Genomic DNA, 121,896 nt, shown 5'->3' on the forward strand with positions numbered 1-121,896 from the left:
GGGATTTCTGAAACTAGAGTGAGAAGTCTTTTGGGGAATTATGTGATGGAGAGGACAAGCCTGAGTCATTTGTCATTGGAGGACTTTCTAAGGCTCTAGGACTTGATGTACCTACTAATAAGAAACTGAGAACCACCTAATAATAAGAAAGTAGTAAGAAATATGGATGAGTCTAACTTTTACTTTTGTTCTCATAGCCAGTTCATGTAATTTTCTTTTTTATTGATTTATGGTGACTTCATCAGACTACTCTGGGTTCCCATGAAGTATAACAAGCATGAAATGAACATCAATGGACTGAGTTACTTTGCACCCAAGCTCTCTGAACTGCCTTTTGTTTCTTGAATTTTCTAAGTGATATAATTCAGAACAGAACTACTATGAAATTGCTTTTATATTGATAAGTAAGATTAATTGAGGCATGTCTACTATAATCCCTGCATTTGCATTTATTGGTCCTGTAGATGTGAACTAGAAAAATCTTATTTACAACAAAATTGGCATAAAAGAGATGACTTTAAGCATACTGACCACACACAATCAGTTAAAGCAGATGGGGTTCATCTCTTCCAGAGCCTTAAACATAACTCTTTGCACAGGATTCTTCTCCTAGGAATTCTTACATGATACAAGTTCCCTAATGATTTACTTAACTACTATCAAATCGTGGCCTAGATTACACTTACAAGTAAAAATATAGAACGAGACCTTCAGTTCCCATATTTCCAGCTCCTGCTTTGATCAGTGTGAGTTTGAGGATATTCAGGGCTTTCCTGCATCAGATATGTTATATGACATTCATTTTTCTTTCACGCAGGACTCTTGAATAAATACTAATTAAAATTAAGCTAAAATGTTCAGCTTTTTAAATATGTATCTCCCCACCCCCCCTTTTTTTTTAATGTACTTTTCTTCTGGATAACAAATGTGAATACAGACTTATTTCCTGCCTAACTTACTTTCCCATGCCTGTGTGTTTTCTTCTTTTTTTGTCCTTTTTTGTATGAAGGAAAGGAATAGTTTTATAGAAAGTTGAACCCACAAAATCCACTGGGTATTGTTCTATGCTAGAGATTGCTAAGCATAGTATGCTAACAATGGGCCAAACACTGTACTAATTTCTCTGGGATAACTTTTGGTATCTGGGAATTCTGCTTATTGAAGGAGTATAGCCTTACCGTACAGCAGAACACCCAGAACACTTTCCGGAGCTCATTTGTCTATCCTGCTGCATAAGGTTTCTCTGTGCCACTGGTCTTTCACCTGGCAATGTAATGTAGTAAGACCTGAAGTTTTAATGTCTTAGAACTATACAAAAATGCTAATTCACTAAGCCTTTCTGTTAGTACCCAAATAGCTAGCCAAAATCTGATATTGTTATCTGGAATAAGAGAAAAGAATTTTTCTGATTATGTTCCATTTTGGCTCACCCTTAAATCTTTAAACTGATTGCTAACATATCTCAAATACACGCTTCAGACTTTCTGCTCTATGTTGTGTGACATTTATTAATTGGAAATAAACATTCCAATGCAGTAAACTGAGAGTCAAACATGGAAATGTAAGGGCAAGATAAACTCAGGGGCTAGTAAGAGTATTTATATGACTAGTGCCTAAAGAGCTGGTTAGCTCAGGGACTTGGGTCCTTAGTGAAGAGAGAAGTTTGAACTTGATGACAGAGAAGAGAAGAATGATGTGATATTATGGTGTATGGTAGGGGTTAGTTCTGTTTTTAAGAATGGGCTCAAACTTCTGACTGACGCTGTAAACATACCTTTGTGTAAGGCTACAGAGTGCCCTCTACATGGCTGTGGAGATGGCGTAATGGGGAGTATGGAAAACACTTAACAAATTTCTCACAGAACACTTTTGTCTATCTCAGCATAACTTTTCTTTGAAGTCCAGGCCAGAGTTTTCACTTTGCAATTTCTTGGAAAGTACTGCATGGAGTCAGATAGGGGTTATGGCATTTATAACCCTAAATGTCATTATTAGTAACAATTTCCAGTTGCTGACAAAGGCAAAGCACTGCACAGTTGCTCCATAAACAAATATTTATGTATAATACATGGAAAGTGTAAACAGCTTTTACAGTGTTTCTTAAATAATTTCTCAATGTGATCAAGAAGTTAACCTACAAGTGTTTCTTTCTTAACAGACTAGTACAATCTGTTGTTATTACCATATACATTCACAGAATTAAATTTGTATTGTAACATTGACTTATAATGTAAAGAATCAGTACTGCATTTGGATTTCAGTGCTTTAACAAATGTATATAAGGACATTCTTTCCCATGTATTCTCAATTTCAGAAATTATTTCAGTCTGGGTGGCCTGGAATACAGAGGTACAACTTGGATTTTTTTTAAAGCTGGCAAAAAGATTTTCAGTGCTTCTCAGGCCTTTCCAAAATGCTTCTCTTGTCAGCAAACAAAGGTTTGGCAGAGCCTTATAACTAGACATATTCGGCCCTTTTGTCATTACTTGCTTGCATCAGCTTGTGTGTGGGCAAAGAAAAAATCAAGTTTTGCCAAACCTGAGCACTCAAACATTATGAATTGGGCTCCAGAAATTCAGCAAACTGCTTTAAAATTCATAAACTTAAAAAAAAAAAATATTGATGAGAAGTGTCTTTCCATCTGCTTTGTGATGGTAGAACATTTTGACTCATAATTTAAAACTTTCCTCTGCAGCCAATACAAACCTAAATCTATTTTAAAGGGGAAAATTGCACTTAAGTTTATGTGTCTTTGCAAGATTCTAGAAGTTGGGCTTTTAGGAACACCAGCAAACAGCAGACTTGCAGTAAAATTATAGTAACTGCTGATGCTGGAAGTGTGTAATCTGCAGCAACAGCATTGCAGGTTTTGAGATGAGACCTGACAGCAACATCATTCTTTCTCTGTCATCCAGTTTATCCTCTAGCCAAGACCCTTGAGCTTCCAGTAACACCTGTGTGTATGACTAGAACCAGGCAGAAAGCAGCACTCCCATTTCACAGAGTATTTGGATATTTCTAAATATAGTTTAATTCACACAAAACTAAATTTAGACATTCTCTTTGAAATAGTGTGCTCATCTTCACAGTTTTACTTGAACTCCGTACTCAGGGGATCACTTTGGAAAATGGCATTGGCCTCAATGTGTCCTTCAAACACTCCAAAGAGCTTTGAGTGGAGTAATCAAAAACACTTCAATGCACCAGAGTTTCCAAAGAATATGGTGTTTTGTCAAAATGGAAGCTTTTAGAAATGTATCAACTTTATTTGGTTGCTTTTGGGAGACAGCAGGGAAGAGAAAAAATATTTGTGGTCCAGGTTAGAAAAAAGATACAGGTCTCATTCTGGTTTTGTTGTTCTATGGATGAAGAACTCTTTGAGTCAGAGCAAGAATTTGAATGTCTGATGTCCCAGGCTTTTGTAACAACCACCATGTAAAAGCCAGTTGAATTTCTCCAGTGTAAATCTGCCGTGCACATACAAATTTGAGAAGATTTTTTTTCATTCCAGTATGAAAAAGACTTTTGCGTTTGGTTAAAAGAAAAAAGATAAAGAAAATGAAGTTGTTCTGGAGTCAGTAGTACTCTGAAAGCCTTAGGAAGCTCCAGCTCATAGGGAAGTCTGCCTGCCCTGGGCCCTATGGGATAGGGAGTGTGAAGTGAGGATCCTCCAGCTATTCCTTGTGGCTCCTGATTCACCTGGGGGTGCTTCTGCTGGGTTGGATGCAAACACAGTTGAACAGGAGACCAGGGCCTGCTCCAGAATCTAGCTGGTATCTGGCACAATATTGACAGATGGGAATTAGATCTCTAGAACTATATACTGATATAGATGTCTCTCAAGCTCTCTTTCTCTGCATATGTACTTAAAGGTACTTACGCATATAAACTTTAAGAATTTAATTTTGACAAACCCCAACTGAATAAAAAATTGTCTTCTGAAGTTTTGTGACTCACTTTTGCTGACCAGGCTCCTCGCTAACTTAGCTCTGATCCTTTGAGAGTGTAAGAAGTGCTAAACAGTTAGCTTGCACCGGTAACTTATTCAGGAAAGACCCCAAAATGTGTGTTTAATTACCTTACACTCTTCTAGGTGAAGTCTTTACTTCTGTTGTCTGCATGTAGGAGTCACATGGTTCAAGCAAAACATGTTTCTTCCCTTCTTTTTTAGAAATAACAAAATGCTGACATTTGACACACAAGTTGTACAAGTAACAAGGAAGCTGGATGTGTGTGTTTTTGAAAAGCACCAGTTTTGCTTTTCCCTCTCTTTGGGAACCTCCCTGAAAATTTGACTTAGTTCCAATTTCTTCAACAATTGGCCAAGACATAATTCCCAAATTTCCCTTTCCATCTCTCCCCACAGAACAATATTCTACTTCCCCTGACATGTCTGCTAACTTTTCTGGGAATCTTTATACAGACCACAATAAGCTCAATATTTTCAAGATTAAAATCCAGAGCACCTTTTCTTCTGCCATCCTCTGACCATCAGCTTTTCAACGCCAATGTTAATGTCAACCGTTCTCTTCTTCCATTTGCAGCTGAGTTGCTATTTACCTGCAGCCCACACATCCAGACCGTTGTGTACTTTTTCCCTCAGTCTTCAGTCTGCACCCCTTTCCTTCATCCTCCATTGCCAAGGTTCTTGTTCATGCTGTCCTTATCTTATGTCCTAACTGCACTTCTTTCCTAGTTTACCCCTCCACACTACACCATAAAACCATTACATATAGCTCCTGAGAAATCCTTCCTGTATTTTTTCCTGACCACTCAGGAGGAGTAGAAATCAGGTGAAGATGTGAAATTCAAGCTCTTCTTTTCCATATTCCTCATTTCTCTCATTCAGTTGTCTTCTCCTTTGCCAGATCCTAAAGCCTCTTCTAAGCGATTTTACAGAGGTTTCCCTTTTAGTTATTTCATTCCCATTTTATTCTACTTCACAAAATCTCCAATTATACTGCTGTAAAGGATTAGTGACTTTTCTGCTTATCTTACACAGTTGGCCCTGTTTAAACACTGCTACTAACTTATAACAGAGAGAAGTTTTTTATTATATTTTGGTGCAGCCAATGATGTGCATAGAGAAGTCTATTTATACAGAATTCAAGCGGTTAGCTCTTATTACCAGACTACATCCATCAATCATCCATCTCTACATTCAGAAACTCTCTGTAGCAAACACTTTTACCAATAGGAAACATTTATTCTCCCTTCTTTCTTTATGAATGCTCCAAAAGGAATAAGTGAATTGGCTATACCAAATACACTTTTTAAAACTGGAATTACATTGTTCTTTAGCTATTACACCATCTGGCAAAATGACATATGAGACTATGTCATTTCATCTCCCTATATGCAATAATGGTTTATGCCTGCTCAACTGTTATGCTTTGTGGCCTTAATTCCTAGGCAGAACTTCTAGAATCTGCTTTCTGAGATTAGCAGTACCCTCTCGCCTGATTTTAAACAAAAAATAATTGGAAAGGCACATGTACCAACTTCCAGTTTATAAGAGTTCATTATTTGAAATCCCCTGAGCTCCTCCAATTAGAAAACAACTTTTTGACTTAATATCCTTCAATTGTTAAAAACTTGCGTCACTGAGAGATCACAGTGAAACGTAAAGGTCCCAGCACATTGGCACTTGATTGTGAGGGGATGTGATTGTTCCACATTTAGACTGGAAAGGGTTAGGAACTCCGCTTCCCAATGTGCTTAATGAATGAAAGGAAAATTGGACCCTTGAGCCAGAGGCAATGACCTAACTGAGTGAAAAATGTTTGCAGGTTAACAAGGGCAACTGTTCCTTGCTATAATTCCCACTGGAGGTGAATGACAAAAAAGGCCAATAAACCTCAGACTTCGGATTATTTATTAACCTGTTTTCTTCCTAGAAGAAAAGACCTTACTGTAGATCTTGGAAGACAGAACTGAAATAGTGTCCTTTTACAAAGGGTAAATTAATGACCATGTGCACTGCTTAAAAAGGGTAAGGTGTATTAGTATTGTTGTACTGTCTGTGATCAGTCAGATTTTTAAAAAAGTAGCTTCATTGGGACTGAAATGCAAAGAGAGTAAAAATAAAGTTGTGATTAAATGACAATAATTTAAGTCATATTACAACAAAATGTAACTGGAAATGACATATAAGCATTGTTCACACTGAATCAGAGAAACGTATTTTATGTCTTTTTACAAGCATTGCTGCCTAACATGCTGACACAGCAAGTCTGTAGCTTTCCTACCAGTACTCAGAAACTAGGGTGTGGTAAGATAGCCAAGTGTCCTGATGCAGACTGGATCCTCTCTAGTTGGAAGTCATGCATTTCACTTCTCACCCCGGAGGGCAGGCTTCGTTTCAAATCTAAACCGTTTGTCATGAAGTAATGGAAAGATTCCTGTTGTCTTCACTGTGATCAGGTCTGGAGCTTAACACAGAGGCAATGGAAAAAAATTGCAGGGTAAACACAGAACAATGTAGGAAAAGTTTTAAGATTAGTAATAACCAGTAAAGCAGCTGTCAAACTACCTTTACAAAAAATCTAAGTGATGCCTTTTCAGGAAACAATGTAGACTAGTCAGGAGAGAATTGAAGGGTATGATCCAAAGTTGAGCTGTTTCAGTGGGCTTTGTATTGTATTAGTCCCTAACAGAATATACAAGTAACGTATTGCTTCCTGTATTTGAAGTGCCAAAAATGAGACAGTTGCAAGCATTCTGCAAACCATATGTCTGAAACAGTCTGGGGCTGAAGCAAAAGGAAGGACTATGCATTTACATAATGCAACTCTTTCTGCAACATAGATATGATACCCATAATGCACAGATGTATTTTCAGTAACGGGAGCTGCATTTAACTTCCGTGTTAAAACAGCCCTCCATTTTTCAAAATGCCCTTTCCTTACCTTGTTGTGTACCTGCAAATGAAAAGATGAACACCATATTTACTTATTGCTTTCCTCTCTGAAGAGCCTTCCTGCTCAGATCTCTTTCTGCAACTGTATGATTAAATTTGTATAGTCTTCAGCTGTGTGTTTGCAAATCTAATTGACTTGAAAATGGCTATACATTTCATGTTTTATTATTAATTCTTAGCTAAAGAAAATGTCTGAGAGACTCATAGAATCATAGTATGGTTTGGGTTGGAAGGGATCTTAAAGATCATCTAGTTCCAATGCCCCTGCTGTGGGCAGAGACATTTTCACATTCTGTCTCAATGGCCTTGAAATGATGCAGGTCATGGTACCTTTGTAGTAAGACATAACTTCAGTTGGAGTTCTTATCTACTATCTTGCATGAATACAGAGAAAAATAATAATTTAAGGATGGATTTTATTTCTATAAATTAAGATTCATTTAAAGTCAAGGTGTTCTAGCACTAACAGTTCTTTATTTATTTCTTTTAAATATTATTTAGCTTACACTATTACCCTGTCTTGATTCTTAAGTTGAACTTGCATTTTGTGCAGCACCTGTGTCAGTCCAAAACTAAATGTCCAGTGACATCTGCTACCAATGAGCACACGGAATTTTGCTTCTTTGGGACTCTGCATGTGCTTTTCTGCCCCCTTACCTAAACTAGTAAGCACTTGAATTCTTAATAGCCTTTTAAGACTTAAAAAAGGCTGCTCAGGATTTGTAATAGACTAGGATTTGAAACAGGACAATCCACATCATTGAAAACAGTTTTGTAAATAACTGAGCATGTAACAGAAGAGGCAAACATTTGTGGTAGTAATAAGGAAAAATAGATGAGTTAGATCTGGACAAAAAATCATGTATGAGAGCTAAAATTTAAATGTGCTTGTAAGGCTAGAGACGCAGACACACAAAGTAGACCTTGCAAAACATCAGATATGTTGAGAGGGTACCTGTGGCTGAGTTGGGCCCAGAATGGGTGATGAGTCGATGACTCGCGTTGCCATCTTCTTGTAGACATTGCTTCTGTTCTGCAGGGTTTCACCTATAGGAAATGAGTTGCTTGCAGGAAGGTGTCATCTGTTTTGCTGTGTTTTCCTTGCCATGGAGAAGGGAAGGCAATAGTCATTAAAAGTCTTGGAAGGTGATTGCAGGTCCCAAGTATTCTATAACTTTAGTATAAAAGTTGTTGTTATCTCTATTGCAGTCAGTAGAACTGCCCCTGTATAGTGCAGGTGGGTAAGAATTGTGCTTTCATAACTGAGTGCAACACCTGAGCTAAACCGAGAATCTTCAATAGTGTAATAAGATCAGCTGACTTCAGGATGCAGAGACCAGCTTGAGATATAAAGAATCGTAGATTATTTAGGTTAGAAGAGACCTTTAGATCACTGAATCCAACCATTAACCTAACACTGCCATGTCCACCACTAAACCATGTCCTTAAGTGCCACATCTACACATCTTTTAAATACTTCCAGGGATGGTGACTCCACCACTTCCCTGGCCAGCCTGTCCCAATGCTTGACAAACATTTCAGGGAAGAAAATTTTCCAAATATCTAATCTAAACCTCCACTGGAACAATTTGAGGCTGTTTCCTCTTGTTCTATTGCTTATTACTTGGGAGAAAAGACTGACACCCACCTTGCTACAATCTCCTTTAAGGTAGTTGTAGAGAGCAATAAGGTCTGCCCGAGCCTCCTTTTCTCCAGGTTAAACAACCCCAGTTCCCTAAGACACTTCTCATACGTCTTCTGTTCCAAACCCTTCACCAGCTTTGCCGCCGTTCTTTGGACATACTCCAGCACCTCAATGTCTTTCTTGAAGTGAGGGGCCCAAAACTTAACACAGTATTTGAGGTATGGCCTTGCCAGTGCCGAGTACAGGGAACAATCACTTCCCCAGTCCTGCTGACAGTGCTGTTTCTAATACAAGCCAGGATGCTGTTGGCTGCCTTGGCCACCTGGGCACACTGCTGGCTCATGTTCAGTTGGCTATCAACCAGCACCCCCAGGCCCTTTTCTGCCAGGCAGCTTTCCAGCCACTCCTGCCCAATCCTGTAGTATTTCATGGGCTTGTTATGACCAAAGTGAAGGACCTGGCACTCAGCCTTCTTGAATCTCACACAATTGGCCTTGACCTATTGATCCAGCCTGTCCAGATCCCTCTGCAGAGCCTTCCTACCCTCAAGCAGATCAACACTCCCACCCAACTTGGTGTCTTCTGCAAACTTACTGAGGGTGCACTCCACCCCCCTATCCAGCTGGTTGATAAAGTTACTGAACAGGACTGGCCCCAGTACTGAGCCCGGGGGAACATCGCTTGTGAACTGCCGCCAGCTGGATGTAACATCATTTTACCACTCTTTGGGCTCAGCCATCCAGCAAGTGGTTTGCCCAGCAAAGAGTACACCTGTCCAAGCCATGAGCAGCCAGTTTCTCCAGGAGAATGCTGCAGGAAAAGCTGTCAAAGGCTTTACTAAAGTCCTGGTAAAAAAAATCCACAGCCTTTCCCTCATCCGCTAAGCAGGTCATCATCTAGCACCACTGAATTAGTGGGTATTACAGCTGTTTCTCACAGTCTGAGGCCTGGTTCAACTGTAGGGAAGTCTTCTCACCTTGAAGTTGTAAATACTACAGAACCTCTCTCCTATCCTTTCTTTATGCAGAGCTCATGCTCCTAGGTTGGGTGCCTAAACTCTTGATCCTATGTCTTTGTCTAGACAAGCCAGAGTTGTGATGTTAAGAGGAAATTAAGTGAAAACTTGCCCATTGTTGCTGGACATTGGCTGCAGTTTCATCTCTTGTCTCTTTATTGCATATTCTATAGAACTGCGAAATTCTGCATAGTGAGTAAAAAAAAAAAAGGGAAAAAATAGCAAAATAATTAAAATGAGTAAATAACAAAGAAGAAAAAACCCCAAGTGGTGAGTAATATTTAGGTTAGTAGTAAAATGCTTCTTTGGGAAAGTAGCCAAATTAGTAACTATAAAAGGGTAGGAAGAAAAACTTTTGGTGCCATGAAAAATTCACGAGTGAGTAGGAGGTCAGAACTACAGTGACTTGTAATTCAGCTCAGTTTGTATTAAACCTGGATGTGAACTTCTGAACTTGATTTTCTACTACTTTTCTATGTTGGTATATTGGTAAGAAATCATTACATATATGAGTTTATTTCTGAGTTATATGAGATATTGGTGACTCAGCTGTACTGGTCAGAGATTTGAAAAGCTTGGTGCTCTCAGTTATAATTTACAGTTCTTTATACCTATATACTCCTGTTTGTAATTTAGGTTCTTCTATATGTATTGTTTCAGGGTTTAAAAATTATGATTTTCTTCTTTAGAGTCCTTTAAACATGGATAGACATTTTTCTCTGTAAAATTCTAAACAAGGTAAAATTAAATTGCAGTAAAAAGTTGTTATTTAATAAAATAAAGATTTTTAATATCAAATTTTTGTTTAATTTATGCATAAACTCTGTTTTGTTCAGTAACTCAATTTTTGCAATAACTCAATTTTTTTCTCCCACTTGACAACCACTTTTGGATGTTCTGCAGCAGAAAAAATACTGGACACATACTGGAGTTTCAAAACATAATCCATGTGTAGTAAATAAAGTTTTTGTATTTTTTCCAATAAAAATGAAATCTTATTTTCTTTACTTGGTACTTTTCCCAGGCAAATAGTGTGTAAACTGAACAGCCCATGAAAGTTCACTGACACAGAATCCCATAAAGGTGTTATAATGACCCTAAAAGCATACTTATACACCAGTTGTTTCATACAATATTTGTAAACCTCACAAATGTTACTATACATGCTTGCATTCATATCATCATTGGCTATGATCTTGTCTCATAAATTAAGTAAGGTTATGTCTTGCCTGTTCTTGGATAGGAGGCCTCCAAGGAAAACCCAGATGGTGCAGGCATTGATAGTGATTCAGTGGGAAGACCACCTACTGTGTTAGTACTCATTTTTCTTCTGGACTGAGAGCATTGGGTTTGGAAAGATGTTGGTTTTATCTGTGATTAAAAATTAAGAACCTCACAAAAACAAAGTATTTCAAAGCATCATAATAATCCTACCACATCTTGCATAAAAATATAGTAGTTCAAATATTGCCAGCTGAAATCAGAAAACTGTTAGTTAATTGAAAATGTCTTTTCCCCCTTATTTTTAATTCTCTCTTCATTCTATGTCTATCCACCCCCTCTGTGAAATATTGACTGATAACTAAGAACTAAAAGCAATTTTTATCTTCATCAGCATTTCCTGTAAGCTTTTGTAAACCAGTCAAAACTCAAAAAGCTGACTGTTACAGAAACTGGGAGTTCCCTCAGCTTGGAACTTGTAATTTGGTTCTTATCTTATTATTTTCTTCTGTGGCATAGAACAGCTAAAATATTAAAATGTAATACGTTTTGCATGACTCCATTGACAAATTTCATCATGTCTTTTATCTCCATTCACTCCTGTGGGCTAGAATACCTGGTTACACTGTACCTCTTTGGCGGAGTGGGGATGAGTGCAAGCATTAAAAGATGGTGCCTTAAAACACTGGGCCAGGTGCACTGTAGCAAGTGGAGCACTATTTACCGTGCGCTGTCTCAGTAGCGGGTACATTCTACTTACCATGTCCCAAAGTGTTAAATTACTATTACGATGTGTCATGGCAATTCTTGTTTAGGGGACAGTTTGGGGTTTTTTCCCATTTCCTCTAATATTCTTTCTAAAAAATGATTTTTTTTTCACTGAACACAGACATTTGTCATGAAAGAGAGTTTAAAACCTGGAAATTGGATGAAAAGCAGTTAAAGTAGAAACAAGGTGTAATCAGTCCTGATACTATTCTGCCCACATGCAACTTATGATTATACAAGCCCAGGGCAGCACATAAAGATGCTTTTGAACAGGGTGTTTGTTGACTATTGTTTTTTGCCCTAGATAGGACTGTGGTTTAAGGAACACCAGATATCCTTGTGGGCAAATATAGACTTCCTCACAGCTAAAATCTGAATGATGTAATTGTGAATTTTGTATTCAGATTGACAAGATTATAACTGTTTTCTAAGGTTTAGCATTAGCATAGAGAGAGATTTGCAAAACCTAGAAGTTTCACAGCTTTAGGAAAAATATCTTTGACATTGACAATTGGGCAATGTATTCATATCTATAAATAATGGGTTTTTTTCACAGGGATTGTGACGGACAGATTTGTCTTTTACTCTTGGAGCCTAGTTGTCAGTGTGCTGTGTCAGAGAGTGTAGAGTGGAGAAAAATTCCCATAGAGTTGCAAATATTCAGTCTATAGTAGATTCGTTGAACTTGATCTTAATTCTTCATAAACACAAAATAGTTCTCAAGTCAAATAGTATTTTAAGGGAAAGTCACAAGGAAATTACTTGTTCTAAAGATGCCAGCAAGAAACCACGACCAAGGAATAAGAGTAGATGCTAGTAATGTAAAAGTGTCTGCTCATTCTAGGATTTTTCATTGATGGGGGGAGATGAAAGAGGAGGAAAAGGAGAATAATTGTTTTATTTTGCTCATAGTTTCTGAACGTTAGAGGTTATGGAAATATACTTAGATCTTTATGCAGGTGTTATGAATAATTTGCTGTTTGGAACTTGACCTGTGGGATGGTATCATCTTCAGGTTCCAAGAATTCATGTTGTTCAAAACTAACCTGGGTTCCTGTAAAGTGAAATGCAAAATCTCATTTATTTTGGTAATGTTTCAGTTTTAGTAGCTGTTGTGACAGGTATGTTAAGAATATTCTCACTTTAAATACTATTAACAACACTAAACTTGAATAAATTAAATTCTGTATATTCACTATATGTCCTCTGAAGATGTATCAGTGTAACACTGAGCTAGACTTGACACAAGGCCTGCTTTTGGTGGAGACATCAGAATAGGGTGTCTAAGAATAATACTGGATCTCTGCTCACCATCAAGAACGCTAGTCACAGATGTTGTGCTCAGGCATAAGACTACTGTCTTCCAATACAACTTTGTAGGATGCCAGAGGTACTTCAGAGTCAGGGAGAGGGCTCAGATGAAGGAATGAAGCAGCATTACAAAGCAGCAAAATGAAGGAAAGAAGCCTTAAGGGAAAAGAAGTTGTGGGGTTTTTTGTGAGAGAACGCATTCTTCCAGAGTCTTGAATGAGTGTTGAGTTCCTAGGTATCACCATTTCTTCTCTGACAGCAAATGAAACCCTAGCACAAATCCTCCTGTGGCTGCTGGCTCCTCTGTTGGCTCCTAGTGGCTGAAGTCTGCAGAGGATGTCAGTGTTCCAACCCTGCTGTTAATCATGAGGTTGATAATATGATACTGATAGATTTTTCTTCTGATTATCTGGTTTGCACTTTTAAGAGAAAATAGCATGTACAAGCAACATAAAATAATATTATTGTGGTTCTGAACTTCTCAAAATTTTTGTTGTACCAGAGCTGAGGCTGCAGATAGGTTACAAAGGTTTCCTTTGGTGGCAGGGGAGGAAAATGTACTTTTATGCTGCTGCATGTCTTTGCTTCCCCATTTTCAAAATGAAATGCTTTGATATTTCTTGTCATCTTGTTTCTTATTTTGAGTTAAATACAATATTAAAACCTAAAAACAGTTTTTAAAGTTGAAATCAAAACAAGCAGATAGCTTCAGAGAGCTTTCTTTTTTTACCTATTTGTGGGGCATGTTCAACATTTCCTAAATGCACAGTTTCCTGTGGAACACAAAGAGATAATTTAACATCTCTAATTATAAAAGTCTTTGCTTACCTGTTTATCTACTATTTTAGCAGAAGGAAATATTAGTTTACAAGGTAAACTCATTAGGGGTTGAATCAGGATTTTGTAGCAGTGGGAGTTGTTCTTGCTTGTTGCAGAGGCTGGGAGATGTGCTGAATAAGTCAGGAACTGCAGAAGGTAGAAAGAGCATCTTTCATGTACAGCAGCTCCATGATGTCCTAATGATCTTAGTTCTCTTCCTACCTCTGCTTCCTGGGAGGTGGTGCCAGGTGACTCTTAAATTAGCTTTTCAAAGGCAGTCAGAAACTGTGTGCTATTTTCTTTCTGAGTGTCTGACAGCAGAGGCTATGGAGGATCAAGCTGCAGAACCACTCAACGCTCACAATTGTAGCTAAACTGAGCAGGGAACTGTGATTTTAAAAGCTATAGAATAGTTGCAGTGACAGATTTTTTGCAAAAATCATTCCTACATGTGTGAAATTGTCTGTCAATTCTAGCTATGTCTGTGTTTCTGTTACTTCTGAATAAGAATGTGGATGGTGATTTCCCCTGAATTTATAGAGGTATTATCATAATTTGTAGCTGATCAAAACACTATACAAATTAATGCCATTGTGAAATCTGAGAGAATCAACATGAATTCTTCCTTGAGAGTAAGACTGAGCTGTGTACCAAAACGTGATGTGAAGTCACACCTTGAATTACATAGATAGAATTAAATATTCACTAGATGCTTACTAAGAATATCCCAAATAAAACAGTCACTCTAAGAAAATCCAGTACGAGAACACCTAGGGCAAGACGGTAATTGTCATGTGTATATATTTAAGGGGACTGAATTAACATTGGTCAGGCAGCAATATTAGAAGTTGTGTATTTTGACTGCTTTGCTATAAAACCTCAGTGTGCTTTCACTGTAAGGATGTATTTAGGTGTGTGTAAGTAATACGTTGACTAGGATGTTTCAGTAAAAAATAATTGTGGTTGGTACAAAGCTTTATTTATATTTCTTAGAAGCTGAATCCAACTGGAGTAAACTTTGTTTCTTCTGTGCTGTAAGTTTTCCCTTTCTCACTGCTAGTGAGTTTCTGTTTATACTTCAGCCTTATCATCAAACTATGAGGGCATTTAAGGACTGCTGAAGACAGCGTCCAAATGAAGAGTCCTTCTTCCACAATCTTAGCAAAGTGGGACTAATCCACTTACACTTGCAGTCTGCTAAACTGGAATACCCAGCTCAAAACCAAGCTTTTCTAGAACTTTGGGGTTTGATTCCAGATTTGTTAAGGCTTACTACCTCTGGGAGATTTTTAAAAACGAGACTCGTTGCAGAGTCAGCAGAAGGGCTGACTTATTCAAAAAGCACGCTGACGTAATGGGAATTAGGATGGATTAAAAACTCTGATGGGAGGGTATAAGTAGACACACTGCATATGGTGCTCCCCAGATTGCCTCTTTGTCTGGGTTTCTTGGTGAGATGCCCTCTCTTCTCTTACCAAAACCAGATTCCTATGACAGAGAGAATTTTCAAAGTTAATTACAGACTGAATATTTTCAGGTCCTGAGTGTTCAACATGAAACATTGTTAAAGTTGCCTAATATTCAGAAAGTGCTCAACACCTCTTTTATGAAAATCTGTTTCCTTTAAGGCAGGTCCATAAAATTATTGGTCACCTCAGAACATATAGATCACTCTCTTTCCCTCCTAGCAAAAAAATCCCATCTGAGCAATGCTGCTGTTACTTCTATAACTTACCATGAATATCACATCTTGGCAGGATTTCACTACCTTCAGTTTCTTCCACCAGTGATGAACAACAGTGATTAAATAAGTTCTGTTCTTCTTTGGAATATGGCCATGATTTAAACTGCTCAGAGGCAACTGAGTCAAATCAGGCTGAGTACTACCTCCAAGCTCAGACCCTTTTCTCAAGCCAGTTTTCCCACCTGGCCTCTGTGGTTTCCTCTTTGCAAAAAACGGCTCTCCATATTGCATTGGTTTGCATTGGTTTGCTGCTTCTGAATTTGTGTGCAACATGATGCAAAGTAGCAGATTCTCTGGCCCATAGGTTATGTCATTCTACAACCTTAGAAGGAAAATTATTGATAGATTTCTGGTGCTCCAAAATAAGTGGAATATTTACAGAGTAAGATCTGGACACAATTTTTGCTTGAGTTTATTATTCTGCCTGTTGCTCCCCCACACTTCCCATACCTCTAGACAGACTCAGTTTAATATCCATCCCAGATACATTGCCATCTCCAAGCTTCTTGCAATCATTGTTATCTGTCAGACTGATGTGCTACACAGGAAAATTTGTCTGCGTTTTTTTTGTGGAGAAATAAAAAGTTATTGGCATAGGTAGTTTGGAAGACAGAACAGCTTTCTTACCCAGTGAGATATTACTGTGTTTCAGAAGCATCTGAAGGGAGTCAAACCTAGTCCACACATATGTTCAATTTCACATGGTGTGTTGAGGCCAATATTTGGGGCCAGCTGCTCCTACATCTTTGGCATGTGCTTTTCTTTAACCACATTGAGCAGTGCCTGTGTGTATGTGCTTGCACAGTTGTGGCCTTCAGAGCTTAGCCTAATGGTATCTTTTTCAAAAAAGTCATTTGGACTAAAGACTACAAAAGCAATTTGCTGTCTTTTGGCTTATTAAAATGCAGTAGTACCAGAAAATATAATGTGACAACTACCACCTGACTTTTGCATCTATATGGGATAGATTTTAATATTGTTTTAAAACTTAGATGATATAGGAAATGAAGCCTCAAAACTCACGTATTCTCGTTGCATGTAAACTGGTACTTTTTTGTCACACATGAGGACAGACATTAAAAACCACTTTATAAAGTATTTATGAGGTTTTGATTTACCACAATTATTTTCTCTGGCTTTTAGAGTCTCTGAATAGTATCTTAATGCTAGATTATATTTTCTGACAACAGAACACCAGATACACTGTAATGATTTGGCATTCAGCCTTTTGGAATGAAGGCCAAAACTGGCTAAATAAATCTTTTCCAATAGCAAGGAGAAATGATTGCATTGTAAACTCTGGATAAATCTGTGATATTACAGAAAGCAACTGTTTTGCAATAAATTGACTTGAAAAAAAGAAATCTATGGAGAAAATTTCCCATACTGGAAAGATGCCAAAATGGCACTATGCTACCAGAGTCTTCTATACTGTTGCAACTGAACATTTAATAATGTGACAGAAAGTTTTTTTTCTTTATTATTACACTCAAGGTTGGGTGAGAATCTCAGAAGGGAGTAGTATTTAATAGAAATGTTAACTTTATTAATAACATATAAAACACATTGGGATTCCTAGTAGTCAATTGTACACATGGTTAAAAAAAGGCAGGTGGTCTGTGAAATAGCTTGGGCTCATGCTATGCAAGATTTCCATCGCAACAGGCAAAGCTCTGAGTTGCTTTGTGTTCAGCTGAAAACAGTGGAGTAAAATATTCACCGATCTGCAATTACTGCTAGTAGTGTATATATGACTGTAGGTCTTAGAAGCGATGCAAGAGATCAGGGCTGTTGTGCTAAACGCTGCAGGTGTGTAGATAGGCATCATCCTTACCAGAAGATTTATAATTTAAAATACAGATGCCTCAGACCTGGTGGAAAGGGAAGCAGCTGTTTAAGCGAAGCAACTTATGGAAGCCAAAAAGCTGCCACTGGCAGCAGTGGAAGGAGGAGCGGTCCTGGAGGCTGAGCCCCATGGTGTGAGCTGTGACTTTCAGTCCACGGGAGGCTGGGTTTGTTTGTTTTCCTTCAAAGTTTCGCGTGTGAGAAGACCGCATGGAAACACACAGCCGCACATGGACACAGCCGTACAGGTCCCTCCAGCAGCTCCGTGTGTCTGTTGGACAGGAGAAACAAGGGGGCCCCATGGTGCTCCTCAGGTCAGGGCCTGGGAGCGGAGGGGCTGGTGCCCTCTGTGACCCCCTGCTGTCTCTCTTCTTGAGAAACTACCCCCGTTTTGCTTTAAAAAGGGCCAGAACCAGCTGAACAAATGTATGGCTATTTGGTGTAGCGTTTCCAGGCAGTTCAGGTTAATAGTTCAGTTACAGTGCAAAGCCTAAATCCATGTTCTTCAGATAGCCTTTACCTCAAAAGAAATAATAATAACAACAACAAAACCCAATAATAATATCACATTAAAAGCTAAAAAAAAGAAATATATCCAGGCAAAGACTGTCAGCAAAAATGGAAAGGGAAGGACAGTGCAGGACACAGAAGGCCACGCTGAAGTGCAGTGAAAGCTTTCAATGGCTCGTAAAGCTCTGTGACAGCAGATTTTAACTCCTAGGGCTTTATTACGACCCTTTGCTGTACCATTTGGAGCCATTGCAGCAGCCACAGTTAAAACTCAATCGAAATGAGCCCTTACCCGCCCCCCCCCACCCCGCCCCTTGCCGCCGCGGTGTGGCCACCACAGCTGGCCAAGGGGCAAGGCACTGTCCCGGGGGGCAGGCGGCAGCAGGGGGGTCATGCAGGCAGCGGCTAGGGAGGACTGCAGTATATGCAGGCACGCAGGAGAGGAGCCTTGGCATCTATCCAGAGTGAAAATCTGAGAGTCTTAGCAGCTGAAAGATGTCGAACGCTCTCTTTAGGCTGCGAAGCGTCTGGCACGCTACCGGGGAGTGTGTCGGGATAAGACTGGCACCATGCACTCCAGGGACTGCACAGAAAACCTTACGATTACAGCTGTAACGTGGCCACCTCCTGAGTTATCGCCTTCGGTTTCAAACCTCACAACCCATCTGAAACGTAGCGATGTCCCAGCATGATGCACTTAGCACATCTGATTGTTTAATTATTATCCTCCCTTCCACACATGTAGAATCACAGTTTCACCTGCTCATGTGGCACCCACATGTGCTGTCCTGAACGTCAGCGTGTGAGCGGCTTGGGATCACTGCCAGTCTGGTATCTTCTCCTGCCTTCAACGCTCTTCATTCGAATCGTGGCTTCTGCACGTTCCTCTAGGTACCTAAATATAAATGCAGTAACAAAATCATTGTGCAACTTGTGTAATATTTAGCAGAATCTCTGTTAACCGCTTTGAAAGTGAAAAGTGCCTTCTAAATAAAAATAGCTAAACAGAATCCCTGTGCAATAGCAAAACACTTGCCAGGGAAAGTAAATACAGTTTTTGAATTTTACTTTTTCAAAGGCTTCCCATCATTTAAAGCCACATGGACTTTAAGTGCTGCCATGATGGCTGTTCAATGAACGTACATCAAGTATCACTCAAGAAACATAAGAGCATAGGTGTTCTCTCAGAGCTATGTCAGAAAAAAAAATTCTGAAAAATATACACTCCAAATGTTTTCACTGTCATTATGTAAATTATACATCCCACTTCCTCATACTATAATGTCAATCTGAAAAAGGCTTCAAGAAAGAGGCAGAGGCAGGAAGATGTAGGTAGGAAAAAGGTTTGAGAAAAGCTGCCAGTAAATGTATGTCTAGCAAATGAATGCAGGTAAGAAGGAAAGGAAAATCCCTAGTGGGAAACACAGACAGACTTCCAGGAATCAGGTACTTGCTGTGTGTTTTAATTAGATTAATTTTCTCATGGTCCAAACCAAAGTACACTAAACAATACAGAGAGAGGAATCAGTGATATGTGTTTTGTTCCTGTTACAGTCCAGTTGCATTGTTTGGGGACTTTGTGAGCTGTTTTTGTCACAGAGGCTGGTTTCCTCCACCAGTCTTGTCCTCTGGCAGGCTGGCAGCATGGTGAAGCATGGATAGCAGCATTGCTTATGTTCTTGTACCAAAGCTAGGGTTTGGCCTCTGTGTTTGATGCTGTGGCTCTGGGTTCATGTTATAATTCAGATATTCAAGGTAAGGGAGCCAGAGAGCAGGTAAGCTTTTTTCCCAGAAGCTGTTTGAGTTTGCAATGCATGCTTAAGGTACCACCTGATCAGAGGCAGAGTGATTTAATAAACTAAAAGCTGTCCTGGGACTTTGCATCCTTTCCTGTCTCTGCCATTGCTTTTCCACTGAATAAGTGACCTTTTCAGCCTAATGCCTCAGTTTCTTCAGACATAAAATGGATGCAGTAAGCATTGCAGAAGCAATCAGTAAAGCATTTTTCTTTCTAGAGAGAAAATGCGATATATAATAACTGGGCATTATTTATTTTTATGTGGGGTGTTTTGAAACAGAGTGCAGGTTTCATGTGGTCCCATTGTTTCCTCACGCATCCTTGCAGTACTGTAAGAACGGTATTACTGTGTTTTTTATTATTTCTGTTTGGTTGTTTCAATCAGTTCAGAATAAATGAGTATCCATTTGCCTTTGGGCCAGTTTTGAATGCTTCTTCCTTAACATTGTCTCAAAGTTGAACATATATGTGAAGTGAAGTCCTTGTCAGGGCAGAGGGAGCTGGCAGTCAGGCAGCAATTGGTCACAGAGAACCAAAATTAGAGATAGGGAGAGGTGAGAAATCTTAAGAGTCACTGTTTGGGAGATTTATACATCTGCAGAAGGAGTTGTTTAAAAAGCATTCCAAAACTTCAGTGTGCAACATTACATAGATACTTATTTTAGAAAAATAGATCTTAAACATAGTAGATTGCTCTGTATTTTTGTATCAATAGCGTATTCAATATTTTCAAGTAATAGCATGTCAAGATCACAAACATGGAGCCCCTGTCTAATAGTGCTGACTAGTTATTTCTAATGCGATAATAAGCAGTGAATTGGTTAACACTGTTGGTACTTAAGTGTGCATGTTTATGCTTCAAGGCTGACACTCCGGTAAGATGAATGGGGGAAGTTAACTTTGCTTGATGCTATTGTTTTAGCTGGTAAGGATAAAGACTCAACAAGATGAAAGTATGTTGGTTTACATTGTCAAGGCTATCTTCACAACCAGAAGCTAGAAACTTCCTTTATTATGACAAAACAAACACATAAATTCTGGGAAATAGAATAAAACCCTCCATTAATCTGCATGAAAGCCTTAAATCATTCAGATTCATAGATTTGCTACCTATGGTAATCTTTTTCTTCTGCATCTGGAGTAAGAGTTTGTCATGATCAGACAGCGTCGTTGCTTGCATCCACTGATGGGCTAAGAAATGACAGTAGTAAAAACAGATGCAGAAGGCCAAAGTTTTTTTTGAAATGTAGTTTTTTGGAAATGGTGAAGAGGAGAAAGAATTGCTAACAGAATGGTACCCTGTTCTATTGAAATCTGCTCAGAAAAATAAATGAGGTTCTGTTTTGGCTCCCTTTGTCTTGTTGAACAATATAGATTAATTCATTTGATCTAACTTTACACCAGCTTCCCAACCATGAAACAAGGATGAAGGAGTTAGTTACACATGCTTTCTAAAAATGTTGAGAAATGCAGATGAAAAATTATTATGTAATCCCTAAACACCAAATTGGGTGACCTGCGTTCATATTGAAATAATGAGGACTATTTATACAGTAACCTACCGTTCACCGTAAGGATGACAGAATCCAAGCTGGTTTCATCTTGGCCCAAAGAATACTTCTGAAATGCGGTTTTCATTTTTACAGGTTGTACAGTTCCATTTTCATAAGATTAAAGGGACCTGAAAATGAATAAAATTGCAGGTTAGTGAATGATGCTGTGTGTTTGAAGATATTCACACTCTAACTTAATCATTGAATATATCTCTGAATACCAGTATCTCATCTGTAATATTACTGTTGGGATTTTCAGAAAAATAGCATGTAATGTCAACTCTGTACTTAAACTGTAACCAATAAACTCTGGGGAGCTATCAAGTTATCAGTCTTCAGTACTGAAAACATAACACCGGTTTAAGTATAGCTACTCAAAATGGGTTGAGTTACAGCTGTGTTATGTTTCAGTGAAATAAAATTAATAAGGTATTTTAAGCCAAACAGGCAAATTTATAAGAGTAGGTATTTGTAACCAAGATCCTGATTCTGTAAACTCATTTTCATTTAACCCTGTGAAAATTGGTTAGGTGTACACACACACACACGCAAAACCACTTGTGAACACTGAAGTTCTCAGTTCTTTGTTGCACAGAACCTCAAGCTGGAAATGGAAACACTAGCACTTCACCATTCAAATGTGGATCAGATGCTAAGATGATTTGGTTTAGAGTTTGAACTTTGGGTACTTTAGAGGCAGATGTTGCATATTCTGATCCGAGTTTAAATATGTGATAATTGGTAGGAAATATCTTTCCTTTCAAAACTGAAACACTTGTCTGTCAGGTGTCTCCATAAATGTTCTCTCTTTCTAAAAAAAATAAAAATAAAAATAGGGATTAGGAAATAAGAGCTAAATGTGAGCAAGTCACTTTTGAAGCAGCAGTAGAGGAGGTGTCTTCGGTGGCTTGGGTAAAACAATTCATCTTTATCCCATGTACACTTAAATGTGTAAAGACAAATTTGCTTGTCGGATCAGCAAAACTGAGAATCTGAAGGCTCAAAAGCAGCTGAAATACTGCCACAGCAGCCAGTATTTCAGAGTTACCTTCACTGTTTTTCTGTGATTCTGTAAAGATCGTGTCTCTGTTTTCTCTTGAATTCTACTGGTGAATCTCCAAGAGACAGTATGAGTTTGATCCCAAGTAATTGGGTCTTTTTTTTCAAAGCACATAAATTATTTCTGGACCATTAATTCTGGGAGAATATAATCCCAGTCAATGTTTATTTTGGAAGGAATGTTATGCTCTTTGGCCTATTTAGCAAGGTAGTCACATGTCTATCTATATAGACTCTTTAATACATGCTTCAGTCAAATTAAAGATCCAGCCAACAAACTCTAAGCTAGCTTAGGTATTTATATACTTCTCTCAGCATACTTTCCTGGTCATCGCATAATTTTGTGCTTATGCACATAACATCTATCTATGTTAGAAAACTGTTATTTCAATTTTCCTGATGGGAAATTGAGGCACAGAGAGACTAAGGACTTTTTTCAGATCACAGAGGACATGAGTCAGAGCAAGCTAAATAATATTGCATTTAGGGTTAACTTCTAAATTACTATATATCTTTTCTTAGCACAAATCAGTACAAGCAATGAATTAAACTGGTAAATGTTTGTTTGAAAACCAAATGAAACATTATTAATTTAGTTTAGTGAGGAAAAAAAAACCCAAAATCCAGAATATTCCTACCATTAGCCTTATTTTGATGTCTGTTTTGGGGAAGAGAGGAGAGAGATTGTAATTTTTTTTCCCATTAGAGACACCTATATAGCTTGCCAATATCTGCCTTGGCAATACTTTACCAGTAACGTATATATTTTGCCTTTTAGAAAACTGGTTTTCCAAGGCTGAGAAAAACAGTGAGCAAAATTATGTGGCAGGAAACATTTAAAAATGAAAATATTAAATATAATTCAGATGTTATAAACTCAGTGTCAAAAGAGTCACTACTTTGCAATACTTAAAAGACATCTTCAGCCTAAAAATATACTATTGATTGAAAAGAAAATGAAGGCAGCAATAAAAATTCACAAAACCAAAACCAAGAGTAATAGCAGTGACTTTAAAACTGACTCTAGGGAAACATGGACAATTGATACAGGAAGCTGAAAGTATTTTTTAAAAACTCTGTAGAGGACAGAAAAAAATAAAAACCAATACTTTTAAGTATATAAAGAAAAAGATCTTAATAATGATTTAAATCCAGTACTCAGCAAAGATAGTAAAGACATGGATCATGATGTGCAAAAGGCAGATGTGCTCATACACATCTGTTTTTTTAGAAAAAGACAGGAAGATCTATTTCTGCCTTGAAGCTAATGAAAAGTATTTTCTATCCCATCAGTAGCTAAAACCAATGATGAACAGATACTAGTACATTTTTTTTCCAAATTAGCTGGATCAGATACTAGTCTTGATGTGAGGCTAAGGTAGTTTATTTCAGTGTAAATATGTTTTTAATTACGGAATGCTGGGGAACTTGCAGAAGACTTAATTGACACTGAGATTTTCAATTTAAAATCTGTTAGAAGTCATACAAAAGACTGGGTAAAGTGGAGGTAGTGAAGAAACAAGTACAGATGTAGAATGGTCATGTAGGGAAAAATATTTCTAGTGTGGTCTCCTGGAGATCTGTTCTTTCTCCAATGCCATTCGATATCTTTTGCGAAATCTGGAAAGTGTGAGATTATCCATAGCAAAGCTTACAGGTGACAAAATCATCTGATGAGCAATTAACGATGATGGAATGGGAGTGAGCTAATCTGGAGTGCTCATTACAATAGATTCATAAAATCAAGACTTTTTTGCATAGCCAAACCTGAGGCCAAAGGACAAAGAATTTACATAAAACTTATTATTGGGGAACTGAATCCTCTGGAGTGTGTACTCTAGAAAAGACTTAAATAATAATTTGGAAGTAAGCTACCAGAATGATTCTATTATTAAAATGTCAGATACAATCCTTTCATGTCTAAGCAAGGGAATATGGATAGAGAGGGTGATACTCCCTCTGTGTATGTCATTAGTGAGAGCATTCCTGGAATACTGTGTCCAGATCCAGTGTTTACACTTTGATGAGAAGGACATTGACAAACTAGAATGGGCTCAGAAGGAAACTACAAGAAAGGTATGAGGTCTGGGAAATATGCCTTATAATGAGATACTGAAGAAGCTCGATTTACTCAAGGCTAGAAGGAGACTTCATCACAGTCTGTAAGGCCTTTCATGGAAAAGATGTTCTTGACTAGTTCTGTTTAGTTAACTAATAAATTCTTTTAAATTAATTATTAATTATTTTTGTTACTTGATCGTTTTCTGATTAAAAATAAAGATGGAACTACTGGAAATTTAATTTTGACAATTCTGAGCTGGAAACAGAGCACAAATATCAAGTGATAGTAATTAATGTTTGGAACAAATTCTAACATAGCAATGTGCTGGATTTTCCATCTGTTGCAGTTCTTAAATTGAGCTGTAACATATCTCTCAGAAAGACACCCAGTCTAAAACAGATATTATGGCTGATGCAGAAATTGCTGGGGCTGTTCTCTAATTTATATAGCAGGTCAAGTTAGAAGGCCAAAAGGTATCTCCTGGCTGTAAGTCAGGAAAAAGTAACTAAGGTACACTGTGGTAAAAAAGACAGCATATATATACTCCAAATACTACTATCACAATAAAAAATACAGTGGAAAGGGAAAATTATGTTAAATGACAGAAGAAATGAATAGCTGACAATTAAAAGACCATATTTCTGATACTGAGCCTGCTCCTAACTTCCTTACTTTGTCCAATTAAAGTAATTTTTGCTAGGTACAGTCTTATTTAATTTGCCTTGTAATTTCTACTGATGAGTCTGAATTAAGTTTAAATCATGCAAATCAAACACAGTGACCATCACAAAAAATACTTGTTTTGATATAACAAGAAGGTATAGAGAGCTTTTCTTTAGCTATTCTAAAAATAGCTGGAGTGCAGATGGATCTGACTGAAAAAAATGTACAAATAGATCACATGTGTGTTTATGGTCTTCTGTCCTTCTTAAATCAGGTTGTCCACTGGCACTTCATTCTACTCCATTATTAAATGGGTGTATTAATAGCTACAATATTTTGCAAAGAAAAACTAAAGGTATTAAGATTTGGGGGTTCTTTTGTTTGTTTTTTTTTTTCCATAAGAGAAAGTGTTAAGGTTTGTGATGAGAAAGTGCTTTACAGCAGAAATGGTGCGTGTATTCATTTAAGAAACTTAAGTCCTCTAGTGTCAAGTAGTAATCTTTGAGAAGGCTCATAGGTTCAGATGTGCATTATATTTTGTGTTCTATACATATGGGCCAAAATGCAGTTCTGTGGGCTCGTCCATATATAATATTATCTTATGCACTGTCTTCATTTCCGCTCTAACAGGCACACTTCTCTATATTGACCAAAACCATATATGTTTTTATGCTCTGCTTCATTTTGAGAATATGCCCTTGTTTCTATTTCAAGCCTTGTTATCAAAACACGTATGTCCTTCTTGAGCTGGTTACCAAAACAACTTCTTGACAGTCTTACTTACAGACACTTTACAACTTCAACAAGCAGATAGTGTTAAAATTGAAACCTTCTTCAAATAGGCAGCCACTTCACAGTTCTTTACCTGAGAGCTTTTGTCATTGACATCACTTGGTCTTTTCTCTGCTTCCCCTTACCATTCTTCTGGCAGTGTTTGGTCTTTGCTAAAGTTTCACCTCTATTTAGAATATTTCTTGAGCTTGGAAACCTTCCAGGGTAAAAAAAAGCTTTCTGTGAACTTTGGTAAATTATTTTGTTAACAGTGAAAATTTGGTAATTTCAGTTCTAAATACAGGATACAGAGACTATGTGATTTTGTTTGTTTGTTTGCTTGTTCTGCTTTTATGTCCCAGTAAATTATTCTGCACAGGTTTTGCTCATTTCTGAACAGATTTGACCTCATACAGAAAGTCTTTAAGGATTTCATCTATACCATTAGAAAATACTCCAAGGGTGGGAACATCTGGAAATAAACTGTATGACCCACTTTAGCATACTTTGCACCATGAAAGCTTGTATATTATTTCAGTGGCTCCTGGAGCTGCTGTTCTGGACAGTTTGGCTCAGCCTGAACCTTGAAATGACCCCTATCTTCTATCCCTTGCTCCCCCCAAATAAATTTATAACAATGAAGACATGATGGAGGATTGGGGGCATATTCATGTATAGATCACTTTTGGCTAAAGAATACTTTGCCCAGTATAGCCTGTATTCTTCCATTTCAGGGCCTCTGTCTTCCAGCACAGCCATGAAGAAATCACTTCCTTGTCTTACCAGGAGAGTCATGATGGCAAGTACCTTGCTTATTACTGCTGTGTGGTGTATTAAAGGCATCTGTATTGAATCATTCATTTGTGCATGGCTTAGTGAATGAAGCAGTGAATGAAGCTAATGAATGAACATTCCTACTTAAAACAGACGTATATATCTTTCAAGTTGTATTCCTTCATCTCGATGGCATACCTCAGCCCATTGGCTCAGTCCAAAGTAAATCCATAACATGTCATAGCTGGACAGACCTCTGATGAGATTCTTTTCAACAAGTTAGCATACTGTTAAGTCATTATTTTCAAGGTCTCTAACACAGAAGTCCCTTGTTGAACAAGTTTGCTTTATTTGGCCCACTGTGTGAAGGCACGTTTGAGTGAGATTTTTAATTCCCATTTCGAATATTATTCCAACACAAATGTAAATCTTTGTAAGCATTGGAATACTACTGTGCATTCTAATAACATATGGAAGATAATACTGTGCCCATTCTTAATGACTTAGTTAAAATAATTACGGGAACAACTTTATATAGCAATGTGTAGGTCTTTTTTTCTGATAAATTTGTGTGCTTAGAATGAAGCATAGGGAGGGATTTTTACTGACTTGTCAATGGTGGTGAGTCTTAAAGCAATAACTTTAGTAACAAGACACTATATTCATTCCCAGTTGGAGAGAGTCTGAAAGAGGACAGAGTGGAGCAGCGGTGCAAGCTGCTGGCAGGGCTTGCCGAGGGAACTCCTGGCTCCATGCTGGAGAGGAAACCAGGGAGAGAGTGTTGGTTGGCTCCCTGAGCTTCCTCGTTGAATCTAACCTGTCATATTTTTAAAACACCCAAGCAACTGTGGGTGTCTTTTGGAGGAAGTAATTGCTTTTAGCATTCTTTTCCTATTGCTTTCTGACCATCTCAGTACTTTTGTAAGGTGTTGCCCTTTGTAACAGGAATGTGAACTGTTCATAGACCTAAAGAAAATTAACAGTGACTCAGAAAATGAAAATTATCTGGAAAACCACATTCCTCAGGAATACAGTATCATGGAGACTTGATTATTTCTTCTTGTGGAAGGGGCCAAGGTGTTTTATGATACCATACAGTTGTAGCTGAGATTGGCCTGTAGCCCAATCAACTAGTCATTTCTTTCTGGTGTGTTTCTGTATTGGACTTAGGCTGAAATGCCCACAGGAGATTTGGGTAACTCTCTACAAATGCTTTTGCAGGTAGTGAGTGTTAATATAATTTAAAAAATCTGTTGTTTTCCCACCCCTCTCCTACTCTTCACCTCTCTTTGTGAAAAAGGTAAATCATTCAGAGCTTGCTTTCAGCATATGCCAGTTTGTTGAATTTACAGGAGAGGCTGCAGTTCCTTTATTCACATGATGCTTTCTGATACATCACAGGCATCTTATATAAAAACCACATAAAAAAACAAACAAACCCCCCCCCCAAAAAAACCAAAAAACCCACACCAACCCACATGAAAACAAACAAATGCCTTTCCTCCCAAAATAGTCACACAGGAAAATGCTATGTAGCTAAGTATGTTAAAATACAACGCTACCAGTAGCTTGTGTACCGAATCATGCTTACTGACTTGTGGACATCCTTTCTGAAAATGAGGGCGTAAGACTCCTTCTTTCTTCTACCAGCAGAAGCCGAAAAACCCAGACGTATTTAGCCGTCAGCTGCCTAAGGAAATATCACTTACCAATGTTTAGGATGATAGATTGCATCCTTTAGATCTACCATTCTCTCTCCTTCCTCTCCAAGGAGATCCATTCTCAAATTTTTACCCTTAAAACCTAGAAGAATCATAACAAAAGCTTCTCACTTAATTCATCATTTCCACTTCCTCCATTTTGTGAGCATTTACATAGCATGAAATGTGGTGCTTGTGGCACTCTACTCTTTGCCCACATGTGAGCTTAGGGTCAGCTATGCTGGTCAAACAAGTGGAACCGCTTTTTAAAAAATTTTTTTTAAAAAAACCCTGTCTCAACTGCTCTTAGACATACCTACGTGAAAAGGAGTTTGTCCCCTTCTCCCACACGTAAAATTACTTCTGTAGTGTTGTAGCAAGTTTTGGATTAACAGCATTCAAATAAGACCAGGAAAAATGAGAAGTCTAAATCCACAACTTCCTATAATCTGTGATTAAAAAGGCTGCAATATTCAAATTTATTCACAAACCTGCATAAACTGGTATGGGGAATCCTCTCATGGCCAAGATCAAATGGATAGCTATGAAGACAGCCTGAGCCCAGCTGGACCAGCTCCAAGTCATGATAGTGACAGATATTCCTCCCACAGAGCTGGTGCTCTCCAGTGTGCTGCACCACCACTGGGCTCGTTATGCTGGGGTGCAGCACCAGCCCTAGGGTATTATTTGCTGTGTGCAATGTCAGGGTATTGGGAAGATGAACCTTTTGAGGCCTTCAGTTTCACAGCACTGTTATCTCCACTTCAGTGCCAGCTAAACTCAGTGTGGACTAGACTCACTACATATACGCTTTTTGGTTATAGTTTATGAGTACTCTCCATACCAGAAATACGTCTCTGATCGATCCTGAGTTCAGTCTGAGTAGCCGTGGGGCTGTGGCATCACAGAAATGAGCTAACACTGCTTCTGCATTTGAAGTATCCATACAAGTAATAATACATTAGTGCTCACCTGTGATAGGCCTGAGCTAATTACTCCTCTGGATCCAGACATGCCAGCCCTTGCCTGTCTGTGCCTGTGGCAGAATCAATAACTGCCTGCTGATCATGGTGTACTGTAATGGACACTTTGGACATATATGAAGAGTCAATTCAGTCAGGAACCTTCCATTCATCATCTTGTACAAATAAGAGGAAAATCAAACCCATCTTAACTCTTTATTGCACTTTTTTTTTTTTTTAACCCTGATGTTCTATCTTCAGCTAAGTTTCTAGCACATTTTGTGTTCTGTACAGAATGCATCAGTGTCAACCAGACAGAGTAGAAAGCTACTGAGATTAGGCACTGGCCTGAGAAAAATGCTACTGGATCATATCAGAGATTCTGCAGGTCAGTAACACACTGCTGAAAATGGATGGCAAGAGAGAGAAGGTAAAGGAGAAGTGAAGGAAAAAACCAAACAGACAAGCACATATTTGATATTTCCGTAGACTACTCAGTCTCCAACAGTTTGTGGCTCAGGAAAATTTTCATCCACAGTGTTGTCTCATGTTTAATAGTCACTGGTTATTGCCATGAGTTTAGCCAGTGACTGCGGCAAACTTTTGGCATCCACAGCTTCTGTTATTCCATTTGCATGAGGAGCTACCTCTCTCTGACAATTTTGGAACTGGTACCTACTACCTTCATTTAATTCCCACTAGTTCCTAAACTGGAGGAGAAAAAGTAATTCCTTATTTACCCTTTTAACATCACTCATCATTTCATAGGCATGCATCATACCACTTCTTTGTTCTGGGACCTCATTCTAATTTGAAAATTAACCATTTAATTCTGTCTTGTCCCTTTAACCAAGTAAGCTCTGAAGACCTCTCTTATCGCAAGGCTGTTTAGTTTTTTTAAGAGGTTTTAGTGAAAGATCTTTTTTTTAAAAAAAGTAAGCTTTATCTTTTTCCTTATATTTGTTTGAGGAATGCCTTATGTAATTTAAGTTTATTTATCCACTAATTTTGCTGTTTGCTGTAGCTTGTACTCATTTTTATACAGGATCAGTTTATTGACCTGCACTTCCACAGATTTCTTACTTCTAGGTATTTGGTATCACATTAGCTGCCTTCTTATCTGTCAGTACAAAGGCATTTTTAAGAGGAGGCATAGAACGGGACTAGTACAGGTTTAACTCCTGTTAACGTGATGAAAAGGGACTCGAACACACTTCTTGCCTGGCATGAATGGCAGCCCTGATTCTGTGTAATAGTAAGAGTGTGGGTTCTCCTTCAGTTTTGTGAATCATGCCCCTTGTTTCTTCATCTTTTAAATATCCATGAAAATAAACTGTTTTGCTTCAATGGAATGCTGTGTACATTGCATCACATTGGGCAAGAGAAAAAAAATGTATTTTGATTTGACTAGAATAAACTGTTGTTTCCAGGGTTTTTTTCTGGTCTGTCTTGAAAAAATAAAATCTCTATTTGCACAATATAACTGCTTTCCAGGAAACAGATTATAACATTTGATTCTGCTCTGTAAGTTTTGACTTTTTTTTTTTTCTTTAAACTCAATTTGATGTCTCAGTTCATACATCTGTGAGATCAAAAATGCATAGTTCCAAAGCACCGGGTAGGAAATCTATCAAAAAAGCCCAGGTGTCTGAGGAACAGTTTGACAAGCAGAGAAACAAAAGGAACGCAGGGAAAGGAACAATGTCAGAGAAGTGTGAAGACAAAGGGTCTGGAGGCAAGGTTCATGCTCAGTGTCACAGGGGAAACAGAAACTCCACCGGTGTCAGTTTTCTCTCTGTAATGCATCTCTGTCTCAATTCATGCTAAATAGATTGGCATGTACTGCTGACAGCCTATTATTTTACAACCCATGTGGTTTTTTTATATATTTAGATAATAGTTCAGTTCAATCCCTTAGCTAGATTATCAATAGGATGTAATGACAATCCACATATTTATAGATTTATTTTACAGTAGTGTAACAGTGAGAGAAGTGTTGTCTTTTCTGGGGACTCTGGTGACAGCATTACTCGAACGGAGTGGCCTCTTAACTGGCCTATCCTGCTACCAAGAGCTGTTTGGAGATTGAGTCAGTGGAGACTAGGGAGTGGTTTAATCTTATATAAAGTAGATTGTCTGCAAAAAGTCAAATGAGTTGTGCTTGCAAGTACCTTCTTCTTCCGACTGTAAGTTTGTGTATTATAATTTAGGCTAGAAATGGCTTAAGTTACACAGGTGAACCTCAGTTCAGGGTGCTGAATCTTTTAACCACTAATGCTACTGTATTATTTAGCCAGCACAACAATATCTGGTTCTACATCTGAGAAGAGAAATATTTCAGGAAAAATGTAATAAATTCCAGAACAAGCTTTATTTACAGTTTGTCTAGCTCCTGTTATTTTGCTTTCACTAGTTTTAAGACAGAGGAAGTTGGCAAATTTTCTATCTGTCCCCCCTAATATAACAGCATAACAGCAGTTATCGTGAGATGACAGCAAAAGCCAGTCCATTCAGCTTGTTGTTTCCAACATCTCACTTTCAAACACCATTTCACATCCCCCCACCCCCAACATATCAAGAACAGCGCATCAGGACCGTCCATGTATGAGGGCATGTGTAGATGGCGGGTATCACCTGAGGCTTGCTTGAGCTGGGGGTCTTGTCTTTCATTGTATGAAGGAGATAGCACTAACAGCTTGTGCATGTATAAATTTTCCACCAGAAAGGGCAGATTGCCTATCTCTAGGCCTTGCTTAACACATTACCTTTCTGTCCTATACTGCTTTTTCTTCAGTGTAAATTCCTCATACTTCTCCAGAGCTACCTCCCAATCTACAGCCAGTCAAATGGACAGTGACACAGGTGGCAGCTGCAGCCTTTGCTGGTTGAACTCACAGGTTTCAGCCTTTTCCACAGAGAGGTGCAAGAGCGGCATTCCCACAGGGCTGAGAATCAGGCTAATTGGGGTGATTGGACCGAGCCATATCAGCATAAATTTCCTTGATTTTTAAACAGAATTCTTTCAAACAAATATAAATCCTAGTGCAAGGGGCCTGGATACAGATTCAGTGGCTTGTTCTGCTTTAAATAATTAATGAGGGATGTACTAAAATAAATCTGGTTTTAGCAAAACTCAAAGCCTATCCAAGAAACTGTTTTCTGTTTGTTTTTAAGTGGGCTTAATTAAATAAATTGACATTTACATCTGGTAGAGACAAGCTATAACTTCGATATTTTATGAAGAGATAGTAAGTTTCAGGTCTTAACTTTATGACAATAATATTAAAAATATGATTTATGATCAAAGTTTTACTAATGTGTCTATATCCAGCTGTTGAAAAATGCTGAAAACTTTTCCAGCCAAGGCCTTATGGATACCTTCATTCCATGGCTGCTTTTTTAGTCCATACTTTTTTCCAAGATGCAGTATAAATCCATATTTTAGCCAAAGACTCCAGTCTCATGCTATATAGACTGTCAGTTGATTCGTTGTCTTCCTGCTTTTCTGCAGCATGCCAACACTACTTCTTGCTCTCCAGCTTTCTTTTGGAGAGCAATTTAATTGCATTTGAATGCCTGGTCCCTGGACTGTTCTGTGGAGCCAGGTAGCTGATGATCAGGAAGCCAGTCTTTGGAGTCCAAGATTGCAGCTGGAAGTTGCTGGAACAGGCTAACCAAAAAGGAGCTGCTGAAAAATAGAGCAGCAGCAGAGACTGATAAAGATGAGCTGCAAAAGACTATCTTCTAATTCTCCCTGTGGAAGGAAGCAAGTGCCAATCCTGGCTGTATGGAATATCTCGAGACCCCAGATAATTTTGGGGTTTATACTATTAAAAGTAAAATGTAGGTTCTTGTGGAATCTGATGCTCCCCCATACAATAAACGGGGCTTCTTGGCAGTTTTCCTTCTGCCCCCACAGAAATAGCTGGAAATCACAGCTGATCTGGGTGTAAACAGAATCTACATAAAGTTCACCTGGCTTTTCAGCTGAAAGCTCACAAGGTTTTTATCACTGGTCAAAGATTCCTTCCTGTCTTATGCAGAACTTTCTATTAACCATATAAGCTGTATTTTTCCACACTAGCATATGTTCACAGAAATATTAGAACTGCCATACCTAATCAGACCAGTGGTCCATCTAGGCTAGTATCCTTGGCTCCAGATGTCTCAGAGGAAGGTGCAAGAAAATTCGTAATATCATATCCCAGGGGAAGTAGCTTCCTAATCTTTGGCAGTTTTTGTCTAGCTATTGCCCTCAGCATGAGTGTTTATATTCCTTATACACTTTTATCCGATCTAAGTGTCATCTATCATGTATGTTCTATTGTTTGAACTATTCTCTACAGGTTTAGGCATAAAGGTCACAATAGGACAGAGGTCATAAGTCACAGTAGATCAAAAGCCATAGCGTGTCAAATGCTGTAATATAATTCATGCTCATGTATACAGCACATATATAAAGTGATAGCTCATGCTAAGGTATTGCCTCACATTGCTCTTACAGCTACAGCTCCCCTAAGAGCATTATAATATGCTATTGACTTTCTTGTGGATTCATCGTGCTGTGAATTATTTCTGGCCAGTGGAATGCATGGAGTTACCTTTTGGGTATTACTTAAGCAGGCGTCTTGTGATTTTGCCAGAGATCTTTTTTGCAGGAGTCAAGGTGTGTATTGTTTCCCTATTTTGTTTTTTTTTTAAAAAAAAAAAAAGAAAGAAAGGGAAAGAAACTGAAGATTTACACTTTGGCTTAAAGATATATTTGGTACATGAAAACAGCTCTTTTTTTTTCTCTCTCCCATAAAAGAACTGATCCCATGGTCTCAGCAAGGATATGTATATGAAGCCATATTCAATAAACCTTAGGTGCCACAATTTTTCTCTATTTCCTCTTAAACCGAAGAATAGACAACTGCCACATACCCTTTTGTCCTCAGCATTCAATCTTTTTAATTTCCTACATGAAGTTACTCACTTCACACACACACACACTTTTATTTTTTCTGTTCCTCTTGGAACAAAAAAGAGATAAAGAATAAAACAAAAAGCACTGTAAATGATCCTCTTCCTAAGGACCCTTTATTCCTTCTAACTGCTTGACTTTTCACCCTTTGGGTGCTTGGTGGAAAAGCCATTACTTGCTTGCTGGGGAAAAAGCATTTAATGAATCACAAAATCATTCAATTATTCTTAAAAACACTTCACATCACACATCTTTTTCCAAGTAAAGTGTGCATTTTTCACATTTAAATGGTCCATAACTGCCTCATACAATGTGTCCCTAGAGTTAGAGACATTTTAACAGAAGGGTTCCAGGAGCATACAGAGCATTTTGATATATATTAACATTAAAGGCCTTGCATTAAAGATGCAGAATTTCCTCTTCTCTCTTCACTGTCTTTCAACAATACTTGTGCACAATTGTCTTTCTGCTGTTGTGAAACGTCTAGATTTGTACTGAGCTGAGATCTGCATGCTTTGCTTGCTTTGGCGTGCTGCAGTACCACACGATAAAAATGAACTAACTATACAATAAAGCTATTATCTAATATGAGGCAGCAAAGCATTTAGAATGCTTTTTAAAAAAAATTACAATTTATTTAGGAAAGGAAGTAAGAGACTTCCTCAGAAAGCTACGTTATTTTCAATCGTTATTGAGCCTGATGCTGATCTCTCACCACTTTTTCTCTGCTTTTATAAGAGAAGTGCTTTCTGCAGACTGCAGTAGCTGCCATTTCCTACACAACTTTTTCTTTTTAGGTTTTTTTTTCCCCTCTGAGATTTTTTCTTAATGGACTTAGATTGTAAAATGTTCTTTTCTGTATTTTATGAAAACGTATGTGCTTTAGCCAGCAGAATCAGGTGGCCGACTTGGTTTGTAAAACCAGCTTGAAGGCTGCACTTTTGCTGGGGCAAATGGGAACGAGCCTGTTTATTTGAATGCCACTATATGAACTGTACCAGCTAAGGAGCTGGCCTTGAATTTGTAAACTTTCCTGCACTTTTATATCCCTGTAATTTAAACAAGTAATTTTTTCCATAGCAATGATTTAAAAAAAAAATAATAATAGGAAAGAGTGGTATTTATACAACGGCTTTAGGCTAACTTAGATATCTAGCTTAGGCACTGTTTTAAGAACTAAACCTAGGTGTTTGTACTTCTCTGCATAGCTGGCAGAGAGACAGAGGTGCCGAGGGGCTGTAGGCATGAGGGGGCAGCTGCAGTTCAAAACACCTAAATCAGATGCCTATAGTAGACAGTGTGAATAACCCTGTAGATGACTGGAATTATTGGACCGCGTTAGAGAGAGGAAAAAAGTGAGGCTGGCATATGGTGAGTGTCCTACATATGGTATGTTGTTTATATGTGTTTTTTCCGTTAGCATTTCTCTTTCCTTTGCTGCTCCACCTCCTCCTGCAGTCTCTCATAACGACAATGTGAATTCAGAAACTTTTGTGGTTGAAGGAAAGTTTTTGGACCTATGCTACTCTCAAGAGCACAAAAATCAGGCGAAATGAGTTAGCTTTCTCTCCTGTACTCTGCCTCACTTAAACAGTGCTCTGCGTGTTTGTGCATAGTTTTCTATTTCCTTCTATTTCTCTGGGGCCAATAAGGTGTGTGAACGGGTTAAAATCACTCTGCCATAAAATTTACCATATTTCACCCCTCAAGAGTGTTTTATGTTCACTCAAATATCAATACATTTTGCAATGATTAGAAAGGATAGGTGTCAATAGGATAGACACACACTCTTCATAGCGTATTAATTCTTTCAGTCCGGTCAAATCTTGGTCTTATCCAATGCAGCTTCAGGGGGAAGCTCTCTTGTGCTGCAAAAAGCAGGCTCCACCTGGTTCCGATTAACTTTGCACTGGTTGGATCTGCCCAGTGATGCCATAAGAAAATACGGAGCAGAGAAGCCTGCAATTGAAGCCATAGATTCATGGCCTATAAAACTAAAAGGCTATTATGGTCATCTACTCAATCTGCCCCCCTGTGTAAGGGGCACCAGAATTTTTCTGAATTACTCTTTTTTTTTTTTCCTTGTGATTTTAATGGAGAAAAGCATTCAATCTTGATTTAAACCTTCCCAGTGTGTTTCTCCGAATACATCTTACCACTGGCTTCTGTTATACCTTTGTCAGTGGACTGAAAACTCTAGTGTTATCAAATTTCTGCTTCTCACATAGTTATTTATAAGCTGTGATCAAGTAGCCTTTTAAATGTCTCTCTGATAACCTAAATAGATTGAGCTCCTTGAGTCTTTCATTACAAGGAATGTTTTCCAATCCTTTCATCATTCTCATTGGTTTTCTCTGAACCTTTTCCAATTTTTCAACACTCTCTCTTGAATTGTGGACACAGTATTTCCAGAACTGGTTGCATCCGTGCCAAGGACAGAGGTAACACAACCGTATTGTATATTTCTCTGGTGATGTGCCCATGGGTTGTATCAGATTCATGTCTACCCTCTTGTACTCCCAGCTCTTCCAGCTGATTATCTGCTTTATAGGCTTTTTCAGATTAACTTCAGTCTGTGGGCAGGGTCCCTACCTTGTAGCAGTGACATATAGTCTTTGTTATTAGAGCAGTGTCTTACGTTTATCTGGATCAAAACTTAAAAGTTTGTTTAACTGTAGCCAGTTTCCTGAGCAATCTGGGCTCCACAGTGACTTAGCTTGCTCTTTATTTACTAATCTTCCAATAATTTCAAATGCAAACTTTCTAAATATGTTTTCTTATCATTGATAAAAGAGTCACAGATTGAAAAGAAAATATCACAGGGTCATGCATTTGTGGGTCACTATTAAAATAAACACCACTGCTTATTTTTCCCCACTTACTACATGCTTGAGACTGAGATTTGACTCTATTTAATAGGTACAATATTGATTTTAATAGATTTTTTCTTCATCAAAATATTATGATTAACAACTAAAAGACTTTCCAATATTCCTTTGCTTATTTAATACTACTAAAATTACCTTTATACTACCAAATATATACTCTTATTAAATGATATCTAGTAAGCTTTGCCAAGACAATTTTCCATAAAATTCTGTTCTCATTGCTTTGATTAAAATTAACTAATATTCCTAGAAGTCATTCCTTATTTTGCTTGAGATCAATGTGAGGTTGAAATGCCTACAGACGTTTAGGCCATCATATTTATTCTTTTTTAACTAATCACAAAAATTTCTGCACAGTTCTCTTGAACCTCCCTAGCTCTCCAAGACATACTAAAAATCCTCACTAACCATGCAGACAGATTCTCTGCCAAATATATTAAAATACCACCATGCAAATTATTCAGGTCTACTGATTTTAAAAATGTCTACTTTTATTAGCTGCTATTTAACGTTCTCCTGTGCTACTACTGAAATAGAGCTTCATCATAATCATCTGATACAAATACATCACTTGGCTTTTTCCCAAAATATAGAAGAAAAGTATTTGAGAATGCCTTTTAAAAAAAATGCTATTACAAAAAGTCCTAGTAATTTCCATTTAATAATGGAACAAGGCAATTGTTAGGATTTTTCGTTCCTAATATAATTTCAAAATGTCTTCATATTGTCCTTATCTCTGTTTCTCTTTGTGAGCTTTGGCTTTTTTTAAAAATGCTCTATAATTCCGAGCTTCTAATTTATATTAGTTGTTACATTTTACCCTGCTCCTCCCTTTTGTTTTTGGTTTTTTGTTTTGTTTTGTTTTGTTTTTTTTAGTAGCTGCCTTCACATACAAAGTCATTTATTGTTTTCAACAAAAGTATAGGAGATTTATCCTTGATTGTGACTTCTCTGAGGTCAATTAGAACCCTTAGAACTCTGTGTTTAGAAGACTGAAGTTGTCAGTCAATTTTTTCCTGTAATATTTTCTCCAAATAATTGGTTCACACTGTTAACTTTGTAAAAGCTGACTGTCTTATATCAACAAATATAAATATTGGATTTTGACTCATTTGATCATAAGAAATATGATCAAGTTGTAGCTATGTACACATAAGCAATTAAGTTTTAATTCTCTTATTCCTCTGTCGCATTGATGTCTAGTAATTTCCAACATGTTAGATGCAGTTAGGGAAATTATCATTATTTTGTTTAATGCATCTGACGTTTTGTTATGGACACTGAAGTTTCTAGCTCATGTTAATATTATTCCATATCCCATAAGCATTTTTTTCAATTTTAAAATATTTCATGACCTGTATGGAACAAATACAGACTTTAAAAACTATTATTTAAACATGACAGCAATGAGAATCTTTCAAATGAAACATAAAAAGTGAGATATAAGATGTCAGTCTGATACAACTGCACCTTGAGTTAGTGCTTCATAATAGAGTGTGGTTTTAAAAATATTGACACAGTTACTGAGAGGTGTGAAAGATTTAAAGTACAGAAGCCGTTTGGGTGGGTTTTTTTGGTAGGAGTAAAGTGTAAATGTGGATTCACAGTGTTATCTCGCAACCCCTTGTTTATTTACAGTATCATATGCAGATTTCTCACTTCAATGCTTTAAGCAGAAATATATAACATACCAAAAATGCAGCTACAATTATAACAATTTATACAATTCTGGAAATCGGGTCTGAAATTCCAGCCTCTTTGAAGTCAGTAGCACTCAAACCATTCTTAATGACAGACCTGAACTGAATGTCTATGGTATATGTTTCTAATTTTTGGTATAGTTGCCTTATAATGACGCGGTTTCATTTATTTTACTCTATATCTTGCCTATTTAGATGAAAAACTCTCCTGTTCAATGCACAGCACCTGATGCAAAAGGGAATAGATCTCCACAGAGATCCTATTAAAATATTAGTGATAATTCAACTGATCACCTTCTAATATTAATTGCTAAGGGAATAAGTATTTTGTTAGGAAGAACACAAGTATTACCTATTTTCAGCGATTTTATGCCAGTACTTTGTGAATGTATAATACTGACATGTATATGACAGTTCAGAAAGGAAACACCAAACATATTTGGAGAATATAAACAGTATTAAATGGATTAATGATAGATTTGGCTTCAATACAATAAATCCAGAGAGACTCTGCAAGCACAGGAACTAAATAAAATTTCTACACAGATGTATTTCCTACTATTTAATGCACATAAAACACATGAATTGAATTTGTTATTGGTAGTCTGTACCATGAGGAGAGTCAGGAAAAATCCCATGTCACCGTGCATGACCGTAATGCTAAATATGAGAAAATAGCGTACTATGCCAATCGGACAAGTATTCACAGCAAAATGGTTGTTAGGGGATGTTCACATGAGCAGGAACACTTCTTTGGTTTGGGAGAAGCCAAGGCTGATGGGGCCCGGTGACTAATACACACTACCACCAGTACAGAATAATCCTTGAGGTTATGTATCTGGGAAAAAACTTTCTCTGCTCATGCTCTTTCTGATCAGACTTGTCTTCTCCTGGCAGATTTTGCTAGCAATCAGATTCACTGGAACCATAAAAAAGAAAATGATTGCTGAGGTTGTGCTGAACAAGCGGAGTGTTATCTTTCTTCTTGCTCTGTTTGCTCACGTGCACAATGAAAGGAAGCTAGCAGAGGTCCTGGTCCAGGAAAGGAATCAGGGGCTTTATCATCAGACAATAAGTTGAGCAAATTGCAGACCACAAACTACTTCTCTTCAGAGTACTGCTGAAGGACTCGTGGCTGAACTTGGGGCCTTAGAGGTACTAGGAGGAAGTACACGGAGGTTGTGAAGATAGTAAGCAGAAAATGAGGGATGCTTGTGCAAGGTCTGCTGTTGAGCAGTGGGCAAAGGACACAGGAAAAAATTCTAAAATTCTAGAACCCAGAGGTCCTGGTCATTTTAATTGGTTTCAAAAGGTGCAATAACCCGTCATACATTTTACCCCAAAGCCTTTGGTCATACATGTAATAATCTTCCAAAGGAGAGCACATTTGATGACAGATTATGATAATATACCTGTATTATCAAATATGTATAATGAAGCTGGTAACTAAGAGGAGGACTATTTGTTTAATAGTGGATCCATTCAATATAAATAAATGAAAGAGGATTTTGAAAGCAAGGAGTTAAAAAACCAAAAAGACTTCTACAACCAGTGAAATAAAAACTTTCTGGCCTTAGTCATCTTCATTATCATGCAAGCCTTCCTCAGATTCTTATCCAAGGGTTACAGGGGAGGGGTTTTAATAATGTATCCTGTAAAATTAAAGATCCTAAAGCAGGACATTGATAATAGTGACTGAACCCCTTTGAGCTTTTGAGCTGGTCTTTGGAAACTTGGAAGGAGTCCAGATTTTTGCTAAGTCTTTGTTTTCAATCCAAAATAATCTGGAACTAATACCTGTAACAGGAATGATATTAATGTATACCTGTAATAAGGACACAAACTGTTGGAAATATGTCAGCTTATTCTCTTCAATAGTGATATGAACCCTACCTTAATGTGATCATCTCACACAAATTCTTTCAAATGCCAAATGGTCTGAGTGTCATTTAAAGGATTTCTTTTTTTTTTTTTTTTTCCCCATTATAAATTGACACACACAGAGAAAGAGAACTGAAGAAGACTGAGCAGAAAACTAAACCACCAAAAATCTTTATGGGTAAACTCTTCTCCTGATAATTCCTTGATCTATAAATAAGATATTTAGAGAAAATTGTTGGAAATTCTTACAGAATCAGTACTTCTGAGAATGCTGCAAAGCTGACTGGTTAACTGGTTACGTAAGGAACCAGGGATTCAGGAGCACTGCTCAGTTTTCTGAAGTGAGAGGCTTTCTTCTTTTCTCTACCCCTAGCTTGAGGATCAAATTTTCCATACAAATTGGCATGGTGTGGTAGATTTTCCCTCTGCTATTCCATATCCCTGATATTCTCTGCGTGGGGAACTGCCACTAATGCCAAAGGGATGCTTGGCTTGTGCTCTTCTGATAGCTACTTCAGAAATGCTGTTAGATTAAATAGCAAGGGACAGCAGCGTTTTAGTCGTGATCCATCAGGCGGATCTGAGGGGAGCCGTTTGCCCTGAGAGAGGATAGACTTTCGAGACATATGGTGCTATAATGGGGGGGTGGGGATTTTTCAATTCCAATCCACCCATTCCGGATGAGAGAGACTGAGCTAATACCCTCGTGTATGGTGCACTGCATCTAGCTACGGAAGTAGCGTTAGGGTGGAATTTATGGACTCTCTAAATTGTTTGCCAGGAAATGTTTACTAGCTATGCACAATAAACGACTGTGAAAGCGTATTCCTGTCTTTAATATGATATGGTTATTTCCTTATATTTGGGTCATACTATTATGATACCAATAAAGGAAACTAAAAAAAAAAAAAGAAAAGAAAACAAACAAGCAATGTATGTTCATATTCATGGGACTTCATTTGGGAAAGTCTGATTGACTACAAATCGTACAGGGTAAACTTACTGCATGCACCCCTGGATATACACCACGCCTGCTATATTAGAAATTAAATATGTGACTTATTTTTAGAGCAAAATATTCTCATCATCAAGTCAAGGTAAGTTTTAAAAAAAGCCTTGTTACCACAGCTGCTGCTTACCAAATTACTGTACACGTATAAGGGAAGACTACCTACCTACTTTCCAAAATGGGTACACAGCTTCACAATTCAGAAATTAAACAGGCAGTTTTGGATTGCAGCCTGAAATCTTGGGATTTTGTTCTGGGATGTGACCTTTTCTTCCATACAGCTCACTGTTGTACCAGGGACTACTGTACAGTTTTATAGGGTGTGTTAGATTAGATACATTCCCAAACATTTCACCCTGCTAGGCAGTGGTCAGAACTTTGTCTGGTAATCGGTGCAAAGAGTTTTTTTCTGCTCCTTCATTTGCTTTAATGCGAGGCTTTCTATTTTTGTATAATGCATCTAAGAATTCTTCCTATTATTAAAAGAAAGCAAGACACTGACCTAATTTGTTTTAATCATACATTAAGTGTTTGAGCCTGGAGGTATGCTCGTATTTTTGCATGGTTGAACACTCTTTCAATATATGCATATGTGTATTCCCACATCCAGCATACTGTTCATGATAGGATTTTCGAAGTTCAGTATCTTTGTAGTAATGCAGTTTCTCAGTTTCTACTTTTTTTTTCTGCAAAAATTAATAACTGCAGTAGACAGGCACACTTTCTCCCTTGCTTACTATGAATATAACAGAGGAGATTAACTGATAAAAATGAAAGAAAATTTAAAATCAGATGTCTCAACTTCTACAGCAGATCATTCAATGGTTTTAGTGCAATAAAAATTTGAAAATGTGTTAGTAAAATATTTTATTCACTAGGTCTCTTTCATACACATTTGTTTCAAAATGCAATTTTCAGTGGGGATTTTTTTTTATAACCACAAGGAACAGTATTTATGTTTAGCTGCACTTTTTAAAATTGCTATTACAGTTTAACAATGAAGTTGATCCTGAAAGGTCAATGGGGAACAGACTCAGCACTTCTTAAGGTCAAGTTTGAAGACAGTTCATGTTGTAAAACGTTTAAAGGATGAATCGTTTCTCTAAAATGTTTTCAGAGTCTCTACCAAGGTGATCACAGTAGTAACAGTATATGAAGAATACATGATCTGTAATACTAGAGGTAAAAAACAGTAATAAGACAGAGGCACTACAAATACCTTGGTGACGGCAAACTTTGTTTCTACAACTGGGAATTTGTATGTTTGGATGCACTATGAATGCATGATTCATACCATGGGATATAGTTTTCATTCAAACTTGATCGTTTCAAATTAAGGAGCTTTAGATAAGATTTTTAAAAATATTGTAACTATCTATCTCAGCTTAATCCTACTGCCTGCAACTAATGAGATGAAAAATCCAAAATGCTTTCAAGGCAGTTTACCTGGACAACGTCTGTTTTATTAGTTTTAATCAGAGTTGTGTTGGGTATCACAAAGGAAAAGGCATGGCTTTCAGTGTAACATAGTCAAGAAGCTGACATGTCTCGTGCCTTTCTCTTCCAGTAGAGACATGCTATGCCTCCAGATGCTGCAGTCTGGATTTAGGGACATATACTGCTCTTGCACAAATAAGAGTTGCATATGTTATGAGTTAATTCAATTTTGTTGTGTTCTCTTGCACATGGCGTTTTGAAACAGTTAAATGGAAAATATTTTTAGTTTACCATCTTGTATTGAAATATACTTGGATTATTAAATAAAATCTAAATTCCTAAGTGATACATTCTACAGCTCCAATGCACAAATGCATAAAGTTCTTGGACAAAATGCCTATGAGGGAATTGCACAAATCCAGACAGTGTCCCCATGTGCTGTATTTTGCATTTGTGTCTCAGTCAGCTGTAAAGTATGCCAAATAATATACCTCTTCTTTGCTATATGGCTGAGCTTCACTGAGCCCACGGTACTAAACCCATTTCATTTGGAAAACAAGGGGTAGGAACAAATAGGCTTCACACTTTATTGTGGGCATCTGATTTAAATGAAACATATGAGGTAGGCACCAATGAAGAGAGAAAGGTGGCTCCTGAGGGTGATTCACTGCACCAAAGTCCAATGCGTATACTTAGATGTTGTAAAAGTACCTCAAAGACAGTCCCTCCTTACTGGAACACTTTATTGAACCCACCCTGAGATCTATCTGCATTGTATCAAAAGACATGCAAGTGTGATGCCTAATAAAGCATAACAAACACAAATATCTCGGAAAGGTTCATTTCAAGAAGTAGTGCAATATATCCACAGCTCAGCAATAAAGCTACATTCTATTTTAGGGAAATAAAACAAAAAAAAGAGTTTATGCAAATCTGGTTTTAGAAGGTGTCAGTCTCCTTAAGGCATGCCACTTGGACCTTTCTTCAAAATAGTTAAGCACTTGCCAATTTTATTTTTTTTTTAACATCAGTAGTGTCATTGATGCCAATAAACTTAAAATAGTTTCCCTAATTAGAATCTTAGAGACAGACAGGATTTTGTCTTTTGGTGATATCTCTCCAAACTTAGCTCTTGGCATGTATTTTTTAGGGACAACCTGGGGTTGTTTGTTTGTTTGTTTGTTTTCTTTTCTCATTCTTTCACAAGCCATAATATCTGCATCTGAAAAAAACCCCAACTTAATCTAAAAATGATACTTTCAAACAATTGTTACTTTGTATTCAGTTTCTCCTATGCAGTATCTGTTAGTGTTATCTGATATTAGGCTTTGAGGGGCATGATGCAGCTATGCATAAAAAAAGTGCATGTAATTTTTAGCTCTTTGTTTCTTACAGCTATTATTAATTAAGGTTCCAATCCTGCAAATGCTTCTAGTCAAGCAGATTGCCATGAACGCAAACAGGACTCTGTAAAAACACAAGAGTACTCCCATGTGAAACTGGTGAGATGAATAGAGCCTGAGCTCTTCAGGGCAGTGAATATCTTTCTGTTCTGACTACTAGCTAGTTAGGGGTTTCTGCTCCAAGTCTAGAGCTCATCACACTATAAATCATAAGCAAACACACCTGCAAAGTAAGTGACATAATCCCAGCAGCTATTAAAACCCAGATATTTTGTAATTATTTATTCTTGGTGCCTATATATATGCATGTGTCTTTTTCTCCCTCCAGAGCAGAGAAAATCAGAAAGTACTAGGAATACACATTGTGAATAGTATTTTACTTATTAATGTGCAAAAGAGGTGATGAAGATTAGTAACTTATCACTGTCCTAATGTACCCTGATGGAGGCAGAATTATGAAATATGCCCCCTGCTGCTAGTCCTGCAAGGGCTTGGAAATATCAGCTAGAGGACAATAAGTATTTCAGGTAAGGGTAGGGTTTTTTTCTCTTATTTCGATCTTTGGTAAGCGTACTGCATATTTACCCAGTAAAGGGGTATAAGTCATAGTGTAAAATATTTATTGCACAAAGACTCGAATCATCTGTATTTTTTATTCTGGGAGACTAAAGCTTGAAGCATAATCAGCAAAATGATAACTGTGCAGCACAGTAAGAAAAAAATCATTGTTAAAAATACAGAGTGCTGAAAGTACACTTTGCCTTTCTTCATGGCACAACCGTGTCTGTATTTTCAATGGAGACTCTGGTAAAATGTCTTTCGAATACACAGACAGATCAAAATCCACCATGCAAATAGTATCAAATAATAATATGAATAATATGTAAAAATACAAATAATAATAAAAAAGCTTTTTCCCCCTCTGTGATTAGTAATTTTAATAGGAGAATGGTCTGAGTGTCGTGTCTAACTGTTAAGATCTGGAGAAAATGAAATGGAAAACATATTTTTCAGGCATCATTGACTTGCCTGCACATGCACTTTGAATACATTTCTAAATACAAATGAAAAATACGTATTATTAAAGTATATAAACCCTACAAGGCTCGTCATAACGGGTTTTTTTAGTTCAGTATTCTTAAGTGGAGATAATACTAGAAAGAATGAAACAATTGTTAAATTGCAATATAATATGCAGATTGGGAAACAAATAGTATTGTGCAAGATGGTTCAGTTTGCAAATAAATTGTTTAAAACAAACACACACCAAAGTTTTGAAGAGACCTTGTTCTTGGACTTTTGAGTATCTAACATGGAATGCAATCTTCCCATAGCTTAAACTCTAAAAGCATTCTTGAAACACCATAGTTCAGGTGTGAAGCCTCAAGTACATTAACCATTTTAATATTTCATCAATTTATTTAAATCAAATAGGAAGCATAAGATATTTTACTGGTTAGAGTGGGCTGGCAATTCAAGTAACTTTTAATGATGTAATGCAAACTTGTAAATCATTTTCAGTGAGGGCCTCATAGTTCAGCACAACTTTTATGTAATATACTAAATTTCTGGCATAGCTTTAAAATTTGTAATACTTGGAGATCAAGAAAATTAGAACAGAATCCATATGTATACAGAAGAAGTAGCTGAAAATATGGATTCAGGCTTAAAGTTTTTATAGATACGTTGTAGTCTTTAAAGCAAAAATCATGTCTGATAAGTGTTAAACCATGGCACATGTAAACGTTAAAAAGAGTGAAATGGAAGTAAGCCACAGTAATGCAATGTTAAAGTTATGTGGTACGCATTGTGGTAGTGCAATTTCTTAGAAAAAATGTTTCCATGGCAAAGTGCAGTGAAGATACTGGTACACCGTAGGTTTATGAGTGGTAAATGTGATTATCAGCCTCCTTAACTAGTCAGGGATTCAGTATTTTTTACAAGTCAGTCAACAAATTACTCATTTTCTGTGCAAGGATTTTCAGTTAAGGCATTCAAGCATCTCTGAAATGATGCATAATCCCCAGGCTTTATTATTGCTTATATCTGAGGGTTTCTATTGCAGCACAGGTATCAAGAGAAACGAATTATATTGCTTCTATGGGAGTTAAACAGGCAAAATTTAGGGAAAAAAAGAAAAGGCTGAAAATAAACATACATCTGTTGTGAATCTGGATTGACTCTAAGGTTAAATAATGATGCCTGCCTTCACCAAATTGCCATGGAAAAATACGAACTGATCATAATTACAGTAGAATAAAACCTCGTCCTCTTGCTTTGGTAGGCTCTTGAGTACAATAAAATCTTTGGCTAAAATAAACTGAATTCTTATCTGTAAGCTTTCGCTTTGACAGTAAGAAGAAGGTTCTTAAATGGCGTAAAATTGCCATCTCTTTGCTGACCTACACAAAGTTATGACAGTTTATACCACTGGAATGGTGGTCCCCAAGTATGACTAGCTGTCTGTTTTTACTGTTATACACATTTCAAATACACAAACCACACACTAGAAAGAACTTTTCAAGAATCCTACTTACATTCTGATAAATATTCAGGAAGGTGGTTCTTTTAGCATCCAACATAAAAAAAAATGAGCAAGACTACAAAAGTCCTGAAGAGGAGGAATTGTACACCGGTTCATTCAGGTCAATTTTATATGAACTCTTTCCCCATAAATCATAAGTTAAAAAAAAATAAAACCCAACCACCACCACAACCAAAAAACAAAGCGAATGGCAATATTAGACCATACACGAAAATATAAATGATGTTCCAAACTGTGTTGGCTCCAGATGTTTTTATGAGTTAAATGGTTTACTGTTTTCATATATTTAAAACATTCGATTTTTTCACTTGATGTTATAAGCTTTGGGCAAACTTGCTGGCATTGATTTAAGTTATGCTTTTGTACCACATGTAGGTCAAAAGCACATTCTGAAAAGATACAATACAAACAAAAATTCAATCAGTAATATTGAGAGGTAGTAACTGCTTACAGTTTCTTTGCTAATTATTTCAGAGAAGCTTTGCACTGAAGCTTTCTTTAACTGAAAGGTTATAAATTTTTACTAAGGATGGTATCATATAGCCACAGTTATTTGATAACTCTGCACAGAAACTTTTTGAATCAATTCAGTAGGCGTTTGAAGTTATTTATTTGCCTTAACATTAGTTGCCTGTATTTGCATTCTCCTTATATAGTTTAAAATGAAAGCATAAAGCTCTATAGAGATTTGTATTTTCAATTATTACGTGATTGAAACCTTTTATTAAAGAAGTAATAAGAACACTTGATGTAGGACTTGTGAACTTATTAGGGGGCTCAGGAGCCGAAGGAAGCACAGACCCGAATATTGAAGTTTGATAATGAAGCTAATGGCAAACACTTAGCTGTGCCGTTATAACTTGGCTATTGCGTTCTTCTTCGGTTTAGGTTTGGGTTTTTTTCTTCCTTCCTTTTTTTTTCTTCTTCACCTTTTGGAGCCTCTCCTACCTCTCCCTAAAAAGTGCTATTTGGCTCCGTCTCTTATTTCTCTTGGAAACCTAATCTTTCTCCCTCCCCCTCGCACCCTCTCACTTTCTTCATTGTGCTTCGCTTATTTCACTTTTTTTATCCTGTGCGCGAAATCCTGTGCGGCCATCCCCTAGAATTAAAAAAAAAAAAAAAGGCACTTTTGCACCGGCTCGGCTTGGGACTTCCCCGGCCCCTTCGCAGCTGCGGCGCTGTCCGGGCTGCGGCGGCGGCCCTTGCAGGAGGGGTCCTGGCACGCCTGCCCCCGGCCCCGGCCCCCCCGACGGCGCCTGGCCCCGGGGCCGGGCCGGGCGGGCTGACAGCAGCAGGTTGGACGGCCGCGGCGGGGAGCGGTGCGGGCCGCCGGGGGGGGCCACCCTGCCGCTCGCCGCGCTCCCACCTGGGGCCGCCCGCGCCCGGCCCCGCCGCCCGCCCCCGCCGGCCCTCGGGCCGCCGCCGGCGGGGAGACGGGCCGGGGCCGGCGGGGCCGCCGCGGCCGGTAAGCGCCCCGCAGCCGCTGCTTCGTGGCACTGCCCGTGCCTGGGGGACACCAGCACCACCCCTGCGCTCGCAGCCCGGCGAGTGAGCTAACCCAAGAGGGGTTCAGCCATTGAGTTTTCTTTGTACTCCTCTCTTCCAATATTAGAGCACATATTGAAACGATAAACACAATGAAAAGCACAAAATATTTCATCAGTGTTGTAACTGTATATTTCCTTTATTCCGAAGAAATATCAAGTTTTGAACAGTGCACAGAGGCAGCAACTTCTGCTTTGGACGCCACTCTCTTTTAAAGACCGCATTGTTACAGTTAAATCTAAAGACAATTTTTAAAAAGCATTAGATGTCAGAAAAGGGGGGAAAATCTTACCGTCGAAAGACTGCTGCAGGTTCCAGCTCAGTCTGAAACTGCAGGGAAAAGTGGAGCAGCTGCTGAACAAAAGTTTTAGATTTTTTTTTTTTCAGAAAGTCTGCAAAACTAATTTCCCACAAAATAGGACTCAATTTCCGTTTAAGAAACTAGCTCTTGCAAATCTCATACAATTGCTGATTTTTTTCCAATAGCAATTGAAATTCATTTTATCTTTCACACATGGACCTAAAATTTTAGACTTAACTTGCAGGAGCGCTATGGTTTTCCTTTTCGTTTTGTTTTATTAATCTTTTTTTTATTATTTTTTTTTTTTAATTCTGATTTGGGGGGGAGGAGGAGGAAGGTACAGCGTGGACTAAGGAATGAGAAACAAAACATTTCCGCAGCGGGCACCTCTTTGGTCGGTGATCAATAAGTGCGTTACCCTAATTTAGACCAGTTCACAGCCGCCTTCGTGACTGCTCTTAATTCCGCTAGACTCATGTTAAAAGAAAAAAAAAAAAAAAAAAAGATTTAAAAAAAAAAAGCCAAGCTCTCTGGGTCGTCCCTCTTGAGCCACTAAAGACCGCAACGAAGAAGATGAAGATATAGGGAATAAAAATCATGAGACTTCTCCTTTTGAAGGGGCAGGGGGCAGGAAGGGGAACTTGTCTTTCTGCGGCCGGACGGGATCGCCCGGTGAGCGCCGGCCGTAGCCTTGCAGAGCCAAGCCCCCGGTGCAGGGGGCACGGCGTGCGGGGCGTGCGGGGCGTGCGGGGAGCGGGGCAGCGCTGCGGCTCGCCCCGGGAGCGGGGTCGCGGGGCAGCGGAGCGGGGGAATGCCCCGCACCCGCACGGCGCTGCTCGGCGCGGGGGGTGGCGGCGGCCGGCCGCCGTGGCCGCCTGCGCGCTGCGCCCGCACACCTGGGCGCGCAGGTGAGGCGCTGCCGAGCGCCCTCCGGCCCGCGGGGAACGGGGAGGCCGCAGCCCCCGCACCCCCGCCCGCCACCCCGGAGTGAGCCCCGCGATTTCGCCTCACGTCTTTATTGCGCTCCACTGCCCGCTCCTCGGGGGTCGGCGGCACCCCGAGCGGGCCTCGCCGGCCCCGACGGGGCGGCCGCGGGGGCACGGCCGGCACCCGCCCTTCCCCCGCCCCCCCCCCCCCCCCCCCCCCCCCCCCCCCCCAGATCCGCCCCGGGGGGCGCGTGCGGCCTTGCGGGCCCCGGGGCAGCCCTGCCGGTCGCCGCGGCGGGGAGGCGCGCTCCCGCGACCCGCCCGGGGGCAGGGAGAGGCGGGCTGCGCCCCCGCGGAGCCGCCCCCCCTCCGCTGCCGCGGGCGCCCGGGGCGCGGGCGCGCAGCGCTACCGCCCGCTGACGGAGCGGCTGGGCGCGGGGATGGCGCTGGCGTTTTGGAGGGAGTTTGCATGTGGTCAGTGCTGTGTTGCTAAGCCAGCCCCCAGCTCACATTACACACTACTGTATTTATAACCTCTCGGAGCCGTTTCCCCCCTTCGAGCAGTTCTCTGGGACCACCTTCTATTGGCTTCAACCTCTCCCACTTCTTGACATCTGAGCAGCTCTGAGAAAGGCTCATCTAGGTCCGAGTGTTTATGCAGCGGAGACTGGCCACTAGGGCTAAAGACCTGGATTATCTGAGCTCAGCTGCCTGCTGCAAAGTCTGTCGTTGCCGTTTTGGAAAAAAAAATCCCAACCCCGATCTGTTTACAGTGAAAGTTGACAAAGGGTGGTGAAGTTGGATCTTTCCTAAACTCTCCTGCCTGGAACCTGAGACTTGCATGCCATGGATCACACACTCTTTGGCTGCCTGCGCAGCCCCCATGCCACTGCGCAGAGCTTGCATCCTTTCTCCCAGTCTTCTCTTGCCCTGCATGGAAGATCTGACCACATGTCCTACCCTGATCTGTCTTCTTCTTCTTCCTCTTGCATAATAGCGGGATACCCCAATGAGGAGGGCATGTTTGCCAGCCAGCATCATAGGGGGCACCACCACCATCACCACCACCACCACCACCACCACCAGCAACAGCAGCACCAGGCTTTGCAGACGAACTGGCACATTCCTCAGATGTCGTCTCCTCCCGCCGCGGCCAGGCACAGCCTCTGCCTTCAGCCCGACTCAGGAGGACCCCCGGAGCTGGGCAGCAGCCCCCCCGTCCTGTGTTCAAACTCTTCCAGCCTGGGCACTAACACCCCCACGGGGGCAGCGTGTGCGCCTGGGGACTATGGCAGGCAGGCTCTGTCCCCGGTGGAAACAGAGAAGAGGTCCGGCAAAAGGAAAAGCGACAGCTCAGGTAACGGCTCACGCTTTCCCCTGCGGGGCGGGACCCCCGGGCGGGGGGTGCCGGGGGGAGCTGCGCTGCTGGGCCCGGGTCCCCCGCCGCGGCTCGGCTGGGCTCGGCTGGGCTCGGCTGGCCCCGGCCGCCGCCGTGAAGCCGCCGCCCGCGGACACCGGGCCGCCGGGGCGCTCCTTCCTCGGCGCGCTCTCGGGCGCTCCATCACCGGGGCGAGCTTGATTAGGGCTGCGGGGGAGGGGGGGGCGAGCGAAAAGTCAAAATCCAGCACGTGATAGAGCATGAAATGAAGGTGGTGGCGGCGGGGGGAGAGTTTCCTACGGGCAGGGAGCGAAACGTTCCCAGTTTAGGTGAGGATTTTCGCATCTGGCCCCGCGTCCCCCTCCCCCCGGCCCGACACGCCACCTCCGCTTCAAAATTCGGAATATAGCGCGCTCCGTCCCCTCCGCCCCTCCGCCGCGGAGCTGCCTGCGGTTCCCAGGCGATTGCACAACGCTTGGAAGCTGCCTTGGAAGTGGGATTCGGGAGAGGAGCCGGTGCCTTGCTGCTGCCCCGTAGGATCTGGGGGCGCCTGCATCAGATCCTCCGCGGGGAAGGGGCAGAAGGGGGAGCCTGGAAAGCGGCCGGGCGCGGACAGGGGTTTCGGAAAGCCACCGCACCTCAGTTTGCTGGTGGCGGGGGCGGGGGGAGGGAAGGAGCTGCCTGCCTTTTAAAATCGCTGCAGTTCTTGCTTCAAGACGAGCAGAAAAAACTACTGTAGACTCGCAGTCATTCCAGGGCGATGATTTGGCATCACTGAGCACGCAAAAAAACAGCTTGACATAAATCTCCGCTTTCTAAAACGGCAAAGCCTGTCACAGCCCCGCTCTGACAAAAGCCACGCGGCGGAGGCAGCGCGACAGATGGCACTTCCCTTAGGGCACACGTAAACCGGGGGGGGTGGTGGTGGTGGTGGTGTCATCAAAAACATAGCGAGGCAGGCAGGAGGCACCTGAGAAAGAGAGGGCTCAACGGTTTGGAAACACAAGAGCAAGCGCACCAAATTGTTTGTTGTTGAGGAAGAGAAAGTGAAAGGTTATTCCAGATACTTATGAAGTTCACAAGTGAAACCATGACCTCTTCACTTGAAACGTTGTGAACTTGGTAAAGTGGTAAGCAACAGAAACTATTTTAAAAAACAGCCCTCAAGGATATCATCATTTTCTTTGTTGTCCGATACATTAAGAAACGTTTACAAGTAATTCAGAATGGGTTTAACTGAATTTAATCTTACGTAGCTGGTCTGCGGGCTGATAACTCTTCCAAGATTAAAACCCGTATTTAGTTAAAAATGGTGGCAAAATCTATTGTTGCATCTTCATTACATTTTATGAGATAAAAGGAAATCTCTGGTTTTGTGAGGTGTATGAGAAACGCTAAAATTTGAGTCCTCGTTACGGCTGGGAACATAACTGGATGCCTGCGGGTGTAAGGACTTACTGTATTTGTCAGTCGATCTAAAGCTGAAGAAAGAAAGGAAATTGGTCCCTCTCACTGTCAGGGAAGTATCTGCATCGCTTTCTGTTTATATCATTTTGCAAAGCAAACAAAAAAAACACCAGGAGGGAAAGTCCCAAACCTTAGCCTCAAAGTGACTGGAGTCTTCCACTGGATTTGGGGACAAGGGTTCAGAGCCTTTAGCCATGGTTAGGCTTTTCTTGTGCTCTACTCCGAATCTCACTTTCTAAGACTTTCTGAAGATAAAGGCAGGTAACTATTTCCTCCTCCCTTTCCCTAAGAAAAAAATATTATGGCTGTTCACACAATCGTGGATCTATCAAACTGAAAACGGGCATCTTTTGACAACAGCAACTGTTTAGCTGCTGTATCTTTGGTTTTTCTTCAGGGAAAGCCTGAGTTTTGGACTGAACATTTAACCCCACCCCTTTATGAAGCCTGAGCTCTGGTGCTGGATATTTAATGCCCTTCTAATGTATGGCAGCAAGAACTATTTTTAAGTCGCTGCATTTCTGTATTTGTCATCCATAATTGCCCCTCGTTTGATTAAAAATCACCCCCTTTATTTCTCATTAAGCTGTTTTTTTAAAACAAATTACTGTACTTGAAAGAATTTAATCCACGCCTTCCTCACTTTTGGGAGACATATTCATCACACTTGGATCTATTTCAGTAAGCATTTGTATAAAGTCTTAATAGTAAATAACTAAGAAGTGAAGAGAGACTGTTTTAAGTTTCCGTGCCAGCATTCTGAGACAATTATTGATGTTCTTGCTTATTTACAGATATGTTTCCTCTTTTTAAGCATATCACTTAAAGCCACAGAATGTTAGTGTTTTCTTGAGCACTGAATCTGTTCTGCATTTCAGAGCTGAATTAACCTTAGGCTACCCCTTTCTTGCACTACTCTGCTTTTATTGCTGGATGTTTAAGATCAGGAACATTGATTCGTAAAGCTGAGTATACAGATCGTTCAAAGAAAGTAAAACGTGAGCATTCCTTGTGTCATTTATCTCCCCAACTAGTAACTGTTGCTCAGCCATAAAGATACTCTGAAAATTGACCAGCAGAGATTCCCCATTTTACTTATTTGTTACGATGGCGGGAGTGTAATTTTTAAAAATTATAAACAAAAATCCAGAGGGCGAGCAAAATTTTGGACAATAGGAACTGTGTGTTTGTCCCTGTGCTAGCTTGTTTCCCCTGGAATTAACATATTGCAGGGGAATGGGAGGATAGAAACATTTTGCAGTCTGCTCTGTTACGCTTTTGTTTGGGATTGAGAAAGCAAGGTGAAATGTGCTTTCATGGTAGTTTTATAAGCTGTCTGACTTACAGTTTTCTTCTGCCCTAACCCAGGTTTAAGCAGTTTGGGAAGTTCCCTTTGAAGATATTGGATAGGCTGCTACAGAACAGGGTGAAATTGTCCACTGTTCTGGTTGTAAAGGACTGGGAAATACTGCTTACTCTAGTCATCAACCCCTGCCTGCTACAGCTGTCCGCGTCTCCAGGTTTTGTAGTTGCTCTCTCATTATCTTCAGAACATTCCTTCCAACCTGCGTAGGCCCAGAAGTGGGTCAGTAAACTAGCCTGTGAGTTGAGAAGTGATGCACACAAATCTTTAGATGTTAACATTTTGCAGTGAATAATGGCATCTGCATCCTTGCCTTTGTAACTCAGCTCTGCATGTGTCAAGGATGTAGGAGTAAAAAGACGATACTAAATTTGAGTCTAGGTTACAAATAAAATTGCTGATTTTAAAGTGCACTAATGGTCAGAATTATCTGTGTGCTAATGAGGTGCGGATGAAAACCATGCTGAGTGTATAAAAAACATATTCTTGGAGTGCTTTGTTGCTTTGTGGTACGAGTTGTTCTATATGGAATACTTTGGATTTTTCTAATGCCTCCTCTTCTCATTACTTGCCTGGAACTTTTAGGGCCATTTTATTTCTGGGTTTTATAAAGTAGGTTTTCGCTCTGAGATGATGCGGAACATATCAAATGCAAAATTACTACTGCGGTTGTCTAAGTTGGCTCACTTAAGTCCAAGTTTTCTTAAAACTTCAGTCAGGAGAAAAGCATACCAATGCCTATATAGGAAGTGTAATCTTGTTTTACTAAGAAATACAAAAAGAAAGTGAATCCGGTAGCCCTACGGAAGCCTAAAATCCTATGGCAAAAAAAATATCTGCACTATGCTGAAAAGACCAGGGGGAGGCTGAGTACTGTTGATGGAGTTCTTCTAAGCACTATAGCTATTCAAACATTTAATTGCGATAGATAAATGCAAGTTATAAGCAAATTTGATTCCAGTTAAAGTTCTAATGTAATTAAACACATGTCCCCAGGCATGAGAAACCTTTTTTAATTTTTATTTTCATTTTTATTTTTATTTTTATTTTTTAAAGTTTGACATGGAAAAATGTTTTTATATGGTGCAGATTTCCAAGGAAAGGCTAGCAGGTAATAACAACTATTCATATTTTTGACTCTATTTACAATAGTATAATACAGAAACACTGCTGTTAAACCTACAAAAACAATTCAGGAATCCAGTGTTTCAATAGCTGTTCTGCTGGTTTTTGTTCACTAAGAAATCAAATGGAAAGAAAACAATACTTTTTTTTTCCAGTGTTTTAACATCTTTTACAACCTACCTATTCTCAGCATGCAAGCAGTAAAAAGTTACATCTCCAGGGCATTTATTTTAAACAGATCTATATATCATAAATCATATGTACTTGTTTGAAATGGTTTCTAAAAAGCAGGTCATTTTGATAAATGATTATAAATACTGTGAAATCATGGGTTTTGAGGACTTCTGATTGGTTTCTGAAACACATCATGAAGAAAAATGAGCTGCACACTTGTAGTCAAAAAGAACTGTGTAACTGATTCATCAATATGTCTGTGCTTTTCAGCGTGGTTGTAAACGGAAGCAAGAAAAAATACATGATAAAGCATAGTTTTTCTGGAAAGAGTTAATTTGTTTGGTAAGCAGTGTCAAAGCATCACTTACCATTAAAAAAACCCATCAACAACAACAAAACACCTCTGTAGATTTCAGAAATGAAACAAGTTCAAAATCCAGTGAATAATGATCATACTTCTAGGAGAAAACTTTTAAGGGTGATTGCTTAGCAAATGTTGGCTAACAGGCTGCTTGCTGGATTGTTTAATAGTTGCAAATTTGCAGTATGTTCACTTTTGCTCTCAGGAAACACAATCAGGAACTTTTCTAGGACTGCAAAATTTTTAAACACTATTTTACTAATACAGTTTCAGAATTCTTTGCCCATAGCCAAAGAGTCATTTTGTGTAGGCAGAAATAAGTATGGCCTCTAATTATGTATTTCTGTCTGTTTATACATATAATTCAGTAGGATTTACACTCACACACACACCCCCCCCCCCAACCTGCCGTCCCAATCCAGACAGGAGCACAAATGTTTTTGTGAGAAGGTCTGTTGACTCTAGTGTAACTATTGGAGTGCTCAAGGTTTTTTAAGCCATTAGAGTTTAATTGTATTACTCTGTTTTAAATCTTCAGCACAGAAATGTAATTGCATGTTATTCTGGTATTATTTTGTATTAAGCACTATCAGGGATCCCAGTCTTCAAAGCAAAGTCACCAAGGGGTCTGGATGTCTATGAGGTGTTGTACTAGAACCAAATGTAGAAGGAGATATGGACACGTGGGGCTTAAAGATCCACATATTCTGGCAATATCTGGAGAAAATGTCACAAAAACTTTTCAAAAAATTATAGTTGTAGTTGCATTTCAGGATTTTTAAACTGCTGTTGCATGGTAGGGAAAGATAAATGCTTTATAATTCTTGCATATATTGATTGGTAAAATGTTAGGGTTGCCTGCTTATTTGAGCATTGCCAATTCAGCATTATATATATAAATTTAATTTTAATTTCATTGGTCTTGGCATCCTAGGATAAAATTTGTCCTAACATATCTAGAATAACTTCTCTAGTATTTTGCACAGTAAGTAACCAGATTCTGGATTTTTTTTATCAGACTTGTTGCCCGTTTTAGACTTGCTAATTATTTATTAAGTGCTTTTTTAATGAGCCTGTTCATCTGCATATAGTTTGCCGTTTGGAAATACTCATTCTTTAGTGACATGATGACTTCATATGCTGTATCTCTGAAATCCTCAAGAGCAGGATTGAGCTCTGTGTCTTGAAATTCAAGGGAAGGTGACAACATTATCTTTGCTGCTGTCTGCTAATAATCTGGATTATTGCTTTCAGCAAATACAATATTACACAGCAGCATGAATGTTTGCTGTAGCATGTTTCAGTAGCAAAATGTATTCTACCGAGCAGTTTTCCCAGTCTCTGGAAAGAAAAAGAAAGAAGTCTGGTTTCATTGCTAGAATGAGAAAAATTTAAATCCATCAGTAAAATGTAGTTATGGTGGGGTTGGGTTCAATCCTTATTTTTGCTATGTTATCCTGTGTCCTTGTTCTAATACACTGAAGAATGCAACTTGAAAGGCTGTGAAAGGAAAGTCATATTTTTTAAATATAAATACTTGCATATGTCGCTAATAAGGTTTCTAACTAAGATAGTGTGGGTTTAGAGAAGTTTGATAAACAGTGCTTGAGGCCACTTCATTACATCAGTGCACAGCTGGGCACTTAACCCAGCCTTATGATCTATCTCAAACTTGTGTCCTGTCCTTTTATATCTGTTTCCTCAACCCATACAATGGCTACAGCAGAGCTTTCCTTCCATTTGTAAAGTACTGTAAGTTTTTATTAAATGAAAAGCTTTGTGTGAATGTGTGTGCAGGCGTGCTTTTCGTAGTAGGCTTTAAAGACTCACAGATCTGCATCACCATTTCTCAAGCACTGCTGGTGGCAGAGTAGGAGCGAGACAGTGTGCAGCCACCCCGCAGCAAAGAGCCTTCCTCCCACTTCTCAGCCAGGCAATCGCATCACCTTTACCAGCATGAGTTTGTGTGGCTGCATAGGTGTATGCAGCAAGAAGGCGTTTGACTTCTCGGGTGAGTGTCTGGGGTCTTTGATGGCTGGGTAACTGCTTTTCCGTTATATTTCATGAAAGTTTCAATTGAAAAATAGCCTGGTGTAATTGTGTTGGATGCACACAATCTAGGCTTAAGTGTTTGAATAAAAAAAGTTACTAAAGTTTATAAACACACATTCTAAGGGAAGTTTCACCTGGAAGATACTGATGACAAAGCTCCCACTGATTTTTTGTAGTACCAGATTTTAAGATGTCTGTTCTTAACTGTGAATGTAGCTTAGCTTGTGAGAAGGAGATAGACCAGTTAGCCATGCTAGAGCTCATGTTTTTTGTGCTGCGCTGTCTTGCATGCTTCCAGCGGCAAACACAGCAAAAGAATGCTTGTTTAAAAAAACACTGCTGCCCTTGGTCTTAGTTTTCTAGCATTTGTTGTCCTTGTTATTTATGAATATGTATTACAAAGTCTGTGTCCTTTGATAAGTTTACCTAAACCATATCCATTTACAATAATATTTTAATAGACAAAAATGTAAATCACACTGATGTTATTCCATAACTTCTAATTTTATGTATTAATCTGTAATATTGCTAATGCAGAGTTACATTACTGTATCCTAGCATTCACTAAGTGATGCAGAGTGGGCAAAAAAATCATTAATATAATGGGATATAGTAGTAGACAGTTCATTGTCATACATGAAAAGTTTCTTTTGAAGTCTTCTACTAGTGTTATAAATAGACAACTTGGGCTCTTAAAATTCTGCTTGTTAACATCAATGATATTAAAGATGTAATATTCATTGTAAATTAGGGAGGATATCCTTCATTTTGAGATCTTGGACCTACAGAAGACAGTAACATACCGCCTATTTGTAACATGAGTTTATTTTCCATATGGAATGTTAATTTTACAAATAGTTTTGGCGGTAGGTTACTTGAGTGGAAGTTGTGCATATTACTAAATAGGCATGTGATTATACATCAAAAGAAAAATCAGAAGTCACATTTGGAAATTGGCTACTGAATATTTTGTTGTTTAATGATGAATGTAATCATTCAGTACCATGCAATTTAAAATCACTGGAGCTTCTTGCTCGATACAAAGAAAAAAAAGCAGTCTGAACCGTACTTTGAAAGTTACCTGTGATGAATAAACCTTGCAGTAATGGGAAAAGGGGCCCTTAAAATACATAAACAGAAGAAAACAGACATGAAAACTTAATGGTCATTTGAAGGAAAGGTTATTTTGTATTTGAACCTAAATTTCCTTTTATCTTTCTTTTTAACTAATGAAACAAAATAATTGACAAAACAGCAGAAGAATCAAGTCTCAAAGGAATGAGTCACATCTTTCATTTATGATGGAAAGGCATAGTTCTACTAAACCAATAAAATCCAGTGGATTATGAAACCCTAACTGGAAGCCAAGTGATCTTTCTTTCTTTTCTTTCTTTTCTTTCTTTTCTTTCTTTTCTTTCTTTTCTTTCTTTTCTTTCTTTTCTTTCTTTTCTTTCTTTTCTTTCTTTTCTTTCTTTTCTTTCTTTTCTTTCTTTTCTTTCTTTTCTTTCTTTTCTTTCTTTTCTTTCTTTTCTTTCTTTTCTTTCTTTTCTTTCTTTTCTTTCTTTTCTTTCTCTCTCTCTCTGGCTTTCTCGGTCTTCTTTTCTCTCCTTCTTTCTTTCTGTTCCTCTCTCTTTCTCTTTCTTGCTCTCTCTCCTCTCTTTTTATGAAGCTGCCTCTTGAACTAGAGAAAAATTGGTTGATTGAACATTATTTTATAGCAAATAGGATATGAAAAACTAAAACTGAAACAGATTACTGCAGGCTTTTAAAAGCTTTCCTTCTGCATGCTCTCAGATCTCTAATAAGTTTTTTTTTTATTTTTAGCAAGTGAGCCTGAACAAATGCTGCCTTACATAAACTGCGTTAGATGCACTTCAGTAGCCTCTGACACCGTTGTGGGTTTTAATTCTTAGACTGTGGTCCCATGATGATGCCAGCATACATTTAATTTTGTATGTTGGGAGATGAATGAATTCTTGGGTTTGCTTAAGTCAAAACTAACTATTGAGTGGAGCCAGGACTTCACAGCAGAATTAGTCAGATAACTTTGATACAAATACACCTGAAGTTAAGTGTATGTTTACACATTGATGAACTGGGGGCATTAGTCACTTAAATTTACCAAGCGGAAAAAACTGTTTCCCACTTTGGTCGTTCTAAAAATAGATTCTAAAAAATCTGTTGGACATATGTGGACTGACAACATAACTCTGAAGAGAGTTGAATGAACCACGGGGTTTTCTACCTGCCCAGCAAAAAATGGCATGTTATAGAAGTACGCAGTGTACCCTGAATGTGCATGGGGGCTTCTTTGAAAGGGGATGTTTTTACAGGGTGAGTGAGTCTCCTCAGGCACACAGGTCTCAGTAGTTTTTCAAGCCTTTTATTTTCTTCCAGCTGGTGCAGAACACCAGAATGCTGCAGACCCCATCCTTACAGGGTATGTGGACAAGCAAAGCCTATTTGTTAAAATGTGCTTATTACCATAAAAAGAATGGTAGGAACAGTGACTAGATGCCTCCTAAATTCATAAAAATATCAGTTAGTTTAGTGAAGGAGAAAGAACTGAAGTCAGATCTCTTGATAAACTATACAAAAGCATATTTTGAAACGCTTTGGTACACTGAGCTGGTAAAAATGGTGTGAATGGAAGCCTGGGCAGCCATCAACTGCTCAAAGATGCATTGTAAAGCTTTGTGCTTAGAATTCCAGACAGTATTTTCTGCCAGAAGAAAACAGCAGTCTAAAGGGCGGGTAGGGCATCTTCACTCCTTTCAAACTGGTATTTTCTGAACTAGACTTTAAAGCCTAGTAAAAGTCCACAACTCTTACTTGCCTTACAGATGGCTTAGGGAGAACTGAGAATCTTGCAAGTCCTCTGCACTTTGGAATTACTGATTTGATTGACTCAGAAGTGATGTAGCAGCATAAAGCTTTTTTTTTTTTTTTTTTTTTTTTTTTTTTAAATTCTTTTTATATTCTTTTTTTTTTGGGAGTACCACAATAACCTCAAGCCTCAGCTGTATGCTAAGTCTTTGCATTCCTGAGGACATTAGGACAATACACACTAATGGTCTCACTCCTGGATCCCTCTCCCTCCCTCTTTTTTTTTTACACAAGTCCATTTCTGAAGGAGTGTATGCCTGTATATCCTTTCAATTTCTATTTATCCTTGCAGAATGAACTCTTTATTGCAAAACAAGAATACCACACTTTAATCAGATTTCCATTAGATGTTTACCTACAATATCTTAAGAACTACAGTGATCTGCTACATAGAACAGTACTTTTAGGTAATGTTAGTCTAATTGGTAGGCAATGCAAGATGAAACAGTTATCGATCAGTGGAGCAGAGTCAGATAAAAATAGGAGGCTTCATTAGCAGTTATCCATAAGGCATCTTGAATCTGCAGCACTATCTTCTCTTGTATTATTACCACTCTAATTTACATGATTTTCTAATAGATTATATTATTGGACCAATAAAAAGAGTGACTATTTTGCCTGTATTACTTGTTTTTATGAAACAATATATTAATATTAAAAGTAGTGAATAGAACAACATAAATTATAAATAAAAAAATGATGTGAATACACAAGGAGAAAAAGCTGGAGACAAGGCTGCAAATATTTTGGATTGGTTTACATTATGAAGAAATATGCTGCCAAACTTTCCTGTAGCTTTGGTTTAACTTTGCATTTTAATTTTTTTTCTCTGCTCATTCTGACCCCTTTGCTTTTTACACGTTGATACATTGCTACAACTTTACAAGTCAAACATCTTTATTGCTTTAATGTGAGAGTATGTGCAGAACTCTAACAGTATTCAAACACTATAAAGCTATCTTTATGTCACTGGTTCCAAACTGAAGTTTAGGCATGCACAGAAGGTGCCAGTTGAATTTGTAGTCTGCTGGCATGAGAAGTATCAGAGATTTAATATTTTTGTATTTGCAAACATATCGGGAGAGCTTTGCCAGACATGACACCAAAACAAACACTGTTTTTTGGATACAGATTGTGTGTTTCAAGTACAGTAGCTGAATGTGTCCAGCCTTTTTGAAGTGTGTTTGGTGAAATATAACTTACAGAATGACCCAGTCCTTCAAAGTTCTTGGGAAAGCTGTTTCTTTCCCTCCTGCAAAAGTAACTCAGTGCTTTGCCAGTCTGTACACTGATGCTCCCATCCTGTCAAAACTTAGGTTACAGTGTGTAATTCGCTTGAAATTAGCAGTATGATGTTGAAAAAGTTAAGCACAGGCGTGTCAGTTGCTAGTCAGTCATTGATTCCTTCAGCTTGATGGTGTGCGGCTAAGAAGTGTTTGTTGTTCCACAACATATGGGTAGATACCATAAAAATATTATTTATGAAGACTCTGGCTTGCTTTATGTTTTTCAAGCATGCTTCCACAACTAATTGATAGTCTTAATTCACACATACACGAACTAAAAGCTGCATCCATGTTAACCTTGAAACATATGGCTGACTTGATTATGTGGATAAATTGAAAGCTTGATGCTACCCATATAGTGGAGTCTGGCTACATGTTATTGCTGGTCTATTAATTAAAAGGACCTTGTTAATGTATCAGCAGAGTCTTACTAAAAAAGGCAGAGGTGAAATCCACACCAAGCTAGAAAAGCAGGAAGTACTGCTCTTATCTGAGGTATTCACATGACCCTACGTGGACCCTTACTAGATCAGAAGTTATTTGCTGGGGGTATGTGTTCCCTAAATACTTCTGGAAGAGTCCTTCTGCAAGTTTGGGAATGGAAGCAAGTCCAGGGGATGTGTAGCATGTTGCACAAGAAGCACAAAAATCTCACTAATCAGCCTTTGTACCTTCACTGCCATGCCATTTAATGTCTCATGTATCTTGGCCCTGCATAAAGCCTAAGAGCTAGCTTTATGCAGTTAATTTCAAGTTTCTTCATAAAAGCAGACAGCATTTCCTTTCCTTCCAGGGCAGGAATGCACAGACATAGGAAAATAATGCTCACAAAAGAGACCTTGGGGAAGTACAAAGCATCTTTTTACAGGGCCAAAACAGCTTTGTCCTTGGTTTTGCCAGTACAAGGCCATGGGCTGCTGCTTGTTCTCCTCAGGGTGAGAGCTATGGTTTAGAAGGTCATATTTTGCCATAAGAGTTTGCATGTTGCTTTTATCAGATTTTCTCTCCAACATGTTTTCAGACTGTTTTGCAAATATTTGACTTTAAAACCACTTAGCAGACATCAAATCCTCTTTCCCTACCCTGGCCCTCTCTTGGCTCCTTTCTGAACCTTGCCAAAACCAAAACTGATTAAATGATCCTACCGTTCAATCAAACTCTTTTGAAATTCCCTTCCCAGAATCGTTCTGGTTCCAGCTTATCCTCTCAGAATTAAACTTATTACCCTGTAAGGCATTGCCAAACTGCTGCTCAGCCAGTGTTTTGGATCCGGTTTCTTATCTACCTCAGTGTTTAATCCGTGTTGTCTGAAGGGTGTTCTTTTTCTATTCACACTCTTCTCTGCCTTTGGTATGGCTCATGTACATGCAGGAAACATCCAGAAGCAATATTCTGTCATTATCCCAACGGCTTCAAACCATCAACTGTTTACTGTGAACTTACTTTTGGTACCTGTCAGTCAGTTATGGCTTTTGTATGCATTTATGGTGTGTCAGAAAAGTGTGCAAGGCTGAGAGTAAACGGGAGAAAAGAAAAGAGAAAAAAAAATGTTTCATGTGCTCTCGTCTTCTTGAGGTCTTAACTTCATAAGGGCGTGCACCACAGAGCAGATTCTGTACACAGCTATAGTGGAAATCCAGCACAACCCAGACATAACAGTGCTGATGGTTAATATTTAATACAAGTGATATACCCAGTGTTGAGCAGCCCCTTGTGTAAAAAGGGAGTACTGGAAACTAACCCAAATTGGTGAAAAAAATATGAATCTAACATTCTTAAGAGGCACTCTTAATTCCAAGACTTTAGGTAATAATTACTCGTGCCAGAAGGAATGTGCTTCAAGGAAAGTAAAGTCTCATTTTGAAGGGGCCTGTAAACTCTTTAAATAGCATTGGCAATTTGTCCTTTCACTCTAGTTTTCTGTAAGAATTTTGAAAACACTAAAATATTTGTTTGTGATTCCATATCATTGATATAATAGCCATGAACATACATTTGGTGTGTGTGCAAGTGTGTGTGTGTGCATGTGTGTATCAAATCTAAAATAAGGGCAGATAGGGACCTGGATAGTCCACTTGATTTGACTGGACCAGCACTGGGTTATGCTGTGCTATGTCATTCCTGAACATATTTTAAAAACAGTTTGGAGAGGATGAGGGAGCTGCAGGCAGGGAGAGAAAAGAAAAGTACAGGAGCCTTGCTGATACATTCTGAGCACTTGGACTTGGCAATTTTGCAGTTATTTTCAAGTATCTAGAGTTTTTCAGCGTAGTATCAGCAAATAGAGTTCATGGTAAAATTACAGAAGATATTAAATCTGAACTCTGGAGACATAAATTCACATGAGGATCAGATCACAGGATTGGCTGCTTTCCGGCTAGTCTCCAGTGGGCTTTTTTCCATATCACAAAAATCACCATACAGTTTGGCACAACCTTCAGGCTCAGTGAAGAGGGTTCTGTTCCAGGACTGAAATAGCCAAAAGCACTAAATGCCAGAATTGAGGTGCATTTGCAGTGTAAGACGGAGACAGTTTTACAGCTTTTGTCTCAACTCTTCTTTCCCTTTGCTAGGAATAAATCTCTGGGTTTTGGTAAGAGTTCTATCAACTTTATAGAGGAAGGAGGGAGGAACCAGACACTAACCTTAGTACTTGTGACTTTATAACTAATGAAAACTTAAAAGTGTGTTGTGTTAGTAACTCACATTTCTGCAGCACACATTAGAATCTAATAGACAGTATTTGAGAAGATTTAAAAAATAGGTGAACAGATATATTTCTGGTCAAAATTAGAAAAAAAAATAAACAAGAAAGTTACAAACTTCTGAAAGTGATGGAGTCCTGCTCCCTTCCCCCACCTCCCATCAGCAAGCTGATGTTTCCAGCAACTTCAAAAACAGAAGACTTCTCTGTAATCCTAAATGTACATAAGGAACAGATTAAAGTCCTGATTTGTGAAAAAATTTGAGCATATGCTTAAGAACCATTGACTTCAATGGGAGTTAAACATGTCCCCACACACGCTTCTTGAACTGGAGACTAATAAGGATATTAAAAAGGATCAAGAGGCTGCCCCCCTTCAGGAAATGCTGCAAAACTGTCATAGCTGAAAGCTTTTTTTGTCATAGTCATATCGACTTTCATCACTACCCTTCTCACTTCACTTCCAACCTTCACAAAGCGGAGAAAATCACTCTTCCCTTCTCTTCCCATCTCTTCTCCATGCTGCTTTATGCCAGGCTAAGATTTCTCTGTCTTCAAAAAGGACAGGCACTACAGACTGCACTGTCCAGTAGCGATGCCTTTATTTCCAGTGTAATGAATGTGGATGACGATCAGATGGCACAGTGGATGGTGGTTGAACAACCCCCCTGAGCGAAATAATTATAAGATAATTATTTACATTGCTATCTAGCTATGCGGACCTAGGAATGATTGGAAGGGCAGAAAACACAGTGCAAGTTTAAAACAAACCAAAACACTATACTAAAAAAGTCACACGTAATTTACCTGAATGAATCTTATCCTATTTACAGGGAAAAAAGATACCACCCACCAAACAGCAATCCATATTTATATTCTTTTATCAGATGAGTGACAGATGGAGTGAAGTAGTGATGACTAAAAGGCTTGAGTATGGGTTGATTTCTTTCAGTTTGGTATGACAAAACAGGTTATGTATATGGTTTGTGAGTGTGGTACTCATTTATTAAATGCCCATTTGGACTTTAAAAAATAGCATGCCTTCAGTAGCAGTCTCAGGGAACAGACTCCATGGTGTAATAAATCTCATTTGCAGGAATTTTGGCCTGATACTCTTAATATACTCTGAACTTTCTTTTTCTGAACCTTGTCTCAAGCTCTACTGCACTCCTAAGTAATTTATCCCTTCTCTTCGTCATCCAGCTTTAGAAGGCAATTATCATGCATACTTATACACAGGATTAGATAATTTGGGGATAAGTCTTTGTTCTTATCTTCAAATCATTTCATTCCAAATTTCTTTATTTTATTTCCTTAATGAAAACTCTTTCTACAGCTGAAGATCAAAGGTAACTTTGACATAATGGCTGTTTAGGATAGTATCACTTTTAGAAAATAATTTATGCAAGAATCATAAAGCAGTAGAAACATAAACCTGAACAGAGTTTGGAAAAGAAAAACTAATGAGAAGAAAGGTCGTTAGGTATAGGAAAAGCTGAAAATGGACTGTATGTTTCTTTCTGTCTCCCATATTTTATTAAATTAGCTCATGTAAATTAGTAAAGATGTTTCCTGCTAACTCTGTTTATGTGCTTCTTGAAGCAGCTTTCTTTCATTCAAGTCAGAAAAACCCACAGATTTCCATCCGTGGTTTTATGTTTTTACTAGTTGCTTTTTCCTTTGCTGCTATGTGTGTTGTAAAACTAAAATGAGATATCCAGTTATTTTTTTACTTTTGTCCAGTGGTGTCTACTTATCCATGAACCTTCTTGAAAGTGTTGAATGTTTCAGTATTCATTGTGATAAGCCTGCAAAATTTCTGTGTTCTTAAGTAGAGACTTTATTAAAATGTTTGAATTGGCACATTTCTGCAGAATGGGTTTTCCCATAGTGGGAAGAGGACTGGGAATGGACCTTTACTCTCCCAGGGGCACTACCACCTAGTTATATTTGCCTGTCTGTCTCAGTAGATACCCTCTAACATTTAAATACAAAGACTTATGACTACTTAGCACAGCTTTCAACCATCTTAGGATGTATCAGAGTCCAGGCGCAATGATGTATCCTGGAGTCTTGCAGAGCATTGCAGCTCCTGTATCAGGTTCTGCACCACTGTAGGATGGACATCATTGTCCTGAGCAGCAGGAATTACGTAGCCTTAAAGCTTCCCTTAGCATGGTGTGGTACAGCACGCATCGGCATATGTTCTACTTCCACATCATGATGTGATCTCCCTTCTGTTTTCTTATATAATTTACTTGGTAATTTTCTGACTGTTTCTGCTACTGTGTTTTGTTTTATGCTGATTTTCAGTCTGCTCTGTCTTCAAATCTGTAAGTTCATCTGTGATCACTTTTTGATGGCCAAGTAAGATGGATTCATATTTTTTAAAATGTATTAAACCAAAAAATCTTGTTCCAAAAGATACTGTTTTGAAAGATATATTTTTACAATGACTTTATACAAACTTCATGTCTGCTAGTAATAAAAAAGAAAATATTGCAAATAGTCCCTAACTGGGCAGTTTGCTAAGTTAGTGTTTTATTCATCTTATTATACTAAGGAATTTAAAAACTAGAAAAGCTGGCATTAAACTGAAAGGGCAATGGAAAGTTGGTAGCCTAAACATTTGTTTTGATTCATATGGAAGGAAAGAATTTGGACCAGATGCTTGAAAGAGCTCAGAACCCAGCAGCCCCCATTGTTCTTCATTTAGGTGCCTAAATGGTAACAGTTGGGTGTGCAGCTTTCTTGAAAGCCGATCCTTTTGTGTTGAGGCAGCTTTTAGGCTTTAGCCTATCTCTTCCTGGCTGTAGAACTTTAACTGTAAACATTTTATTCCAGAATTGTCCCTCATCTATATCCTTCAAGCATTTGCTTATAGTTAAGAGATCTATTGTTAATATTGCAGGGCTGCAACCCCTTCAGCGTGTCCTGAGTTTTACAAATACGTCCCTCATGTTGCTTTTTTACTGGGGACTTCTCTGCATCTAATGCGTCGGTAATACATTTTCAAGGAGTTCAACCAGTGTACGGACTCTTAAAATGCAGTATATTCATATAATTTTGTTTGCTTTAGGCTGGAAATCATGTAAAATGTAAAATATTTTAAAGAAACCAGGGCTGTGCACTTTCTCCTAAAGTAAGCTCCCAGTCCTAGAAAATGTCTTGAATGAGGCTAGTGAATAGGACACTTGCAAATTATTGTGCTTGTACTTTAAACTTGCTAATATACAGATCATCATAATATAAGTAATTGCAGGATTGGGTTAAATCAAGATCAAACAAGGCATCTAGTGTGTCTTCTTATAGTTAAAAGAAGGATAGGAAAGATTAGCTCTTGATTTTACCTAAGTTCTGTATACACACCACATACACTCTCACACACAAATACAAACACAGTAAAAATACCATTTCAACTTCTGTTGTGCTGTGGGCTGTATAAAATGTTGCATTTGATTCAAAAGCACCTTTGGACTTCATTCTTGGATGACGAGTTCTTAAAATTTAGATAAAATTGCTAAAAGGAGGGGACTATTAGTAGGCTTAAAAGACTTTAAGACCAAATTTTAATAGATAAGCCACCATGACACCCTGCATCCCAAAAGTAGAGAAGATGGGTGGCTTTGAAATAAGACATGGGACAGAAATCCAGGAGAAAAAAGTTGAGTTTCCAGCTCTGCCATAGACTTCTGTCTGCTAGAACATTGCCCAGAGCCACCCAAACAGTCTCTGGGGCTGGAAGTTAGCATATATGGGTCAGCATCATGGTTTTGCCAGGCAAACTGCCCCTGCTGGGAAGCAAGTATACTATTTTGGGCAAAACACCCTGACTGTACTCCCTATAGGAGTCCCTGTGTAGGCCCACTACTTTCATTTCCTTCAGAGTAATTTCAATAATCTTTACACAGTGCTGTAGTTATTCCATACTTCAGATCTTAGGCCTGTAAAATGGGCAAAACTAGCTTACAGTTCCTTATGTATAAACAGAGCTAAACCATTCAGGATGTCACACCAAACTTCAAAATGCAGTGATGATTCTAGTTACTAAATGCTGGGTGAATTACCCATCAACGTATTTTTGGGCAGGTATGTGGCACCAAAGAATAAATAACACTTTTTATTTTATCGTCTTAAATGGAGGCTTTTTTATCATTTTGATGATTTTTTTGAGCCAATTATTGGCAGATGTGCTTTAGCCAACCATATGTATAGAGGTGATGTACAGATATATTTCTCTGCCTCAAATATTCCAGCTTCTTTCCAAATGGTGTGTTTATTTGGCTGATGCACGACCTCAGCCAGACATTTTTCTGAAATTGAATCCAGATCAAATGGAATGCCCTGCTGACTGGCTCGATCTCAGTGCTTGCCTTGATCAATGTTCCTCACCCTTACAGAAAATGGGCAGTTGTCAGGTTAGCTGCAATTTTCAACACAGGTTGCTATATGTTATCCATAAATCTCTTTTACCTTCTTTGATAGATGCAGTTATCACATCCAGTTAGCATGTGAAGACGGTAGCAATATAAATTTGATAGTGTCTTGCTCTAGAATGTTTTTATTTATTTATTTTTCACACTGAGACCACACAGTTCTCTGAGTAAACCTTCACATGTTGCAAACCTACCAACTTCTGAAAACCCTGTGCCTTTTCCTCTGGTTGGACTGAGTTTGATCAGCCATATTGCACAATTTATATTTGGTCTCACCCAAGTTTCATATCGATTTTCATGTTTTATTGCTCTGATGTAAAATTGTCCTCCACCGGGAGCTGTCGTGAATTGCCATATTGTGAATTGTCTCTCCAGAACTAAGAAATTCTCTTCTGTCCTGAGATGTAATTGGAAGAGATTGGACACCCAGTTGTTTCTTGCCTGTCCCTGACTGACTCATTGCCAGGAGATACGCAACAGTCTGGCTCCTTCTGCTGTGTTTTCCAGTCTAAATGTAGGCTGTCGATATACCTGGATATTTTTCAGTACAGTGGTTATTACATTTCTCTACAGAGCTCTCGGAAATTGTGTGAAGGGTGCTATATAAATGTACAGATTAAAGTGGAGTGGATTAAATAGGACTGGATTTCTGGAATGCATATCACCCTTTACTCTGAGTTCTCATAGTGTGGTTAGAGCCAGCCTGTACTGCATGAACATTTTTTTGTGATGTCCATTTAACCAATAAATCTGTCATCACTGACTGGTCTCCATTTCCTCTGAAATAAACAAATCACTATTAGGTTCTTTGAAGCAGCAGACTGCCAGGAAACACAAAACTCACTTCTGCTTCATCCACGGAGATAAAGTAGTTAGTAAGTGGAAATGAGCTGCAACTGAAGGAGCCTCAGTGTTCTCACACCTGCTAGAAAGTACAGTAGATTTCCACACAGCAGGAATTCAAACAAACCTCAGATCACTGTGCGCAGTGAAAGTGAGCTTGCCTAGCCAAGAAATGAATTGCAGGCCCTTGGAAACTACTTAAAGAAAGCCAGTTTCACAGGGACAGAGGAAATTTGAAAGAGTCCAGGAAGCTCTTCTAGGTCTGTGGTGTCCGTTGTGTCCGCTGTTGTTTGCCTGATGCCATATTTCTGACCTCCACACTTCTCTGGCTCCCTTTTTGAGCTAGAGGTCCTCTGCTCGCTGCACTTGGTGTTGCACTCCGCAGGGCACCTCGCTCTGCCTTGGCTGCCTTTAGCGCCCAGTGTTTTCACATGTAAGTTTGCATCTGCTTTTTCTTTACTCTTGAGCTGGGATTTATTTCACTGTAGTCTCAGTTTCCCAACAATCTGTGGCTTACCTTTCATCCTTTACCTCTTTTCAATGTGAAAAATTAGTCTTGAAAAGCTAGTAAAGTCCTTAATTCATTCTGGTTGTTCTCTGCTGTACTGCTTCCACTGCTGAAATAGGTTGTGGAAATGAAGCTTCTGACAGGCGTGTGTAGCTGTTGTGAAGGGGAAAAAATCTTGGGTTCAGGTTCTGTAACTCATTTTTAAGTTAAGTTGTGTAGTTCACTTCTTCATAAAAGTGAAGGAAAATGTTCCTGTTAAAATTTGCAGTTATTTTCAGCAAAGTAGCTTTAAGCTTTCTTCCTAATAAAACCTGACTTTTCACCTGTACAAATGTCTGTGAATATGAAAGGTACAAGAAACTGCTAATGGAAGCTGAACTTAGGTCAGGGAGAATCAGTAACAGAAGAAAGATGACTTCTTTCAGGAAAATCAAGTGAGTCTTCATTAGGGATAGACTCCCGGCCCAGCAAAAGTTAATGAGAATTTTTAAATGGTTCACCTTTACATAGTTTATAGTGGTTATAGTAGTTCGTATTTCTTTATCCATTCCAGTTTTTTATGCTTGTTTCAAAATCATTTCATGCTTGTTAAGAATTTTAACATCAGTATTTCCAATGACATTTTTTACTTGTTGGAAAACAGTGTTATTACAGTTTCAGTAAAAGTTCTATCTTGGATTTGAATCCACAGCCAGTAATTATTTTTGTCTTTGGTCCTGTAAATAAAATATTTAATTTGTTCTTATCCAAATCCTTTAAACTGACTTATTTTCAGACTCATACTGACATTCCACTCTATTTTTTATTTTTAGCAAATTCAATACTTCACATTTTGAACTCACGATAAGGTAGAAACTATTGTTATAATTACTGCAAGTATAAACACAGGCTTCAACTGTATCCTGTCCAAACTCTTTTTCTAAACCATGTATTCAGATTGTCTTCTGTTGCTTTGTGTATATACTGAGTTTTATAAGTGAATATGGACTTTAAATAAATTTACATGTTTATACCAGAAGTGACTTAAGGGGACATTCCTGTATCTGTCCCTTTCCTGCCATGAGCTGGGTATTTGCATGATCCCAGCACAGTGCTGAAGTGTCTCTGTCTTCCTTGGCGGAAAGATAATGGAAGGTTGAAGGGAACTGGAGAGAAAGACAGTGCTGTGTGGAGCCAGGGAATGTGCTTCACCACACCCTGTCCTGAGCCAGGAGCTTACCCCATCACACGACCTCGTGTGAGGGTGGGATGGGGCTGCCCTTCTTCCTTTCTTTCTTATTCTCTGGACTTATAATTGCTTGCACTAGTGATGGGGAGATGTGAAAACAGACCCATAGTAAAATGGTATAAAACTAAACCAAAAGGAGTATGGCACTTGCCGTGGTGCCAAATGTTAGATCTAATTTGGAAAACTTCTGGAAATAACTTGGGGCTCCAGTTGACAATATATATTTTCTGGCTCGCGATTAATCCCACGTAAGTGGTGCTTTTGTCAATAACAGAACAAAAGCATGGAAAAGAAAGGCATGTATCTGTCTGCCATACGTATGACAGTTCAATTCCTACAAAACACGCTACTTGTTTATAAAAATGGGATTAGTTTCCAAATTACAGTTGCCAAAATGTCCTGAAAAGAATCCATACACACTCTGAAAAAGTGTTTAGAGATGATTTTTCAAATGTGATTTTGGTAGCTTCAAGTGCTGAAAAGGCGTGTTTGTTGAAACTACATAACTGTTTAGGTCCTGATGTAATCTGTGATCATTTGGAACAAATAATGAAATGGTGGGAAGAATCAGAGAGAACAAGAAAGGTTATATAAGTTGAACTTGCTGAAAATACTATAATCCAATTCTAGCTGGTGGGAATATAGGAAATAGGAACTAGAAAGTATAAAGCCTGGTCATACCTTTTTCTTTTCTTTTTAATTTTTCTCACTTCCAGTTATCATCTTTTTTTGTTTGTTTGTTTGTTTCCCAGAGAATTATGGCCCATCATTAACAATAAATGTTGACGGTTTTTCACATGAAGAAGTATCTGCGCACCTGTATCTTTGTATCAGTCAGGTAGCATGTAGCCTTCTGCATAGATGGAAATCCTGTTTTTTTCCACTTTCAAGCTGATCTATTAAAAAACAAAAAAAAAGAGGGGCAAAACCCCCCATAAGATTAAATAAGCACACCTTAAAGTATGTGTGAATGAAAATTGCATAAGCGTTCTTGGTTTATATCCTTAGATGATTTATTTATGTAACTACTAAAGCACCTTGTTACAGGAAGAAGGAAAATTTGAGGGCTACTAAACACTTTGCTCTACATTACAAGAACTTAAAGGAATTTTAGTTACATGACAACTGTAAGGATGTTTTTACATTTTACTCAGCAAATAAAGGGTGACTTTCCCTGTTGATTCATTTAATATCTCTGAAATTGTAAAGAATGCAGTGAAGAAGCAGATTTTTTCCAGATCAAAATATAGTAGGATAAGGTAGTGCTAAAATGGAAACTTCAAGCCATTTTAAATAATCCTGAAAATCAAAACTTTGAAACTTCTGTGTTTGGTTTGATAGCTAGTTTTGTAACAGTTAAATGCTTGGGAGTTTCCTGTTTACTTTGTCTTCCAACAAAATAATGATAGGAAAAAAGTGGCATGCAGACAGTATAAATTCAGTCAGAAAGACAATTGTTTTCTAAGAATTAATGCAGTCACATAAACCTAAGTGTGGAATGATTGTGCAAGCCTCAGGTAAGCATCAAAAAAATTCAGGCTTTCTTCCCAGCAAAAGCTACAGCAAATTTTTCAAGGCTTGTTCACTGTTTTTATTTATGCTAGTAGAGTGTTTCTAGTACGTGATGAATTGAAATAATAAACAGTTTTAAGCTACTTTACGAGAACCCAAAGATGTCATGAATTCTGTGTATTAATGTGGCAGAACAGAATTAACTTCTTCCTGTGTGTACTACACAGCTTTTGTTTATGTTGTGTGTATGCATGCGCATAACGTATTAAACCAGAGTTAAACAAGCTTTTCATCTGCTCCTGTAAGCCATGAATTCTGGAGCCACACTTTTCTCATGGCAATGGAGATTCATACTTGTGGGGAAAAAAGACCAGGCTCCCTGTTTGTAAGCCTCTTGCACTCTTAAGTTTTTTTAACTGTTTCAGTGGGACACGGTTGTCCTGGAAAAGTCATATCTTGGAGAGAAAAAGCTGCCAGGTTGCTCAGGCCATTTCTGTGGAGGGCTTTAAATAGCTAGAGAGAGACCTTGAGGTGGTCTCTTTACTTCAAGGGGGAGCCAGTGCAGTGAGCAGCAGAAGAAAGTGGTATGTCATGTGAATCTTCATGCTCAACAAACTGCTTGTGTGTTTATCTAATCAACTCGAGCTTTTTTTTTTTTTTTTAAGGATGCGTGACTTAATACCTGCATATGCATTACATCAGTTAGCAAGGTCTGCTTATTGGTGCCTGCTTTGTTTCGGGTCGGACAGGGCATAATCTTCATCATCTGGAGTGAGAGTTAAGCATGGTGTGAATCAGTCCAAGCAATCCCCCACGCAGGGGCTAGGCAGTGACAAGAGCATCTGCCTGCACGTCTTAACATCAGGAGGAGGGGGGTGAGGCGGAAGGCATTCAGAGAGAAGGAAGCATTTCAGACAAGTACTTTGGTCCTGTCTAGAGTCAGCTATGCCTTGTCCAAGTGATGATTTGTACCGGATATAATGTTGCCATCTCCTACATTTTTCTTAATATTGATTTAGAGTAAATGAGGAGCTGAACATCATTTTTAGCCTCTCAGCATTATTGCCTTTCTGGTTCTTAACCACTTTTGTAGAAATATTGCATGCTTTGAGAAAGGAATGGTATAGATATTCCAGTACATTGTATTCGTAATGATTCACAATGTTCTGAATCTGAGAAGAAAGTCTCTGTGTAATAAACAGTTAAAACCGGGATAGATAAATCTGATGATCAATAGCAGCAGAACATGTAGAGAAATGACTAATCCAGAACAGCATTATGGGTCATTGAAGGTCATTTTCTTAAAAAAAAAAAAAAAAAAAAGGGTACAAAAGGCAGTGTACTTTTCTGAGCACTTTATATCACTTCTTTCTTCTCACACACACATTTCTGAGAGTTGTGAAACAACTTATTGTTCTTATCCCATATGAGTGCTCCACGGGATTCTGATTTGTAAACAGGTTTTCAGAACTGGATTTGAGCTAATGACTTTCATACACTATGTTTGTTCTTTTACCAAGTTTTAAAAATTATTTTGGCTCCCCTAAACGTCTCTTGTGTGCAAAGGGAATTTTAAAATGGCTGTTTTCTAATTATGCTTAGGAACATAAAAGTCTAAATACTGGTAAGTGATTTTACCCCTAGGCAACTTGACATATGAGTTGCCTAAAAGTAAATGTCTGATTTTCATAGCTCTTTTATTGATAAATCGTCATCATGCATTTGCAATGATGTTTCTATAATTTCAGAAATTATTTCCACCCTGAAACCATTTTTGGGTGATTGTGGCTTGTATTCCTGCTTCATAAATATATTTCTGGAGTTTTAGGTCATGTTTCTATGTATAAGGACATTGCGTATTACCAGTTTGTCATGTAGAAGATATGCTGATTTATACCCACAAAAAAATGGTGCTTTCAGATGTTAAAGCAGCTGAATTACTGTGTAGCTCAGTGGACCTGAGTATCTGTTGACACAGCTCTCACAAAAGGTTGCACACCTTCTCACAAAAGTGTACAAAGGTTTACTGAGAACCATATATACATTTTCATGTTGCTTTTGTCCTTTCATTCATGGTTTAGACCCCAATACGTTTCTTTTCCTTACCCTTTTCTGAACACAAGTCTAAGGACACTGCATTTTTTGACCTTTTCCTATGATTCTTTAATTTCCTGCAACCTTTGAGATAAATTATACTTTTTTTTTTGGTCATGAATATATTGTAAGGAATTTCAGAATTGGACCACTTAAGACCATTTTGATTCACAGAAACAGACCGTGTTGCTGTTGCCTCTGCAGTTGTACCTCAGTGGGATGTGACCTGAACATCATCCTACGCCCTGTCTGCACACTTTTGACTAGATCTTACATAATCTCATTCTCCCTTGCCCTTCTTTTCCCCCAGGTCTATTATTTAAAATGTGAGGGGTTTGTGATACTATTTATATGCAAAACAATGTGTAAATTCACAAATTTGCCCAGTTACTGCCACACCTTACTCAAAAAAGGATCAAAGTCTTGTTCAAGATAGGAAATGTTGTTTTCAGTTAGATGAATTGGGAGACTGAGCTGCAGGATGTCACAATTGTAATGTTTTCCCTCAGTTTTTCCTTAAAACCTGCTCTGATGATAATAGCTGGGATTCAGTGATGAACATTTTGACTTGTTTGTTACCACCATGAAGAAGTGAGGTGTAGCACATGATAAATGCATTGCCAGCTCCTGGGAGCATGGACTTAGATTTGTTAGTATGCAGCGTCCAGTATAATGAAGAGGCCCTTTAAGCAACACAGCTACACTAATATATCTGGATAAAGAATAATATATCTGGAGATTTCTCTGTCTCATCTGTGCATACATGTCTTCACTCAAAAAAAAAGAGGAGCTTCTGGGCTCTTTCTGCAGTTTTTGAACTATACAAATGTCTTCTTAGCCAGGGGACTAGCCTTCCTAGCTGAGGTAGGTATTCATCAGTCTTTGATTGATTTGTAGTCTTTCTGAAGTAGTATTATAAAATTGTATTTGTTTATTGATTTCCCTTTAAGGCTTAGTAGGGTCATGTATTAGTGTCCTCATAAGTTCCCTTCTCTGAGAATTAATGATGAATAATTTCAAGTAGTAGCAATGGATTCCTATGATCTCTCAGTGCAAGTTAAAACAAATCAAATAAAAATGAAGCAGAATTAGTTCTTAAGTGATTAAAAGGCATGTTTGATATATTAAGATACATAAAAGCAAGTGTGGATCTATTCACTAGCTTTTTGAGGGAGGTCCTATTTACAAACACACCACCATCCACGCAAACAATCCTGTTTGACTTGCATGTTAATGTATGGGTGAATTAATCCTCATTAATATGTTGAAGGATGGGTAATTTGAACTTCTTACCTGGTCACTGTTGATGCAATCCGTGAAGGAATGACTGGTGATTTTTTTATGTTCTCAGCCTTGTCTTAGCAACATTTTCTCATTTTGTCCACAAAACTGAAGATTAACTTGCATGGCAGTTACTGCAAGGCAACTTTTATTGCATCAAAGGCTTTCTGAAGGGCTGTCATGAAGGTGAATGGGGAGAGAAAGGGGTTGATACTGAGATTTTTTAATTGGGACTAGATCAACTTGAAAGAGGTGAAATTTGTGGAGCCAGGAATTATTTCAGTGAGCCATCATTGGAAAAAAATGGTTTATGTATACATTTTTATTGATTAAATGACTTAAAAGCTAATGGCAGTAAAATGAGAACATTCTGTTGTAATTACACAACTATGAGATTTGTTTCTTCAGCTTTACGTCCGGATAAGCAGCTGAATTACAGAACACCAAATAAGCAAGAGGTCTAAATCCCCAAATAAAATAAGTTGATATTGTAACCAATGAGATCTGTTACGGTGATGGTAGACCAAAGTGTCCCTTAGAAATCAGGTTAAAAGAAAACAGCAGAAGAAAAGACAGACTTTAAAGGCAAACTACAACTCTAGGAGCAATGTACTGGCATTGTGTGGTGGGTCAGGTAAAACACGATACAAAAATCATTAATTTTTTTTGGTTTACATTTTGAGGCATGAGAAGACACAGATTTCCTGCTTTCAAAAAGAAAGTGAAAATATATGGAGTAGGAAGGCACAAAATTGTGTTTAGAAAAAAACTTAGGGTTCAGCTAAATGCACGGATGCATAAACTAAACACTTTATATGCCTAAAGCACTGTTTATATAGTAATGAGGATTTTCCATCAGTTTCTTCAGTTAACCAGTAGCTGTCTTTTTGCTGTTTAATGGAAACAAGGCAGTCTTGCATAAAAACATCAGATATATCTGCATGTTATGCTCTTTTATTGTCTGTACGAGTGCAGTATAGTCATAACCCTAACAGACCAATATTTTAATGTCCTTTCCTTTTGAATTTTTGTCTCAGATATGTGAAATTAACTGGGTTCAATTTTGCTTAAGAAGCAAGCTGGGGTTTTGGATGATAGAGAAAGTCAATATCCAGTTTTTGTTTTTGTTTTGAAAGATGGAGAAAGCTTGTTTATGACTAGGAACATCTGCCAAATGCTCTAACACCAGCATAAATTAACTATTTACTCAAACCCATGTTTACATCTGTGGAAGAAGCTATTGCTCCATGTTTCCAGTGCCCCAGAGGCCTATAAATCCCCTGGAAAACATTGCAACAATGTAAAAAAACCCAGCACAGTTATTCAATAAGTACCATTTTTGCAGGGCTGTGCTGTACTGAAGCATGCTCAGTCCAGCATCTACAGTAAATCTAAGCCTTAGTGACATCTGTTCTACTGCCCAGAGTCACTGGGGACCGCAGAAAGGAAGGGAGATGATGGAAGTCATGCTAGTTGGACGTTTTAAATAACTAGGCAGCAAGCAGATGAATCCTAAAAGTGCAGTGTTGCTGAGACGCTCTCCTAAAAGTGCTGTGTTGCTGAGACGCTCTCAGCAGAGGGGTGGGTAAGAGAGGCAATGAAGTTATCCAGTACTTTACATCTCCCTCTTTGCCATAAAACAGATGGTTGAGATTGGGTGGTTCGGGTTTTGTTTTCTATCAGTAGAAACTATGACGCGGGGATGGCTGTACTGAGCAAACAGTCCCTTGTTCATACACATCCCCTCTGCCTCAAGATCCTGAGCAGGGATGCGAGAGGCTCCTTTTCAGGGTGGCTATCAACGAGTAAAAAAGACTGGAAAAGCTCCTTTCTTGGCATTAGGGTTTTTCAAAGCTGTGCAATTTTAAAATAAGATACCCTTGATAAAAATAGTATTATGTCCAATCATCTTATTTAATTGCGCAGAAACTCAGTGACTGAGTGGTTTAAAATTAGATGGAATAAAGTTTTATATTGAAAAGAGTAATGCCCCAGAGCTCAAGCTCATGTCTAACTGCTATAACTCATTTTTTTGGAAAGCTGCAGACCTTTATTCCACTTCTTAATATAATTCTTGAATTTGTGCCGTTTCAGAGCCGCTACATACTCTTTTTCAGAACTGCCAGACCAGAGTTCAGGCGGTATTTTTTGAGGTTCGAGGGTGGGGGATGGGGGGGTGGGGGGGTTTTCTACCTCCGCCTCCTCACCCCATTAGCACCGGCAAATGCAGTGTTCATTGTTGCTGCATGAAGTCCAGCCCTGGAATTGCTGGTTACTGGTATATATGCTGGGATTTAATTGTTTCTTCAAGTTTCTGTTTTTTAGAGTACACTCCTACATCCTCCAGTAGGTATGGTAATAATTTCATTGCTCTTTTCTCCTCTATTTCTGTGATCTGATAATCTCAAGTATTGCATCTACTTTTACTGCAGAGCATCCAACCCTAGATTATATGGATGGGAAGAAGAGCAAAGAAATAAACGGGCAATTTTAATTTCCTAGAAAGATGGAGTTCTACATTTTCAGAGTCAAAAGGGAGGATGATGTTTTACCTCCAGCCTGCCAACCATTATTGGGCTGACAACCGATCACAGTAGAGAATGTAGGGACTGATGTGCGTTGTTTTACAGAACAACTAAATAACCTTTGTGTTTGTTTTCGGTGTTTTTAGGATGGAGAAAAATGTTATACCAATCCCACTTTTATCTTCAGTTGTAATGAATGTTTCTTAATTTTCTTATTCTAGTAGAGGTAGGTATTTAAAATGAGCTTTTTTTAAAACCATAAAACAAATACTGTCTGGGAGTATAAAACATATATAGGATATACTGTGCTTTGACGTGCACTGTCAAGACTATTTCACTAGCACATTACTTTACCAGGAAGGCCTTTCTTCTCCAGCTTATACACAGCAAGTTGTGTGAGGTGAATGATGGAAGAGTCAGGCCACATTATTTAACATGTGTGCCAAATAGACTCTCTTATTTGGGAAAATAGAAGTTTCTACTTTTGTATTCATTTAGTGATCCCAGAAAGACTTTCCGTTACTGAAAAGGAGTTGGAAATGAAGCTGGAGACAAAATGACCTTTTCATTTGACTAGCATACTGTGGAGTTGTGGTTTAATTATTGGGAATTCTTGGGGTTTTATTTTTTTCCATTTTTTCTTAAATACATATGTTCTCAGAGGGCTCACTTGAGACCTGAACTGTATGTGCACACTGGCATGTTTGCAAAATCAGGTCCTTGATACTATACTTTCTCTTTCCAAATTAAAAATTAGAACTATGTGAGGACAATCAACTACTTTGGAAGTAGAAGTTCCATTTTAGACATTTAAAGGAAGCTTAGACCTCTTAGTTATTGTATATATAGTTAAAGTATAAATATAATCTCTATATATATCATACATATAAAAGGGGACAGTACAGGTATGGCATAAAGGTTTGCTCGCTCAAAAACTATACTCGAACCCATAGTTGAAGTGACCTCTCCTAGATACGTAGTATTTTCTTGCACTGTAATCTTAAAATAATAGGAAGTACTCCAAACAATTATGTTGTAGCTTTCTGCTCACATCAAAGTTTAAGTTTTTTTTTTTATTGCACCCTGCCAAAGCTTTCCATTATGAGTCACAAACTTTAACTGTACAAGTTAGCAATCAAGAAAAATTATTCATCAAAAAGCTCTCCTAGACTGTAAAATTAATAGTACAATAGATTTAGCAGAAAACTTAAACCTGCACTGTTACTTAGATTTTATTTCTTTTACAGATTTATTTCCTTTACCCCATATACTATTTAGAGAACTATTTTGGGTTTTCTGTTTAATTATGTGAGCATTTTTCCATCCCTTAACTATTGTATTATAGTTCAAAAAAGGAAATGGTGTTAGCTTCAAACATGACAAATCCTTTGGGTGTTTTTAATGGATTCTGCCATTTACAGTAATCATTTGTGAAAACACAAAGAAAGGAATATGTGGCATGCCACTAAGTAGGAGAACTTGTAAGTCAAAACCTGCTGATAGTCAGGACTTCTAAAGTAGTCATTAGGAGGTTTCTATCTAGTATTAACAGATAGTAATAGTTTTAAGTGAAAAATGAAACTTTCACGGTCGGTCTGAAAGCCAATGGTATAAATAGTTTAAACATCTGAAAAAATTTATTTTATAACCCTTTTTATTTTGGTTTCCCCTGAAAGACAGGTAATTCCATTTAATTGCATGTGGGAAAGTACTTTCCACTGTTTTTTCATTTTTATAGTTACTGTTATACTTCAGCACAATGTTGTAAAGTAAACTGTGAATGAAATAGTAGAATACACCCAGAACAGCAACCCTATTTGGTAGGAGAGCGTGCGTGTGTGTGTGTTTCTCTGTTCTTAAAAAAAGTCTGGATGTCTACTAAGGTATGTTATGAGCACAGCTGGGCCTGTTGGCTTCATTTTAATGCTTTCTGAGGGATAGTAAGATTTACAAAACATGTCACTAAAACACATGCAGGCATATGCATTTCCACAGAAATCTATGATACTTCTTAAAGACCCAGACAGGGATTGCATTTGTGCCTCATGCTGAAAGCTGTAATGCCACACTAGCTAAGCCATGTCCAACAGGGGCAGCCACCAAGGCAGGGAATGACCACATGAAATTGCTTGTGAGGACCACAACACTCATCAAGACTGTGAAATGGAAGTTGATTTGTGATCCTGCAATTCTGCAAGGTGCTACCTACACTGCGGAGACCAGTTATGAGTGTTTCAAAAAGACAGGTTTTAGAAAGAGTAAAAACATTTGAGGCAGACTGATTGGGAAAAAAAAGGGGGGGGGGGGGGGGGGGGGGGAGAAAGGGCACGCTAACATAGGATTAAGCAGAAATACTGGATGTTAGATTTGCTCCAGACACTGTTTTTTTCTGTCACATGTTCAACATATATAAAATTTTCACTACATCATTAAGGAGTTCCAAATAAATCTGTTCCATGATGAATGGAAAAAAAATTAGCTAGTGTAACACACGTGGAAGAATTACACTGAAAAATACCCCTGTGAAATGGCTTCCTGTTTCCTGTAGCAGCAAAATAATTCTTAGAAAGAATTAAGTAGAATTGTTGGTACCCGTTTATATTTTCCTTTGTGTAACTGTATGCTGAAGACCTGCTTTGGAAAGATGTAAATATCGACCTCTAAAGAAACCCCAACTGCATTAAACTTCTGTAAGTGTTTCAACTTTTATTGCTTAGTATGGAAAACTAAAATCCTGGAGTCTTTGGCTTATGTGCAAACTATTTGTATTTTTTGTTTGGACAGGAGCTCACGCAGTTGCAATAAATTTTTTTTAAAAAGCAAACTTAGAAGTCAGCAAGATTTTCACTGTAAGTTCTGCATGTATATTTTGAGAAAATGTATATGTAGGAGCCTAAGAAAATACTTTTCTTTAATCAACTCAAGACTTCTCATGAACACACACAAAGTAAGCTGGAAATTAAAATGGTATCAAAATCGGCTCTGACACCCTTGGAACTGAAAATTGATTCCCCTGAAATTCATGAAATTGCCCCAGCTTGCCCCCCTGTAATTTGGGGAAGAAACTGGCCCAAATGGCACTCTTTTCTAGGCCATTTGCTCTAGTGAAGCTACATACTGTGGCACAATGATGTAGTCTGTTAACAAGGTCTACAAGAATGATAGATGCTGGTTTTTACTTCTTTTTAATGTAATCTTTTGTGTGTGAGGAGTGAGGGCAATGGCACTGACTATGTATAGCACATCAGCTAAGGAAGAAAGAGCATAAGGCTACACACTTGGTGAAATCTGGAAATTACACCTTGATTTGCGCAGACTTTGATAAGGTGACTAAAGTGACTGTGTAAAAAAATTAAAGTATATTTGTATATGGATGAAACACAATAATTGGTTATTAAAGATATTTGGAAATTCATGATGAAGATTTATTGTAGTGATACCTGAAGTTTAAATAATCGAGATCTTTATGTGGAATAACCCAGTCTTTAACACCTCATTAAAAGTGTTTTACTCACAAATTTGATGAATAATATCCACAAAGTCTGAACTTTCTAAGCAACAGAATTATTAGCAAGAGTTGAATGCCAGTTGGGAAGCAAACATTGCTAGTCTTGCAGTGGAATGTATTTCTGCTTTAAATGCAAGAGACTTTGAATGTAAATTTGAAAGCACATAACACTAATGACCAGTTATATAAAGAAGTTAATATAGAAGCAGGGTTTGTAAAATGTACTGCTCGACATATGTACTTTGTGCATACAAAGTACCACTGTACTTTTGATTCTTATTATTAACAGTGGCAGTCTGGCTGTACAGAGAAAAAATAATGTAACTACTTTCATGATATTTAAATTCTAGATAGCACAGGCAGGATATATACGGGTATAATTTCTGTATATATTTCTTAGCAGCAAGTCACTATGACATATTTTTCCATTCCTTAGCCTCATCTCTGTTTTTGCTGGCAATATCTTTAGCTAAATATTTAGTATTTTATGTCATACAAAGTGGAGCAACCTCAACTATATTTTAACTATGACAGAGAGGCAGAGCTACCTATACTTGTGAGAAAGCACCTCCGCAAAAAACACACTGGCCAAAAGAATTAAAACAGCCAGAGTGCATTCTTTATCACTAAAGTATCTCAGGTTGTTTTTTATTTTCAGACACAAATTAAATATGGCCTTTTGTTAAACCTGAGTCCCAGAACACTGCCTGTGCTGGCTGCTCTAGTATTTTTGGCAGGACAAAGTTCTCCCTGCTTCACAAAACTAAAATAAAAACTACAACCCATCATTTAAGGGAGATAAGACTTGCTGAGAGGTGATTATGTATGTTCTGTGTGTCATATGCTCTCTTCTCTTCCTAAGCAACCACTTCCTTACAGTTTGCAGTGCTTGAGAACTTTCATGTACTATCTTTGCAGAAAAAAACCTATTTTCCTAAGTATTTTAATATCAAGTAGGGCCCAAAGGAGTATTTTAATGCCTCTTTGGAGTTCCGATACAGCTGCTGCCCAGGGAAGGGCTTTCACCAGACCGCTGATGATGACTGAGGCACGCACAGTGTTTGGGGTGGCTTTGATCGCTCTTCACTTTTACTCTGCTTCCTTTGCGTAGGAGAGAGTCTCTGTGGGAGATGTCTAGGAGGTGAGACTCAAGAAAAGAAAGATTATATAAACTCCTATCTCAGCTCCTGTTTTCTCCACTTGGACGTCTTTGTTCTAAGAGGCTTCTGCATGGAAAATTTTTTGGTTTAATTTCGTACGTTAACTTTTACTCAGGAGGACTCACTGGTAATCTGTGGGCAGATGGTGCTGGCAGCTCTTCACCTTCATTTAGTGAAACTCTTCTATGAGAAAACAAATTATGAAAATGGTTCAGTAAATAGGCAAATGTAGATATTATTCAATATTGCATTTAAGAGATGTATCTCCAGAAGTCCAAATGGGAATTGGAAGTCCCACTGGATAAAGTCCTATTAAAATGCAGCCTGTGAAGTTTCTTTAAGGGAAATCCTGTGTCTCCTTTCTAACATATGCTGTAATTATACAAACATTTGGGACTGAGAGCAGTGTCTTCCACATGAAGATCCACTAACTAGTGTAATTATTCATATGAGACAATTCATATGTTGTCTTTCATATTTGGTGGTTTGAAGAAGAAATTACATGACCACGTTATATAGTTAGATCAATCAGATGACCTGGCAGAAACACATCTTTTCCAGCATAGGTATCTTCAAGAACCTGCATCAATAGCTGTCACAGTGTTATGAATCAGTCTTTCCGATACTGCAGTATAATTTGTAGACTTGTACTTTCAGGAGGCAGTAATAACAAAATGTTGGCAACTACAACTAGTAGGTAATGGTTTAGGATGGTATATAGTGTGTTTCAGAATACCCACAGCTTCTGCTGTGCCAGTTCTTGGGGTTTTTGGGAGTGGATGTGAGGCTGTTTGAACTTTTTAAATTTTTAATTGTCACAGACTGGGTTAGAAAGCATTAACTCAATAAGCAAACAAAAGTTTGCTTTCATTAGAATGAAGAAAAGGATTCATGTAATTTTGACATCATACTTGTGCTACTGTGCAGCTTTGCCCATTTGCACATGCAGAGTTGTGAATTATGGAAATGATGATGCTGTTTGTTGCAGTTTTTAGGAAGGTTTCTCTACATATATTTAGTGAATTGCAGCTCCAGAAATACCTTTCATGACATTCTCAAAAGAGGCACTCTGAAAATGTTCAGTGATTTGGAACTCTACTTTTAATTGAGCAAAATCTGCTAAGAATATTATTTAAATGACTGTAAAGAGAAGGGAAAAAATGAAACAAAAATAGATTTAAGTCTGCAGCATTTTGTTGCATATTTTCATCTAGTTCAAATAAAAATAGGTGCATCAAAGTAAGCATAGCTATGTCAATTTAACTATTTTTGTTTTGTATAAAGGTTATACTCAGTAGTAGGGAGTAAGGATTTAAATTTGGACATGTTTTGGACACAGAGTAAGTTTACATCTTAATTCTGAGAAAGTGTGAATTGAAAATTTAGAAAAAAACATCATGGGAAATCTTCTCAGTATTCTCTATTAAACATAAAAAATATTTGAAAGTGACTATTTCTGGGTAAATCTTGCACTCACATGTAGTTGCTGGCAAAACAATAGGAATCAGATGGAGACCTTTATGCCAGCTCCTTGCTTGTGTCTCAGTAACTATTCCATTTTATCAGAAAATATAATTAACTATAAAGCATCAGAAACAAATAGATTAGGCAATTCAGCTTATACTACTATGTACTTCTAACCATTAAAAAGAGTAGTCCTCTCCATAATATCCCTTTGCAACTGCAATACTACAAAGTTGCTTATTTTCTTCATAGTACTTTTCCCTAAGTTCATATTGCTAATATCTTGGGGGGGGGGGGGGGGGGGGGAGGGGGGGGAAGAAAAGAAAAGCACTTTGCATTAAATCATGTATCCTTGTTGTGTCCTGTTGATGTTTAGAAGATTTTGTTTACATGTTAGTCATTTAAAGAAATGTAGAGGAATTAAGTTTGAAAGAAATACTCTTTCACAAAACATTAAACTACTTAGAAGTAACAAGCTTTTTGCATTGATTACTTTGTATAGTTTGCTTCATTTTAAAGTAAATAAGTATGTAGTAGGCAAATGCTTGAGCATCATTTATAGGAAGTTATGCAATTAAGAAGATTTTATTTATCCAACTTCACTACAAATTTATAATGAAATAGATTTGGAAATAGTTTTGGAAGGTGTGAGTGAAAGTTGAAAACCTGGACATTGAATAACAGCTCTAGGGGTGAAAGTCCAATGGCATTTTTGTCACAAGTCATTAGTGGTTATTGCCACTACTCACTCTCAGTCAGGATCTGAAAACCATCTGCAACTGCCAATAGAACACTAGTAATCTGACTTATTTTTGAAAATTTTGTCTGGGATTTTACATTGCAGGTATTAACTGAAAGTTCATTTCTGTCTGAGAAATGAAGGTATGCCAGCTGTTGAACTAATTCAAGAAAAAATAGCAGGTGCTTCTTTCACATTTTGCCTGTGATTCTGACCCTACCCAGTTAGCAACAGATCTTTTTATTACAGATATTCTGACCAGTCTCTTTTCCCTATTCTGTGACCAGTCCTGTATTTCCTCGGCATGCATCGAAAGCAAAAATACCAAAATGACCACTTTTCATATTCTACGCGTAGGACTTGGATCCTGTGTTTGCTTAATATGCTTCATCTCTCGATGTAGACAGAAGGAAATAGGAACTCTGGCAGGACAATACAGATGCTGTGATTAACAGCAATCCTTTCCTTAGAATAAAGTAGAAGTAACTTCTGAAGGTGGGGAATAGTGCAATTAGTAATGATATTTTTTGTAAAAATAAATCGAGCTATTATTAAACTCAGGAAAAATCTAAGCCCCCAAAGATAAGTAGAACAGTCATTTATAGCTTTGAATGTCTTTCCAAATGGTACCTTCTACATCGGTTACCAACAAGCGTTTTTGTCTAACAGGAGATATTAAAGATGCTGCCTGGAGTTTTTGAAAACTGATAAAAAGAGTTCTGAGAAAGAGCTATGACCTGCATCCATCAAAGCAGTGGTTAACTGCCTATATTATTTGACATCCAAAGAACAAAGGTCTGCCAAAGAGAGACTGATAAAGTACTAATACCTGCATGTAGGCTACATCTTCTGAGAGTGTGCCAGAATTTATCTGGGAGAAGGCGGAAGACAGACAATATAGATTGCTGTATTTTTCATCAAGTGGTTTGTACCACCTGTATGTATTTTATGTGTGCCTTTTGAGAGGCAAGGAGTGTAACTTAGATCCCCTTAGGCTTTGTTCTTTCCCTCTACACCTACCATTTGGCATAAGATGTAGCCAGTAGAAGAAAACTAAGGTTGTTGGGACTTTTTTCTTCTCTTAGCTGCAACAGCTGCAAAACAGATGTAGGTTGACATGAGTTCTGCCAAAAATCTCTTCCAAGTCTCCCACCCATTTTCCACCAAAGAGAAGCTAGTCTGGTGATATGAACAGAGACCTGAAGGTCAGAAGGAGATGGGAGCTCCCAATCCTGGCTCTATAGAGACTGTTAAAAAGAAAAAAATCAGAAAACCTAGATTTACTGCTTTGAAAATTAAAACACCCCAAATTTCTAAAATTAGTATTCCAAGTAGTACGATGTCGATAGGGAATAAAAGGCAATCTGTACATGAACAAGAGCAACACTGCAGCAGGGAAAGTCAGATGACACCAAGAGTTCATAACTGTTGTTCATCTAACTGGCATCCATCTAAGTATCTTTTTAGGTGTATGTCCAATATCTCAAATGCATTAAGCAAAATACCATTGTCTTGCTGGTCAGATCTTTGCTGGGATTTTATAGGATTCTGGTCGTTCAGTTGTGTGAACCTCAGTACTGAGAGGGAGTCAGCTTTCTGTGTACCTGTCTCAGGTTTCTGTGTGCCTCTCCAACTTCTGCTTTCAGCAATATTTGAACATATCATGTGTTTTTTTTCAGAGTATTTTGACTATTACAAATGCATTCAGTGACATTCACAATAAATAAATAAAAACCTGAAACTTTTCCACTTGTGTCTGTCTGCTGGTGAAATCATACTGCTGACAAAACTGTGGCTGCCAGGCACTTACAATCCAGCATTGGCTTAAAAGCAGTATCCAGCAATGGCAGAAGTGTCTAAATAACCAGTCGTCCAAGCATGCTCATATTTGCACAGGATCTGTGTGGGCTAACATTGCTAGCAGTGCTGAATCCTCTGTCCTGGCAAAGATGAAGGACAAATGCGACTCATGCAGTTACATTTCCCTTTCCTTACATCAGTACCCCAGTAGCATGGAATTTAGATGCTAACCGCATTTGTAAATTGGGAACTCAGAACCATGAGTATTAACCTGAAAGATTACTTGGTTCCTCATGGTTTTACTGGCTGTACAGGAATTCTGTTTTCCTCATGGACTATCTGCTTGCAGAAAAAAATTGCTTGCATTATAAATCTCAGTCACGTACAGAGATCAGTACCCTTCTGAGAGACATTTGGATGGGTACTCTTGAAGTTTTTCCTTTTGGCCATTTGTGATAGCAGTAGCTACCAAGGTTTCACAACCCTGACCCCACTTTCTTTTGCATTTCAAGGCTTATATCTTCATTTCTAGTATTTAATTTTCAATATGGTGTCATCTGTAGGTGCATTGGTTTTATTGAAGCTCACAACCTTTGGTTTGGAAACTAGTGAGCCATGGATCTTTCTTGCAGCAAGTACTGACATGGTAAGACTTCTTGGCTCACGGCCTCACACAGGCACAGATTTACCAAGACAGTTAAGAGTTCTTCACCAGTGACTTGCACGAACTACATTTCTGTGCCATACTGCAGATAAGCAGTATGCACATCCACCTGCTTTCAGACACATATGAAACACATGTCTGGTGGTGTAAGAATGGTAAGTCTGAATGCTAAGAAAAATGATTTAGGTATCTCTCTTCAGCAGTTCATTGGAATGCTGATACAAGGGTTGAAGTAAGTTCAGGTCACCTACGTAATATCTGAAGTTTATAATGAGGTGGCAGACAAGGAAATTTCAAGGAAGAAAAGCAATATGCATGTTCCTGAAATGGAAAAAGGCAGAAAGAAGTTATAGTGACTAGTTTGCCAACTAGTACAAAGGAAGAAATGTGAACTTCCAGGTTTAAGTTGGTTTTGACCTGTCAAGTTTTCTGTGTTGAATTTGGATAGTGGGTATTGACCGCACACTGTAATCAATGGGTATGCCATCTAATCGTGTGCTGTCCTAGAAATTCCCTATTCCAGTCATGACTGAACGGCTCCTAAACCCACTCAACAACTTTGGCAGATACCCTCGGCCATAAAACCAGCAGTACACTGTATATTTGAAGCAAAGTTCTGTGTGTCATGTCAGCAAAAGGTAAGAGGTTTAGTGATTTGAAGCCATTAGCTTTAAAACATTTTAAATGTAGCACTGTGTCAAGCATCACCAGTTCTCATAAAATAAAAAAAAAATAAAAATATTCCCTTCCAAGCAGCATAGTGACTGACAAAAAGTGAAAACATTTTTATACCTTTGTAAAATGTAGTTGACTGTAGTTTTGAAACCAGAGTCACTGGCCAGTTGGAGAGTCTCAGGCGGCGTGTCGATGATTCATCTGACACAAAGTCCCAGGGAGTAATTTCTTGTGGGCCTGTTCAGTTGGATGTTGATGCAGGTTTCTATTTAAATCAGCAACTGAAGTGTGAATTAATCTGTGACATTTTTAGGATGGTTCATGAGGCCAGAATTTGAGTAATGATACTCCTACTGATCTTCTGCTAATTTTGGATTTATAGGTGTTGTATCATACCCAAACTTATAAATGTCTGGTCTCTTTTTCTTCTTTTCTTTCCATTCTCTCTTCCTCTGTTTCCTATGGGGTTTTTTTGGTTGTTTTTCTGTTTTGTTGTGGTTTGGTCTGGTTTTTTTTCCCCTCCACTTTCATCTCTTTTTGTTTATTTAAACAAAATTCACTGACAGCAACAGAATGACTATCACTAAGTTCAGTAGTTTGGCTCAGGACCAAATGTACCTGTTTCTGAGAGTAAAAGGAATCAGGAAGATAGTATTGAAACTTTTAGCAAATCTCTGATTGCGGCCAGAGTGTTTCTTAGTTAATGAGCTGTAGTGGTAGCAAATTTCCTACACTGACACTAGCTGTGACACAACCTCCCTACCTGCACCATGGCACGAGAAGGAGGAGATCCCATTATCACATGGGACATGCTTGCTATTTTTTTTTTTTTTTTGACATCTATTGAATTTCCTATGATTTTTCTGTTGCCTTTCCCTGAAAGTGTAACTGGACTGAACCTTAAAGTGTATTATTTAAAATAGAGTTTTGGCTTAAGGTATTAGTAAAATGGTAGGAGAGTGAGATTCTCGAAGTATTACTCATTAAGACACTAATCAGATGATACACATCCTGTACTGGTTGGATGCACTGAGAGTTCCCAGAAGTGGGAAGGAGTTGAAGCTTTGCAGAAATTCTACAGAGAACTGTTAGGAAATGAAACACTGCAAGGTATTAAGCTGAAGTTTGACTTGCATGAATAGCAGCAGCAGCTCACGTCTGTCAGAATTACTGCTGCTTTCCTGATTTACAGTGAAGAATCTACAGGTATGAAAGCAAGGGTGTGCTTGTTTGAAGAAAGTTTGAAGACTGTTAACTTAAACATGTTGTTATCATTGGCCTTGTTTCCTATTTAGGTGTACACTTGTCATTACTTTAATTTTTTCCTATTTTTCTTTTTTTTTTTTTCTTCTTTCTTTCAGATTCCCAAGAAGGAAACTACAAGTCAGAGGTCAACAGTAAACCCAGGAAGGAAAGGACAGCTTTCACCAAGGAGCAAATCAGAGAGCTAGAAGCAGAATTTGCTCATCATAACTATTTGACCAGGCTGAGGCGATATGAGATAGCAGTAAACCTTGACCTCACTGAAAGACAGGTACTGATGCAAAATAATGGACTTTGAATGCTTGCCCAATATTTACCAGTGGTTAGTAGCTCCTCACAGTGGAGCTCTTATTTATGTTACGTATAGATACGTTGATATATCAAATTGAATGTTTATAGCAAAATTATATACATTTATTATCTCCCTGCTATGCAAGTAATTTTTATTTTTATAATGTACCAGATGCAGATTAATTTCATCTAGTAGGCAGAGATGGAAGATAAAAGCACAAGTAATATATCTGGTAAACTGGTGCATGTCTTTTCTAATCTGTCTACACTGATGTGGCTGAAGAAGTGGTAGGTCCCAAAGCCTGCATGCACAAGCAGTTGATTTGCCTGCATGCAAAAAATATGAGCATCTTGTTTTAGTCTATTAAATATATGCAGTTGCCATTTGACCAGAGTTTCTGAACATCCTGTTTCCAGATGGCAGCATGAATGGGAACACCAGCAAAACTGGAATACAGGCATTTTTAACCACTTTATCTTACCCTGCGCTGTGAAAGCAGAGGAGATGATGGAATTTCTTATCACTGTTATTGGTTTCCTGCTCACCAAATCCTGGTCCGGGAAACACTTCTGCACATGCTCAAGTTTCATCATGCATGTTGTCACGTTGATTTCTAATGGAAATATTCATGTTAAGCATGTACTGAAGTGTTTCAGGATCTCATTCCAACACACCAAATAGGTAGTAAAGTCACATTTTAAATAACAATTACATCAACATACACATTTTAAAAATGTGTTTTAGTAAAGACGTTGAGAATACTGGACTCAAGTACACCAAATCACATGAAATACTACCCACAGTTTTATCATTAAAATTAAAAGCTTTTTGACCACTGATAAAGTCATCCTTTCTCCAGGAATCAATATTAGATTGAGGGATTGCTTTAGATACAATCAGTAAGATGATGATATATTCAAGGGAAGGTATCAAAACAGCACCATGATTTGTCGATTCTGGACAGGAGAAGTTTTGCAATTTTCTTGAGTTTCATTTACACCTGCTATAAGTAGGCATCTCAGTGAAAATCCAGCCTTTTCTATACATATGATCACACACTTACTCACACAAGCAAATGAAACAGGGTTGTTTTTTTTTTCTTTGAATGCTTCTAGAGAATGGTTGTCCTTTCTAGCTTGTTAAGAATCAGCCAGTAATTTCTCATTAGACTTAAAAAAGATGCCAGGTTCCACTGGGGTCATTTTTCAGTTACTTAAATTTGTTACTTATATTTTAATATGCACTGTTTTGTGTCAAACATTTGATAAAATTTTGCCTTTTTCATTTCCACTGACACAATTAGATTAACTTCCACACCTGATTTTGACAGCTAAGGGGAGGAGGAATTAATTATTGTCTCAGTAACAAAGGCAGAGTCGTCGTGCAACTGAAAAATGATAAATAATTTTTTTAAAATATCTGCTGGCCAATTTGACAGGAATCAGTCAGCTGAATTCAGAAAACCATACCCATATTTAGTAGTGATTTTGGCCTGGAATTTAACTATTGTCCCTTTAAAATTCTTTATTCTTTTCTTCAAAGATCAGGTTGAGTGGTACAACTAAATGAAGAGAAAGTTCAGTATCCTAAAGGAAACGGTTAACTAAGAGCATACTGAAAAGGCAGACGTATATTGTCTTTGGAGGAGAAAAGGCAGCCTGTGCTACAAATGAAGAGAATTCATTTAGGTTATGGGAGCACTTGCTGTTTTCTAGCTGTTGCATAGTGTTGGTTTTAAGCATTCTGCTATAATTGTGATGATTTGTATCTAATTATGTAATCTATTTCTTCCCTGCTTTCCCCGGATTATCAGAGTGACAGCTGAGCTTCTAGAGATAACTCCTTTCCTTCCTTCATTCCTTCCTTCCTGCTTTCCTTCCTTCCTGCCTACCTTCCTGCTTAAAGCCCCCCTTGCTTAGAAAAGGGAATCATTAAGATTTTTAGTTTCGTAGAGTCCAGTTCTGTATCTTGCCACAATAAAACAGGCTGAGAGAAATTTTAAAAAAAAAAAAAAAAAGCAAGCATAAAACCTGTATTGTTGATTGAAAACAAAAAGAAAATTGAGAGGAAATTCTGAACGTATGTTTCAGTGTCTGAATCATACTAAGCCAAGTAATGATGTCACTTCCAATTGTGTCAGTTAGAAATGTCTCTTTTTTAAATCAAATATATTGCTTTGATGGAAAACTGATGTAAATAGGCATGGTACTGGGTGCAGGTTTCCATGCTACATGGCTGTCTTCAGAAGCTGAATGCAGTAAATCAAAAAGCTTGACTCTTCTTGCATACTTGTTTTACATCAGTATTCTTGCAGTGACTTAAAAAATATTACTCCAGGGTGAACCTGGTGTAATACTAATACTTCTTTTTTTTTTTTTTTTCCAGTTAAGAGACTGAACTCATATTCAGGACCTGTCTTTCCATCATTAGCAGAAAGAATGATTATTCTTGAGTGGGTTAACAGCACCTACTTGTTTACTTACGACTTTTATTACTTTCTTTTACTAGCTGTCCCAACAGAGGAGATTGTATTTGATACCCTACTTAAAAAGATAAAATAAAAACAGTCCTTTCTCTAAAATTATGATGACTGAATTAAAATATATTGATGGAATTCCAAAAAAAACCCCAAACCTCCACAGTAAGGTAGCATTTTTGGAAAACTGCTATTTCTGAAACACTTCCCTTTACTATTTCCCCCCCCAAAGGCTGCATTGCAGAAAATGGTACCTGATAGGCAGTAGTTCCTTTGAACTAAAGTGAACACACAAATGATAACCTCAACCTCATCACAGGCTGTAGACCTATTTGTGTTGGAGCTCTCTTGATCTCTTGCAAAACACTGAATTTACGCACAAGGAATTGAAACTTGCTTCAGGTAATACAATGCAAAAAAACAGCAGTGGGTATTGGGTGAACTAATGAATCTGCTCAAAAACAGCTTTGAGAGCAGACCTAACCCTGATGGAATTAATTGTTTAGCATAACTGTTTTTACTAGTTTGTTTTTTTTTTAAATGACAAGCATCATATTATTCAGAGGCCAGAAGAACAAAAAATAATCTGGGGAAAGTATTGAGGGGTCATCCTAAAGTTAAAACTTTCAGTTATTTCCCAAGATGTGAGATAAATCACAAACTCTATTATCTTGAGAAAGCTCTATCTTCCTCTTGACTATAGTGATAATTTCAACCATACGCCGCAGCTTAAAAGAGGCACTGACCAACTAACACTTCATAATTACCTTTTGTGGCATTTAAACAAGCTGTAGAAAAAAACATATGTCTGACCATATTTGAAAAGTTATATGAGGTTATTAAAGTTTTCTACAGTCATCAAAGTAAGGCTCCATTTGACTTTTGAAACAACTTACAAGATCAGTTCAAACATAAATGACTCATGGAAGGCTATTTCGCAAAAATAATAATGAAAAAAAACCCTCACAACATATGGATCAGGAGAGGAGAAGTCACTCCCTAAAAAGGAAACCTGAGTTACAAGACAGGAGGATGAAATGAAATAAGTGCTTCAATTGCCTAGACATTAAGAGTGCACTTTGAGAGCGTTATGAGCACATCTGGTGGTAGGATGGCTCTATTATGGTATTGTAAGAATTCCAGCAGTATAGGTACATGTAATTCCTGCTCCATCTCCTATAGAATGCACTCACAATCCCCGCTTAGCCAGCAGTTAATAATTTTCAGCTGGCAGTGCTCTATTATATTTTGAAGAGCCAGTTAGACTAAAAACTATCTTCACTCCCTAGATATTTGTGACCTTGACAAGCGCATTCTTGGCTTTTTTGTACATCCAGATAAACTTGGAGAAGGTTCCATGCAGACTTTTTAGTATCTCACTGTGGGATGAGGAGAGGAAGCAGCTGCAGTGGGGTATCAGAGGCATGGCAAAATGGACATTTTTATGGAGTTGGTCCTGCCAAATATAGAAGGAGTAGGAGATCTTTCCACCTCGCAAGATCTTTTTGCATGAAGCTCATCAAAAGAGTAATGTTGCAGTTCTAGCAACATTAGCAGGCTAGCTAAGGTTACCAGAATAAACTGTCCAAATATATAATGCTTCTGTTTGCCAACACAGATGGAAAATCCCACCTAGTCAGATTAAATTCTGCTGATGGCAATGAGAAGGTTTATTTCTTTTTAACTTTAACTTCCAATACCCACCTAGAAGCCACCAATCATTTATAAAAGGCCTGAAGTCATCGATTTTGCATAGACAAAGGACAAAATGTTGTCAAATTGAAGAGTGATTCTGCTCTGTGTTTGGCTTCCATGCATGTGGTACCAACGCAGGATGACTGACAAAGGAAGAAGCTTTGTAAAGCCTTTTCCTACCAGAAAGAGAAGCAAGCAACATATACCCAAATGTATTTGGGCAGTATTGGTATGGTACCATAACCCCCACTGTAGCTCTGCATTGTTATGACTCTAAAAATAATAAATGAAATTTTCCATTAGAAAAGTTTCCTCCAGGCATGGTTACCTCAATCCTTCATCCCAAATGACTCTTTTAAAAACCTTTTCAGCATTGCAGAGATCATGGGAGGCTAATCACTGCATTTTTTAGACTTGACTGGTAAGAGTAGCTCTCCTTAGTCACCTGGGTGAGAAACCAGGGAGTTCAATGTTCATCAATTAGGTGTTTCTTCTGAACCACCTCTGCAAGACTGAATGTCTCTCCATGCATCACACAGCATGACTAGTTTCCTACTTTAGGAAGCTAGATTTGTGAGGTGAAATTATTCCCCTTTACACTTTCAAACAAAATCAAACAATGGATTGATAGGACGAGCTTGACCATATCTGTCTGATTTATTGTGCTGTCACGTCTTCTCTGAAAGGCAGCTGCTCATTCCAAGCTTCCAAGTGTTAAGCCCTCTCTATACACACTATAATAATGAGCCTGTGTGGCTTGAAATCCTTTGGATTGTTTGCTTTATTTAAAGTAACACTCTTAATAGAATAAAACTCACTAATACTTTTATATTTGTCTTGAACAATATAAATACCAGCGGTAAGAGTTGCTAGACTAACTCAGTGAGTTCTTTCTTAGAGAAAGAATGCTCCTGGAAAACTTAATTATAACTCATGTATAATTTTGATTTGTACAATAATTCTGTTTTTAAAAGAACATGCCAAAACTTCAAACAGCATATCTACTTTTGCAGTATTGTTTGAATTCTAATAAGCAAGTCTATGTGCAAAGATCCAAGTGCCTCAAACTGTTAGTTGCGAATGGACCCTACAGCTGCAGAGAAATCTCATGAGGTTCTGGGTAGGGAGAAACCGCTGTCTGTGCTAAGTAGCATATGAGATATGGATGGAGATATTAGCAGCTTATATGGCTGTTCTTACAAAGTGAGTAAGGCTCTACTGTCCCCTACCCCTACCCTTTCTAACACACGAGTTGAGAAAGATGCAGCTTCTTTGGTTGTCTAAGGAGATAGGAGCTTTTTAGGTTTGTCATTCATGGTCACTTCAAAAACCAGAAGAAATAAGTGAGAAACATGGTATTTCAGAGGTACAAATTAACATGTAGAATAAAGGAGATATTTTTTTTATGCAGGGCACTGAAAAATGGAGAATCTCTGGTTTCACTAGTTTCTTCTCGTCAAGGCAGGCCTTGCTGAAAACAACTGCAGCTTGTCGAGGGTTTACTAGCTTTAGAACTTGATGCTGATTTTGAGGCTAGTTTACCATCAAAAGACTCAGGACTGGCTTGTTTTGGAAGTCAGAAAGGTCCTCCAGATTTGAAGTCATGAACTGTAGGACTAGTTTTAAGTGAATGGAAATGAAGGTCCTTCTTACTTGGGCAGAGAGATGGCTTCCATAGTCACAGAGCCCTGGAGGATTGTCATGGGCTGGTACTCAGGTTGCTTTCTGCTGAGTCCTACTTCTTGACATTTTCCTTGTCTTCATACTAAAGTAGTAGCAGAAAAAAGCATCAATGTACTTAGCCAAGAGCTAGTCTTGATTACCCACTGTCTTTTTTAACTTTCACACTCAGCTGACCTGTGCAATGTAGGTGCATAATAATGCATGTTAGGTTTTTCTCCTTATGAAATAAAATGCTCTATGTCAGTAATTCACACAGGTAAATTCCTATACAAAGAAGAGGCAAAGTTTAGATAATGATCTTTCCCACAAATTAGTTTTTCACCATATTTTTCTTTTGTAGATTTATATATATATATGCAAAGAAATTGGATGAAGGTAAACTCTAAAAAGATATGTTATAGGAGAATAAGGTAGAGTGAGCAGCATCCTCACAGATCACCTGCCTTTGCCTCTGGACAAAAAAAAAGAGATACTGCTTTTATAAAAAATACTTCCTCATGGTACATACAACAAGCCAGTGGTCAGAAAGAACCTGAAATAGTGTGTCCCATTCTACTTAAGATATGTTAACCCTGCAACCTAGTTAGGAGAGGTTTTAAATAGGAAGGGTTATCAGTTTGATCATGAAATTAATTTTGAACATTACTGGTGGAGAAGGTGGTAGTTCTTTGGATGGAGTAGAGGGAGATAAACTGAGTGCTCCCAAAGATGTTTTGCAACTGGAATGAAATACTCCTGTCACTGATCCCCTCTGAAATATAATGTCTATTCCAACCCTGTCTAAACGTGGGAGGTAGAACAGAGAATCTATCACCTAAGCAGTACCCAAGCCTCAACTGACTTCTATGTAACAAAAAACTAGAACTCACTCCTACACCTTCCTGGGTGCCAAAAGCTCCAGCTGTCCTTTGTGCACCTGCCAAAACCTCCCCTTTTTCTCAACAGCTGCTGCAAAGTGCTTGCGCAAAGTTCTGTAACGTAACACGGAGCAGATTGCTTTGGATCGGTGAGCAGGTGACTTAAGCAATTTTAATCAGAAGCTTCTGGTACCACTCATTGATTTCCAATGAAAAGTTAATTTTCTCCAGTTGATGTATTTTGGTACTATTTTATAATAACTATGAAGGCATTTAATACTCAGATTTATTTAAACTGATTTTAAGCTCAAAATTTTAAGAATTTTAAGAGGTGGTTGGGTTTCAATAGAATTTTGACTCCTTTAAATTATATAAGGAAGAAAATTAAGTTTAATTGAATAAAACTACCTTAACTTACTCTCTTATGCATCCAGCATACTTGAAATCCAGATGAACTATTTAAAATCTCATGTTATCTTTAGTTACTGAAGTAAAATGATAACTCTGACTACCATTTCTGTAAATATTTTAAACTAATAGATTTGATTCTTCTAACGCTTATATTCACTCATAGTACAGAATAGGAAAAAAAACTTTTCTCTTTTACATTCCTATTTGCTTTTATAAGTTTTATGAGTAAACTACCATGAAAATGCTACCTCTATATATGCAGAAAGGTAAGTTTCAGCTTTATATTACCAGTGATTTCTGTAAAGTTCAGGAGTTTGACTTTATTTAAAACTTGGCAGCATAAGTGTACTATCTAAAAATAATGGGAACATTTTCAGAGCCAAAGAAAGTTGAAAAATAAACTTTTTTTTTTTTTTAATTTTGACAAGTCGGGGTTATTTTTTGTTATCCATATGTTTGTCTGCACTAGAGGAAAATTGACAGATTAGAAAAAATTAATAATAAAAGAAAATGGACAATGACTGACCAGGGGAAGAATGCTTGAAAGGCTTAGTGGTTTGGTCTTCCTGACACATCATTTAGTTACAATAAAACATGGAACTTGGGATATTGACTTCAGACACATATATAGAAATAGGCATCCCTTAGAGCAAAATAACAGCTTCAGCTAGCACAGTGCTCTTGTTTCTAATTTTTAAGATTTGTGAGATATCAGGCCTCAAATTTTAATCTTGTTTGGCATTTATGCCATTAAAACCTGGAATAGAAAACCTAATTTTAGGAAATAATCTTTCATTTCAGGAAATAGATTTTTTAAAAAGAAATGTCTTTTTTCTTAAAAGAAGAGAGACAACAGACAATGCAACTAAGGTGGTTTGAATTCAGTCATGCTTAATTTTTCAGACAAGATGTCTTTATTAAGAAATACTCATTAATTACAGAAGGTATCTGTTTAGCTTTTCTCTGTAAGTACAGAATGCTAATATCCCACGTCAAAAGGAACTCTGCATTCCTCAGAGCATGGTAGAAGTCAATTATTCTTAAAGTTAGTATGGCTGAAGTGCACTGATGAAGAAGGAGTATTAAATCAGAAGGTTAGGTGATATGCTCATTCAGAACCAAAATGGTGTGTTGATGTCCACATCATGAAGATCTATTAAAGATACACAGGCAAGACAGCATATAATGTGGTCCTCAAGCCTACTAAGCACACACATATATATATATATAAAATTAGTATAATGATTACTTTAGTAACGTAAACTAACAGTGTCAACCTCCTTGTTTGGAATCTTCTTCCATGATTCCTACAGCATAGATCTTTAAATAAATTGGTCACAGCAAAAACATCCTACATCAGGAGATGCACAATGTGAAATCATTTACTCGTATCTTAAGTAACAGTCTAATCATCAGATGTGGAGATGCAGATGCTAAACGACTTGTTGACTAAGGGAAAAGAAACTGTGCTTTCGTGCCAGTGAGCAGATGTGCTCAATAGACTGGCTTGTAAGTGCTGATTTAGAAACAGCTGTTCATGCTACCATCATCTTTAATATAGTTCGTTTCCCTCCACTTCCTTTGTTTTCTGTACATACATATGCTTGCTCTATATAGTTAAGTTGTGCTAGTCAGAGGGTGGAGAAGGGGGAGTGCATTTAATAGACAATCAGGTCCTGATTCTGGGAGGTGGTGAGCACTCTCAGCTCCTGCTAGAGCTAACTTAGGCATTAAAAACAGCATTAAAATGTTTGTAAAACCTATGGTATCACGTTTGTCATAGTAGATCTTTAAACTACTTCAAAAGGATATTGTTTATGCAGAAGTTGTAAATGTCACAAGCTAGTTCTTTCACTACAAAAACGTTCAAGATTTTTTCAAGTTCACTTCGGTAAGGGCTTTTTCTCTCTCCTTTACCTTTATGTTTTAATTTTTTCTTTATTTTTCTTTCAGTCGTTCTCTTCTTTCTCTCTGTTGATTTTTCTCCCTTTCTTTTGTTCTCTTTCCTCTTTTTTCCTCCTCTCCTCTTTTTCTTTCTTGGGGTGTTTTGTTCTGATGCATGTTCTGTGCAACACCTGTAGGTTTCAAATAAGTTGTGTGTTTGAAAAGCACAGTTTTCCATGAATCCAGATAAACTGATACTCTAAAGTACTTTGCACAAAGTTTCCTTCACTTCCTTCGTAGTACTAAAATATAGATGGATCACATATCAGTAACAACTATACCATCCATAGTTGACTCTTCAACTCCAAAGGAAGTTCAGAATTCCAATATCTGAATTTGATCTCTAGAGGAAATAACAAGTGAAGTACCTGTCTCATATTATTAGCACATGAGCATTAAAGTCTTCATCTAAAGTTCACTGAACCCTATGGAAAAACTCACACTGACGTTAGTGTACTTTGGATCAGGTCAAAAATGGATTTCAATACTTTATAATGGAGGACATAAAGAAATACATAGAAGAAATACCTAACGTATTGCCTCATAAACCAGTCCTGCTGTACGTTAATGCAGGAAAGGACATCGTAATAAACTCATAACATTTTCAATGATAAATTTCACTATAATTGTTTTCTAGCTTTTGAAAATAATCTTTGGCATACCAAGTAATTTCTTATTTGATGTTCTTTAAGTAAATCAGATACAGATCATCTGAAGTCATTAATAAAAAAGCCGAGAGCATTGGGGTGCATTTTTTACCTTTTTTTCCCCCTTCTTTCTTTTTAAAATTACTACCATTTTCTTCCTCCTACACTCAAGGGGGGGCATGCAAAGGTAGCTGGAGCCCTTTCAGCCCTACTTTACTTAAATGCCATGTTTCCCAGACAGTGGGTCATGTGCAGACGTAGTCGCATGCTGGTTCCTCTGAGGAATTTATAAATGTATCTTGCGCTTATTCTTAAAAAGAGAAATCATTGTCCTTTAATTGATTTTTATCCATTAATGTAAAGATGCTGAGCTAGACTCATCCCTGCTGGAGGCATTCTAGGGCATGGCTGGATGAGCTAGTCTGAGGGTGGGTGATCTCAATGAGGAGGTATTCCCCAGCCTGTCCTCAGCCACTCATTACCTGGAAGCCGGTGCCAATCTTTCAGTTCTCCTGGGCGTAAGGCTCAAGGAGAGAGACTGCTCTCAACTGTGGTTTCGTGAAGCAAACTGAATTATAAAAAGCAGCAGCAACAAAATATTGGGGAAAAAACCCAACACCAAACCAAAACAACAAAACCAAAAAAGATTAATCTACTAAATTGGAGTAGAAAACAGTCAAAAAATGTCAGTCCAGTATATGTGAGAGTTTAGCTCTGTCTGTGAGAGGAGAACAGAAATGAGCACCTGCATCAGGAGTCAGGCAGTAATCATCGGGCTCACCTCTGTCCCCCCCGAACAGTTCCTGACGATGACTCTAGCAGTATTAGCTTCAGTTTCTCAAGAATCCAAAAGTGAAATGGATGCATCCAGTAGGTGGCTTGCCTGGATCTCTCCTGTTCCATTAGTTAAAGTAGGTTGAATCCAGGCTATGCTGTGAAATTTTTGCTTCAAATGCACTACTGCCATTTTTCTTGAAACCACTTTTTATATACGTTATTATTTTGTTTTAGGCTTTCAGTGCTGTGACTTATTCTGTGAATGTTCCAAGACATGAAAATACCCAGAGAATTGCTTGGTTCTTTTAAACACCACTTCAGTCCTGTTAGTTATTTCTTACTGAATAAAATTCTCTTGGCCCTTATTTCAGAAGAAGAGTGATAATATTCTGTGGTAGTGGGTTGAATCCAAAGTGTATTATTTTTGATGTTTAGATTATTACTGCAGTTGCATCTATTGCACTGTTTGGCAACAGTAGAGCAGTGCCATTTGCGAAAGAAACTTCATTGTCTTAAAACCCCAAAATAAACAAAATGAATCTTAATTTCCCTGAGAAAGCTGCCCATGCTGTACTAATGCCGTACCCTTTTGAATACAGTTTCCACAGACACCTCTGATACGTGACCTGAGTATGATAATTGCCAACATCACAGCAGCCAGTAATAAATACCTTCCCCTTTACACTCATTTCACTTTACAAGCCAGATTCTTTGGCTCTGATGAGTTGACTAAAGGAAAGGATGTGTTGTTCTTTGAGGCTCTTAACTAACCTGGAATCATTTTTCTCTGTTCCCAAGTGATTGGCTTTAACAGCTCACATTGGCTTTAACAGCAATTTAGAATAAAAAAAAATAATATAACTCTCTTCCTTCCCACAAACATACCTATGGATAGTGATGTTAACTATCAGTTCAATTGCAGTAAAATTTTAATCTAAAATTCAAAGTGATAGTAAAGGTTTAAAAACTGCAATGTTTCCTGGATGTGTAAGACAGATTCAGCAAAACAGCATTTTTGTGGCTCTATTACTCATGTTGTACAATATGTCCTGCTGTGCCTGTTCCTTGCTGTTTCTTTTAAAACTCTGAAACACATTCTGCTAAACGCAGCAGAGGATACACCAACATTGCAAGCTTTCTTGCTTTCTTTCCAAGTGAAAAGTTGCAGACATTGTTTATTTTTCTGTGGAACCTTCATGTGAAGAGCTGCACAGACGCAAACACATGAGATTTTTTAGCAACATTAACTCTAAATGGAGCAAACCCAACCATCTTCTATTCATACTGTTTTCAGTGACAGTATTTTAAGTTCATTTGAAATCAGCCTTTAATCCTGTCTAATATATTTGACAGATGCTATGCACATCTTTTTTTTTTTTTTTTCTTTTCTTTTGGCTGTTGAAAAAAAGTCCTTGCGGTTTGCAGTGCTGGTACTTTAGAACTGTGCAAATAATTTATGTTTACTTCCCCCCTATATATTTCTATACAGAGATGGGGAGGAGGGGAAATGAGTTTCAGCTGGTGTAAAATCTAGGGGTTTCATGTGATTTAAATACAGATAGATTTTTGATTTGTCATGCTATGAATTTCTTTTCCATTCTTATCTAAATGCTAAATGTAGCAGAATCAAGGATCAGTCAACTAGAATAATTTAAATACACATGTGAAATAGACAGGGGAAGTTGTAAGTTTTGGTGGTAACAAATGCTCTGTCAGGTACTTCAGCAAGTAACACCGAAAAAAAAAAAAAAAAAAAAAAAAGCTTTTAAAGTGCTCCACCTGAAACTCACCACCAGTTTACAGAAACAGGCAGAAGGCAATGCAAACTTTTCATTGCAAGTTCCTTTCCAAAGCAACTACCCTCTTTTGAAGGGTAATTAAAAGCACTGTAAGCCCAAGGGACAGCAGTATGGGTCCCTGCAACCAGATGGGATGCTGTCAAATGAAATGTAGGTTCTCCTGCGCAGTCCCTTGATGGGAACCATTTTGCCTCTGTTTCTTTGCCTGTGAAATGGCATTAATACATTTTTCAAGAGTATGTGAACTTGTCAGTGTTTTCTAAAGGGCTCCGAGGTCTTCCTGTGGAGCTATCTATTGCAGATAGCCCGGCTGCCGCCTTGCAGTAAACTCCTTACCCCCCTTTGCAGTCGTTACCCGCACATCCCCAGGGTTCACATCCTATCCAAAATGGGATTTCCTGGTCTTCAGGGAAGGCTTGCTAAGCTGTTTACCATACAGACCGAAAGGCACATAAAAAAGCTAAGAAAAGAAAAAAAAACCCAAGTGCTGTGTTACAGCTAGAAAGATCATTATTACCTTCAATGACCCCATCTTTCTTTCCTTGTTTTGTGTTTCTTCTGTGAAGGTAAAAGTTTGGTTCCAGAACAGACGAATGAAGTGGAAGCGGGTAAAAGGGGGCCAGCAAGGGGCAGCGGCCCGGGAGAAGGAACTGGTGAATGTGAAAAAGGGCACGCTGCTCCCCTCCGAGCTCTCTGGCATCAGCGCAGCTGGTCTCCAGCACACAGGGGACTCACTAGTGAACGACGACAGCCACGACAGCGATCACAGCTCTGAGCACGCACACTTATGATACACAGAGAGTGTCCCAGCTCCGTTCTCAGGAAAGATGCTTTGCTGGCAAGCTTTACACAGGCATCGTTTACGTATGCAAGTGACTCTGGCAGTGATTTTTAAAGTTGTTAAGGAAAATTCAGGCTTATTGTGTCTGCTTTTCTTGATTTTTAGATGGTTTACAGTAAGTGCCATGTCTTAAAGGTGCCTCAAGAGTGGAGAAGTGGAAGACAAACTTACTTTGAACATTCCAGTTTTGTTTGTCATGTTTATGACAGCGGGCAGGTATTTTTGCTTTAGCTTGCACTGAAAATTACATTGCTCTCAACAGACGTTATATTCTGAAAACCACAGTGCCACAAAATCACTATCTAGTGGATAAGAAATGTATTTTAACTCTGTATATATTTACCTTACAGCATTTTCCTGTCTTCACTAATTTTAGCAATGCATTCATATTAGCTGATGGCAATAGTCACTCATGACAAATGGCTTTTTGTCTCTTTATTTTTGTTTTGTTTTTCAAAAGACATACAATACATGCAGATACTTTTGTTCAAGTAGAGAACACCACAATAGTGTCTGCTAGGACACGTCCTTGTATGACAGACAAAACAAACCTTATGTTGCATTTACTATCAACTGCTGCTAATAGGGTATTATTAAACTTACCTAGCTCCTCAATTCTTCTTATCTTATAACTGCAAAAAATGATTTTTAGGATCATAAGGATTGTCCAGTAACCTGCCAAAAAATGTCGTGTTCCACTCATGCTCGGTGGAAATGTCCCAAAGGATTTTTCATTTCTACTTTGTCATAATTGAGTACATTGATAAATACTGACACTCTGCAGAAATGTTGTCGCTTCATCATCAGTTTAAAAAAAACAGCAGATAAGCTGAAAGTTATTATCAACTGCTTATGTTGATAGCAATCGAAATATGACGGTAACTCAGTATTGTGTCCCATGTGTAAAATCAAGACACATTTTCTGTTTTAAGCTTTTGTGTACATACAGGCAAATACCAAACCCCAAACTTTAATGCAAACCATTGATTGTACTTTGTAAAGAAATATGTTTAATAAATAATCCTTTTTAAATACTTCTGGTCTCTCTACAGTGATTTCATTGGATACTTAAAGGGTTTTTTTTGTAAAATGCCTAAGCAGCTCTGCCTTTTTTGGATCTTTCGGAACTTAGTCTGCCTGTGGACAACACAAAACTATATTTTCAAATTTAAGCTTTTAATCTTGGATAAACCTTTTACCTTGATCCGTTTGGGAAACTCTTTCCTTTAGCAGGAAAAAGGCATCTAGCAGCTAATGATATATTCAGCCAAAACCAACAAAAGTCTGTTCAACCATTTTTCCAGGTTTAGAGCAAATATAAAGGGTTATTTTGTTGAACCTTGTTGAAATGGATGAAAAGGAATAAATATGAGGAAGGGATGCATACTTACATTATCATGCCTTTGTTCAATAAAGCTGTTCAGCAGAAAAACCCCCAAAATATCTCAAACAAAAAAATAATCAGAGATTAATTGGACTGGGTAGTGTGATAGAAGAAGCTGAGGAAGAAACGTGCATAATGTAGTAAATGCTTGTGAGCATTCACTGAAGCTCCGCTATGTAGAGCAGTAGGGCACCATAAAAATTAAATGCGATCAAGAACTCTGTGTCTGTGTTCCAAATACTTTCCACTGTAGGTTTGATCTTTCTTGCACATTAATTGTTGTCATGATCATTTTAGTTTAAAATATCCATGCAATGGGATCCAGTGGAATCCAAGCATTTCTTTAAAGACTTCAGAGCATTTTATTGATTCCAGCAGTTAAGGGGTTTTACATTTGTTTCTCAGTTCTTTCTCAAATGTCTTTGTCCTACAAAACTGCTGAGAATGGGAGTAGGATAGAGAAGTAAGAATACCTGATATTTTTAATTTCGTGGCTGGAAAGGAAAAGTTTTTTGGGGTTGTGGTGGTGATTATCAAAACAAGAGAAAAAAACCCCAGTGATTCTGACTAAAGCTTTTTATTCTTGGCTGTTTTTTTCTCCCTCTTAAATGAAACTGAGCTGAATTTTGAAATGAAAAATTAGAATGAAAAGTTGAAAAAAAGCATCTTGACTTTTCAAAGAACATTTTTTAACAAGAGATTTAGTCAAATATTATGTGTTTTGATTGCTAGTAAAGAGGGGAGAGAAGATTATTGTCTTTCAAATACTCTTTGCAAAAAACGCCTTTTCAGGTTTGCAAAACCATTTGTTGCTGTCTTTCATAAAAAGTTTCAGACTGAATCTTGGGATCAGCCAAGTTTGAACTGACATCTTACAAAAGAAAATAGGAAGTGCTTTACTTTACCTGAAATGCACCAGCAAAGTGCTCCTAGCCCAAGGCATTCTGAGAGGTGTATTATTCTGTTAGCAGCATTGTGATTTGACTGGGATATTTAGAGTGGGGGAACAGCCAGTATGTGTGATGATGGCAATCTGTGAGCCATAACAATCTCATTACCCAGGAAGATTTTTTTTCCTATTGAGAAAGATAATAGTCTTTTTCCATTTTCCTAGTTTTAACTGAATGTCTTGAGACTTAAAGCATAGGTTGAAGAGAGAGAAATATCTGCAAATGAATTTACAGCGCTAGGAGACTTTTTTGTTTAGATAATTGAATAAGCCTTCAAACAAAGGACCAAATTATGTAACTTTATATTACAGGGTAAAAAAGATGACTAACAATTGATCACCTCCCATGCTTTAAGAGCAGCTCAGACTTTGAATTTGGCTGTAAGGTGCTAAGATTACTTGAAGACCTCTTGTGGCTTTAAACAATTGTGTTGTGGGTACACCACTGGTAAGTGCAATATGGTGCAGAGATTCCCCACTGGCAGAAGTGGAAGCTATGAAGCCTAAGCACAGTGAGCTTCCTGCTATGGTCTTGAAGGAATTTACTTACAAGCACAGCCCCACAGAAATACAGACATGCTTCTTCCAGATTTCAGCTAGCTCAAATTCAAGCCACACGTAGCAGCAACAAGCACTCTGCACTTTAGCTGCGCTTCGTGGGTTAGCAGATCTGCTCAGGACTCATCGACACAGATGATGTCTCATCTTGTTCTAAATACCCTGATTACTCAAAAAGTGGGTTATGGAAGCCCCTGGGTTCAATCACCTGCTGTAACATATGACTTTTTATCAAAGGTTTAGCACAATTTTGTGGCTGAAAACAGCTATGGATAAAGGCTTTGGAACTGTAACTTCAAGTTTTGTTTGACCTTCATTGGCTTCTATCTGTCTGCAATCTAACACAGGGTTCTTCTACCAATCTAGCCATATGGTATAGCTAAGACTATCATTTAACAGATGGACAAAATCAAGCCCTAAAAATTGTCATTTGCCCTAAGTTGTGCAAGCACTTGGTGGTAGAGTGAAATCTGGTGAAACCTAGTTTGGTTTATTTATCTTTATTAGTTCCTGTTATTAAATAGTGGCTAATCACTGTTCATGACTTATTGTCAATGAATCCTGCTTCTGAGAATAATGATGTATTTTTTGAGTTACAGTAATTTTGATATCTGTCCAGAGCCTACCTCTCTTTGATGTTCTGTTAGCATATTACTGAACCAGATACAGAAATTGTGTACCCTTATGGAACATACACAGAAAATATAACTGACTGCAAAAAGGCAGTGATGTTTAACAGTTTAATTTTCAATATGATGGATGATAAGAATTCTTTTTTCTGCTGTCTCGGGTACAAGGCTATATAATATTTGCAAAGTTTCTTTCTCTTCCCTTATAACTCTTGAGTTTTTATTTTATGTTTTTGTTTAGTTTCATTGTTTTCAGTTTTATTTTGACAATATCAGTTCAAGAAGTGTGGTTAAAATATCACCATTGCAAGCTGGCTGAATTTATTAAAACAAAAACTGGAAATAGTTTGGGAATTTAATTAAATGCTTATCTTTTCTTGACTTTTTTTTTTTCCATCAGATTCAAATATAGTCAAAGGAGAGCAAGAAGGAGAGACTCTATGTCTTTCCACCACAGACCAAATTTCAAGGCAGTTAAGTATCCTGCTTTTTAAAATGAAGGCTCTGACTGCTGCAATAATATTATTTGTACAAATAGAGAAAGAAACACCATTAGGACGTGCACTTTTAGTATCTACGAGGAATCATATAAGTTAGGGACAAAATATCAGCTTCAGCCTTCATTTAGAATTTCCTGGCTTCAGTCAGTTTATGTCTCTTGGGTGAGCTTGTATTTAATAGAGTACATGCAGTATTTAAGATTGGCTACAAGATTCAAGAAATTTTAGAGAGTAATATTTAACCAATTATGTACTGTAATTTAATATAGTTATGTAATGTGTGTGGATTGAAAGGGAGAATTCCTTTTATAGACCTGATGTCTACATTCATTTAGAAAAGGCAAGGTAGCTGATAGCTGGCAGCAACTGGCACAGGGCTTCAGTGATGATGCACATTATTACCTCAGATTAATCAGGACTTACTAGAGCTCATTTGTTTTCTGTTCATTTTCATTTTAAGTCCATAGTCTTTTGACATCATTTGCAGCTGAAAGCTACAGTGTAGGAATCTATGTCAATGTAATATAAGGCCTCTGGCTGCTAGGCAGGGCCTCCATATGGCATAATAAGAGGTTATCACAGTCATCTGTACAAACTGCAAATGTATCAGAAATTTCTCAGCCATTTATTACTCCTGTCCAAGTTGTGCATGCAAATCTGCAAGTCATTGTCCTTTTTCTGGCGTCTGAACTGTCATGACTCCTATCTGCAGAAATCTGGTGAAATTTTACTTTCATTCCATTGAAAGCAATCACCTAGGAAGCAGATTTGGTTAGTCAACAAACGGAGAGACCCCAAAAACTGTTGTAAACGAAGACCTTGTTAAGTAGTAGTTGTAGTAGGAAATAAACATAGTTTCAATTTTTGCAGTTCTTTTCTGTAGATAGACTTCCAAGGCTTTTTAAAGAAAAGTAAGTTTTGAAATAGCCTTTTTAACTGATAAACAACAAGGGACTCAAGGAATTTGTTCTGGCCACCATCTATAATACGCCCAGTAAGCCTTTTGGGATTAGGTTCAGTGCCCACTAGATTTGCTGGGAGGACTTGGTTCTATTCTTCCATTCTTTTTTTATATTTGGCCCTTGAGTGCTTTCTAAGACAATCTTTTCCAGCCCTTGCAACCCTGAGTCCTTCCCTAATAGGATTCACAAAAAAAGGGTAAATATGTGGTTCTTCACAGCACAAATGGAAGTTATAGTTAAGATAAGGTATAAGGATGTGATCCAGGACACTAAATAATAATTAAAATGGCATTAGTTCTGTTCAGAGGACTAATTGACTGGAATAAAACATACTGACACATCCCTGTTATTTCTATATATGGTTTCATATTTTTGTGTATCATTGTGATTATTTTAGAAAATTTTATATATTATATCAATTAAGGTTATATACTTGAATGTAAATATTCAGTTCTGATGTCTAACAAAACAACATGACTAGTACACAGATAGACTTCTCTCTCTCAAGAGAGAGAAAATTTGGCCATAAGTACTTTTCTGCTAACATTTGGATTATACTTGTAAATTTTTTAAATTTAGCATTAAATGAAACCCTATAAAATGTTATTTTACATTAGTGACCAACACGTTTCAGATTCACTCATCCTTTAAGTAAGCAGCACAATTGTTTTCTGTAGGAACTTTCTTGTCTTATAACCACATGATAATATCATGGGGTTTGTGTTATAAAAGTGCACTCCAAGACCATATGAAGCAATGAACATGGCAAATACCTATAAAAGTGGTTTAGGATTTAGAGACAGATTCTCATCCTTAGTGTCACCATGAACATATAGACACTGTATATGTTACTTATGTTTGCTTATGGACTGCAGGGTTTTTAGAAATATGCCTATTCTGAGTGCTTACCACATTATTTGCCAAGAAAGTCACATGCACAGCTGAGAAAATACTGAAATGGGCATTTTCCCAAATTAAAAGTTTATCTTGAAAAGTGCCCTTAGAAAAATTTTATGCAATCACCACAGAAATGCATTTAAGAGAGTAAAAACTACCAGGGGAGAAAAAAAGTCCTAGTTTGGAATTACAACACATTGTAAATAATTTTCTATATGTATTTCTGTAATTCCTACATATATACCTATTCACTGGAACTGTGGAAATAAAATACACAATTTTTGAGTTCATAAGCAATACTGAGTACAACACAGCTGTTACTTTTCTAATTTTAGCATATTTGCATAAGACATATGATTCTGATGACAATATTATGAAGAATTTTCAGAACTTCTTTTATATAAAATATTTTTTGCAAGAAAGAAGTAAAGATTCTTCTAAGGAAGCAAAGGACCTCATCTAAAGCCTGTAGATGGCAATGGAAAGATTACGATTGATTTCACAGGGATTTGGATTTAGCCCAAAGTACACACAAAAGTTCATACAAATCAGTGAACAGTCCGGGATTAAGACATTAACCAGTAATTTCCAAAGTGACTGTTGACTTTGTGTGTCCGTTATGACACACAGTATCCTGATTTCAACAAAGTTTTGAGTACACAGTGAAAATTAGGACCACTTTATGGAAATGTGAGTTGAGGACTCCATATTACCAGTCAGTTAAGAAAATTTTGTTCTTGGTTCTAAGAGTCTTATAATACAGGATTTATATAGCTGGCAAATCATCACATTATGTTATTAAATTGTAGGTTTCATAACCAATATAAAAGAAAGTTGCTATGCTGCTTTCCTTCTCCTGTAATTTGTGGCATTAGTAGATAAGAAAAATAAAACACATTATATATAGAGGTAGGTTTGAACAGATGTTCCCGAGTGGTTGCAGGGGGGTAGGGGTGTCAAGGAAGGTAAAACTTTCCTTCCACTCAGATGTCTGTCTTGAATTTCTCACAGTTTTTGCAGACAGTTTGGCTCACTTCCAACATACATCGTTGCCTGTCTGGTATGAAAAATGCCATCTGTGGTGTATGGAAGTTCTTTCTTTAAAAAGTGGCCTGCTAATTATTCTTCAGGCAGGTGTTACTAAAGTGAAGTCAGGTGTCAAGCACGGTAAAACCTTTGAATTGCCTAAAATTGCCCTGTTCTTGTGTTCTGTTCTTTCCCAAAAGAATAGAACAGAATATTAGAGAATTGAAATGTTGGTTGATATAGGATTGAGATGACTCATGCAGCAGTATACATTGCGGTGACACTCAAAACCTGAAAGTTAAAGGATGTGGGTTGAATGAAGTGTATAAATTTTCCAAAACAAATATCCTTCTGATGCTTATGAGCTGACTTTCTTTTCCTTTACAGTTGCACTGCCATCTTGCAAAATGTTAAAAATCCTGATGCTCTCAAAGATTTCAGATAGGGTAAAAGGTGGTGGAAAGAATTTCCTTCTGTGCTTTAAAAGACTGGGAGAGTTGTTTGTTGAAAAGAGTGTGGAAGATGGCTGTATTGTGTGAGTGACACCTGCAAATTCTCACCTATATTCACCCTCCAAAACACTCGTACTATAAAGCTTTTTGAAGATTAATAGGATGGTTAATGGGCCAGAATCAACACAAGAGGCTGCAGGCAGCCATTCGCCTGACCCACGAGCCCCAGCTCCCAGGACAAGCACTGCTGCTGCTTCTCATTTATGATAGTTAGTGGGCTCCTCTGTCCCTTACATGACATCAGTCCTCCCAACAGAAGATGAAAACTCACCACGCTGAGCCAGATGTTACAACACTTCTCTCTCCCTAGCAGATGAGTGTTGTTAGGAGGTGAGGGATTATCAACATAAATGCAAGGCTTCCTATTTCCTACACCGTTTTCAGAAGACATTTTGAATTAAACAGTCCTTTTACTCTTCATAATCTTGGTGTGCAGAATGAATGACATTAGTGGTTTTAAAAAAATGAGCATGAGGAAAGCACAGGCACATTTACTCCTTTTGACAGTAAGACTGCATTGTCTGCTTTATGAGTGATGAAAGCAATCGAGCTTTCCCCCCAGCCTCATGCAGAACCCTTGACAAAATATTTACAATAGATTGATAAGACACTGAGATAAAGAGCTGTCCTATAAGTAACAGGGTATCTAGTGCTCTTACATTTTTGATCAACCCTGAGACATCTGGATGATTTTGAACTACCAGTCTTCTACTACGAAGAACAGTTTGACGTTCTTAAGGGCTTCCTCTTGTGTTTTCAATATCATGCTCAGCCTCTGACTGACTTAGCATATTGCAATAATGAGATGTACACAAAGCACTGGCATGCAGCATTATTGAGATGATTTCCTTTTTGGCTCAGCCAGATTCCTGTTAAAAGTTATACGGACTCTTAAGAGACTAACAAAAGAAGAATTAAAGATCCAGCAATGGCACGAAGATAAGCCTGATGAAGCTGGAGTTAGGATCTCGTGAAATTAAAAGCAGACTTTGTATGAATACATTTATTGAAATGTACCATTGACATTTCATTACACAACAAAGCCACAAAACCCTAAACTCCTCTCTTGGCCGAGGTTGAATACCTATCAAAATCCTAGTATTTACTTGTTAGAGTGGGTACTTCATTAAATTTGCAGAATAGAGGCTTAGATGAACACATTTTGATTAAAGAGAAAGCGAAACAAAACTGAAAATTGCACTGAAATAGTTCCTGTACTGTAATGCATTAATGGCTAAAATCCATCCCTTACCTGCTCATGATACAGATTAAGTGAGGATGAAGCCGTAACTTCGTGATTGAGTCCAGCCTACAATGGCCCTTTGAATGACTTTGAGAATATACCACTTGACAGTTCAATACAGAGATTTATTTTAATTCTAGCAGGAGACTATACTTTAACGTATTTGCAAGATATATGCAAACACCTTCCACTGCCTCAGAACAGCAGAAAATCACAACAATATGAAAAAAAAGGCTTTTTCACTGAACAGTCCTTTTGTAGTCATTGTTGATGAGTCTGATAAAGCTCTGAGGACCAAGGCGGATACAGTTTTCTCAAAAATTTTGACAGCAGAAGATTATCTTATCATCCAGGTATTTAAACTGGCATCTAAAGAATCATGCTGAAAGGCATATGCAGCTTTATGCAAACCATAAGCACCTATAATCCCTACTTTTGCCTATCACTGCTGTGCAGCTCTCTCCAAGGGGAACCTTCACAGCTGTGTAACAATTTGGGGAATGACAACACAAGAAATGAATGTGAGTAATGACGTACCTAACCACAACTGCAGTTTGATCACTTAGCACCACTTTGATTACTGCAATTACACAAACTGGATTTTAATTAGGACACTGGGTTTCACTCCTCTGTTTTTTAATTTCTCCTATCTGGAAAAAAAACATGGATCTTTTAAAAAAAGTGAATTAGGAAAGCCAAATATAATTACAACAAATACTTTTATAAAATACAGTTTGTGATTTCAGATCAACTAAGAAATGGCAATTCCCCAGACTAGCATCAATAAAATCACGCCTTGGCATTGTATCTCTCAAATGCAAAGAAAGGATGACAATGTATGCAAAAAAATTCATCAGCTCAATTCCTACACTGATCTCCAATTCAAGTACAAGCATGTCTTAACCTGGTATAAAACATAAGATTTCATTTTACAAGTGATGCTGTGATGCTCACAAGACAATAAGGATATCTTGTTTATAAGGAATTTAAGATCTTTTTCTGTGTGTTTCTAAGTTACAAAATCAGGTGAGGATTTAGTGACCTATCCAAGATGAAATCAAATAATTCCTCTGAATTTAATTAACCTGATTAATCAAAACTTTTCATAGACTATATTTATTACTTTTATGATATATCTATGCCCACAGAGTACTCATTCTGTGAACTTTTTGGAAAATTTAATTCTTCTGTGGAAAATTTGATATTTGAAATTAGTTTTCACTCTAAATCAAGTTGCAAAGTGACCCTCTCATAACAAAACTATCAACAGAGAAAACATTTACAAAACAAAATTGAAACTTGTAGAAAATATATTTGTAAAAAAATGTTTTGAGTTAGAATGCTACTTTCATATTTCATTTTTTGTTTATATTAGGAAATCGAAAAATTTTGGGTTGTCTTCACACTATTGCAGGGGCTTAGGCATCCTGCACAAGTGTGATTCAGAAAAAAAAAAATTAGATTAAATACTTATGTGAGCAATGGAACAATTCAGAGAATTTCAGTTGTCCAAAACAGCCAAGAAAAATAACATAGAACTTATTCTCCTTCTCATTTGGGCAAATAAAAAGAAAACCCTTAGCTTCTGAAAAGCCAGTTGGCATAAGGTCTAAGACATTTTTAGTATGATAATGTCAGTAAGACAAGATGTCTGTGGAGGAAGTTTATGTAGGAATGTGCTTCACTGGAACAGAATGACTGGATGTGACAGATATCAACATTTTTCACACTATTTGCTTACCTAGTGGTACAGAATTACAGACTAAATGTCTCATTGCAGATACTAATGTCAGCTACAGAACTGTATGCTAAAGCAAATACAGATATGTATGCGATCATTATATCTAGTGTCCAGCAGAGAGAAAAAAATCCCACAGAAAAAAAAGGTAAAGAAACCACTAAGAAGCCTTTTCATTAACAGGTTTTTTTGCTTGCTACGTTACAGTAAAAGGCAGGGTTTGCACAGGCTGAAACGTAAAAAAGCTGAAAAATACTATATAGGCAAACAAATATTGAGAGCTAAACTGGAGATACAGATCAGCGTTTCAGATTCCTTTAGCTCTGTGACAACACCTGGGCTCCAAAGGTATGCTGATATTCAGTGGCACTTCTCAAAGAGAGTGTGAAGCTAGTATTAACTTTATTCTCTGAATTCTGAAGAGTTGGTATAAGAAAGTCTGTGTTTATTTTTGGTTTCCCCACTTCCAATCCCATCCCTTCCTCTTGTTGCATTTCAAATCCAAAGATACACCTTTTCATGGCCCAAAAGTAAGGACTAATGATGTTACAGAAATGGCTCAAATGTGTCAACAGCAGTTTTATTAACTGAGAACCATGACCTAAAATCTTCACCAATTTACAAGTAACTGTAGAGAGTTGTGAGGTCAATGTAATGTTTTGGTTTTTTTAAAAAAAACAACCTGAAAAATGCAAAAGAATGTATTTTATAAATTGTGTTGCTTTATTCAGATTGACTATTCAGATTGTGCTAGATTTCGTAATCTTTTAAGAATGAATATGCATTCCCCAGGTAGCTCATCAGTCTCTTAAAAGCTAGAGATGATTCATGTCAAAATTACGGAGTTGATTCATTGAAAACCTACTCTAAGTAGACAGAACTGACCTTGATAGTTGCATCTGGACTCTGGCAAATCTTTTTCTAATTTTCCACTATTTTGTCTCCCAGTATCTTGAAAAATTGCCACAAAAAACCCACAAGCCCCTAAGCATCCCCCAAAACGCTACACATACAAATCTTCCTGTTCTGATTGGTCTTTGGCTCAGACATTAAACCAGTAAGTGTTTCAGAACAGGTAAACAGCACAGCAAAGAAAACCTTATGGACATCTTGTTCACAGCTGCTATATAAGTTACTCTGTAACACTGGAAGGATTCCCCACAACTAAATATCAGGGAATACATTCCACACTTATGACATACAAATTTGAAGCCTATTTAATTCCCTGAATATAAAAAGAGATTAGAAACATTCATGAATATATGGAGAACTAAATTTTGGAACTAGAATGAAGGAGGGAAAAAATAGGCATTTCGTAAGTGAATTCTGTAGTAGTCTTTTTTTCCTCAAAGTAATGTGTATGTATAAATGAAATTTAATTTACTTTTCATTTATATTCATCATATAAAAAAAAGAGGACAAAAAAGGCAAAAAAAGCTTTTGTTATTGTAAAATGTGACATACAGACTGCTTGTAATTTGATTGATCATTTATTGATAATTTCAATCATTTATTTTATCAAATAACTTTTAGAGTTATTCTTGCTTTACATACTACATTAAAAGGTATGGGGCATGCAATGAACTTCAAGCTTGCAAAATGCAAAGCATTCAAAGATTGAAAACATTTATCCCTAAGTTTAACAGACAGTTCCAGTGCTTATGCATTATGGCAGTCTTTAATTGTACTGGGACCTCTAACTAGGATTCTGCTCCAGATTTCAAATATTCCAGAAACTTCAGGGTTTCTATAACTTTTCACTTGCTTGCTTTCCTTCAAGTTTTTTTCATAACATTTTTTCCCACTAACAATTTGCAGATTTTGTTGTGTTTATTAATTAGTTTTTGCTCTGGTTTTAATTTTTCTTTGGTACAAATTTCAGCTTTTAGTTGTTTCTGAAATCTTCCAGGGCCTTCTGGAGCTGACAGCTTCAGTTGGTTATCTTCTGAAAGGGAGACTGCTGCCTGAAACTTCTTTCTTTGATTGCTGATTAAGAAAGAACCTATTCAAGTCAGTAGGACTTCAGCTAGTAAAGACAGCTGGGGGGTGAAGAGCATGCTGGAATGTCTCTAGGTAGGATGGGATTGCACAGTATTGAGGTTTGCACAATGTTGAGGTTTGGTCCTCAACACATGACAGATAAATTACCTGGGACGCATCAAAAGTACTGGAGCAAGGAGGGGTGCCCTGATGCAGGTTTATGCTATGGGGAGCATTTGGTGTTTCTACCTGGAGTGGTTTCAGAGTGGGAGGTGTGCTTTGGCAGAGGTAGTTAGGCACTAAGGGAGCAGCAGTAGGAAGTGTTGCTTCAAGGATGACGAGCAGGTGATGGACAGGGTTTTCACAGGGCCCCTGGAGGAACATGAGCATCAGCTGCAGGATGTAATAAAGGAAGGGGAGTGAGAGGTAGAGGTGGTTTTCTGGGTAGAGGTGGTTTGCAGCTTCTGACTTGGCAGCAGGAGAAAGGTTCCTTCTTTGCTCTCAGACCTGAATTTGCAGCATTGGCACAGTGACTCCAAAGAAAGGGAGCAAACTCTGCTAAGAGGGAGCACAGGGGCAGCTGGACCAGAGGTGAGTACTGGTTCTGGAGTGGCAGAGCACAGTGGCTGTAGACCCTCTTTGCGGTGGTGGGGTGGGTGTGTTCATCTAACAGGCTTACTGGCACAGGAGGCTTGTTGCCTGCCAGAGGGCCAGGTAACTTATCTGTTAGGAAAAAAAGGGGATTTCCACCTTTCAGAAAGTGTTCTATCACCTTTGGTAGCTAAGCATTTTATTTTTATTTTGTTCAAATGCATTAATTGCACTTGGCATTTATAACATGCTGTACTTTATTTAAGGTAATAATCCACAGAAAATAGTATCTCCCTAGGACTAGGGATTTGCAGGCTAGGAAGGAACAGAAACCAGGTGATTATCCTAGGAAATAAAATAATCCTTGTTCCTCATGATAAAGAAAAATAGTTGATTTAAGGCCAGATGATGCTTGAAGATATCAAGATTTAAAATATTACCAAGTGATTTTTATCAAGTGCATCTGTGGCTGGTACTAAAATACATCTTTAAAAATGTTCAGTGTCAATTTATGAAAACTATTTATTTTCCTGTTGAAGTTCAGATACATGTGCATAATCTTTATAATTCTCTATGACTGTTCTTTACAATAAAACCCCCCCAGCATTTTGGTTAGTCTTGCTTGAAAGGTGGTACTTCCTATGCTTCCACTCAGTAATTACCCAAACTATTCCTGCTGCGCACATGCAACAAAGCGGTAGCACGTGCTATATAGCTCGCGTCATGGGATGTTTCATAATTTTGGATCTACTTGGTGTTGATACTCATATGCTCCTAATTCAAAAACATGAAAGACTATTTTGGTGATAACAAGTAGTTATTAATCACTGGTCAGGCAGTACAAAGACCTATTAAGTAGGTTATAATGTGTCTGCTCAAGTGATCTTGATGTATAAGAGAGCTATCCTGTATCCAAGGCTGTAAGCCATATAACTCTGACATACCATATAGGTTACAGCATACAGCAACCTGAACCCTGGCGATCCAAATAAACTAAAGATTTTCAGAAATAAAAGTGCAAGAAATTGCACTGCAGAGCATGCCAAGTAAAACTTGGAAACAATCACAACAGGTGGGCAGGCTGTTCTTCTAAAATTACTTGATAGGCCTGCCTTGAAGATAGAATTTATTTTTCCAGGAACTCCCATCCCCTCTCCCACCAAAAAAACAAAACACATTTTTCCTCGGTAGGAACAAAAGGTTAAAGTATTTCAAGAACAGAAAAAGCTGAAAAAATAACAGAAAAATACCCTTAAAATTTTCTGCCTTATTCTTCAGCCTGCCTGAGCACCCTGATGACTGCCTCCTGACTCATTAGGCAGCTGTGGCATGAGCAAGTCAGCTGGTGTGGGGCTGCTCATGGCTTAAAAGCAGCTGCTTGGAGCTGTTTCAGCTTGTGCAGAGATAAGCGGCCCAAGAAGCCAACTTCAGAGAGTGCCAATAACTGACCCAATTAAGAGTTCACCTCTTGAGTGGACTGGTAGCTGAACACCCAGTAGATGGGACAGCTGAACAGCCCAGCCAAAGAGGCATGTAGGCAGAGGCTGAACAATCATTTAGTCAGGCCGCATGCCTGTTTATTGACAAATCTTTCCACAGAGCTTAGGGATGAGATTCAGAGGTAAGTTTAATGTTCTGAAATTCCCAAGCTTTCCTCAGCAGGGTAGAGTCTGGACCACCATGTTGTCCTGATCATCTTTTCTGTTGTGAATGTCTATCTCTACTTCAGTCCAGAACAACTCAAGCCAGTTTTAGCATTTTGTTTTGTTGGGCTATTTTTTTCTGCTGATGGAGCATGTTAAAATGGCTCAGCACAGTGTCTAATGACCACCAGGGTTGCACAAGGAAAGTGCCAAAAGTGCACAGCAGCTGGAAGTGGGGGAGGGCTGAAACCACTGCTTAGGCTCTCTTGGGATCTTCTTGCCATTACAGCTTTGTTTGAGAAGGATAAAACGCAAACATGTTAGAGGGCTTTCTGCTTGTGATTGGCCCCCCCAAATCAGTCAGAGCTTCATGATGAATTTCCCTGCACATCTTCATTGCGGTCAGCATAGCAACTAAACCAAAAGGGTTTTCTATCTCTAACATTGTTTTATTAGAACAGAAAAGAAACCAAAGTAGTTTCTGAAATAGAGAACTGAGTTTTTGCTGTTTGAGGACTAGTAAAAATACAGAGCATGAATGCCAATTCCCCTGCTGCTCACTGTGTCCTAACAGGGTGAGCCGTTAGATTCAGACCTTGTATGTCTCAGCTGGCTTTCTGGATTGCAGCAACCTGTGCAGAGCTCCTCTGGTCTCCACAAGAACCTCATTCCTGCAGCTCTGAGATGCTGTTCTCCTCTTCCTGGTCAGGCCTTTGCCTCCTAATCTCTTTCTACATCTTTCATCTGTTACACCTCTTGAACTATCCCCTCTTGGCTTCCTTGCAGTCTGATGGTCCCTTGTAGATCCCAAGGAGAGCACCACCTTCATCTCCTTCCAGAAGATGCCATATGACTGCATCCATGTGTGGCTGCTAGAACATGGAGTACCAGGGAGCTTTCACGCCCAGAGAAAACCCATCCATAAAACACAGTATATAACATATATAGTCATGTGAATAGGCAAATAGAAGAATCCATCCTGCTAGAGACTGGCCTTCAAAAAAAAAAAAAAAGTGTAACTTTGAAAAGGGCCGTTACTGAAGTGCTGGTGTAAAGGAAGCGCCAACTGTTTGGATGCAGATACGTGCTTATGTAGGATAAGCTGCTGAAGCCATGTTTTTGGCAAATGCACAGGAGGTGGTGACTTCATCAGCTGTTCAGTTGATCTAATAACTTGCTGCTGTTGAAATAAAGTCATCCTGTTTCCACCTCATTCTCCTCTCTGGTTTGTAGCTGTGTGGTCCTGCCCTCTTTCTCCTGGGCTTTCATGCCAACTCCTGCACTTTCTAGACCCTCTCATGAGCCACTTGGCTCACTAGAGCAGTAGAAAAATGTAAACCTATTTCTTTTCTGGCTTAATTTCTTGCTATGTGAGTTTGAGGTCTGTCAGCTCACAGAGGAATCCTGTCAGTCTCTGCAAGGGCAAGGTAAATGGTGGAGGAAGCCTGTTAGCAGTAACGAAGGAGAGAGCGGTGCTGCCCACCCGTTTTCCAGCAGGAAGTCACCATCTCAGTCAGCTAAGTAGGGGACCAGAGTCTAAGGTGCTAGTGATCCCCGTGGTCAGTACACTAGGGGGGAGAGAGAAGACAAGGTATTTTTTTGCAGAAAACTTTAATTTTTTCATTCTTAAGAGAAAGGAGAAAGGTATCAGACATACCAGTGTTTAAAACCAAACCAAAAACCCCCAAAATACACACACACACTCCCTCTATAGAAGCAAGAATAGATAATAGTAAACAAACATAAAGGATAAAGTTTGAAGACTAGTATGTAAGCTTATCAGCAAGTTTCCCCAACAGACTGCAGGGAGGGTATATTATTTTCTCTGGACATCTTGGCAACCCTTGAATAAATTGATTTTGCTTATAAGTTGCACTGAAGAAGGATCATATATGAGCACTGTTGTATGGTGAGCAGTCCTGCATAGAAGAAATGAAAAAGTAGCAGTAAGTGGCTAAGTGCATGGCATGGCATTGACTAATATGCAGAATATCCCTGTCTTCAGGTTTCTGGAGTCAGTAATATGCTATTAATAAGAGTTCTGTATTAATACATATAGCTTATATAAAAAGAACAAATAAACACTTTGGTAATTTTTTAAAGATACTGTATGATGTAGGGTTCATAAAGGGCAATGACAACATTAAAAATATTTCATAATACCAGTTTTATAATAACACTGATGCATTGCCAAGCATGAATATAGGTGCTGAATACCTACAGCAGTGATACAAAAAGAAATCTGACATCTGCTCATCACAATGTACTCATTTAAAGTGTTTCTGTATTCAGTGATACTATTACGTAAGAAGAGCACACTAAGCCCAGCTCTGTTCTGGATGTGATTTAGTTTGCTGTGAATGATTGCCAAGGCAGACTATATCGCCCATCCCAAATTCAACCTGCCCTAATTCCCTTTATGACTTTATTATTTAGTGCTGGTTTAGTGCTCTGAGAGACCCAAACAGGAAGCGTCTGGGCGTTCTCTGTTCATGAAGTGGGTGGAATGGAGTTCTTTAGAGAAAACAAAGTATGATCCACCTACGGATCGTGTTAGGCCAGCTCCCCAGTTTCCTCTAAGTAAAACAGAGGGTTTTGTTGCCTTAGTTACTGGAATGATCTACTAGTCAACAGCAGAATCCCAGTCTCCAGACAGAACATCCTTCTGCATTTTTGATGGCGGCATAGGATGGGAAATACCTACTTTTCTATTTTTCAGTTGTAAAAAAGAAAAAAAAATAGTTTATTTAACTCTTTGCAGAAAATAAAATAATTACAATAATAAAAGCTTGAAAAAAGAACTCTGCAAGGTCACTGAACGGAGGGAGTGTTGTCTGTTAGAGGGTTAGAGCTTCCACTAAAGCAACTTTGCTGGATGCTTTTTTTCGCTGTTCCTTTCTTAACAAAGAAAAGAGCAAGTACTGTAAACATGAAAAGTTTCAAGGCTTAAATAGAAAACAGCAGCTACATTTGTAGAGTCAGATTACTGAAGCTTGTCCAAAATTGATAGATCTTGCAGACAGGATTTAAAATTGTTCCCTTCCTCACCAGAGGCGTAGCTATTGTAGTGCTATCATCTATTTTTCCTTGGACACAGAAGCTGGAAAACATAACCTATCTGTTTCCCCTGTGAGGCATAATCAAGCCCAAATTCTTTCCTTTAGTTTTGCAAACAAGAGTTTCAGTATAGTGATACTTGGGTGATAATTTCCACTGAAATGGGTGTCCAAAATAATAATTTTAAAGAAAGTATAGAGTCCCAGAAAACAGATGGATTCTCTTCTTTCCCAGAGTGGTGTGATAGGAGGTATTGGTTCCATGGCACCTGAAATGTATCTCACCTGGTGTGGTCATGGGCTCCCTTGCCCCACTAATGGTTCTCACACCAGAGTGGTCCCCAGACAGTGTTCACTGCTAACAACACTTTATTTTTGTGGGATGAAGTGTTAGCCATTTAAGCTCTGCGAGCTGATAGTGAAGCAAGACGAACACCAGCAGCAGAGCAACGAAGAGCTCAGTGCGGCCTGCTGGGATGGTGTCTGCGGTTAGGGTGAGGTCAAGGAGCTTGAATGTGAGAGTAACGCCACAGAAATACTTAGGCTAACATACATGAAAAAGCAAACGTTTTC

General features: G+C 38.2%; 1 protein-coding gene across 1 annotated transcript; it reads left to right on the forward strand.

Annotated features, from left to right (window-relative positions):
- Positions 1–50,274: 50,274 nt before the first annotated feature.
- Positions 50,275–106,126, forward strand: MEOX2 (mesenchyme homeobox 2). Its single transcript, XM_005228813.3, has 3 exons — positions 50,275–51,094; positions 90,332–90,504; positions 103,381–106,126. Exons 1-3 carry the CDS (start codon positions 50,584–50,586, stop codon positions 103,603–103,605), a joined length of 909 nt encoding a protein of 302 aa, XP_005228870.2. The 5' UTR covers positions 50,275–50,583; the 3' UTR covers positions 103,606–106,126.
- The last annotated feature ends 15,770 nt before the right edge of the window (positions 106,127–121,896 follow it).

This window comes from Falco peregrinus, chromosome 5 (genome assembly GCF_023634155.1).
Source record: "Falco peregrinus isolate bFalPer1 chromosome 5, bFalPer1.pri, whole genome shotgun sequence".
NCBI lineage: Eukaryota > Metazoa > Chordata > Aves > Falconiformes > Falconidae > Falco > Falco peregrinus.

Bases quoted from the DNA above. Each gene is read 5' to 3' on its own strand.
- MEOX2 (XM_005228813.3), top strand. From the start codon at position 50,584: ATGGATCACACACTCTTTGGCTGCCTGCGCAGCCCCCATGCCACTGCG. The intron at 51,095-90,331 runs GTAACGGCTCAC...TCTTTCTTTCAG, and splicing joins AAGGAAAAGCGACAGCTCAG to ATTCCCAAGAAGGAAACTAC. The intron at 90,505-103,380 runs GTACTGATGCAA...TCTTCTGTGAAG, and splicing joins TTGACCTCACTGAAAGACAG to GTAAAAGTTTGGTTCCAGAA.